The 144,179-nt window shown below is 44.6% G+C and overlaps 1 protein-coding gene across 1 annotated transcript; it reads right to left on the reverse strand.

Annotated features, from left to right (window-relative positions):
• Positions 1 to 1,632: 1,632 nt before the first annotated feature.
• MARCHF4 (membrane associated ring-CH-type finger 4) lies at positions 1,633 to 113,152 on the reverse strand. Its single transcript, NM_001266961.2, is given in 4 exon segments — positions 1,633 to 2,791; positions 20,801 to 20,993; positions 26,963 to 27,118; positions 111,544 to 113,152. Coding segments are annotated over 4 exon segments (1,236 nt in total). The 5' UTR covers positions 112,063 to 113,152; the 3' UTR covers positions 1,633 to 2,423.
• Positions 113,153 to 144,179: the final 31,027 nt, after the last annotated feature.

The following is a 144,179-nucleotide window of genomic DNA, read 5'->3' on the forward strand; positions in this document are numbered from 1 at the left end:
ACTCCTGGCCTCAAATGATCTACCCGCCTTGGCCTCCCAAAGTGCTGGGATTACAGGCATGAGCCACTGAACCTAGCCTTTTTTTCTTTTTAGAATTGGGGTCTTGCTATGTTGCCCAGGCTGACCTCAAACTCCTGGGCTCAAGTAATTTTCCTACCTCAGCCTCCCAAGTAGCTAGGACTAAAGCATGTGCCACTGCAACCCACTCTGTAATACTTTTCTGAAAACAGATAGTCCATATAACACATCTATAGCCTCCATAAATGCTTAAACTGAAAGGCCTGTTCCTAGACCATAGTGAAAAATAAATACACTTCCTCTACATGGTTTATTTGCACAGTGTGATTGGTTTTCATTTGTTTGTATGTTTTCCTTGTATGTGTCCTTCAGTCTCTCTCCAAGTGCGTCTTTCTTAACTCTCTGATTTTGAGCTTCATCAGGGAGAAACCTTTCTAAGCCTGTGCACACCCCACTGATGTTGTTGCCGGACCCACAGCCAGCCCCAGGGTGGGAGGGCCAGATGAAGTTGAAGGGAAAAAAAGATCTTGTCTGCTGCCTCATAATATGTCCAAGCCCTCTCATGAGGCCTTAACGTGGGTGCTGTCCTCTGATAGTCAAAGGACACTGTCAGGGCAATGAGGTCCTAACAACCCTCTCCCAACCTCTGTGAAATGACCCGATGGAGTGGAGCTCTGCAAACTTCCTCCGGCACCCATGGTCTCTGCTTCTAGGATTCCTAGGCAGAATCCTTGGGAGAGCCTGGGGCCTGAAGGACTCTGTCTGCTAGGATGCCAAGAAGAGGCCAGGCGTTCACTGCAGATTCACACAGAGGCACACAGAAGGGAACACCCCTGTCTGCCCTGCCCCATCCATGCCCTCAAAGGAGAAATGAAAATGTGCTTGATTTCTTGTGATGAGAGAGAATCTAGCGGTGGGGCAGACACAGGGAGAAAGAAGGCTGTTTACACCACAGAGGGAGGATAGGGAAGAGGAAGAAAAACTCGCATATGGAAAGGGACACTAATGGTAGGGAAAGAAGTTTTATTTTCAAGCTTTTAAGAGAATATTACAAACAACAGAGAGTTTTAAAAAACCCTAAAAACTAGTTTAAAAAAGTACTTGACAGTGTCCTTTTAATACCCATGGATGATGCGGCCATTGTGCAGTGACAACCAGAAACTCTGCAGGTGACCACCCAGTGGCCTTCCCTGGCAGGGTCCCCCGAGCGAGCAGGGGGGGTCCAGGGGTAGTGCTCCCTGCCAGGCACCCCTGGGCCCACCTGGCTGCACGGGAAGGACCAGGGAGCATGAAGCACTGAGCGTCAGCCTGACTGCCTCTTTGGGGAGGGTTCTAAGCAGCAAGGAATGCTTAGATTGGGCTCTACTCCACTCCTTGGGGCACACTGGCCAAGCTCCTCCCGACCACTGCAGCTGCAGGGGTGCCCTACCGTGAGGGGACTGGGTATGTGCATGTGCCAAGACAAGAAAGGGCTGGCATTGCCCATGTCCTGGCCATGGTGGGATTGGGTAGTTGGGAAAGTTGCTCCGGGATTGACAGCTTCCAAAGCTGAAGCCACAGCAGCAGAACTGTGCTTCAAATACTCACTGGAAATCTGTACTTTTCTCTAGAGGGGTGTGTGTGTGTGTGTGTGTGTGTCCTGTAAACATCTTTGAACCAAAGCACTATAAAATAAATTAACAAGGGCACAGAAAGACACCCTTTTCCAAACCTAAGCCCTCTTTGAGCCCACCTGAAATCGGGAGTTCCATTTGGAAGTTCCTTCAGGAAGGAGACACACCTCTCCCTCTGGCTGCTCACACCAGCTCTCCCTCCCTTCGCATCCCTCCCTGACCATCCACCCCTCCATCCCCACAGCCATTTGTCAGCGAATCTTGCCCATCCAAATGAGCCCAGGATCCCCAAAGGCAGTGTGTCCCTGCCAGCTCGCTCACGAGCCTCCCCCTTTCCTGGCTGCCTGCAGAACACAGCCCCAGGAGAAACAAAACCAAACAGGGTGAGAGCAGAGCAGACCACAGACGCTTTTCCTCTTGGCCCCCTTGGCCTCCGGCACTGCCACCAGTCACACAGGCTTTGCCTGCCCTCCGCCTCTGCTTCTTCAGGTACCTTGCCTGCGGGCGCATTGGGGCAGGTTTTTTCTGTTGGGCCGGGTTCAGCCTGTATTGCACTTTGTTGTTGAGTTGGTGTTGGTTTTCATTGCTGTTGTGTGAGTGGCATTGACTGATTGGAAATAGCAGAACTGCTCCCGCACCAGCCTCACTCCCACTCTGAGCCTGCCCCAGGCTCCTGCCAGGCCCCCCACCCTCTGCCTGCTCCCTCTGCTGGCTCTGGGGGTGCCACTGCACCTCCCCACCCTGCTCCGGGCCCTCAGTGGTGGTCATGGCCTTCCTCCTGGGCCTCTGCTCTCACACTGTCGTGACTCTCATGACCAGCTCTCGGCTGCTGCCTGGGGGACTCCGCTGTTCATGGGGTCTCAAGTGACTCAGGATGTGCAGGATGGTATAAGCACAGTGGTGTTGGGACAGAGGGCCTGAGGGGTGGCTGGCAGCCTGGGCAGGGCCCTGCTCAGGGGCAGGGGTGCCTGCGCCCTCCTCTTCCGAGGAGGGGATATTGGCCTGGGTGGATGAGGAGGTCCGGGGGTTGGTCCTGCCTCCTGCCTTTTGATCCTCCAGGTCTTTTGTCTTGTCATAGTTCAGCACTTTCCACTGCTGGTTGACAGCCTGCCACCGTTTAAAGATGCGATACACCGAGGGTCCCTCATGGATGATGAGACCTGAGGCAGCAGGGAGAGGAGAAACAGAGGCCAAATGAGAGGAAGTGGGTCACTGCCAGGAGACCACAGTCTCTGAATCTATGCAAGGTATGGGCGTTGGCTCCAGTGCTGAGCCACAGGCAGACTATCCCTAGATTCCCAGGCTCAGCGAGTTCCAGTAGGCAGAAGGTGGAGGGGCCACCAGGCCGAGTCCATGAAATAGTTGAGCACCTTCAGGCAGTGCCTTCGCCCACTTCTATTCCACCCCACCCCCTTCCTGCCTTGACAAAATCCAAATTCATCCACTAAGGCATAATATAAATATCTTTTCCTCCCTCTATTATGTATCCATGGCACCCAGTCCTTAGCAGATGTTGAACGAATTGTGTGCTTTTAAAGTACCACAAAAGAAATCCCATGGTCGGTTGCTCCACACCTGCTAAAGGTTGCTGGAAATCCCACTGGTTAACTCTTTGCACGGATACCCCAGTGCTACTGAGATACAAACAGCCCTGGGAGAGATAATTTGATGCAGTTATATCTGCCAGAGGCAGTGATAGAGTTGGAAACAAGCTACACCAGGCAGCAAGGCAAATAAATAATCATTGTATGCCTACTATGTGCCAAGCACTGAGGATACTGCAGTCAGCAGGACACCCTCTGAGAGCTTACATCTTCACAGAGACACACAATAGATGTGTAAACAAACCAATGTGACAATTTCAGGAGCTGACAAATGCCTTAAGGAAGATAACTGGGGTTAAATAGCCACTGGCTGTGGGCACTGAGATCCTGTTTCAGCAAGGGCGGTGGGAAAGGCCTTTTGGAGGAGACCATATCCGAGTTGAGACCTAAGTGATGAACAGGAGAGATCCATGCAAAGATCTGGAGAGAGAGCACTTCGGTGGTAGGAACTCCAAGCGCAAAGTCCACGAGGTGGGAATGGAATGAGCAAGGTCAGAGAGAAGGTCAGTGTGATCAGTACAGTGCAGCAGTGAGGAAGTGGAGGGAGGTAAGGCGAGCAGAGGCCAGTGAATGGCAGGGCCTTATAGGCCATGGCAAGGGATTTGCACTCTATCCTGAGTGTAATGGGAAGACATTGACGGTTTCAGTAGGGGGAATGCTGTGATCTGATTCAGACTTCATAAAGCCACCGGTGGTGCATGTGAAGAGGGCCAAGAGAAGGCGTGGAAAGCCAAGCAGGAAGCAGTGGCGTCATGCGAGTTGGGAATGGTGATAGCGTTGACTAGGGTCATGGCAGTGGAGCAGTGAGAAACTGCTGGAGTCAGGCTGTGTGCTGGATGTAGTGCTAAGACTTGCTGACTGGCAAGGTGGGAGTGAAGAGAAAGATCTGGACAACTCCGAAGCTCTTGGCCTCAGCAGCTGCATAAATGGGGAGCCATTCCCTGAGAAGTGGAGGGCATCAGGGTAGGCTATGGATTTGTGTGGTAGCTGTGGTGACCGAATTCGTTTCCTATCGCTGCTGTGACAAAGTACCACACATCTGGTAGCTTAAAATGGGACGCATGTTTCTCTTACAGTTCTGAAGATCAGAAGTCTAAAATCAGTCCCACTGGGCTGACGTGAAAGTGTCAGCAGGGCACCTTCTGGTTCTTTCTGGAGGCTTTGAGGGGGAAGAATCTGTCTCCTTGCCTTTTTTCAGTTTCTAGAAATTGCAACTTCTGCCTCTTTCTTGCATCGTTCCAGCCTCTTTCTTCTGTTCTCACCTCTCCTACTATTCTTCTGTCATTAAATCTCCCTCTCCTTGTAAGAACACTTGTGGCTACATTTAGGGCCCACCTGAATAATCCAGGATACTGTCCCCATTTCAAGATCCTTAAATTAATCACATTGGCAAAGTCTTTTTCCATATAAGGTAACATTGACAGGTTTAGGGATTAGGACCTGCATGTCTTTGGGGCCCATGATTCAAGTCTATCAGAGTGATTACTAGCTACATTTTAGTCATGGTTAGTTTAAGGTGTCTGATAGAAAGCTAACTAGAAGGATCAGATGGGCAATTGGACATATGAGTCCGAAGCTTAGGGAGAGGTCTGGCCTGGAGATAGAAGCCATCATTGTAGAGGTAGAACTTGAAGACTTGGAAATGGCTGAGACCTCTTAGGGGAGAGAAGAAGGCCAAAGACAGAGCCCTGGGCTTTAGGTGTTTAGAGGCTTGGTGGAGGCTTTGGTGGAGATAGGGCCAAGGAATGAGGCTCAAAAGAAGCAACCAATGGGGTAAAAGCAAGACCAGCAAGTGTGAAGACCCAAAAGCCTAGGGAAGGATTCAGAAAGAGTGCAGTGACTCTTTACAATGTTATCAAGAGGTCAACTTGAGTAAATTGGGAAATGAGCACTGGTTCCACGGGCACAGATGGCGGGAGAATGATAGAAATGACAGTGGGAAAATCAGGTAGTTCTCATCCAAGCACACATACATATTTTTTTCCCCATGAAGTCATCAGCTAAGAAAGAAGAGATAAGAGAGGAAGTGTTAAAGATTTGTGAAGAGAGGAGAAGGTGGGAAATAATTATCTCGGAAAGTAGGAGTGTGAATTTACAAGGGAGATGCGGTAGAATTAGCTCACTGTGTTAAGTGTCCATTTGAGATTTGTGGCCATAAATCTGAAGTGACTCTAGTCACTGGTTGTGTGATTTTTCTCCACACCTTCAAACTGCTTGCTCAGGTGCACATGTGGAAGAAGAAGAAATCTGGGTTTAACCAGGGTAAACTGTTTCCCTGGGCAAGCAGACATGAGAATTATATGTACTTGCAAGAGAGTGGTTATCCTGCTGGACCATGGAGCCCAGGCTGGGGATGGGGGAGAATAGAAGAGGTATAAGAAATAATGAAAAGTGGAAAGTGAGAGAGTCAAGGCCACGTCTTTATGAGGTTGGAGGATTCTTGGAGTCAGTGAATAGGGAGTGATGGTCAGAGAGTATGATGTTTCAATCCAGATTTTGGAAGTGGTGTGGTTACTGGCGATTATGAATCCAGGATGTGACTATTTGATTGGGGCTGGTGTGTGCTGGAGGAAAAGATCTTTGGAGCAATAGCAAAGCCAGGGAATTGGAAAGACTATCTGCCTCAGCCATCCTCAATGCTATCACACCAAACATTCCCTTTCTATAACAAATTTATTTTAACATCACCATTCCTATCCTGAAATGAAATTCATAAGCTACTGCAAACTACTATGTCTTTTAAATTAATATAATGCCCTAACAGATAATGTCAAATGAAAATAATAAAGGGAAATCTTTTATAACAAAACAATAAACATTTCAGTGAAAACGCTGCAGCACAACTACATTAGAAAAAGGACAAACAAATAAACAAACCCCAGACATTTCCAAAATGCCTCTGGGGGACAGGCCCGTCTCTGCCGAGCACTGATCTATGTAGCTGCTGAGGACAAGAGTTGGGGGAGTGTATGAGCAGGTGCGTGAGGGTATCTGAGGACTGAGTAGGTGGCCAGCAGCCAATAGCATCCAGAAGTGAAAATGGGTGATAAAGAAAGATACACTTCGGCCGGGCATGGTGGCTCATGCCTGTAATCCCAGCACTTTGGGAGGCTGAGGCAGGTGGATCACTTGAGGTCAGGAGTTCAAGATCAGCCAGGTCAACATGGTGAAACCCTGTCTCTACTAAAAATACAAAAATTAGCCAGGTATGATGACATGCGCCTGTAATCCCAACTATTCAGGAGGCTGAGAGAGGAAAATTGCTTGAACCCAGGAAGTGGAGGTTGCAGGGAGCCGAGATCACACCACTGCACTCCAGTGTGGGTGACAAGAGCAAGACTCTGTCTGAAAGAGAAAGAGAGAGAGAGAGAGAAAGCAAGAAAGAAAGAAAGAGAGAGAGAGAAAGCAAGAAAGCAAGGAAGGTAGGAAGGAAAGGAGGAGGGAGGGAAGGAAAGAAGGAAAGAAGGAAGGAAGGAACGAGGGAGGGAGGGAGGGAAGGAAGGAAGGAAGAAAGAAAAAAGAAAGAAATAAAGAGAAAGAAAGAAAGAAAGAAAGAAAGAAATAAATAAATAAAGAAAGAAAGACAGACAGACTTTGAAGGGGCTGGGGCTTCTGAAGGATGAAGGAAGAGAAGTAGTTTCGAGTAGTGATGGAAATCAAGAAGGACATGGACCCCACTTCCAGACCCCACAGGACACGGTATATGGGAGAAAGAACAGCCGCCACCAGCGTGAGGGAAACAATGTTCTCAGGACACAGCCATGCTTCAGGTAGGAAAGATGAAGGGAACGCGCAGAGAGAAGATTGCTAATGAGGGACCATGAGGTGCAGTGGGGCACGGTGAAGGGCTGGGAAGACAGGCTCAGATGTAGGGATGAGCTGAGCAGGAAAGGGATGCTGGTGCAGACAGTGAGGCTGCCAGGGGCTGGGCCCTGTGATGGTGGGTGAGATGATCGCATGGCGGGCTTCATCCCACAGCCACTGAGGATCCAGGGGAGGAGCTGGCTCGGAGCAAACAGCAATGAGTGAACCCGGCCTCCTGGTGCAAAACCTCAGAGCCTCTTCAGTCTCCAACAGGCTGCAATTCTCAGAGACCAGAGCCACCCATACAGTCACTTTCTCCTGCAGTGTTCCAACTGTGTCTGAAATCACGCCTCACTCAACAACTCTTCAAGATTCATCGAGAAAGAGGTAGTCTCGGGGGTTTCTAGCTCTTTGTTTGGATCACAACCCTTTGAGGATCTAATGAAGGGAAGGACCATCTTCCTGGAGCGGAAAACAACCAGACACTCAAATTACCTTGTACTAAATCTCCTGAAGATCACCGGTGGACCCTCTGCTCTGGCCTGACAGATGCTGAGCAAAGAGATTTCCTTTCTGTCCCACTCTCTCACCCTCTCCCAATTGTACCAACTCCCATCATCTCTGCCAACCTTTTGAATGTGTACCTATGCAACCTTGGCCCTGAAGCCATGCGTCTGTCCATTTATCCCACAAACCTTGTTTGAACATTGCTATGCTCTTCTCTCCAGACTGTAAGCCCCTCGAGGACCGAGCCAGGTCTGGTTAATCTCCAGCAGCTAACACAGCACCGGGAGTGTGGAGTGTAATGGTACAGTGGAAGAGATGGGGTCTGGAGAGAGAGAAGCAGGATCTTCTGAAGCCCCAAATTCACTCTTTCCAGTAAGGGCCATTACACTTGATTCTCAATTAGCTTCTTGATCAGACAATTTTGTCCTGATTGAAGAGCGTGACTGAAATTTCTGGTGTGAATGCTGCTTTCCAATTATCTAACTGTCTAGTGTTCAGGAAGTAGGTAAACCATTTTAATGGGTAGCTGGCTGAAGGCGAGGAAGGTGGACCTGTTTTTCTAGATAATGCTTGTTTGGCAAAAGAGGGAAAAGCACAAACTACCTCATTCAAAGCCACTCTTCTCAGCCCTTCCTCTGCTCCTTGCTCTACAAATTTCTTATTGATTCCTTGGGTGGCAGCATATTGAAAAAACAGGAGAAGATGACTGGGGCTCATCTGATACGAGCAGGTGACATGGCCAAAGTTGAAGAGGTGGGAAAAAGGGAAGGGGGATAGAGAATGTCAGTGGATAGAGAAATAAACTGGATTCGACTAGGAAAAAAGGCTGCCGGTGAACAGAGACAGAAAAGTCATAGGAGGAGATAATGGAAAATGAGGGGGCATAGTAACATCAGAAATCCAACAAGTTTGGATTAAGTCCTTTCTGGCTTTTTAAAACTTAATTTAATGGTTTTCTAGTGATCACTTACAATGCACCCAACCCTGGGCTGTATTTGTGGGAAATCCAGTCCCAGAAGAATTGTCTCCATCTTTCCAATGTCTCTCCACCTTCCGGGGCTCCTCTTCCTCATAAAGCTGCAAGCTCCATGGGTCATCAGAATCCCATCCCCACTCCATGTCCTGCTAGTGGCCTGGGTTAAGTGACATAAAAGTTGCTGACAACTCTAGACCAGTGCTTTTCACTGGTGACAGTTTCACGGGTTTCACTGGTTTTGACAGGGTCTCTGTCTGTTGCCCAGGCTGGAGTGCAGTGGTGCAATCACGGCTCACTACAGCCTCGACCCAGGTTCAAGCGATTCTCCCGCCTCAGCCTCCCAAATAGCTGGGACTTCAGGCGCACACCACCATGCCTAGCTAATTTCTGTATTTTTTGCAGCGACAGGGTTTTGTCATGTTGCGGTCTGGTCTCAACTCCTGAACTCAAGTGATCTTCTTGCCTCAGCCTCCCAAAGTGCTGGGATTCCAGGCATGAGCCACCACACCCAGCTGCATTTCACACTCTATTGTGCATCAGAATCACCCAAAGAGCTTGTTAAGACAGATTCCCAGGCTGCAACCCTGGAGGACTACTGGCTCAGTAGCTCTGGGCTGAGGCCTGAGAATATGCATTCCTAAGAAACCTCAGGTGAGACTGATGCTGCCTGTGTGTGGACTGCTAGGCTAGGACATAGTTTTTATCCCTCAAAGAAAGCTCTAAATTTTGATCACGAAAATTGTTATAAGTAACTTTAAAAAGTAATCTACTTCCAGATGCCATAGACATGAACATGGGAAGAAATGGAAGAAATAAGTACTTCCTCTCCTAGATCCAAAGACCTTCGAGCCCCACAACTGAGTTAACTTACTAGTGAGTGTGTATTCTTATTAAGCTTTCAGAGTGTTTGCCGCTTACTCACCTTGAGTCTTTAGATAAGGGACTTCCTCTCTCTCTGAGACTCAGTTTTCTCATCGTAAACCCTTCCTCATAGGGTTGTTATGAGATTAAATAAAGTAATGGGTCCTGCATGCCGATACCTGGTACTGTGCCTGGGACACATGTAACTCTCAATGCCACATTGTATTGATTATTGTGGGGGAGATAACAGGACACAAGAAAAGCCCACTCATCTCTCTTCTTCCTTCTTCATTGGCAACCTCGTCCCCAATAAAAGTACCTGCTCTTTCATCTCCTGACTGCTCTCCTCCCCAGCCCTCAGCCAAGTCATTTTCTATAGATGAATGACATGCCAGAGCTAAAAAGCACTCTAGAGACCAACTGATTCTCATACTGGTGCCTCCTCTCCAACCACAGAGAGATACTCTCCCCCGTAGAATTCCCCACTGTCAGACAGCTATGGGGTGAGGCTTAGTAGTGTCTCACTCTGAAGCTCTAGCATTGCCAACCACCCATTTTCCAGATTCCACTCCTCCAGTGCCCACCCCTGTTAAGAACCTGGACCAAAGCACATATTGGGCAAGGGTTGAAAGAAATGAATATAACCAGCTATTTTGGGTAGGTTCAGGGGGTGCTGCTGGAAGAGGCCAGATTGACAACATTACCACCTGCCCAGTATTCTCCAGGGTGCATCTTTATACTGGACACAGGTATGGCCAGGCTGCACATCACATGAGCTATTATAAAATTACAAAGCTTATTATAAAGTTATCATAAAGTTACAAAAGTAGTTTATTTAGGTAAACCTGCCAACACCTTTCTATCTTGAAGCAAGAGTTTTGTCTTTTAAAATCCCAAGGATTGCCCTTTGGAAATAGGGTATTTATTCCTGTTGGGCTATCCCAGTTCAGAACATTTCCGGAAATTGCTCAATGGGGTTGGCCTTCTGTGACAGAGATGGCTAACTGTCCACCAAAATCCATGCTCCCTTTCCTTGGTATAAAGTTGCCACTGAGAAGAAATTACATTGTCTAGCTTTCTGCACCAAGGGGAGACCAGGTGACTAGTACTGAATGTGACCACAAGCCAGGCCAGCATTTAAGAAATGGGTCTAGGGAGCACTCATTTCATTTGATTTTATAGAATGAGGTTTGCCCAATACAAGTAAAAAATAAAAACAAAGAAAACAGAAATGGGTGTTGAGAGAAAATGTGTGCAGGGCTGGGGCAGAAGATGACTTATTCACGCTTTCTTTAATTTTCTATTAGCTGGAGGCAAAAGACTCAGCAGCCCAAGGGGCCTGTGGAGCCCAGAGATGGAATGAGCTTGTGCCTCCAAATTGCTGTGTGGAAGAGAATCTCCTACTGCTCAGGAACTTCTATTGGGTTCAACCACTGACACATAGGGGCTTATTTTTTTATATCTGCTGAATATACCCTAGCTAACATACCTATAGCTCTAGGTTAGGGGCCACATGAGAAAAGAAGTTTGTGGCTTGATGGCATGTTTCATATTGTACCCAAAATTTATTATCTGGCTTGAGCATCCACCTTACGTATCAAATTGGGGCTATTTCTAGTCACAAACCCACTGCCAACAGACAGACCACTCCTGAATCTGTTCTGTGCCAAAGGAGTTCCCAAGAGATATTCCTAAAATATGTTGAGCTTTGTCAGCACAACTGGCATAAATGAAGTGCATCTCGAGGGGTCTCCTTGGAAAGGGACAATGCTGATTTGGCGCATCTGCTTCTAAATCAGTCATCTTCATCTCTAAGCATCCAGTCACTTGGCTGTGGAGATAGGTGGCTGTCACAGGAGGCTCCGGTGGGTGGGAAGGAGTTAACACGGAATCTAGAAAACCAGACAAGCCACATGCAAGTAACAGAACGTGGATGGGCATCATCTCGCCAGTTTCTGCAGCTGCTGCTTCTCATGTCAGTTTTGTGGCCCAGCCCAACATTGCTGGGGATGGCCCATGGCCACAAGTGTCAGCCTCTGCAAGCCCTGGCATCTCAGTGTGGAGGTGACATCAAAATCCTGGGATGTCAGATCTGGAAGGAACCTGGAGGTTGTTGGGTTCACCCCTCTCATTTTATAGATGAGGAACTAGTTGGAGAGACAGGGAGTAACTTGTCCAACGCCATAGAGGTGATTAGTAGCTGATATGGTTTGGCTCTGTGTCCCCACCCAAGTCTCATCTTGAATTATAATCCTCATGTGTCAAGAGAGGGACCTGTAATCCCCACGTGTCAAGGGAGGGAGGTGATTGGATCATGGAGGCGGTTTCCCCCATGCTGTTCTTGTGATAGTGAGTGAATTCTCACAAGATCTGTAAGTGGTTGGAAATTCCTCCTTCATTCTTCTCTCTCCTGCTGCTTTGTGAAGAAGGTGCCTCCTTCCACTTCTGCCATGATTGTAAGTTTCCTGAGGCCTCCCAAGCCATGTGGAACTGAGCCAATTAAATTTCTTTCCTTTATAAATTACCTAGTATCAGGGAAGTTCTTTATAGCAGTGTGAAAATGGACTAATACAGTGGCTATTCTGGTCTTCAGACCTAGATCTGCTTTCTAGTTTCTTATACTGCTAGGCTGCTTCCAACAAATGTTCCAAGTTTCCTAATCAGGAGATTAAAAGGTTTTACAGGTAGAGTCATTTATAGCTAGGAGGAGAGGAAGGAATTTTTGTAGCATATATATGTTTTTGTAGTTAATGTGGATTAAAATTAGGTTTGAAAGAAAAATGTTTGTACAATCCTGCTGCCCCCACCCTCTGCCTATTTGATATAAAATGAGATTTAAATTCCTTCATCTCAGAGGACAGGGGCTAGGCATCTTTAAATCACTGAAAAGAACCTCAGGGGACCACACACAGGGGAAGCTTAAAAAAAAAAAAACACAAAACTTTCTATAATTTTGCTGATTACCATATTCTACTGTTTTAAAGCTTTGGAAATAATCTCAGGAACATTTCTTTCCTTCCTTCCCTTGACCCCATTTCAATCACAAGTTAAAAACAAACATGATGAAGAAGAGAGCCTCATTTTTGCAGAGTTGACTATTTGGTGTCCAATCTCGTACTTCTGTGGAGTTAAAAAAAAATGGTTTTTTTGGTGCCAAAGCCCTTAATTAATTTGCTCTTGTTAAATCCTAATAACTTGACCCACTGGAGCAGAGAATGCCCCATTTGTTTGCTGGGAGGCTCTGTCAGCTTCTCTGCAGCAGAGGACAGCGTCATTAGAGATGGCAGAAGAGGAGGCAGGTGGAACGAGGACATTAGATGTAATCAGATCTTCTCATTGAGGGGACACGGGTGAGGGAAACAAGAACCTTCAAGAAAAAGCTCTGCTCCAAATAAGAGCAGACTTTTATTTACGTGAGGACACAGGTTCAGGCGATCTCTATATCTAGGCTGTGGCTGCATTCTGATTATAACAGTTTTGGCAAACATTTCTTGAATGTTCCCTCTGAGGGGAATCCACTCTGATCAAGCACTTCCTACCTGGTCCCTGATAATTACAAGGGCACACTCCTTTACATTTGCCACAGTGTTAAACCTCTGAACCGCCCTCTGATGATGGTGTTATTATCCTATTTCATAGACAAGGAAAGGGAAGCAGAGAGAAGTGCCAGTTCCTCAAGGTCACAAGGTTAGTAAGAAGCGGAGCCCTGGGCCATTCTGTAGCATGGCTGCCACTTGGGAAACCCACCACTCTGGCCTTTGTGACTCAGTCCTTCCTATTGTTTTCTCATTCTCTATCTTCACCCGTCCCTTACTTGGTTAGTGTCCCCTGGTCCTCTGTCCTCAGTCACCTACTCTCTGAGCACTGCAGTATCTCATCAAAACCCACAGCTTCAAACACGTTTTATTGTTCACTTCCAAATCCATCTTCAAGCCTCATTATCCAACTGCCTACAGAAACCTAGGCATCCATCAGAGATTTTTTTTTTGAGACAAATTTCACTTTGTCACCCAGGCTGGAGTGCAGTAGCATAATCAGCTCGCTATAACCTCAAACTCCTGGGCTCAAGTGATCCTCCTGTCTCAGCGTCTTGAGTAACTGGAACTGCATGTGTGCACGACTAGGCAGGGCTGATTTTTAAAATTTTTGTAGAGATGAGGACTCACTCTGTTGCCTAGGCTGGTCTTGAACTCTTTATTTCAAGTGATCCTCCTGCCTTAGCCTCCCAAAATGCTGGGATTACAGGCGTTAGCCATCATGTCTGGCCTACCAGAGATTTTTAACCCTCTTTTATCACCAGCCCCAACCCCATCAGTCACCAACTCTTGTCAGAACAGGACCAGTGCCGTCAACATCTTCCTCTATGTCACAAGAGGGGGCCACCTGTGTGCTATAAAAGGCCCCTCCCTCTTTCTACCCTGACAAAGAGAGCCCTTCTCGGTACTGCCTTCTCCTCCTTGTATTCCATAATGTACTCCATGTGTCTTGTTTCTCTTCTACTACAAACTCTTGGCTTAGAGAGGCTCTTGCCTCTCTACCTGGATTTTAGACTTAAGATAGTCCTTTTGTTTTGGTGCCTTTGCTAAGGACATACCCTTTGGTTGTCCTTTGTTCTATCCATTGCCCATCCCTTTCTCAGGCTCCGCTATGGTGCCCATTCCCCACTCAAGCCACACCATGGGACTCTCACTCTCCTGAGAGGGACCCAAACAACCCTATCAAATCTACATCCTAAGTACCTCTCAAGGTCTTCCCTACACTTCTTCCCCACTGCCACTGTGTTGCATCTCTTCATTTCTTGCTTAGCCTATTACAAGCATTTTCCAACAAAGTCCTTCCCTTCCCTATTCTGTCCACCTCTGACCCATTCTCTCCATAGTTGCTAGAGTTCAATTTAAAATGCACATCTGATCATATTTCCCCATTTGAAATTTTATCAATGCCTCCCCACCACCAGTGGGGTCAAATCTGAGTGCCTTAGCACATGACCCATGACTCTGTGGGATTTGGCCTGGCCAACTTCTCCAAGCCCCTTGCCCATCACCCACCTCCCAGCCAAAATATTTGCATTGAGCTATAAAGACTCCCCAATATTTCCTGAGCTACCTGGCTCATGCATGTCTCTGCACCTCCATACAATGCTAGTTCCTTTGCCTGAAATGCTCTTTCCCCCAGTTCTGGATGAACTTTGATTTGTCTTTGGAAACAAGTTTAAGGATAGCGTTCCTTCCTTCAAGAAGCACTCCTGGACTCCCCCAAGAGAGTCAATTGCTCTCTGCTCTGCTCTACCTTCCTCTGTACTGTGTACACCCCATACTGAATTGTGATTTATTTGTAGACTATGAGCTCCTTGAGGGCAAGGAACTGTGTCTTATTCATCTTTTTGTGAATGTTCTCTAGTTTTGGGAACAAAACGAGGCAGCCAACAAAAGCTACTGAAGGAATGGATATGACCCGCTCTGACTCAAGTTCCTCTTTCCTGGGTTCACGCTCATTCTTATGTTCAGACCTCAGTCCCAGTTCTTATTATATGGGATTCAGTGATTACCTTGTCTGCATCCCGAAAAGAAGAAAGATTCTTGAAAGCAGGTGACTCTCTCATTTGAGTGTATATACCCAGGTTCCTCTGAATAATTTCTTTTCTTTTCTGAGACATGGTCTTGCTGTGTCACCCGGACTGGAGTACAGTGGCACTGTCATAACTCACTGCAGCCTTGACCTCCTGGGCTCAAGTGATCCTCCTATCTAAGCCTCCCAAGTCTCTGGGACTACAGCTACACACCACCACACTCGGCTCTTTTTTTTTTTTTTTTTAAGAGATGTCCCTAGTACACCGCTCCAAAAGGAAAGGTAAATACATTGTTTGGCCTCCCAATGTGCTGAGATTACAGGCGTGAGCCACTGTGTCTGGCCTGAATAAATATTTTTTAATTAATGAATGAATGGGTTCCCCAAGTTCATGGTAACTAGATTTAGCTTCTCCCACCTGAAGAACCTTTCACTAGAGTGTCTTATAGGGGGATAAACCATCAAATTTCATCTCAATTTTTCAGGCTTCTTTCTCAATTGATGTCAAAATAGCACAATCAAAAAGGAGATGCAACAATGGCTAACCTCCCAAACCCTGAATATAAGACAGGAGCAGCTGGGACTCACTTAATTTCTGATTGTTACCAGCAGTTATCGTGAGGGTCAAAATATTACTGGACTAATTTCTCCCCCCAACCTGCCTCCCCAACCAAGCTCTGCATTTGCAGTTTTAAAGAGCAATCAGAGAAGAAACAGATAGTAGAAAGAGCCTTGGAATTAGAGCCAGAGGTTCTTGGTCCAATCCTCTGCTCCACCATTTTCTTAGCTGTGTGACTTGGAGCACAGGTACTTAAGCCTTTCCTCACCTGTTACATATGCATCCTAATACTTATCTTGCTTATCTTTTGGGGTTAATCAGTTTCTCTGTTCTTGCAGGGATGTCACAGTTTGTTCCATCCAAAGCAACTTATGTTTGGCTTTCACAGTGGTATGCATTAGTCTAGAAAGTTAGGACCCTAAGCTAAGAGATGCTTTGTCTGTCGAGGCAGCTTGTATCAGTAATTGTACAACCCTCTGGTATAAGGAAGTCTAAAGACACCATCCTCAACTCTGGAGCTGTGCTGCATCAAATAGGGAGCTCAGACTTTCCTGGCAATCATTTCAGGCAAAATCCTTTGGTAAGCACTGAGCCATTCTCCGAGAGTCACTGCTCTGGAGTCTTCTTATTGATCTCTAGGAGCCAGTCGGATGGATACAGCTGTGAATGGGGTTGAAGCGGCTCCATGAGCAGCAAGCAGGCAGTGTCCCACACCGCATCCTCCTGCCTTCCTGGCAGGGCATATCTGCAGAGCTGCTGTTGGCGTTCCGTGAAGTTTCTCCTTGGAGTCCCTCCCACTCTCATGAGCTGTCCCTCAGCACACCGCTCCAAAAGGAAAGGTAAACGCATTGTTAACGATTTGTTAAAATCATCCATTTTATGTTTACTCATATTCTTTACTATCTGTGGCCATTTAACAGTCTTAGGGAATGAACAAATTGTCCTTGGTATCTGAAATATAAAGAAAGTCTAGAGACTCATCGTAGCAGACGGTTTTGTTCCTCTTCTCTTACGTAGCCTTTTGAGCCAACACAGGGCCAGACTCATTTTCTTTTCTCCTGATGATAACATTTTTATCTCAGGTGCTGAATTGCTCCACCCATCCAAGGAGCTCTGGCCTATGGATATTGATGCTTTTTGTCAACGTTTTCCTCAACTAGCATTTCTTGAGAAGATGCCCCTCTGCTGAAATCCCTTCCACCTACTCTCTGCCAGGGAGCCTCCTCTTCCTCTTCCCACTCACACTGTCTTCTTCCACTCTCTTAGGACTTCTGGAAGGGAAGCTTCCCCCTTTCTCATGGAAGCAAGCTAACTTATCAGGTTTTGAAACTGTTACATGTCTCAAATGTAAGACAGATGCCTCCTGTGGCTCTTGCCTTTGTTTCCGCCTTTGTGCAGCAAGAAGACTACGCTGTGCCTCCTTCTGGCAGTCCCAGCCAGGTCTCTGTTCCCTGTTCTAGCTTCTCTGTCTCTCATTGGTTCAGTAAATCTGGTTTGGGTGGCCAGAGGTCAAGGTTCATAGGTGGAGGCAGGAGGTGGTGGGAGAGGGGTGATGGGGACATTTTCTCCTTCTCTCAAAGCAAACTGCACCCTGGGTTGGCATTCTGGAAATTTGATGAAGGTGGAGTGTTGGCTGTGTTACAGCATCACTTGAGGTGGGGGCAACCCCTGGTTGATGGGTGCTTTACTGGGAATGTCTGCTGGGAGCCTGTGGCTTTGGGCTTCCCCGAGCACAGTGACCTGAACTGAGTATGACTTCTGCAAGAACCCTGGAAATGATGCCCAGGTGGATCCTATACCCATGGTTGTGGGTTTCATCTTCTTGCTCCTGAGTTACTGTTTGGGAGCCAAGAGAATAGCCGGGGACTAGGAGGTGGAGTGTGGTGACGACTCCCTGCAGAGGTAAGCCCGACTTGCCATCCTGGAGGCTGTAGTTCCTGTCCTACATTGCCCTGAGTGAATCTAATGCCAAGTGTGCTCTCTGGAAGTCCCCATGAGTCAGAATGTCTAGTTGAGCCTACAAATAAAGATATCCCTGGCAGGAATTGCAGGCTTTACCCGATTCTCCCTCCAGAGAGCCCCCAAAAAGTGGATATTTTTGCACCCAATTGTGCAGTGTGATGCATTTTCCCTCTACTGGACAGAATACTGCACAGAAGGAGAAGCTGAATTTCACCCTCAAACCACCACCATCACTACTGGTTATCATCATTTCACCATCATCAAAATCCCCATCATCACAACCCCAAGATTTGTGGATTCTCACCATTGCCTGGCACGTCCCCCTCTCTTGCAAGATCACATATTACTCTTTTTTATTTCCTCTCCCAGCATTTTCCCCTGCGGACAGCCTCTCCTAGGAAAACACTGAACTGAGAGTCCTACTCCGCTGTGGGAGTCAGCCTAAGACAAATGCTTCTGTTTCAGAATTTCACAATCTGAAAAATGGGAAGACGAATCCTTGCCCCCGCAGTCATGCTCTGAAATGGTCTAGGTTCTTCTTATAATCACTACAATGACAGAGCGGTCTGAACTCCTTAAAGGTGAGATGGTCTAAATGTCAATAGATCTCACCACTTTCCGATGACACTGAAAGCCATTAGGGTCCCTCTGCATTCTCTCTCCCATCCCATAGCTGTCTCCAAGCAGTCACTGGCTTGTCAGCACAGAATGGATAAATTGTGGTGTGCTTTTGCATCTTGGGTTATTATGTTTTCCGAAGAAAGGAAAACAATGAAAACTCTCAATAGTCAGCCCACTCTGCTTCTCCCAATAAACTGAAGGACTGAGTGCCACATGTGTATAAGAAAAAGAATGAGAGAGATAGAAGTGGGCCAGGGAAAAGGCAAGCAGCTAGAAGAAAGCCAAGAAACAGGAGGAGGAGGAGAGATGGCACAGAGCCCTATTCAGAGAGAAACACCACGAGAAGGAGAGACCAGAGCACCGGGCCAGCCTGAGCAGGAGCACTGGGAGGCCCAGAGCCACAGGAAACAGACCTATGCCTGACAGCCCCCTTGCGAGCGGGCCCAGGTGCACTCAAAGTCACAGGTGGCAGGTTTCCCATAAGTCACACCATGGGACTCCTGCTATGTGGTGCAAGAGAGCTAATGGAATAAGCACTGGGTTGTGAGTCAGGAGAACTCGCTTTTAATCCCAGATAAGAACCTTGAGCAGATTATTTCCTCTCTCTGAGCCTCAGTTCTCTCAGCTGCAAAGCAAGCAAACTAGACTGGTTGATGACCTGGTCTCTTCTATGTTCAGTTCGGTCTTCAAATCTGTAGAGCCATTGGTGGTAGCAGGTATTTATCCTCCTCTCTTTTGTCCATGCTCCCTTCAGGGAAGGAACATATTTCCCTGCCCGGTTACCCTATTGATGTTGGACTTACTAATGACTAGTGTTAGCCAATAGGCTGTGGGTAGAACGGACAGTGCGCTAGTTCTGAGCAGATGTTTTGAGATGCATTGCAAGTTTCCACCAAGCCCTCTTGTGCTTCTGCATTCAACCAGGAAAACAGCACATCCAGTAGTCCCTGCTCCTTTAGCCTGGGTCCCAGCATGAGGAGACACTCAGAGCAGGCCTGAACCCAATGCACAACCAGAAGTTAAACCCAGCCAACCTCAGCAGAGCCAAAGCCATCTTCCAAACCCCTGAATGGGAAATAAATGTTTGTTGTAAGGCACTGCGATTTGTGGAATTGTTTGTTATTGCAGCCAGTGCTGACTAGTTGACTAATACATCATGTGACAGGAAAGCATGTCTCATAGAAGGACACATCAGAGACTGATCTAAAGCCTGCCTGAAGGAGAATGAAGGGCAGCTAGAGGGGTCCCTCCACTGTTTCCCCCTTCCATGCCAGAGCTGCTATAAACCTCCATATGGAGACACACCTGGCTTTTGGCATCAATAATCCAGGGCTCAGCAGGAGTAGGAGGAGAGTTTGGTGGGAGGCGGAAGGAAATTAGAATGCATCAATGTCAAATTGTTCCCCGTTCATAGTCCTCCAAACCTGGGCCGCCTGCTTCTCTCACTGCCTAGGTGCTATAATGAAAAGACTCTTGAACTTGGAGTTGATATATTGGTTTAGCTAACTTGGAGAGACAGCAAGATGGCTTAGACAAGTTTACAAGTTCCAGCATCTCTGGTATCTGGCTACTATAACAAGTATGTAAGTCTCCAGGCTTTTCTGATCCCTAATATTAAAGAACTCCAAAGAAATTCACACAAACATCAGCCCAGCCAAATTCTAGCTAATAGATATTTTTCTGCCAAACAGAGAAGTGTAGCATATTTAATACAATATACTAATAACGCCCAGAGAGGATAACTGTGGAACTCTAATGTTCCCAGGACTGTGACTTAGGGGATAACCTGAGAGTTCTAGGGTGGGATGTCTGACCAGAGCTTCCCCACCTCCTTAGCTGCTTAGACCGTGTCTTCAGAGCCGCAACAGAGCCACAATCATCTGTTGGGCGAGGGAGGGGAAAGACCCAGCCCTCCACCACCAAAGCTACATGGTGGAAGAAAGGAAGAATACAAACTTGGGGGTGGTGTCAGGGAAGGAGTAGGATCTAAAGCAGTGGGTTCCAATTTTTTTTTTTCTAAAACACTGAAACCTTTTAAACAAAACTTTATCTGGAACAGAAATACATGTAAATAGATAAAAGAACAGATGCCATGATGAAACAGGAGTGAGAATTTGAAGCCTCCCTGTGCAACATTCCTTTTCCATTCCCTGGTTGGGATGGGGGAGCCTGGAGCTGTGTGTGAGGCCCCAGTACTACACAAAGCTGGAAAACCACTGGACTAGAGAAACTCACGGCATTGAAACAGGCTTAGAGAAAGCTGGAATAAGGCAGGGAGTGGGAGCAGATTCAACCATGGCTGTCTCTAGGCAGTTTGCTGTGAAGAGAATGGAATGAAATGGGCAGGCATCCCTTGTCATGCTTGGCAGTGTAGGGTGCACAGTGGAGAGGAGGCCATGCACACCCTGCTTGAGGTGCATAGACTTAACAATTTTTCTCAAATCCTCCTAGAGGCAAGCCTCATCTTTATCTTCAACCGTGCAGACAGGTTTGTTTGGGAAACATCTAGATCTTCCTTCTTTTCCCTGCCTCCTCCCCCTTCCCATCCACTCCTTGAATCCAAGCCTCTGGCCTCTCCTGAGCTCAGAGGTCTCAAGCCTGGGGCCATATCTGCTTCAGCCTCCCACAATGGGGGATCCTGAGGGATCTGTCCATCCCACGAGCACATGATTCCCCACTTCCCATGGAGGCAAGCCCCCAGACCCACCTATGCACACCACGTCCATGAAGCCATACATCCCATAGCAGATCTGGAAGAGAAGGTCTTGGCGCTGCCATCTTGCCGAGGGGCTGAAAGTTGACCAGATGAGCCAAGAAATACTGGCGATGAGGAAGAGGGAGCCCAGGATGGCGGCTGCAACCTGAACCTTCTCAATGACCGTCAGAGAGATGGCCTGCCACTGTGGGGGAGAGAGTGGCCAGTTAGCAGTCGTTTGGATGCCCTCATCCCATTCCCACCCCTCTTCCGTCTGCTGCTCCAACAGCCCACCTCTGATTTAAGATTTAAGCCAGGGCTTTCCAACCTGTGGTACAATGTGCATTTTGCAGGTTTCTGAATTTCACATTGAACTTTAGATGCAGAGAAAATCTCTATCACACCAAATGATCACAGTTAATTGTAAGGAGGGGGCTCTAGGTGGGCATGGTTGGAAAGGAAGACCCTTAGACTTGATTATGATATAGACAGAGAAATGGAGAGAATGATGAAAATGCAGAGCTAGTGAGGGTGGTGTTCTAGGCCCCCTGACTTTTTTTTTTTTTTTTTTTTTTGAGACGGAGTCTTTGCTCTGTCGCCCAGACTGGAGTGCAGTGGCATGATCTCACTGCAAGCTCCGCCTCCCAGGTTCACCCCATTCTCCTGCCTCAGCCTCCTGAATAGCTGGGACTACAGGTGCCCGCCACCATGCCTGGCTAATTTTTTTGTACTTTTTAGTAGAGACAGGATTTCACCATGTTAGCCAGGATGGTCTCGATCTCCTGACCTCATGATCTGCCACCTCGGCCTCCCAAAGTGCTGGGATTACAGGCGTGAGCCACCGCGCCTGGCCTGCTCCCAGATGATTCTTTTCAGAGAAACACAGTCTATTTTCTAACTAATAGGTGCTGAGAGTGCACAGGCTTTTTTGTTTTCGATTTTTGTTTGTTTGTTTGTTTTTTTCTTGCTTTCTACAACATCACCTTGCATGCCACTTAATTTATATGCTAGAGGTTACCAATTCAGTAGACCAGGGAATGAGATGTGGGGAGAGAGAAGAAAAACAGCTTATTTTACTGAATGTATATCAACACTATTATTTCATTTTTTAACAGAAAAAGCCCTGTGCTTATAGCAGTATTGACAGATGGGTTAAAGGCTAGGGTGTGGGTGAGTTTCAACACTGAAATTCTATGATTCTATGGTTGGTCCAGGCAGTATAGGTCTGAAGGAGTCAGGAGTTAGATTTTTAGCTTGGGGTTTATTCATGCAGTTACTCAAGGAATACATATCGCGTATTTTCTATGTGCTGGCCACTATGCTAGGTGTTGGCAATGAAGCCCTAGGCAAAAACAGACAAGGTGCCTGCCCTTATGGAGCTTATAGTCTAGGGAACTTAGACAACAATATAATTATTTGCACATGCAATTCATCAAGGGTAAGTCAGGGAGGAACACGGCACAGTGAGAGCTGGTGACAGGGGGATTCGACTTCCTAGAGGAAGCGATGCTTGAGTTGACTAGGTTACTAGTCAACTAGGCAATGAAAGGAGGGAAGACTGCTCCCAGCAGAGGGAAGAGCATGTGCAAAGGCCTGTGCCAGGAGAAAGCATGGGAAGGATAAAAGCCTGGGAGAAGATAAGAGTGGGTGGAGTGAGACAGCAAAAGAGCTTGTGGGGTGAGACAACTGGAAAAGGAAGAATGAGAGATCACACAGAACCTTGTAGAATATGCAGAGACTTTGTGCTTTGTCCTAAGTGTAGATGTGATGATATGAATTGTTTTATGCAGAGGACTGACAGGATCAAATTTGGGAAAGTGGGGGGAAGGACATCTTTCAATTGGAGACATTTGCATAACACTCTGCAAAGAACACCCCCAGAAAGCATTTCACTCTGAACTCTGAGAAAAGGCAGACTATTTTCCCTCTGCCAACAGGGAGACCTGGATGGAAGCATTGATTCATTCTGGCTGTAGCTGGGATTGGCCTGGCCGGTGGCCCCCAGGGAATTGTAACTGTAGGGAAGCATTTCACTTGCTGGTCCAGACGTAGGACATGAGCCTCTACATTTAATTATACAGATAGGCTCCATTACAGGTAATTGGGGCTTTACATTTTCCACTGTTTCCCCTGCCTAGGGCTACACATAATGAAAGGATTTTCCAGAAGATGACTTCATCATACAGACTTCTTTCATGCACAACAAATGCTTTTTCCAGGGCCTGCCCTGCTGCCTGGAAAGAGGGCTTCTGGCTGAGTTTTTGTTTCTACCATTGAGGCATCCATAATCCTCACTTTCTCCTGCTCCTCTAGACTTCAAAAATGCCAAATATAGAGGCACAGAAAGCTTCTCTTCATCCCTAAAACCCCTTCTACCAGCTCTGAAGCCAGCTATGGAACCTAAATGGGGCTTCTGACTGCAGTGTAAAGCGTGACGAAGAAGCAGGGTGGGGTGCTATGGACAAGGCACTCTCCTCCTGTCTGTCCCATATGAGGCTCCACAGAGATGACGGAGAAAGCAGAGAGTGAGTGAGCTCTGAAAACTCACAGGAGGGCTGGGAGGGGGAGATGGGCACCCGGGGTACCAGGTTGCCACCAGATCCCCACTCTGATCTCAGTATCATGAGGTTTCTCCATCCCCTGAACTCTCATCCTGCAGCACCAGTGAACGGAGAGACAAGGGGAAGAGCACAGAGACCGGATGTTGTGTGTCTTAGAACAGGAAGGAGCACCGAGTGAGGGATCAGATGGCCCGATCCTGACTGGGCTCCGCTCCTACGCACTGACCTAGGAGAAGTCAAGAAATCATGAGGACCCTCAACTTTCCTTTCTGTAAAATAGAAATAATTGGTCTTTCCTGCTTCCTAGAGTGTTGTGTGAAATGAAATCACTCTTAAACCAGTGCTTTGAAGGGCGTTCTTAATGACGTTTCAGCAAAAGTACAGATCAGCGTGTCAAGGTGGGGGTATTCCCAAACGTGCCTGTGCAGAGGGTAAGACCTGGACCCAGGAGTCAGACCCCCACATCCACTCTACCACTCAGTAGCCGTGTCAGCCTGGGCACGTTGCTGAACCCTTCTGTGCCTCCATCGTCACATCTGTAGATTAGGAAAAATAATAGTGCCCACTTCACTGGGTTGTTTTCAGGACTGAATTATACAATATATGTGAATATTTAGAACACTGACTGGCACCTAATAAGCACTAACTAAATGTTCATTAATAATTGCAATTCAGATGTAACAAAGAGAGGGTAGGAAGCAGCCACAAAGCCTTGAGACCCTCAGAGCCATGCTGTGCCTCCTTCCTCAGTGGTTCTTCTGGCTGGAAATATTGCTTCTAGAGGATCGCTAAGCTGATGCCCCATAGGACACTAAATAGTGTATTATTTCTCACTACTTTTTTTCTTTGTTTCTGAGACAGGATCTCGCTCTGCCACCCAGGCTGGAGTGCAGTGGCACAATCATAGCTCACTACAACATAGACCTCTTGTGCTCAAACAATCCTCCCGCCTCAGCCTCCTGAGTAGCTGGGACTACAGTCATGGGCTACTATGCCCAGCTAATTTCTTTTGTAGAGACAGGGTCTCATTATGTTGCCTAGGATGGTGTTGAACTCCTGGCCTGAAGTGATCCTCCAGCCTCAGCCTTCCATCAGTGCTGAGATCACAAGTGTGAGCCACCATGCCTGACCTATTTCTCATGACTCTGTCTGGGGCATGAACCAGGAGGTAAGATAACCAGGAGACCTGGAAGGAACTTCCCCCCTCTGGTAGCAGAGGCAGTCCTGGGATTCCCATCCATCGCTCCACCCACTTGTGGTGGGGCCTGCCAGCTCCATCCTACACTGTAGATGATCCAGCCGGGCTGGGGCATAGCAGCCCAGAAGTTGCCCACTGTGCTGAGTAGGCAGCTGTCTCACATGTTGCTGGACCTGAGGAGTGCAGGACATACAATTGGGACATTTTGGACCACAACCACACAAAATCGCTTCTAATCCAAACTACTTCCTTCTTCCAGTGCTATCCAGAAGTGAGACGGCATTTTCTGAGCACACACCATTGCATTTCCAGGAGCAACAGAATCAGAGGGAGCCTCCACCAGTGAATGTCAAGAAACTCACAGTGGAAGACAGGGTAGGGACTCAGGAATAGATGCATATGGATCCTCATAGATTCATATTGCTAACACTGCCACTTGCTTACCTGACTTGGGAGATTAGAATAACCTTTTCGTTTTTTACCCCCAGGAGAAAGTTATCCCTAAATGCATTTTCACTTTATGAGCCAAGGGTAGAGCCAAGGAAGGGTGCTTTGGGCTGGGTTCACAGGTTTGGAATCTGACCCTTTCTTGAGGCTTGAGCTGGATGAAAAGAAAGGGGAGGGTTAATGCATTCAGACCCCTGCTGGAGCCCAGAGGATGTGGAGTCAGCTGTCTCGTGACACTGCTATTTTAAGACACTTTGAGATTTTGAAATGAATTGAAGATGGAACCAGCAGCAGGGAAAGGCACTTCTTTATGACCCCTTGGTATACTACTAAGAGGGCTAAGGTGCCTGGGGCTTTTAGTGCTACCTTCCAGAAATGCCCCACAAGCCCAGCACACCTGTGTGTGCAACACACACACACACACACAGGCTCATTCTTGGGATTGCCCCATGTAAAACTCCATGGGGTGTAAAACAAAACACCTGGACACCATAGCTGTGGGTGCTTCCAGCTGCTCCTCCATACAAAGACCCCATCGCCAACCCCCCCCCGCACCCCCCATTACACCTCCTGGGCTTTCAGGACTCCCCCCTCCACCACCACCCCAGAGAGGAGGAGTGAGACTGTGCCACGAGCTGAAGTCCCCATCCTCACGCTCGTGCTCACTAATTGATTATGTGGCAGCTTAATTGGCTGATCATGCATATGTGGAGGTATTTTCAGAAGCAAAATGCTCTCTGTATGTGTGTGTGCCTCGAAGGAGAGCTGCTTGATTTGGGGCATTTGTGAGGGCGGCACAGGCCTGCCAGCTCCTCTGGGAACAATGGATGTGTCAGGGCAGGGATAGAGTGGTGGGGGCAGTCAGAGGAGCCCTAAGTTCTGTCTGAATCTGTGTGGCAGGCCCTCATTTCACCCTGGTCCTACCTGCCTTTCCAGGATAGCTTTTTAATATTCTCTCCCCTTCTTCTATTTCTTATTGCTTATATTCCCATTTTTCTCTGCCTCCCTCTCCTGTTTCTTCTGTTTTACCTCTGTCCCTTGCCATTGGAAGAGTGGTCTCTGAACCAGAAGCATCAACAGGTCCTCCTCCAGACCTACTGAGTAGCCTGCATTTTGACAAGACTGCAGATCAATTACATGCACATTGATGTGTGAGAAGTGCCATTAAGTCCACTCTTATTTCTTCTTCTTTGTTTTTTTTTTTTTTGAGACGGAGTCTCACTCTGCTGCCCGGGCTGGAGTGCAGTAGCTCGATCTTGGCTCACTGCAAGCTCCACCTCCCAGGTTCATGCCATTCTCCTGCCTCAGCCTCCTGAGTAGCTGGGACTACAGGCATCCGCCACCACTCCTGGCTAATTTTTTGTATTTTTAGTAGAGACGGGGTTTCACCATGTTAGCCAAGATGGTCTCAATCTCCTGACCTCGTGATCCACCCGCCTCTGCCTCCCAAAGTCCTGGGATTACAGGCGTGAGCCACCACACCCAGTCTTTATTTCTTCTTTACCTGCCCATAATTTGATCTCAGTCCTTCTCCTCACCCCTCCCACCTTCTGTCTTTTTGTTTCCTGTTCTCTTCTGCCCTCTGGCCCTTCTCTTTTCCTTCTTCTTCTCTCCCTCCTTCATTTCTTCCTTCCCTTTCCTTCTTTCTTCCTCTCCTTTCTGCATTCATTTATTCATCCATCACTTATTCTCCCTTTTCTATCTGATTCTCCACACTTCTTTCCTTCTGTTTCTATTTCCCTCTCTTTGTTCCATCTCTTCCTCTTCTTCTTGCTGAAGCTTAAGAGAAAACACAAATATCCTTTCATCCCCTCCTACCCCACGCCGCCCACCGTGCTTGCCCACCCAGCCCATCTCCTTCCTTTCCCTCAAACTGCCCTGAATCTAAGGTGAAGTAAGCCTCCTGCTGAAGCAGGTGGTGTGGAAGCCCCAGGCCCAGCATCCCCACCGGGCAGCCCTGGGTCGTACCTGCAGAGGATTTTTTGTGCTTATGGCGATGACGTGGTACTTGTAGTAGCACAGCTCGCAGCTCCAGCAGCCCCGCTCGCTGATCCACTTGATGAGGCAAGGCTGATGGGTGCACTTGACCGAGCCATCGCAGCGGCACGGGCTCAGCAGCTCCCCCTGCAGGGAGAGAGCACAAGGTGATGAGGCTGAGACCTACGGTGGCTAGTGGGTGGGTGATGGGCGGGAGCATGGCAGCCTGGTTTGGGCCACCCAAGTAGGCCACAGGCTTTGTTTGGGGGCACCAGACTCCACAGAGGAGGCCTGGGCTCCTGCACCCCCACCATGAGAGCCAAGCCATGTTGGTCAGCACAACTAACACCTCTGAGCCCCTGCTCCTACTTGATACAGCACAGTGCTATTAATTCCTAGGGTTCTACGAAGATGAGTGGGCTGGGTTCTGCGGAAGCCTCTGCTGTTCACAATGGGGTGTCAGGCTGCAGAAGCGTCTCTGTAAAGGCTCGGCCAAGGGCTGCAAACTCAAATGCCCTCAAGGACAGACGGGCAACACAGATAACAAAAGCTAGCTAGTGGAGACTGAATTGGAAGGCTCAGACCCAAGTTAAAGGGAAAGCCGCCATCAGCTCTAGCCAGTGTAGATGTGGGGATCTAGGATGTTGGGCAGATGCCCTCACTGAAGGTCTGGGTCCCTCCAGCCACCCTTGGGCCTGGCTGGGGTTAGCTGGGAAGCCCAGTTGGAATCAGAGAGGCAGAGGACTCAACTGAGCAAGATGGTGTCAGGATTTGAAACCTCCTTTGAGTGGACTGCAGCCTTGGGCTCACTCTCCAGAATGTCCCATGACCGTATGTCAGATGGTCGTGGCTGAAACCTGTGTTTTTTGTTTGTTTGTTTGTTGTTTTTGAAACAGGATCTCACTCTGCTGCCCAGGCTGGAGTGCAGTGGTACGATCGTGGCTAACTGCAATCTTGATCTTCTGGGCTCAAGTGATCCTCTGGCCTCAGTCTCCCAAATGACTGAAACTACAGGCACGCACCACCATGTCCGGCTAGTTCTTTATTTTTTTGTAGAGATGGAGTTTCATCACGTTGCCCAGGCTGGTCTTGAAATTATGGATTTCCATCTGCCTCTGTAATCACGCACTTGGCTGCAGACTGTAGAATCGGCTCTTCCTTCTAAGATTCCTGGAATCATATTTCTTTTCCATTTCAACTCCTATCACTCAAGGATCTCACTGTGGCCTGGAAGAGGTTTGGAATGTCCTTTTGCACCTGGTCTACCTGTCAGCTGTTACTCTCTGTCTTCAAGATGATTCAAATGCCGCCTCCTACTGGAAGTGGTCCCTGGCTGCTCCAGGTTGAGCACAGTGCTTTGAGCGCTGAGTGCCTTATGCTGAGTGACTTGGGTACATCCCTGTTAGCACGCTTGGCGCACCATTATGAGGATCTACGCATATCCCTGTCTACCCACCAGAGGAGCCCCAAAGGCAGGGTGAGGCATTCATCTCTGCACCCCTTTCCTCCAGTGGCAAGCCCTGTACCCAAGGTGCAAGCCCTAAATAAGTTTTCATGTTTGAATAAGTACATGAAAAAATAAATCAAGGGTCTTCTCAGGTTGCTCGCATTGCCTTGCGGAACAGGAACAAGATGCCCACTCCATGAGAATGGGAACCACATCCATTTTGTTAACTCTGGGAACAAACATCTTGCTCAGTGCCTGGCACTCTGTATTTGTGCAATGAATGAACTTGGCAGAAATGCTCAGGTGCTCATCCCCATGAAACCCTCCTTGGTTCCCCACTCTGCTCCTCCAGTATCAACAGGCCCCCTTTGCTGTGGCTCCAGGCCCTTCCCATACCCTCTGTTATAGCGCGCCCCCATTTGCCCCTCACAGGGACAATGTCTTACCCATCATTGCAGCCCTAACATCTAGTAAAGGGCCTGGTAAATTTTGATACTCAACACAACTTTGAGAGCTGAATGCATGCGTATCTGTCTTATGAACGAGAGGTTTTGCTTCTCTAGGACATGGCCAGCCTTTGGCTCCAGGTAGGCAGCCACCTCCTGGAGAGGAAAAGAAGAGGCGGGACATGCCCACGTTGCTGGGCACTCGGCACACTCATCAAGGCCTAAGTGCCCTTGTACTGAGGAGCTGCTATATGACTCTGAAAAGGAAACAGGAGGGGGTGAGTGGAGAGACGTGCTGGGGGAGGGGCGAAATTCCTCATTATTCGTGGCAGCATTTCCAGGCTCATTAATTCTAACAGGATGAGCTGGGTTTGATTAATCGGGTTGTTAAGCAGCCATGTCAAATTGCCCATCAGGTAAGAGACATTACTTCTGGTCCCTGGCAACAGTGCTGAGCGACAGTGAAGTCTCCACGCCTTGCTTCCCAAGCAGCAGCCAAGAGACAAGCAGGAAGAGCTGCTGCCTGGGGCACAGCTGATAACAATAGCTGGGCTCTGGCTGTGGGACCATCAGCGCTCACGGGAGCCCCGCCCTGAGCCTCAGCGTGCTCATCTGGGTGGAGAAAGGAGGAGCGTGACCTGGCCTAATCCCAGTGACTGGCTAAGGGTCAAGAGGGAAGGACTATGCCGCTTCCCCTCCAGAGAATCATTCATTTTCCTTTAGGGAGAAGAAAACTCCAAAAGGCAGCATAGGGACTTGCTACTGGCATTACAAATATTAGAAAGCAAGGATGGTCTGGGTGAGGTGGCTCATGCCTGTAATGCCACACTTTGGGAGGCCAAGGCAGGTGGATCACTTGAGGTCAGGGGTTCAAGACCAGCCTGGTCAATATGGCAAAACCCCATCTCTACAAAAAATACAAAAATTAGCTGGCCATGGTGGCATGATCCTAAAATACCAGCTACTCAGGAGGCTGAGGCAGGAAAATTGCTTGAACCCAAGAGGCAGAGGCCGAGGTTGCAGTGAGCAGAGATGGCACCAGTGCAGTCCAGCCTGGGTGACAGAGTGCAACTCCATCTCAAAAAAAAAAAAAAAAAAAGTAAATAAAGCAAGAACAACAAACTGTTAGAAAACTTTAACTTTGATAAAGGAAGTGATGATCAGGGATTTGCTGTGGGGGTTGGGGGGAATCCAGAAACAAGCTATTTTAACTCTGGCATTCAGGCAAGTTTTGTGGGTTATGATTTAGTGTATTTCTATGTACATTTCGGGGAAAGCCCATCATCTTTTTAGTGTTTAGGGCTTCTAAAAAGCTTTAACAGGGGCTCTTTGCCAACTTCTACTGGTCAGACCTGTATGTCTCCAAGAACAACAGAAGTGGAAATGAGCCAGATGGATTCAGGCTAAACTTAGGAAGACGCTCCTTGCAGTAAACTCTGTTAAAAGCCAAAATGGTGCTACATGGACACTGAGGTGAATTCCTGCCCCCTCTGCCCTAGTAAAATTCTCTCAATATAATAGATGTCCCTAACTGAGGAGAAAGGTTAAATGACTCCCTCAAGGTCACACGGCCATCAGACTCTGAGCTTCACCACCTGCTCTGCTCATCCGCCTTCCATCCTCTGATTCCTGCTGCCCCACCTGCACCTGTGCCTGTAAGTCTCCCCTTCTCCAGGTCCCACCCCAATTCCTGGCCCAGCTCAGACCCTCAGCCAAATCTCCCATCCTTACCCACAGTTTTTCACTTCATCGTTTTCAAATGCTCTGGGATTAGAGCTGCTCCTACATACCCCATAGAACTGAGCACATCAGCGATGTACAATTAAAGTGTGCTTACTAATTGAGCAGGCCCCAGGGTATGGGAAAAGACAAGCCCTTCTGGCCCAGCTACTGAGGCTCCAACATTTGGGCTGGGAGGATTACTGTGATCTTGTTTGCAGAGCTCGGCAAACTCCACAGATCAAAGGGGCTCATTAATGCAAAGGGTACCAGACACTTCCTCAATGATCTGCTCAGAGTGTTGGGGCCAGAGACTGCCCTGGGAATGACTGAAACAAGGAAAACGGGATCTTCTCTAATCATCTGGCCCCCAAGGGACACACTGTGGGGGAGTGGTTAAGAACATGGTTTTGGGAAACAGCCGCTTCATTTTGGAGTGTCTGTTCACCAGCTGTGCAAATTTAGCCAAATCTCTTAACCTCTCTGAGGCTCCATTTCTTCATCTTTCCATGGCAAGTAACTCTTACCTCCTCAAGGGTAGTTGTAAGGATTTTGTTTGTTTGTTTGTTTGAGACACGATCTCACTCTGTTGCCCAGGCTGGGGTTCAGAGTGGAATGATCATGGCTCACTGCAGCCTTGACCTCCCCAGGCTCAAATGATCCTCCCACCTCAGCCTCTTGAGTAGCTGGGACTACAGGCACATGCCACCATGCCCAGCAACATGTATTGTATTTTTTGTAGAGATGAGATTTCGCCATGTAGCCCAGGCTGATCTCAAACTCCTGGGCTCAAATGATCCTCCTACCTCAGCCTCCCAAAATGTGGGGATTACAGGCGTAAGCCATTGTGCCTGGCCTGTAAGGATTAAATGAGATCATGCATGCAAGGGTTTGACACAGTGCATGGCACAAGTAAGTCCTCCTGTTAAACTGTTACAATTCGAACTCACATTTCTGTAAGAACTTTAATGTCATAGTTTTTTCTTCTACAACTCTATTTCCTACTGTCACTCTAAGACAGGTGAAACAGATAAGGAAGGGAACGACTGCTGAAATAAAAGTCAGTTGAGTCACCAAAAACAGTAAAGATTAAAGAATTTTCTAAGAGACTCTGCCCTTCTGGGATGGATAAGGGACCCTGACTTCTAGCCCAAGATCATCCCTTGTGTCACCATGGGGACACTGGGAGCATCTGGGGAACCTTCTTTTCAGGGGATGCCAAACAGAAGAAGAGTGCAGGCCTCTTGTATGGATTAAGTGGGGTCGTGCTAGAGGCAGGAGGCAGGAGGGATGGAGCTGGTGGGAGGGAGAACAGATGTATTTCGCTCACTGCAGTGGGAGACCATAATATGCCTCCCCAAAATACGAAGGCGTGTTGAGCTAAGACGATTAAGAAGCAGCAGATTTAGGAGAGCTCTCTTCTCTTTCTCTATTTGCATAAAAGTAGGACTTAGATTTACAAAGACAAAAGTTATCCTGTCTCCGCCTCTCCATCGGGAGAACAAAAGTAAACACTGAAGACAGCTTTAGACTCTCATTAACCTCCAGATGACACCAGAGGAATTTATATATCTCTATATATGAATATATTTAAAAATTTAATATAAATAAATGTATAAAAATATAGATAAATAAATATATATATATATATATATTTTTTTTTGGAGACAGAGTCTCTCTCTGTCACCCAGGTTGGAGTGCAGTGGCGCAGTCTCAGCTCACTGCAAGGCTTACTGCAATAGAGGAATTTATATTAACAAAGTTTACTAAAGTTTTTCTGCCCTTTGTTTTCTTTCCCCCGGAGTTGCTGCCCATAACCACTCAAAGTCCTTTTCCTTTGTCTTGCCACTTCTCTAAAAATAGATTGTTTTTGTTGAAGATGCTATATTAGCCAGAGTTCTAAGCCAGTGAATTACCTTTCATTGAAGTTTCTCTTACGTGATACACATTGCATACCCTAATAAACTTGCTAGTTTTTCTCTTGTTAATCTGTCTTTTGTTACAAGGGTCTGTCCCAACTAGAAACTTGTAACGGTTGAGAAGAAATTGTTTCCCTCCCAACACTGCCAATAACACAGCAAGCTGCAGGCACCAGTCTCCGGTTGTTTCTCCATTCATAGATTTCTTCCTGTTTATTTTGAGCTTGTTTCATTTTTTACCTCTTTCAGTCTGAAGGTCTCGCTTTAGGAGTCCCTAGGTTACCTGGTTGCCATGGTAGTGACAGGTAAATCAAAGACTTCCCCTTCTGCCCACACAGATGCCAGGCAACCCTGCCACTGAGTAGAAATAAATAAACACAGTCTAGTGTAGCAAAGACAGTCCTGTACCATGTTGCAGTTTGGAAATCTGAGAGAACAGAACAAGGAGACAATAGCAACATCAGCCTTGGGGTACAGTTTAGGGACATGTTCCTTAATAAGACTAATATGATGGTTAAAAGCTTGGGCTCTAATCTCAGGCAGACTTGGGTATATCCAAGCTGTTACAATCTGTGTGACCCTGGGCAAGTTGCTTAACATCTGTGGGCCTTGCTCAGTTATCATTCATTCATTAAATGTTTACCTACTATGTTCTAGGTTTTGTTTTAGGTGATAAGGATACTACAGTGAATGGAACTGACTATAATTCTCTAGTCAAGACAGACAATAAATATGATTAAAAAATAATAAAGAATATGTACCTAAGAGGCTGTTATGTGAGATGGAGAAAAATAAGCAGGGAAAAGGGAAATGGAATAGAAGGAGGGGGGGAGTTGAAATCCTACATAGGGTGGCTATGTATGAATGCTTCACTCAATGGAGGTATTTGAATGAAGAGCCGAGGAAAGTAAGGGAGCAAGCCATACAGTTATTTGGGGGCTGAGCATTCTGGACTGAGGGAACATCAAGTGCAAAGGTCCTGAGGCAGAAACATGCCTGGTATGTTCTAGGGGAACCAAAGAGGCTGGTGTCTCTAGGGTAGAGAAGTCTAGAGGAAGAGGGGCAGAAAATGCAGTCAGAGATATAACACGGATCAGGAGTCAGGGGATAGATCAGGCCAGGCTTGTAAATCATTTTAAGGACTTGGCATTTGTAAATGAGATGGGCAATCGTGAGTGTTTTGAGCAGAGGAGAGTGGCATGATCTGATCATATTTGACAGGATCACTGGCTGCTCTATTGTAAACAGACTGGAGGCAAATAAAGGCTGGTGTTGTGTTCACCCAGGTGAGTCATGATGGTGTTTTAGACCACTATGGTAGCAGAGGAAGTCCTGATAAATGGTCAGTTTTAGGAGATATTTTGAGGATGTAGATGTTAAGATTTGCTGATGGGTTGGATGTGGTAAGGAGAGAAGCCGAAAAGTCAAGAATGATGCTAATTTTGACCTGCACAATGAGAAGGATAGGGAGTTGCCTTTAATTGAGATGGGGAAGACTGAAGGAGAAGCGGGTTTGGAGGAAAGATTGGGAGTTCAGTTTTGAAAGTGTCAACTTTGAGATGCCTGTTAGATATCCAGGAGGAGATGTCACACAAGTATTGAGAGGTATGTTAATCTGGAGTTTAGGGGGAAGGTCCAGGCTCAAGATATAAAGTTGAGAGTCATTTGGTGTACAGATGGTGTTAAAAGCTATGTGTCTGAATGAGACAACCAAAGCAGTGAGTGTAGGTAGGAAAAGGAAAGGGTACCAGACCTGATCGCTAGAGGATGCCAAGGTTTAGAGGTCAGGAGATGTAGAAGAACCAGCAGAAGAGACTGAGAAGGGAAGCTCAGTGAGATGGCTAGAGTATATTTTTCCAAAAGCCAAGAAGAAGATAGTGTTCCAAGAAAAGAGGGAGCAATGGACCTTGTCAAATGCTGCTGATGGGAATAAAGCATTAATCATGGACTTGGCAAGTTTTCTTTCTGGTTTCTTCTATTTTCTAAGTGCAATATGAAGAAAAGGCACGGGCTGAGAGTGAAGATTGGGGAGGATGCCCTGAAGGTCTGAGAACTGGCATAAAATAGTCATCCAGGAGAGTTCTAGGGTGATTAGACTAGAGAAATAAAGTATGCTTGTGGCAGCACTAAGTGTCCTTTCCTTTAAAATAAAATGGCTCCTCTGTGAAACTGAGGGAGGAAGGTAGTAAGAGAGTCTGTTTAGCTCCATGCCTGGCACACAGTAAGCTCTCAGTAAATGCTGGCTAAGGCCGGGCGCGGTGGCTCAAGCCTGTAATCCCAGCACTTTGGGAGGCCGAGGCGGGCGGATCACAAGGTCAGGAGATCGAGACCACAGTGAAACCCCGTCTCTACTAAAAAAAATACAAAAAATTAGCCGGGCGTGGTGGCGGGCGCCTGTAGTCCCAGCTACTCAGGAGGCTGAGGCAGGAGAATGGCGGGAACCCGGGAGGCGGAGCTTGCAGTGAGCCGAGATCGCGCCACTGCACTCCAGCCTGGGCAACAGCGTGAGACTCCGTCTCAAAAAAAAAAAAAAAAAAAAAAAAATGCTGGCTAATAGGTAAGAGTTTATAGCAGATCTCCTCATCTCTAAGCCTACCTTCTCACCCACTTCAAATGTTGATCAATTTTCTGGCTTTCTTTCTTTCTCCTCTCTGTAACATTTTCTTATTAATAATTCTATTGTTATAAATATTTCACAATTCTACATACAAACACTTTCACAGACATTATACCACCTACTACCTCAATAGCTAAATGAAGCTAATAACAATTTCCTTCACTTTATAGAGAAGATAGAGAGGTTGTTACTTGCTCAAGAAAATGGAAAAGGAGGTCTGTGGAACCAGTCTGTCCATCAAATTTGCCCATATCCTGTCTGCCCATTGCAGTGACACCTGCCTTCTGTCTCTTCTCCCACCCACAGCAGCCTGTCCATCAGACCCTTACCTTCTTTGTCCCGATGTAAGAGATGGCCTTGCTGGCTCCCCTGTTATGATATTAACACCAAGACAGAAACCATATCGTGCTTTCCCCTGAGTCCCTTTCCTTTAAACCAGTTGCCAGTAGGTAGTATTTATTGGGTATTAATTGGTGTGTGTTTATGTTAGGGGGTGGGACAACATGGGGTTTTACTTCCCCTTCACACTTTATTCACAATCCCACCCTTGGTGAGGGGGAGATATCTGTTAAGACAAAGTTAAGGGACAGAGGTTTTTGGAAGCATAGCAACCCATTAAAATTTACTCTGAGATGGAGTCCACATCAGCAGGAAATGTCCAGTTGCCTTGTAGTTGTTCCACTGTGAAGACTCAGAGAATCTAAAGCCTTAAAATCAGAATTTCCCCTCCAGGGTGGAGGTGGAGCCCATGTGTATTGGTGTGGGGAGGAACGGGTATAGAAGTAGAAAAATTCACCGGATTTGTGGAGGAGAATAAGGAGAGATGACAGAGATAGTAGGAATTCTCCAGTGTCCATATTAGATCGTCTCTATGATGATAGACTTGCGAGAGAAAGTACTGTTTTGTAACACTTCTTGGACTCCTATATTTGAGGAACCAGCTAACACACACACACCCAATTTTATTGGCACAACCAAACTGTGTGTGATATTGACCAACTATTTGTGTCTGTGATCTGGGTTGGTGGAAAGGGTTAGGCGGGGGAGGACACAAAAGGGGATCACCAATGGGGCCAGCGAACAGAAATAAGCTAGGAGAAACCAGAAGATTCCAGTGTCTTCTTCCTTCAAGACACCAGGCAGTAATTTCTTCACTCTACAGACCTGTGGGAGGTCAATGTATTTTGGTATCAGGATCAAGAAAAATAACCTATCATAAAGACCTTCTTTCCAACAAAGATTGTGGAGGAGAGATGAATGGAGAAGGCTTTGACTCCTGCTGCCCTAGAGAATGATTAAGTGAGTTTCCCCCTTATCTGTGGGAGGCAGGCTGGCTGGCAAGATGACCTTCAAAGATCTCCCATGGCCCTAGAATCCATTGCTGTTCACAGACCAGCCAATCTGAATTCTCCTCATGTGGTGTCTGATAGTGTGTGAGCAGCTCTTTGTTTTCTGGTTGGAGTCTGTCCCAGCCAATCCTTTAGCTGCACCAGCTGTCCATGGCATTCCACATGCTCCCTTCCCGGCCGGCTCACAATGGGATTCTTGCTTCCCTCCTGATCGCACCAAGGCCAAGTCTTGGCTTCAGGAGACTAACAGTGTGTTGACACTGGCAAGAGGAAATAAGGCATTGTTGCAAGATAATTTGATTAAAAAAAGAAAGAACTCTATTACTAGGGAAAAAAATATTTAAGGCCTTAATGAGCTGTAGTTATCTACACTAAATCCAATTAACCCCATAATTATTTCTAGTTCTACTCTCCTACCAGCAGTTTACTTTCACACACACACACACACACACACACACACACACACACACGTTTAATCTGCTTCTGTCTTCATGGAATATTTTCCAGCCTTTCTGCTCATCATTTCAATGTAAAAAAAGAATGTAAAAAGAGACAAGGAAAACAAAAAGATCCAAGCCAAACCCTCCAAAACTATGCTTTTCATTTTCACAATAATTATTTTGCTCCTACAGTGCTTTTCTCCCTATAATTTTACTGGTATAAGACAAATGCACCTATTCCCTCTAACTGCCTCTAAATTTACTCAACTGGTACTAGAAAGAAGAACTTAGCCTCACAATAATTGAATTTAAATAACATCCAATTCTATGAAGTCAAACATGATCTGCATAATAAACAAACCAAGCTTTACGGGGGCTGGCAGAAAAAAAAAAAAGTCACGTTTAATGTGTATATTTATAATCATATCTGTATTTCTGACGACCTACATGTGTAATATACTGTCCGTTTGTCTTTCTGCATAACTCATCATTACCATCACCATTGTTACCAAACAGCTACAATTAAAGACTGACCTGCTCTCAGTTCTCCCCCTGGCTAAATAGAAAAACATAATTTAGATAAATCTTGCGTGACCAGAATTGGTCTGTTTGCATACGGTGGGCTGGGCCTGTTTCCAAGGTCCAGGCCACTACCCTGGAATTTCAGGGATGCCAGGTCACCATGTTCTCTCTCTTTCCCAGAACTCAAGCCAAGGCAAAGGCACAGGCTCCCTGGCAAGTTAAGTGGCAAATACTCTTGCCTCCTACGAGCAGCCCTCCGTGATCTCTGCATACAAGCAGAGGGATCCCAGCCTCGGCTGTGCAAAACTCTCGTGGTGGTGTTTGTAGGAGCTGTGGTGAAATTCTTCAAAAATTAATTTTCAGTCACTGTAATTAATATTCAGTATGTGCAGAGAAACAGCAGATGTTGCAAGTGCAAATGAGCTGTGATGACAAGTTACACTTCACTAATGTTCCGGATCATGGCCCTAGGCACTTAGAACCCCTTCTGTGTATCACTGACTCTTACAAAGCAAAAAAAGCAAGATCTTTCCTACGAATCAATTCCAGCTCTGCCACCCTCTCTGGCTGGCGGCCACGGGCTTAAGCAATCTAAGCCCTGATTTCTTGGTTCTCAGAGTTTAGCTTGCGTAAGAATCACCTGGGAGGCTTGTTACACATTCAGAAGCTCAGGCTTCACTCCAGAGATTCTGATTCCATGAAGACCCTCTCTTCTCTTGAAGTGAGTTTGGCTGAGACTCATTTTGTGAAGCGCTGGACCAGATACACCTCAGCAAACCTTCTGTCTCCTATATTACTTTAAGACTCTTATGTATACGAAGATAAAAATAAATACCAATAGCTGAAACTTACTGAGCACTTACCAGGTGCCAAACCCTGTATGCAAGCATTGACTGCTGGGTTCAAATCCCAGTTCTTCCACTTGCTAGGTGAGGGATGCTGTGCAAGGTACTTACCCACTCCAAACCCCATCCACACCATCTGCAGCTATACCGCTTTGCTAGTGCTTCTGCTATTGTTGCAGCCTCTCTTGGTAGCTCACACCTTTGAATGTGTACTAGAAGCCGGGTATTGTCCTGAGCACCCGACACGCATGGGGTGATGCAGCGTGGTTAGCGGGGCAGGCAGACCCAAGCTGGCTGTGTTGAATCCTTGCTGACCTGGAGTGAGTTTTCTCAGGGGTAAAGTGGGACCAAAGATACTTCCTGCCTCCCCAGGTGCTCATGAGGATTCAGTGGGATAGTAGAAGGTGAGGGGTTTTTTTGTTTGTTTTTTGTTTTGGTTTGGTTTTTGAGATAGGGTCTTGCCCTATCACCCAGGCTGGAGTGTAGTGGCGTGATCTCAAGTTACTTCAGCCCTCAACTTTCTAGGCTCAAGGGATCCTCCCACCTCAGCCTCCTGAGTTGCTGGGATTACAGACATGCACCACCATGCCGTAATTCTGTTTATTTTTTGTAGAGATGGGGTCTCGCCATGTTGCCGTGCTCGGATTACAGGCATGAGCCACTGCACCTGGCTGTGAGATGTTCTTAGGACCCTGTCTGAAACCTAGGGAGTGTTTATTGTGGTGTCATTGGTGGCTCTCAGGTACCCACCTATCTATCCTTCATCTCTTCACATCCTAACAAAAAGAGGTAGGGAGAGGACACTGCTCTCTTGGCTTGTGGATAAGGGGTGCCTTCCGTGTGTGGCCTTCCCAGGCACCTCACTCTACTGCCTTGTAAATGAAGTTCATCAGTCTGAAACCTGAGAGTGCACAGTTGCCTGGAATCCTAGATCATGTGTGTGGGTCATAACTTTGCTGAAAGCCAGCAGTCTCCAGGTGTGGCTAACGGCCTGGTTGTGTCAAGGGGAGGAAAGGGCAAAACAGATACCCCATGGCCAGGCGTGGTAGCTTACGCTTGTAATTCCAGCACTTTGGGAGGCCAAGGCAGGTGGATCATGCGGTCAGAAGTTCGAGACCAGCTTGGCCAACATGGCGAAACTCTATCTCTACTAAAAATAGAAAAATTAGCCTGGCATGGTGGCCCACGCCTATAATCCCAGCTACTGGGGGGGTGAGGCAGGAGGATCGCTTGAACCTGGGAGGTGGAGGTTGCAGTGAGCCAAGATTGTGCCACTGCACTCCAGCCTGGGCAAAAGAGTGAGACTCCATCTCAATAAATAAATAAACAAACAAACAAAAATAAATAAAAATAAAAATACAAAAAAATTACTCAAGCCTGGTGGCATGTGCCTGTAGTCCCAGCTACTTGGGAGGCTGAGGCAGGAGAATCACTTGCACCCGGGAGGCAGAGGTTGCAGTGAGCCGAGATTGCACCACTGCACTCCAGCTTGGGCAACGGAGTGAGACTCTGTCTCAAAAAAAAAAAAAAAAAATCAGATACCCCAGCCCTTCCTGCACCTGCCTGCCTCCATGTCTCTTCCTAAGGACTCACCCCTCCCCAAGCCTTCTTCCTGCACATGTGTGTTTCCACCTTCTGTGACCAGAGGAAACAAACAGGTATTAAGTTGTGAACGTTTACAGCCATCTCCTCTCTTCACCTCCCGGCTTTCAGGTAGGGCTGTGAGCTTGTGTGTGTTTCCAGGAGAAACTGGGGGTTTTGTTTTGCCTACAGAAAGTGAAAGCAGGGCCCAAAGGGTAAAATGATCTGCATTTTAAGAGCTTAGCAAGGAAAACAGAATGGGAGAAAGAAAAAGAAATCTCTGCCCTATCATTTTCTCTACTCACTTTATAAAGACATTGCAGTAAACATTTAAATTGTTTTTCAATTCTTTCTCTATATGGGACTTGTATTTCTTCTTCATTATCAGCTTCATCATTATATTCAATTTAAACTGAAAAACCTGCCACCCAGAGAGGGCACTGGCCTTTGTGAGGGTGGCGCAATGGGGCAGCACTGAACTAGGAAAAAATTCAAGACCAAACCCTGCTCTGGGCTCAGAGGGCCAAAGGGTGGGTCCTGCGCCCCTGCGAGATTGATGCCTCGTCGTTCTCACCAGGTGATAGCTGTGCCAGAGTCTGCTGGAAACCTGGCCCAGTTCTTTTCACACCTCTCAAGGAAACGTACTATTCCTGAAATATTGGCTCCAGTTCCCTGTCAGGAATAAGCATGCTAAGTAGAATCTGAATTACTATGGCGTGTGAATAGACTTCGGTCTGTTGACTCCGAGCTTCTGCTAAGCTGCTCCAAGTGGCTGTAGCTTCTGTCATCTTGGCAATTTTATTTTCTGTTTCAAAGAATTCTACATCCCTTATTTCTAGAGCTGGGAAGGGCCTGGTCATCAAAGGTCCTCCTCCCCTCCCCCAGCCTCTGGTCAGATTGCCTACCTCCAGTCTTGGCAGATGGAAGGGAGCCCTGGGGTCTTCCTTGCTCACCAGTGCCTTCCAGTTTTCCCATTCTGATCTGTATATGAAAATCAGCATGAGACAGGGCCAAAGCTCATAGAACAGCCCACACCTCTGCACTCAGGGATCAGGGGGATATTTATGGACCAGCACTGTTTCCATCCAAAGGAGAGAGGCCATAGCCCATGGTCTTCTTCTTTGTTGTTGTTGTTGTTGTTTGTGTGTGTGTGTGTGTGTGTGTGTGTGTTTTGAGATGGCATTTCCCTCTTGTTGCCCAGACTGGAGTGCAGTGGCACAATCTCAGCTCGTTGCAACCTCCGCCTCCCCTGGGTTCAAGCAATTCTTTTGCCTCGCCTCCCAAGTAGCTGGGATTACAGGCATGCACCACCACGCCTGCCTACTTTTTTTTTGTATTTTTAGTACAGACGGGTTTCTCCATGTTGGTCAGGCTGATCTTGAACTCCCCACCTCAGATGATCCGCTCGCTTTGGCCTCCCACTGTGAGCCACCACACCCTCCCCCATGGTCTTCTCTTAGGAGCTATTCAGCAGTATTGGTTGAGCACTGACTCTTAGCCCTGGTGTTGAGAACTCAAGAGGGCACCTGCCCAAGAGCCATTCACAAGCGAGGACACACTCTCTCAAATCCAGATGGATTCTCAGCTTTTGCCATGCTTTTCAGGCCTGCATTTCACTTAATTAGTAGCTGGTATATAACATATTACCTTTTTTATTTCAGATGATTAGATAGTTAAGCAAGCAATCAAGACCTGCTGTTCTCAGTTATTTTCTGGGATTTGGTGACCCAAGCTCATGTTCCCCATCCTCTTATGCTTCACAATTATTTAATCTTCATTCATCTTCTGCTCAGCCATCATCCGTCCACCCTGAAAAGTTCTATTTTTAAATTCTATTCTCATGTTATTGATCATTTCAACCACTTTATTTTCTAGACTACTTTTTGCCAGTCTTTTAGGTTTTTTTGTTTTGTTTTGTTTTGTTTTTAACAGGGTCTGGCTCTGTTGTCCAGACTGGAGAGTACAGTGGCACAGTATGGCTCACGGCAGCCTTGACCTCTCAGGCTCAAGTGATTCTCCCACCTCAGCCTCCCGGGTAGCTGGGACTACAGGTGTGCGCCACCATGCTTAGCTAATTTTTGCATTTTTTGTAGAAATGGGGTTTCAGCATGTTTCCCAGGCTGGTCTCGAACTCCTGGGCTCAAGAGATTCACCTGCTTTGACCTCCCAGAGTGCTGGGATTACAGGCATGAGCCACTATGCCCAGCCTCTGTTATGTATTTAAGGTATGTTTTCCTGCTACATTCAAGATAGCCATGGATGTACATGCCCAGAGGCTGGGAAGGAAACATGATTCCCATCTTAAAATATCTTTAAAAATGTATAGATTTATTATAAATCAAAATGTTCCTCATAACTACAGCCCCTTCCCACACATATAATTCCCCCTAAATCAGGAACATAACGTACAGCCTGTTTTTAACTTGTATTTTTCCATTCACACTATGTCACGAAAAAATTCTCATAGTGATCCATGATTTCACAGGTCCTGTCCATGAGTTTCCTGAGAAGACAGTCCTGGAGTGGAATTACTAATTCAAAGGACATTTTTAAGGCTGTTAATATATACTGCCAAATTGGCCTTCAGGAGGATGACACAAATTTCCATCTGTATCATCTGAGCATGTCACTATCTGCTGCTATTGCCTCATGTTCAAGGTCTTGTCCTTTCTCCTCATTCTCATGGGCAACTGTCAACAGTACCACCACTGTGACCCTGAAAAGAAAGGCTCAGAAGACGTAGACCGTCGGTTTTCTTTTTTCTTTTTTTCTATTTTCTACCTTTCTTCACACTGTAGGGAAGGAGTGGGATGTGGGTGCAGGACTGGGGAAGAGCTAAGTCAGAAATGAGCAGCAGTGCAACTGTGGCAATCTTGGAGGGGGGTCTCAGCCATGAAAGAGAACCAGGGGGTGCCTTGCCAGCTGGAGGCTGCAGAATCTTAGCTTGGGTGCTTTGCCTTCTCCTTGGAACTGACGGATGAGAGGAATGACTTGGAGTATTCTTGTCAAGCATCTCAGCATAGTCAGTCTCTGAGATGGCAAACTTTAGGGCAGAGACACCTGGGCTGAAAGGTCCCACATTAAAAACCTGTCAGTCAGATAACTGCCCACCACTGCCTTCTGTAAGATACCTGGATGAGGGAACCCCACACTTTTCCCCAGTAAGACTCTTGTGTGACTAAAAGACTCTGTGGTTAAAAACATATCTTAATCTAACCTGTATTTTCCCTGCTGCAATTTCAGCCTTTTCCTATCTTTTCATGGTGAATGAACAACACACAGGCTTTCAGATCAGACGACTTCTGGCTCTGTCATTTACTAGCTGTATCAGTTAACACCAGCTGCTGACTTCACTTCTGCATACGCATTCCAAAATTAGTGTCTTAAAATAACAACTACTTATTACTTTTCACAAGTCAACAAGTTGGCTGAGTGGTTCTGCTGATCTGACTTGGCTGATCTTGGCTGAACTCACTAATGCATCTGTGCATTGGCTAGACACTGTCTGATTCAGGATAGGTTGACTGTCCTCTGCCTGATGTCTCTTATCATCCAGTAGAATATATGCTGGATACATCCAGTAGAATATATGCTGGATACATCCAGTAGAATATATAAATATATGCATTTAATAAAAAATTCAAATGTGTATATATATGCATTTAGGACAAAACTCAAATATATATATAATATATAATATATATTATATATATATGTATCTTGAGATGGACTTACTCTGTCATCCAGGTTAGAGTGCAGCGGCATGATCACAGCTCACTGCAGCCTTGACCTCCCAGACTCAAGTGATCCTACCACCTCAGCCTCCCAGGTAGCTGGAACTACAGATGTGTGCCACCACATACAGCTAAATTTTTTTGTATATTTTATAGAGAAGGGTTTCATTATGTTGCTGAGGCTGGTCTTTAACTCCTGGGCTCAAGCAATCCATCTACCTTGACCTCCCAAAGTATTGGGATTACAGGAGTGAGCCACCATGCCTGGCCCTTAAATGCATCATTCTTATGCACTACGTTCTACATTCAAAGCTCAAAGATAATAATAATAATAATAATAATAATAATAATAATAAACATTATTCCCGTGGCTTCTGTTGAATCCCCAACTCCTAGCCTGTGCCTAATCAAGTGTGCCCTCCATTCGTTCCAATGGTCTGGAATTCGGAGACTAAAGGAGTCAAAGAGTATCTCTTCCCTTTGTTCCCGGGACCATTCAGTTGTGAAATGACCTCTTGGCTTTCTAATCTGAGTCCACTACCACAAATGAAATAGAAAGGAGTCAACACTTTTGCATTAACTGATGATTCTTAATAGAGGCAATAAGCTGGGAAACCCCCATTTCCTAATTTAAATGTGGCTTTGGGGATAGGGTAAGTATCCCGGCCTCTCCTTCGCTAATCGGGCTCCAGAAGGGACATTAATTGCAGCCAGCCCATCCTGCTGGGAAGACCCAAGGCTGCCAGCTTCCTTGCTGAGAATGGAATAGAATTTTAATTGGCTGTGAAAGCATCATGGCAGGAGGTACAGGGAAGAGCTGGTCTGCTCCCCCAAAGCAGGTGAGAGAAGCTCCAAGGTAAAGGACTCAAACAGGTGCATGGCGGCAAGAACCTCCCATGCTCAGGGGCCTTCCTGGCTGCAGCACCACAGTTCCAATTCCAGGGCTAGACTCCAGCCTAGGTGAAGGACCTTCTCACACTTGGGCGATCAGCACAGGATCATGGAACCTGTGAATCTTCTCATCTCTGTGCTTCTCCAACTTCCATGAGAGAAGCACCACATAGTTACCATCACTTGTGTTGTCAATCTTCAACTTCAGAGGGCTCTCCAAACATAAGCCCAGCTTCCCAGTGTACTGTGTGTGTGTGCCATTTGTCCATTTGTATGGTTTGAAGCAATGGCACAGCATTCCTGTACTGTTGTTTCAGAGCAATGTGAATTTATTTCACTCAAATAAATTAATCTAACTATGCTTAGGGAAAACTTGTTCTCATGGCAATGAATATGTCCTTTCTGTCATGGCAATTTCTGGAACACAAATATGGAAAAGAATGACACGTGAAGGTCAATAGATGTGACTATGAAAAACAAGACAATGTGGCTTTTTAGCATAAATGTACAATGATGTATGTGGTTTTTGGAGAATGTTGGACAAATTACTTAACCTCTTGGTGCCTTAGTTTTTTCATTATTAAAATGAGGGCAATAGTATTACTGATCGAATAAGGCTTTTGGAAAGAATAATGAGATGTAAAGAGCTTAGAATAGTGCAGAGTCTTTTTTTTTTTTTTTTTTTTTTTTGAGACGGAGTCTCGCTCTGTCGCCCAGGCTGGAGTGCAGTGGCGCGATCTCGGCTCACTGCAAGCTCCGCCTCCCGGGTTCACGCCATTCTCCTGCCTCAGCCTCCCGAGTAGCTGGGACTACAGGCGCCCGCCCCTGCGCCCGGCTAATTTTTTCTATTTTTAGTAGAGACGGGGTTTCACCGTGGTCTCGATCTCCTGACCTTGTGATCCGCCCACCTCGGCCTCCCAAAGTGCTGGGATTACAGGCGTGAGCCACCGCGCCCGGCCGTGCAGAGTCTTAATAAAGATGTTTTCGTGATTCCTTCTAGTGAAGTGACACAGAGAAGTGGGACCAGTCATTGACCCACCCAAGTTCTGTCGACCTAAGGGTATAATAAATCTGTTGGCAAAAAGCAAAGCAGAACAACAAAAAACTGCAAGCAAAATCGTTGCTTTCAGGAGACTATTTTGTGAAACAGAAGCTTGATAAAAATTCAGAATTTGCAGTAAAGTCTACTTCATTAATACTTTAAAACTCACAGCAATAAACTGTCACTTAGAACAACTAAGCAGTTTTGTTTTTATTGTGCATTTTGATATTTATTTTCAAGTTTTTATTGAAAGTTCATCACAAACTCAGTAAGGAAGGTGAGCAATACATTGAAAAGGACCATTGAAAATGGAATTTTAGGCCAAGTGTGGTGGCTCATGCCTGTAATCCCAACACTTTGGGAGGCCGAGGTGGTCAGATCACCTGAGGTCAGGAGTTCGAGACCAGCCTGGCCAACTTGGTGAAACCCCGTCTCCACTAAAAATACAAAAATTAACTGGGTGTGGTGGTGGGCACCTGTAATCCCAGCTGCTTGAGAGGCTGCAGCAGGAGTATCACTTGAACCTGAGAGGTGGAGGTTGCAGTGAGCTGAGATAGCACCACTGCACTCCAGCCTGGGTGACAGGGTGAGACTCCGTATCAAAAAAAAAAAAAAAAAAAAAAAAAAAAAAAAAAGGCATTTTGTAATTTATAAAGATATATGTATACAGATATAAAGGATCCTAAATTGTAATCCCCCCCAAAATCACACCTCAATTCCATTTCTTCTCTCACAGCTCCTTTCTCCATTCATACTTCCTGTTTCTTCATTGAGGCATAAAACATCCTGGTTTAAGCTCAGAACACAGGAATGAAAATAGGGAAGAAGGCCGGGCACGGTGGCTCAAGCCTGTAATCCCAGCACTTTGGGAGGCCGAGACGGGCGGATCACGAGGTCAGGAGATCGAGACCATCCTGGCTAACACGGTGAAACCCCGTCTCTACTAAAAAAATACAAAAAACTAGCCGGGCGTAGTGGCGGGCGCCTGTAGTCCCAGCTACTCAGGAGGCTGAGGCAGGAGAATGGCGTAAACCCGGGAGGTGGAGCTTGCAGTGAGCTGAGATCCGGCCACTGCACTCCAGCCTGGGTGATAGAGTGGGACTCTGTCTCAAAAAAAAAAAAAAAAAAAAGGAAGAAAAGAAGTGAACAATGCACAGCGTTCTCTCTGAAATGGCAAGAACTTCATCTCCTAGAAAAAGCACTCAGAAGTCCTTGGCCTTTGGAAAAAAAGAGCTTGAGGAAGATGACATTGGTTCACGTCCTTAAAAGGCAGAACAGGCCTCCCACTATCGAAAACAGCTCGTTCCCCTGCACACCTGGTCCTCAGATCATGCGTGGGTGCCCAGGCTCCTGTGCTTAGTCTTTCTTAACTGGACCATCAGTGCTTGGGAAATGGGCAGGATGGTCATTTAAAGAGATAATTGACTGCACAAATCAGCTCACCTCTTCAAGGGATAAATTTTCTCACACTTTCTGACTCTGTAATAGGTCAGGAGGTTGTTGGAGACAGAGCTGACTTTTTCCCTGATGTCCAAGGTCCTGAAATGAAGTATGGCTGGGCCACTCGACTGGGAGTGCAGTTACAGAAGCCAATGCTAGTGCTGCAGAGAGCGCCGACGCCCAAAGTGGGTACATCTCTGATGGTGTAAAGGATGAAGAACAAGCTCTGAGAAAGGTTAGGTAAGTTCCTGGCTTTCAGTCTGTCCCCTCCACCTGCCAAGTGAGCAAGTCTGTTCCTCTTGCCAAGTGAGCTGCTGTTTTTCTCATCGGTTATATGGGATGTTGGATAAATCATCTCTACTAGTCTGGTTTTGATTTTTAAAGATTTTATAAATTATACAAAGGTTCTGTAGATGAAAAGCAACACCAGATTCCAGGAATTGCTTAAAAGTGAGGTAGGCCAAAGGCATAGAGGCAGGAGTTCTTTGTAAAGGAAGGGAGTAGCACACTTCATGGGCAGGTCAAGAGGTCACCTGGAAATGGCATCACCCGCTACTGGAAACCTCCTACCCACCCCAGGACCCTGAAACAGGGAACTTGGAAAGAGAAATTTAGGATGGTACATCTGTAGCACTACAGAGGGTGAGACATGTGGTCATGGGGGTACTCAGGGTACTGGAAAGATTTGCTACCTAGAGCAGAAAAAGGTAGATTTCTATTGCTCACCGCAAATCATTTCTAAAAAGCTTCTGATTCACTTTCTTATGCATCTTAGCTTTTACTTGGCTTCTCATATATACATATAGATTCTAGAATGACTTTCCTTGACATGGGGACATAAGTACTATAGGTATTGAAAAGGATCATCTTCAGTTGTAGCTATAAATCATCTTTCTGGTCTCTAGCTTGATTTCTCATTAGTTTTCTTGGCTTGAATTATGACTTGACAGAATATGAATACCCAGGGGCAAAGGGCCATTAAATCAAGGTGCCAGACTTGCAAAACTGACACCTAGATCCCTCAGTAGAGGAAAGACAAGCTGTTTGTAATGACTGAGGACAAATAGAATGGTTTCTCTCAGGCCAAAATTTCTCTTAAGGTTGATCACCTCTTCACTTCTTGTCCTAATTCTCCTGGCACTCTCATCCAAATAGGAGACTCATCATTCCTGAAATGCATATGTTATAAGGCCAACATAATGTATTTTTGTTTTTATTCCATTTTTGTTTTTGCTCTATAAATCTCCATCAGTCAAGTCTGTCTGAGACCCTAGGGCATTCACAGGGAAACATTCATAGGGAGGCTGAGGTGGGTGGATCACCTGAGGTCCAGAGTTCGAGACCAGCCTGGCCAACATGGAGAACCCCCATCTCTACTGAAAATACAAAAATGACCCAGGCATGGTGGCACGTGCTTGTAGTCCCAGCTACTCAGGAGGCTGAGGCAGGAGAATCGCTTGAACCCAGGAGGTAGAGGTTTCAGTGAGCTGAGATCACGCCATTGTACTCCAGTCTGGGCAACAGAGTGACACTTGTCTCAGAAAAAAAAAAAAAGAAAACCTTCATACACTGCATGGAAGTCATTCAATTCAGCATGCAAGCATCCTATGCGTCCTGTTCCTAATCATTCACTAGCCTGTCAGTGACAGGGAGCTTACTACCTCACAAGGGTACCCATTGCATTAAAAAAACATTGTTCCAATCAACAAATGCTTGCTGGAGAAATGAATAAATATTAGATTACAAGCTGCAGGAGGGCAGGACTATGTGTAAGGCATGGCAAAGAGGCATTATTAAAGATATGACGAGAATCAGGATATCTGGTGATGTGTGCCTGTACTGGTGAGTCCGGTATGCATGTGGAGCCAGGAAAGGAGATAGGCAGGTATAAGTTCAAGGTTATAGTGTTCAAGGTTCAAGTGTACCAGGTCTGTCTGAATGTTCATGTGGTCTTGGTCTATGGTTTGAATGCTCTTTCGCAGCAATTTCCTCCATCACCTGTCCCACCTCTGTCTTCTGGGATAAATCCTTATTCCTATTCACCTTAAGTATCACCTTTCTTTGTCTGGCTCTAATGCTAAGACAAAAATGCCAGAGGCAAGAAGAATGGTAGAGAGGAGGAGAAGAAGAGAACATGGGACAAAAGAGCCAGCCTGGGGTGCTAAGGAGCTGCCAAAAGACTCACAAGAAAAGTAGCAGAATGGGTGGGCAGGCCCTCACTGCCTGAGCCAAGCCAGCACCCATTCACACCTACAAACTCAGACTCTATGACCAAGAGCACTGAATCTGTGAGTTTTTGACCTTCCACTAATCCGACTGGTGTTATCATAGGCCCATGTGGAGATGGAGCAACTTGCATCATCCTGGTCATATGAAAGAAATCAAGGGCTGATTGTCCTTGCCAACCATCTCCCTGTACTCAGCCCGTTGGAGGAATGACATCACATAAATCCTCAAACATAAAGAGGCAGAAGGACCATACACATCTAGCCTTGGCATCCCATGTATCTAATCTAAACATTCTCTGTTCTCGCCAGGACATCCCAACACATTACCTAACCACACCCCACCCCTCCTGCACCAAAATATTTTTTTGTAATAGTTGTCATTATCATTATTATCATCATCATTACAATAATTATCATCATTGTAGAGATTGTCTGAGTTCACCATTTCAACTCCAAGGACATTTTGATTCTGTATTTATACATGAAAAGTTTTAATTGAAATTATATCTGCATTGATAAACTCTCATTGACAATCTATTCTCCGAAGAGAATTCTCTTTAGCCAATTTAATTTTTGATCAATCTTTTAAAATATAGAGCAGTTAAATTGTTTCCATTTTTTCCCATTTCTAATTTAATGTTATTGAAACTTTTCCTTGGGATAAATCATTTTATAAGTAAAATGGGCATTAACCCATTTTACTTTTTGATAAGTTGATCAGTTTTGGATCCGTATCAAAATTTACTAATTACAGTTCTGTCAATGAAGACTTTATTGTGTGGCTTTATAATCTTTCCAAATCTATTTTTTTCTAGATCAAAGTTTGCAGATCTGAATTTTGTCAAGAAGTTGTAATCTTCTGCCAGATTTTAATAAACTATACATTTAACTGAGGGGGGTTTTGATCACTGTCAGTTTTATCTTATTTTGAATATATCTAAACATCATCAGAGTGAAGGTGTCCTGCCATATAATAGCAAGGGTACGTTACTAACTGCTTAGTATATGTGAGCATCAAGAAACATTATCTCATTTAATCCTGCAGCAGTGTTGAGGGATGGGTGTTATTATCCCCATTTTATAGATAAGTGAACTGAGGGTAGAAATGAGGTCACTTGTCCAGTCTCATACAGAGACTATGTAACAGACCTGGGAATTAAAAACCAGGACTTTGGGTGTTAAAATCCCTCTTTTTTTTCTTTCCTACTGTACTGTTTTTTCTAGTGTCTCTCAATTCATTCACAAGTATACTGTGTTCACCGACTGTACACACATCTCATAACACATTTTGCCTTGTTTTTGCCTACTTCCTGTTCTCTCTCTCTCTCTCTCTCTGACACACACACACAAACACACACACACACACACACACATCCCCTTTGTGCTCCCAGTAAAGCACAACAGACTGCCACTGTGCTCCAGGCCTCACCTTGGGAGCAGCACAACTTCCTCTCTCCTCCCTCCCTGGTAGGTGAGTCCCACAGTGGCCCCGGGGAACCACCTAGAAGGAGCTCCCAGGCCAGCATGTTAGGTGGCCCTCACAGGTGTGCCTCTGATTTCCACCTGGGAAACCTGAAGGAAGCATCCCCGCAGGGACTTACAGGGGCCCAGCCGCTGGCTGAGGGAGTCCATCAGTGTTGTTTTATTTAGAAAGGAAGAGCATGGTTTCTCGGTGGAGCACATCCAGACAGTTTCCTTTTTTACAACAAATTACAAGGGGGCTGGGAAGGAAAGGAAATGGAGGAAGAGAGGGAGGGAGAGGGGTTTCTATTTTTAAACCCTTGCTAGGCATTAGCTCTGTGGAAGTTTCTGTGAGGAAGGAAGAAGGAAGAAAAGATGGGAATGAGCAAGGGGTAATTGGTGGGAGGGGTAAGGTCTAGGGAAGCGATTTTCAAACCTACTTTTTTTTTTTTTTTGGAACTGGAATCTTTTCTCCAAAGGTATCCTATGAAGAAATGCCAATATAAAAAACAAATAAAAGGGGAGCTGTTTATCGCCATGGACATAGGCAGCTTCCTGAGCCCTGCCCACTTGGCTTCTCCCCGGAGCACGTGGAGGCCCCCCGTGATAGCTCTACTGAAAACAGGTTGAAACCACTTGTTGAGCAGGGTAAGGGAAAAGGATCACATTTCCATGTATTCATTCATTCATTTGTTCATGAAATACTTATTGATGCCTAGGTGCTGAGGTGGGAGCACTGCTTGAGACCAGGATTTTGAGACTAGCCTGCGCAACATGGCAAGACCCTAACTCTACAAAAAAAATTTTTTTTAATCTAAAAAACTTCGCTAGTCATGGTGGCATGCATCTATAGTCCCAGCTGTCCGGAACGCTAACATGGGAGGATTGCTTGAGCCCAGGAGTTCGAGGCTGCAGTGAGCTATGATTAAGCCACTGCACTCCAGCCTGAGTGACAAAGCGAGACCCTATCTCAAGAAAACAAAAACGAAAAAAACCTCAAAGTTGCGGAAAATATGTCAAATTGCCTTTAGACAAGACAAAAAGGCTGGGTGCGGTGGTTCATGCCTGTAATCCCAACACTTTGGGAGGCTGAGGCGGGCAGATTGCTTGAGCTCAGGAGTTTGAGAGCGTCCTGGGTAACATGGTGAAGCCCCGTCTCTAACCCTCAAAAATACAAAAATTAGCCGGGGTTGGTGGTGTGTAACTGTAGTCCCAGCTACTTGGGAAGCTGATCAGAGGATGGCTTGAGCCAAGGAGGCGGAGTTTCCAGTGAGCTATGATGATGCCACTGCACTCCAGCCTGGGCAACAGAGCCAGACCCTGTCTCAGAAAAAGAAAAGAAAAAAGTCAGGCACATGGAGCTCTATCCTGGACTCCAGGCCCTACTCCCTAGAATCTGTTTCCTGTATCACCCACGCTGAACGCTGAAGATAGGACTGTGCAATCCATATAGGCAGACGGCACAGAAGAGCCCTACAGTGTGCCTGGTACTGCCTAAGGTGTGGCTTGTGAGCCAGGCCTGCACTCTGCTTCTGGAGTTGTGATCCTCCCACTAACTTACTTGTGCTTCCCAGCATTTGCCCCTGAGAGTCCTCAGAAAGAGATCTTGCAAACTGTTATAGGAGCCCAGACTATGATGTATGCGTGCTGCCTAGACAGTTATATATCATTCATAGCTCATTAACCTGAGCTAAAAATAGAAAGCCACTGCCATAGCCAGCTGTGAATCCTCCAGGGGCCGATCCTGGTTTGATTCTAATTATACAACCTGCTTAGCAACTCCTGGTCCCCTGTTCCCATTTTTTTCCTATTCTTTTCAAAGAATGGTGTGGATATTCAAACCTATTCATGGTTTTCATGTTTGCTCCTTGTGAACTGCAGAAGCAAAGTATTTGGAGAGGGAAGAGAATGGTTATCATGGTCAAAATGAAGTCTTGGGACTAGTTATAGATTTCCATCTCCTTGCCTTTTGGTCCATCTTCACCCCAACCACCAATCCCCTATAAGCATAAAAACTGGAGAACTGATTCTAATGGCAATGTATCTTCACAAAGCATTTGGTTCTGAAGATCTCATGACACTTTAAAGATGGTTTCTGGAAAACCTAATTAATCCTCACAGTGTGTCTTTCAGGGAAGAGCTTTTGATCTGCATCTACTCTGAAGCTGGAACAGAATAGACAGGTGAAAATTATAGCAGGAGAAATTCAAGCTAGAAGAGAGGTAGAATTACCAGATGGTATGGACATGAAATAGATTACCATGGCAGCTGGTATAACTCTTTTTCCAAAATATTTTTAACACAGGCACGATCTCCCTATAGTGGACATAGGACACTTTCCTTTGCTCATCCTGTTCAACTCACGTGGTCCACGTGAAGCTAAATTGCACCTACCACACCCAAGTTCCTAGGGTGTACATATAACCCCAGCCTAACTAATCAGAAGACTCCTACCCTGGGACACAGCGACTGGTTTAGGAATGGGTTACATGACCCAAACCATCTGAGGAGGGCTTCCCAGGGATTTTACTTAAGCTTTATTGGAAAAAAAAAAACTATTTTAGTCTGAGCTGAGTTTATGAGCTATAAGTACAAGATAAACTTGGAAACCATCTTGCTTCCACATGAAGAGACCTGAGCTAGACCCAGCTACACAGACCAAAGGATGAAAATAGAAAGAGAGGCCTCGGCTGTAACCATACTGCAGCCATTCACTGTAGCTTCCCTGTTTTTGTATAATGCCTTTTTTTTTTTTTTTTTTTTTTGCATGATGTAGTTCCACTTGGCTTTCTGCCCCTTGCAACCAAAAGAGCTCTAACTGATATAACTCCATTTCCCTGATTCCGAAGCCCAGTCCTATCCTAGCCACAAACACACACCACCTATCTAGAATGGCTTTGGTGCCTTATGACTTGAAACTGAGGAGCTGGCAGGAAGAGGGGACGGTGATAAAGTAATATCTCTAGGATTATACTTCCCATTTTATGATAGGCAAAGTATAGAGCCATTGGCCTAGATGAGACCCTGGAGGGCACCTACCCAGTGCAATCACTCAAATGGTGCCAGGCCCCTCTCGACTTTGCTACCAAGTGGTCACCTAGCCTTGACCCCAGTGATGAGTCTCCATCCTTGTTGAGGCTGCTCTTTCACTTTGGGGCAGTACTAATCATTAGATAGTTCCTTCTTTTCTTTTCTTTTTTTGAGGTAGGGTCTCACTCTGTTGCTCAGGCTGGAGTGCAGTGGCATGATCATGGCTCACCACAGCCTCAACCTTCTGGGCTCAAGCAGTCCTCCCACCTCAGCCTCCCGAGTAGCTGGGACTACAGGTACATGACACCATGCTTGGCTAATTTTTCTAAATTATTTGTATAGACATTCTCCTTATGTTGCCTGGATTGGCCTTGAACTCCTGGGCTCAAGCGATCCTCCTGCCTCAGCCTCTGAAAGTGTTAAGATTACAGGTGTGAGCCACCACACCCAGGCAGTTCTTTCTTAAAATGAATCAAAATCTAGTTGTCTGTTATTTCCAGCCACTGGCCCTCTCTTCTGGGGTGATGCAGGGTAAGCTTGCTCTCTGCTGCATGATAACCTTCAAAGTACTGGTGGGCAGCCAGTCTGGCTTCCTGGTCCTGCCATGTATTCCAGCTACTCTTCATGTCACATGATTTTAAGTCTCTTCATACAGTCACCTTTTTATTAATCCACTTCTGGGGGCATGCGGCACTCAGGACTTCATCCTGCACAAGACAGGTGTTAGGCTGACAAAATAGGAGTATGGGAGGTCTCTAACTCCCCTTTCCTGGATCCCAGACTTCAGTGAGGATAGACTAGGACCGCATTAACATCAGCAAGTGATGGGAAGGAGTGGGGGAGGATTATTTTAAATTAAATAGCAATATATTGGATTATAAAGAAGTCAAATATATTAAGAAGGAAACCAAATATTACCTACAATCCTACCATCTAGAGATAAGCACTGCTAACACCTTATTATCTCTCCTCTAATCTTTTCTCTATACAAATATAAACATAATTTTCAAATAAACTTTAGAATCAAATTCTGAATACTTACTAGATTCAGGAGCATATCCCATGCCATTAAGTAATTCATGGAAATATTGGTGATGGCTCCATAATAGTCCATGCCTGAATTTTTAAATCATGTCTTTTTTGGGGGGGTGCGGGGGGCAGTCTCACTCTGTCAGAGTCTCACTCTGTCATCCAGGCTGGAGTGCAGTGGCGCCATCTCAGCTCACTGCAACCTCCGCCTCCCAAGTTCAAGTGATTCTCCTGCCTCAGCCTCCCGAGTAGCTGGAATTACAGGCGTGCATCACCACACCTGCCTACTTTTTGTATTTTAGTAGAGATGGGGCTTCACCATGTCGGGCAGGCTGGTCTCAAACTCCTGGCCTCAAGTGACCCACCTGCTTTGGCCTCCCAAAGTACTGGAATTACAGGTGTGAGTCACTGGCCTCGGCTGTAAATCATGTCTTTATTGTTAAACACTTAGGTTTTCTGACATTTTTGCTTTAATAAACAACTGCAGTTTAAACATTTTTAGTAAAGATTTATAGAAATAAGATTAGAAATTGTAGGGTAAGAACTTTTTTTTCTTATTTTAAATTACCAGACCATGGGCTTGCACAAGAATAAGGACTTTTGTAAGGTTCTTGCATCTTCTTAGCAAATTCCATCCCAGAAATGACTTAGCCATTTATCCTCCCATCCATAGTGTATGAAGCACTTGTCTGATCACTTTCTGCTCAGGATTAGGCATTATAATTTTTATATTGTAATCAATGTATTAGGAGCAAATGGTATCTAATTGCTGTTTTAAGTTGTATCCATTGGTTATTTATAAGGTTGATTTGTTTTTAGATTTGATGAAATAATTTTTTATTAAATTTTATTTTAACTTAGATTCAAGAGTACATATGCATGTTTGTTACATGGGTATATTGTGTACTGGTGGGGATTGAGTTTCCGGCATATGTGTTTCCCAAATAGTGAACATTGTGTCCATTAGATAATTTTTCAACCCTTACCCACCTTCTGGAGTCACCAGTGCTTATTATTTCCACCTTTATGTCCATATGTGCCCATTGTTTAGCTCCCATTTATAATTGAGAACATGTTGTTTTCTGTGTCTGGGTTCCTTTACTTGGGATAATGGCTTCCAGCTTCATCCATGTTGCTACAAAGAACATGATTTCATTCTTTTTATGGCTGTGTAGTATTCCAAGGTGTATATATACCACATTTTCTTTATGCAGTCAGCTGCTGATGGTCACTTAGGTTGGTTCTATGACTCTGACATTATGAATAGCGCTGTGATGAACAAACAAGTACAAGTGCCTTTTTTTAAACATAATGATTTATTTTCCTTTGGGTAGATACACAGTGTGGAGGTTGAACTAACTTATATTCTCACCAACAGTGTATAAGCATTCCCTTTTCTCCATATCCATGCCATCGGTTGTTTTCTGATTTTTTAATAATAGCCATTCTGACTAGTATTATATGATATCTCATTGTGGTTTTAATTTGCATTCCTCTGATGGTTCATGATGTTGAGCATTTTTTCATGTGTTTGTTAGCTGCTTGGATGTCTTCTTTTGAGAAATCATTATTCATGTCCTTTGCACAGTTTTTAATGGAGTTGTTTCTTGTTGAGTTGTTTGAATTCCTTGTAGGTTCTGAATATTAGTCATTTGTCAGAGGCATAATTTGAAATGATTTTCTCCCATTCTATAGGTTGCCTGTTTACTCTATTGATTATTTTCTTTTGCTGTGCAGAGCTTTTTTGATTTAACTAAGTCCCATTTGTATATTTTTGGTTTTGTTGCATTTGCTTTTGGGATCTTCATTGTAAATTCTCTGCCTAGACCAATGTCCAGGGAGTTTTTTCTTGGCTTTCTTCTAGGATTTTTATAGTTTCAGGTCTTACATTTAGTCTTTAATCTACCTTGAGTTAATTTTTGTGTGTGGTGAGAGAGAGGGGTCCTGTTTCATTCTTCTGCACCCGGTTAGCCAGTTATCCCAGCACCATTTACTGAATAGGGTGTCCTTTCCCCATTGTTTATTTGTGTCAGCTTTGTGAAAGATCAATTTGTTGTAGGTATGTGGCTTTTTTTCTGGGTTCTCTATTCTGTTCCATTGATCTATGTTGATAAAACAATTTTTAAATTGAATAACTTTGGTTCCTCTATGTGACTTCCATTGATTTTAGAGGCAAATGGCATCTAATTTCTCTTTTAAGTTGCATTCCTTTGATTATTAGTAAAGTTGAACATTTTTAGTTCATTAAAACAGATTTTAAATGGAGAAAAATTGGTCTTTTACTATTTTATTCCTAGTGTGTTACTTTCATAAATTAGAAAAAAATACTGATATTAAATTCTAAAGACTAAAAGTTATGGCTTCCCTAGACCTGATTGTAAAGCTCCCATACCTACTTCACAGGTCAGTTTTGAAGGAGCAAATGGTATGTAACATGAGGTGGCACTTGAAACTTTACAATCACATGTAAGCAAGTGTCCCTATCTTCCTCTTTCTGTCTCTGACAGCTCTCCATCTCTTTCATCCTTGTTCACAACTATTAGACATGATCCCTAGATAAGGAAAGGGTGTAGAGAGATCTACTTTCTCAGGATTGTGAAGGGAGCATAGATTTTTCAGGGCTTTCAAAAGCTGACGTGAATATTGTATGAAACACATCAAAGATATCTGATTCTCCTGCCATTTAAATGATTTGAGCCAGCCAGTAAATACCATTAATTAAGGATCCACTCTAGGCTAAGCCCTGAAATAAGCATTATGGGAAGCACTTAGGGCTAAGGCAATAATGGAGAAAGGGAAGTCGCTGCAGAGAGAAGAGACGGTGGGGCTGGAGAACTGCAATAACAAGAGCCATTGATCCTATTTCCCTCTTGCATCCTAGGTCTCATTTCTTGGTGCCGGTGAAAGGGGATTATAAGACAGCTAGTCTGCATTGTAGTTGTGTGTTATAATCACAAGACACTGTTTGGAAAACTTAAATTAGATCTCTAGTTTACCCCTATATCAGAATAAATTCTAGATGGATTTAGCATGCAATGACTTTTAACAAATGTCTCTTGTACGTCTACTGTGTACCAGTTGCTAGGTTAGGTTCTTAAAATGCAAAACAGATATGGTTTCTGCCCTCCACAGAGTTTACAATCTAGTTAGGGGTGCACATATTAAATAAGTAGACAAATGATGTAACTACAATTCTTTTTTTTTTTTTTTTTGGAGACAGTCTCACTCCATCGCCCAAGCTGGAGTGCAGTGGTGCAATCTCAGCTCACTGCAACTTCTGCCTCCAGGGTTCAAGCAATTCTCCCACCTCAGTCTCCTGAGTAGCTGGGATTACAGGCACACACCATCATGCCCAGCTAATTTTTGTATTTTTGGTAGAGATGGGTTTTCACCATGTTAGCCAGGCTGGTCCTGAACTCCTGGCCTCAAGTGATCCAATCTCCTCAGCCTGCCAAAGTGCTGGGGTTACAGGCAAGAGCCACCATGCTTGGCCTGTAACTACAAGTATTGATAAAAGTTAAAAAGGAAAATAATAGGATGCTAAGAGAAAGAAGACCAGGGTTAGGGAAACCTCCTTTAGGTTGTATAACCAGGAAAGACTTCTCTAAGCAGATGGTATTTAATTTGAGATTTGAGGAATGAAAAGGGGCCACTTGGTTGAAGAGTAAAGGAAGATCATTCCAGGCAGAGAGGGCAAGTGGTAAGAAGACCATGAGAGGGACAGAGCTAGAAAGAAAACACAGATAAATATTTTTACAGCCATGGAACAGAGAAGCCCTTTCTAAATGTGATTCCAAAATAAGCTGGAGCCACAGTAGTCAGATCACATCAGAATTTTTTAATTCTTTCATGGCAGAGACCACATAAAGTTAAAGACAAATGGTAAACTGGTAAAAATCGTTATAACTTGAATGTCAATATAGTATTGTCCTTACTAGATTGAAAGTACTTAAAACTAAATGTCAGAAAAGTTAATACTCCCAAAGAGGGGAAAAAAGGTCAAGCAAATTCACAAAACAAGAAACACGAATAATCAATAAACATTGGAAATCTTAACTCTAGTAAATAGAGACATAAACCTTAAAACGATAATGACATCCTATTTTTTACTCCTGAGAGTGGCAGAGATTTAAAATAATGGTAATTCACAGAATCAAGGAGAGCAAGTATTCTACTCTTGCTTCTACATGGATAAGCAAGTATTCTACTCTCTGCTAGTCTGTGGGAATGTGCATTGGTATAATCTTTCTAGAAAACAGAGAGTAAAGGCCTTAAAAATACACATATTCTTCAACTCAGCAAGTCTGCTGCTAGGAATTTGTTGTGAGGAAGCACTCTCAGTTCTGCAGAAAAATTAAACTGTCGGGATATTCATTACACTATATTCTATTATGATTTAAAATCAGAGACAACCTCAGGAGACTATATTCATACAATGGAATACAGTGAAATTGTTAAGAAGAATTTTGTTAAATTTATATTTTACTGACATGAAAATGTCTTCAAGATGTTGAATAGAAAAGTGCAGCTTACAAAACAGCACCTTCGATAGGACTGTATTTTGTTTTAAAATACTGTATATATACATAGAAATGTCCTTAAAATGTTAACAATGGATTTCTTTAAGCGATGAGATTACATGTGACTTTTATGACCTTTTTAGAATGAGTGTGCATTACTGTTTATATTAAGAAAAAATTAAGCTGTTTTCTTATTGAGATGGGTAAAAAGTGAGTCATCCCAGTCGCCTTAGGCCAGAAGGAACTGGAAGAGGATCCTGTCTGTTTCACTTCCTGGGAGCGGGTCTGTTTGATCCGCATCACTGGAGCCCTCCAGAGCAGGGCTAATCCCTAAGGGAGGCGACATCCTCCACCAGGGCCTTTCTATCCCTGGTTTAGACACAGTCACCATCCACATAAGCCCTCTGCTCAATGTTTTTTCTTTTCCAGGGAAACAAAGCCCTTTGCTGCTCTGATTCATCGCCCAGTTGGAGGCCAAGTCACCACAGCTCAGACGCAGGTGTCTGGGGGTGACACAGCGCGACACTGAACCTCCGGAATAAGGGCAGTCCTTCCGCCTTCAAGGCTGTGAAATGTCAGGCGTGATTAGAAAGGTCACTTGTCCTGACAGCTCTCCGTGCTTCCCGGAGAGCAGCCTTCCTGCTGAGAACATTCTTAATTGTGCTTCCTGCCGTGGGGTCCCTGCCTGCTCACGCCTCTTTCTAAAACAGAGGCCCTATCTTCCTCCTAGTCCCTCCTGAACATGCAGGAAAATTGCCGAAGACTGCAAAATCTTGCAAAAACAGGGCAGCTCTCTGATTCCAGGAAAGAGATGAAAGGCAAATTTCTAGAAAGGGGTATTGCATAGTGGAAGAAGGAAACTTCATTCTTGAATAAATGAAATAGGCCCACAGTCCTGGGAAATGGGAGGTGGGAGAGGGGTGCAGGGACAGGGTTAGAAGCACAGAGACACAAAAAATAGACACACTCCCAAATCCCAAAATTATAACAGTAGAGCCAGGAACTAAGAGTAGCGTCAAGGTACTAAGTAAAAACTGAACACTGAGACAGAAGTTCCTAAGTTGCTATGTACTTCTTGCCCCACCCCCAGAACTTCTGATTCTGCAGGTCCAAGGTGTTGTCCAGAAATCTGCATTTTGCAAAAGGCACCCCAGGTCATTCAGAAGCAGGTGATCTGTGCTCTTCACTTTGAGAATCCTGGCGTAAGGGATGAGGAGAGACTAGTCGCTGGGCACGTCAGAGGACTCCAAGGGAGAATTCCTTACATTTTGCTCAACAGGACTGGCTAGGGACATCTGAGGAATCTAAGTGTGACCAGCATGGGATGAGGTGGGAGAGGGGGACTGCCTGCAAGTGAGGAAAAAGATGAGCACTCTCCAACCTTCTAACCTCTTCAGCCCAAGCTCGTCTGGAAGGGGCTTCTGAACCTGTCAAGTCCAAGCCTGATATGAGTGTCCCCCACCCCCCAAAGCCATACTCTTTCATTGGCGTCTTTATAGAGGACCTGCTCTCCAGTGATACATTGCTGGACAATTATCTTATGGCAGAGCCATTGGTTGGTAGTGCTATTTTCTTATCTCATAGAAGTGTCTGGGGTAATGGGAATATTTTTGCGTGTATTTCGCTTTTATCATATCTTGTCAGGGAAGTGCAGCAGGAAGGTTGGGCTCTAAAACATTAAATCCAACTAAACCCCCTCTGCTCCCATGAGGAGCCAATTTGGGTGCCCATGTGCAATATCAGCTTCCTAATCCTTTTTCGTTTTTTTAGAAACAGGGTCTCGCTCTGTTGCCCAGGCTGGATGCAGTGGTGTGATCTTGGCTCACTGCAACCTTCCATCTCCTGGGTTCAAACGATCCTCATGTCTCAGCCTCCCAAGTAGCTGAGATTACAAGTACAAGCCACCATGCCTGGCTAATTTTTGTATTTTTAGTAGAGATGGGGATTCGCCATGTTGGTCAGGCTGGTCTTGAACTCCTGACCTCAAGTGATCCACCCACCTCAGCCTCCCAAAGTGCTGGGATTATAGGCATCAGCCACCATGACCGGCCCCTAATCCTTTTAAAGCAAGCTTTTTTTACACCTCTCTATAAGCAGGTAAAGTAGAGAAAGCATATGACAGTGTCGTGTGGTGATGGCGTGAAGGATATGAATGGAAGAGTAAACAGTGGACACATTGACTATCCAGAGAATTCTGCAATTCCAGGACAGTTTGTGCTGATGGCGGACAATAGAAAGATCTCAGCCATTGTGCCAGCTGTCTGACACTGAGAAGGTAAAGGGAGTAGGTGTTAAGATTACTAGGAAAACAAGAGTTCTTCCAAGCAAATGCAACAAGCTCTCCCAAGGCTGATCTTAGATACAAGCTGTGGAAATGAAAGCATATTGCTCCTTGCAGAATCTTTCCTTCTTACAGCAGGAAGCTCGATTCAAGTCATCAGCAGAAAACAGAGTGGCCTTCATGTCTTTACTCTCAAGGTTCTGCAGATTGGTGCCTCGATCTAAATTTTCCTTACCTTGGCACAGGTCATCCTTAAATGAATGTTACAGCAAGGGAAGCAGGCAGTTCCTCACCACCTCTGTTGAGCAAAACGTAAGGCAAAGGGAGCTGAAGCAGAAAGCATCCTTGAGCGGGCAGGTGAGTGCCCCTCCCGGGCCAGCCAACTGCCGTAGGGGATAGGGATGTAGCAGTGAACAGATCAGACAAAGCCCTTGCTCTCAGGGGTCTCATTCCAGCAGAACAAGACAGACTTTAATAAACAAGTACTTTCCAAATATGTATGGGAGGGGGTCATATGTGCTATGAAGATAATTAAATCTCGATAAAGGGATGGAGAGCAGTAGAAAGTACCAGAAGGGTTCAGGGAAAGCCTTAGGTGATGAAATTTGAGCAGAGACTGGAAGGAAGTGAGGGAGTGAACTGTGTGAATATCAGAGGGAAGACCAGACAGAGGAAGGCAAGTTCACAGGCCCTGAGGTAGGAGCAGGCTGATGTGAGAAAAGGGGCTGCCATGAATGAGGAGAATGGCAGGAAATGAAATCAGAGAGGTGCCAGGGGTTCCACTGCCCAGGGCCTTGCTCTCATGGTGGGACTTTGGGTTAACATACAGAAAGCTCTTACAGCTGAAGAGATTTTCCCTACCCTCAAACTTTAATGATGTGACTAAGGAAAAAATCATCAAAGCTACTTCTTTAGGGATTTTAAAGACAAAGATTTCAGAAAAGGGACACACAAAAATGAAAGCAGTCTATGTAGGGGAGGTAGGATTATGGATTTTCTTTTCTTTTTTTCAAAAAAAAAAAAAAAGAATTTTTGATTGCTGCAATACTTCTGGAATATGAAATATGTTTACCTGAACACAAATGTACCCGCCAGGTGCAGTGGCTCACATCTGTAATCCCAGCACTTTGTGGGGGCTGAGGCAGGTGGATTACTCGAAGTCAGGAGTTCAAAACCAGCCTGGCCAAAACAATGAAACGCTATTTCTACTAAAAATACAAAAGTTAGCCCGGCATGGTGGCAGGTGCCTGTAATCCCAGCTATTCGGGAGGATGAGGCAGGAGAATTGCTTAAACCCAAGAAGCAGAGGTTGCAGTGAGCTGAAATCACGCCACTGCACTCCAGCCTGGGCAATAGAGTGAGACTCCATCTAAAAACAAAAAACAAAAACAAAAACAAAAAAACAAAAAACACAAATCTACCACCACAGAGGCAATAGGTAGGGGGTGCTTCTATATCCCCAGTGCTTGGAATTGTACCCAGTGCAATTCCAGTGTATCCAGTGCAAGACACTCATAAATGCTTGTGGAATCAATGAAATGAACCTCTTGAGATGGGTTACATGTTCTGTCTAGAGCAAGAGAAGAAGAAGCTCTCCAGGCCCTACCTGAAGCAGGCCAATATAATTCTAGTTTCTTTACCTCATTCTTAGAGTTTTGCAATTTTCAAATTATTCATGCCCTATAGAGAGTTTGATAACTAAAGAAACACTATGATTTTGAGCAAAGAAGCTATAGAACTTTTACTGGTCTCTTGGGAAACATAATAAGCCTCTTCTTTGACTTCAGGCTGTGGACTTTCTGCTGAAACTGGTAATGGGAGAAACAGGATTGAATAAGGAAGTCTACACTAGATGCGGGGATTTAAGTCCCCAGCCCATCACCCACACTGCCTCCTTCTGCAAGGACTGAGATGCCAACCTTCCCAGGCTCACTACTCTCAGGATAATGGAACTAATACCCCCAACTGCTTGGCCTACGCTCACAAAGAGCACTTGCCATGGTCATCTAGAAAGCCACATTCCTCACCAGAGCCTTCACTTGTTTCCTGGCTGGTCCTTGACATGCTCCTCCAATCTGGATGCTTCTGTGAGTTTAGAAGCTGAATCATTAGTCAATGCTTTGGCTGAGTTTTTCTTCCTCTCCCCAGTGTGATGGGTGGTGTCAAAGGGAAAGTAAAAAATCTGCCACAGAACTAGGATTACTGTAAGACACAAAGATATATTTAGGGAACATAAGGGACTCATTATCAAACAAACCCATAAACTATATCAGCTGTTAAGGTATTCCTCCTTCCATATTTTCTGAGAAGCAAATAAGAAAGGAGGATGCCATGTATTAACTCTTTTTGACCCAGTTCCTATGGGTGCTTTATTCCCTGCCACTCTTATGAGGATCCAGTCTAGTGAATAATAAACACTTCTACTGATTGAGTCCTTACTAAAGGCCAGGTTCTCTAATAAGCATTTTCCATTGCTTAACTCATTCAATCCTTTGGGGAAGATATTATTATCCCCATTTACAGATTGAAGTAACTGAGGTTTTGAGGCATGAAATCATTTACTTAAAATCACACAGCCAGCAAATGGGCAACCCAGGTTTAAAACCAAGGTCTACCCAATTCCAAGGTCCATGTTTTAAGCCACCACCCTATTATGCAGCCTCTCAGAGCAGATAAGCATGTAGAGTCGTAGCCTCTTTTTCTTTAAGTAAGATTTTAGAAAATTTCTCTGAAATTGGTAAGAGTGAAGAAGAACAATGATGTTGGAATGCCAGAGCTATAATACACAGTTCAAAACTAGAACGTTGGACTGAGACAAGAAGTTCTTTTAGCCCAGAAAATAGGCTTCCTACTGTCTGTAGGAAAGTCTTAACTCTTCACCAAGACTCCGAGACTTCTCACAATCTGGGCTAATTATCTCCCATCCATTCATTCAGTAAAACAAATATTAAATTAGACACCGACTATGTGCCAGGCAATAGGAATGCAATGGTAAATACAAATAGAATGGCCCCCACTCTCATGAAGCTCATCGTTTTGAGGTGTATGGATATATATACAATTAATATATGTATATCCATAATATCTAAGAAAATATGAAATTGCAATGGTGGTAAGTTCAATGCAAGAGAGAAATGTAGTTGCTGTAAGAGGGGATTTGTCTGTCCTTGAAGGAGTGATGCTTGAGCCAAGATATGAATGATGGCTGACTGAGTCGGCAAAGAGGAGAGGGAAAATGCTAATGGAATCATCCACCTTTCTCCCTCTCAGCTTGCCATAGCAGAAACCTGAATCTTGTGAAATGGAGATGGGCAATACAGACCAAGGATCCTTCGGGTCTCCTTCTTCTAAGCAAATGTAGCCCTGGGAACACTGGAAGTTTTGTTCATTGAAAAGAAAGAAGAGACAAGGTGACTGGTGATACAAAATCAGAATAGGGACATGGGTATTTTATCCTCTGATATGTCAGTCTTCTGGACTTCTTGGTGATACTGCTAATCGGGCAGGACTGCCATTGCCCCATATACTGCATTTGTGTGACTCAGAAAAAGATGCCCATTCCTCCAGGAAGAACCAGCCTTGGGCATCTAGCTTGAGGAGGACAGCGTGGGCCCAATTTCTATTGCAGTGACTAGCTCCTCCAACCCAAACCAGCTACTCTTGTCCAGTGAACAACCTGAACATCCACACATGGTGGGCCTGTGAATAGACCTTTGTTTTACAAGTTGCTGTGACTGAAATGGCTGTGAAATGAGGATTAAATTGACCGCAAGCATTGTGCACAATGAAGGATACTTAAGGGTGTGCATGTGTGTGTGTGTATGTGTGTGTGTCCTGGTGAATAAATGTGAATTGCCAAAGATGTCTACAGAAGTCCAAGGTGGGTAACAAGAATGAGAAACAACAAAGGCAGCATCTCCTAAAATGTGTTTACCAGGACCAGCTTACAGGAGATAATGAAAAAGCAAGAGGTGGACCTCAAGTCATTAGGAAAGAAGAAAACTAAAACCAAACGACTGGCCCACTGATGATAAGTTGCCTGGAATAATCAGAGAATTTGAAGGCTGGCTTGGTTATCCCTGGAATCTGGCTCAATCCTGGTTTACAGCAAATGTTATTAACTAGGGGGTCCACCAGTGACCTTCAGGGGACCTCTGAACCTCCTGAAATTATAGTATTATTTTGCATATATGTGTGCATACACACTTTTGCTGTGGAGGGTCTTAGCAGTCATCAGATTATCAGATTAAGAACTGGTCTCGGCCAGGCATGGTGGCTCATGCCTGTAATCCCAACACTTTGGGAGGCCGAGGTGGGCAGATCATCTGAGGTCAGGAGTTCGAAACCAGCATGGCCAACATGGCGAAACCCCATCTCTACTAAAAATACAAAAATTAGCCAGGTGCAGTGGTGGTTGCCTGTAGTCCCGGCTACTCAGGAGACTGAGGTGGGAGAATCGCTTGAACCCAGGAGGTGGAAGTCGCAGTGAGCCAAGATCGTGCCATCACACTCCTGTCACCTGGGCGACAGAGCGAGACTCTGTCTCAAAAAAAAAATAATAATAAAATAAATAAATAAATAACAGAACTGGTCTCGAGATACACAGATGACCCGGCTGGGTGGCTCAGAGTGCATTTTGTTGAAAATGGAAACATTATACCATAAGATGTCCTGTCAGAAAACAAAGCTATTTACCATTAAGGCCAAGAAAGTTGTAATTTTTCTTGGAAAGAAGCTACTAATGCCTCAGAAGAACCTTTTTCCTCTTGTATGGAGTTTGATCACCTTGCCCATAAGAATCCAATGGTAATTCTCTGAGTGGCTTGGGTTTTCTGAATGCATGTACCTAATACTGAATAAGCAAAGTGTGTTCCTCATTAGATGTTCAAACTGATACCCTAGTAAGTTATATTTACATTCTCTCAACCTCCTTAAGCTCATAGTAATTAATTTTCTCCTTTTTTGCAATCATCCAAATGAGTGGGTAAGAATCTGGGCCCTGGAGTCCTTCAGTCTGAAACGCAAGATATGGTTCTTCCAGACACCAGTTGGAGAGGTTTGTATATAATTTTATCACCCTGAACTTCAGTTTCAGCACTTGGTAAAATGGAGATAATAATAGTATCTACCCTATAGGGTACTGTGAGGATAAAATAATCCAATTAATCCATGTAAGTCACAGTATTTGGCATATACTAAGTGCCTGGTACAGGTTAGAATGAGACTTTACTTCCTGCCTCCCTTTTTAAATTTTGTTTTCACTTTGTATTTTTTTTTAATTGAGATATAATTTACATACAGTGAAATTCACAGATTTTAACTGGACAGTTCAATACGATTTGACAAATCTATGCCTCTTTTTGATAAAAGCCCTTTCTATTGCCTATATTCTAAAATTTTTTGTTTTCCAAATGCTGAATTATATTACAATATATAATCTATCCATGAAAAATCTTCACACCCTCACCCCCTGCTCCAGCATACAGATTCTATTTTTTTTTCTTTTTTTCCCCTCATCTTTCTTTTTTTTTATTTTTGAGACAGAGTCCCGCTTTGTCTACCAGGCTGGAGTGCAGTGGCCTGATCCTGGCTCACTGCAAGCTCCGCCTCCTGGGTTTACGCCATTCTCCTGCCTCAGCCTCCCAAGTAGTTGGGACTGCAGAAGTCCGCCACTATGCCCGGCTAATTTTTTTTTTTAAATTTTTTAATTTTTTTTTTTTTTTTTTTTTGAGACAGAGTCTTGCTCTGTCGCCCAGGCTGGGGTGCAGTGGCCGGATCTCAGCTCACTGCAAGCTCCGCCTCCCGGGTTTAGACCATTCTCCTGCCTCAGCCTCCCGAGTAGCTGGGACTACAGGCGCCCGCCACCTCACCCGGCTAGTTTTTTGTATTTTTTAGTAGAGACGGGGTTTCACCGTGTTAGCCAGGATGGTCTCGATCTCCTGACCTCGTGATCTGCCCGCCTGGGCCTCCCAAAGTGCTGGGATTACAGGCGTGAGCCACCGCGCCCAGCCTTTTCCCCTCATCTTGACATCTGCTTCTATACGTTCTAAAATAGCTCCTCCCCACCCCCAACCAAATTTAAAACCTGGAAAGACCTTGGTACAGTCATTTTGCCCCTTTCCTGCATCCTGGAAAGTCTATAGATAAAAACCAATTGGTTTTATTTTTAGATCTCCAGGGAAAGCTTTTCTGCAACCTCTCTCAGTTACCTGTTTCAGCGCTTAGCAACACAACATTAGAAAGCTCTGTCTCTGTGTGTCCCTGGCTTTTAAATGGGTAATAATGACTATTGTTGATACAATGCTTTAGCAAGAGCCATGAAATGCGATAAGAAAGGAGGCAGAGTGGAGTAAACCTGGCCACATAAATGAGTGCACGTGTGTCCTTGTTGAGAATGGCGGGATTTGACCCAACTGAGATTGCGCCCAGGCAGAGGGTAAGCACTAATCAGCCCTACCTCATTGTTCTACAGATGTGAAACCAGATCTACAAGTTTTTTACAGTCACCAGATCTTCAGATTTTCCTTCTAGGGAAAAAGGCAGGAATTCGTATTTTTATGTGACATATTTTTTTTAACATTAGCTTGCAAAAAAAAAAAAAAAAGAAGAAGAAGAAAAGAAAGAAAGCTCTCTGTAGGTCAAGAAAACATGTCTGCTGCCTGCCGATAGTCCATAGATCAGTTTATAATCCCTGCTGTAGTTCATATAGTACTTTTACATCTGCTACCTCATTTAATCTTCAATATACCTGCAAAACAGGAAACGCAAAGGGGTGTACAATCCTGATTTGTTTTTGTTTTTGAGACGGAGTCTCGCTCTGTCACCAGGCTAGAGTGCAATGACGCAATCTCGGCTCGTTGCAACCTCCGCCTCCCAGGTTCAAGCGATTCTCCTGTCTCAGCCTCCCAAGTAGCTGGGATTACAAGTGTGCACTGCCATGCCCGGCTAATTTTTGTTTTAATAGAGATGGGGTTTCACCATGTTGGCCAGGATGGTCTCGATTTTCTGACCTCGTGATCCGCCTGACAATCCTGATTTTAAGAGAAGAAACTGAGGTTCAGAAATATGAAATAAGTTGTTCAAACTGCACATCTGGTGGAACCTAGGACTTATGGTTCTGTTTCACTGTGACTCCTGTTACATCTCAGCTTTACCCTCCAGGGTCCCTTAGAGCCCTGGCTCACTTCTTAGTGTTTGGAGACATCACCCAGAGTTTATCAGTTGTTTGTGGAAAATGCAGGAAAAAATGAGGGGCAACTCAAAGAGTAAATTTGGTATAAATGCAATAGAATTATTGGTTGCACAGAGCAATAACAATGACATCTTATGGGGGATTAAATATTTGTAGAATTAAAAGCTACGATAGGTCAGGAGCAGAGGCGCACACCTGTGATGCCAGCACTTTTTGAGGCCGTGGCAGCTGGATCACCTGAGGTCAGGAGTTTGAGACCAGCCTGGCCAGCAAGGTGAAACCCTGTCTCTACTAAAAATACAAAAATTAGCCGGGCATGGTGGTGGGCACCTGTAATCCCAGCTACTCCAGAGACTGAGGCAGAAGAATCACTTGAACCAGTGAGGTGGAGGTTGCAGTGAACTGAGATTTTGCCTGAACAACAAGAACGAAATTCCATCTCAAACAAACAAGAAAACAAAAACAAAGCAAAAAAAATAAAATAAAATAAAAAATAAAAGCTATGATAAAAATAAAAACACCCTGAGGTAGTTGACAGGTTTAAACTTTATAAGGTCTTTGGATTATTTCAGAAATGGGAAAAATATCACTTATATTGGACCATAGTAAGCAAGAGTGGCCACTATAAGAAGAATAGAAGAATGTATAACTAAGAAGCTAATACAGGGAAAAATACTGGATTAATATAAAAGAAGGCAAGAAAGGAGAGAAAATGACCTAAAACAGGTAGGACAAATAAAAAAATCAGAAAACAAATAGAAAGATAGTAAATACAAACCTAACTATATCAGTAATTACATTAAATGTAAATAGTCTACTTCAATGAAAATACGAATATGGTCATGCTAGATAAGAATAAAAACCCAACTGTATGTCCCTTAAATGTAAGGACACAACAGATAGAAAGAAAAGGGCTGGGTCGAGTGGCTCACACCTGTAATCCTAGCACTTTGGGAGGCCAAGGAGGGAGGATCGCCTGGGGCCAGCAGTTTGAGACCAGCCTGGGTAGCATAGTGACACCCCTGTTTCTACAAAAATAAAACATTACCTGGTGTGGTGATGCACACCTGTCGTCCTAGCTACTTGGGAGGCTGAGGCAAAAGGATTCCTTGCCTCAAATTCCTGCAGCCCAGGAGTTTGAGGCTGCAGTGAGCTATGATCACTGTACTCTACCCTGGGCAACAGAATGAGAGTCTGCTTCAAAAAAAAAAAAAAAAAAAAAAAGCCTAGTAAACACTAATTAAAAGAAAGCTATGTAGCTATACTGATACCAGACAAAGTAGATTTGTAGCATGAAGCACTAACACTACCAGAGAGATTAATGCTGTAATGAATGAATATGGTCATCCATTTTATAATGATAATGTGATAGTGTGGTCAATTTTTTCATTGATAATGATTTTATAATGACAGTATGGTCAGTCTATCAGGAAAACATAATAATTATTGGCTTATATATAACTTTCATATCACTAAAAGTATATAAAACAAAGATGAAGAGAGCTAAAAGGAGAAATAGATAAAACTACAATCACAGAGGGAAACTTTACCACATCTCTCTTGATAACTGACAGAACGATCAGACAAAAAAATTAATGAGGATATGAAAGATCTGAAAAACAAAATTGACACAAACTTGACCTACAGATACATACAAAATACTGTTCATAATGATGACAAAAAGTATTAATACATTCTTTTCAAGTCTACATGAAATGTTTCTAAAATTTGAACATATATTGTGCCAAAAACGAAGTTCTAAGAAAATCCCAAGAACTGAAATCAGTCAGAATTTTCTGAGTATGTTAACTTAAACTAGAAACCAATAACAAAAAAACCCTAAAATATCACCAAATATTAAGTAATAAAATTCTAAATAATCCATAGGTCAAAGAAGAAATCACAGTGGAGAATTTTCTTTTCTTTTTTTTTTTTTTTTTTTTGAGACGGAGTCTCGCTCTGTGGCCCAGGCTGGAGTGCAGTGGCCAGATCTCAGCTCACTGCAAGCTCCGCCTCCCGGGTTCACGCCATTCTCCTGCCTCAGCCTCCCGAGTAGCTGGGACTACAGGCGCCCGCCACCTCGCCCAGCTAGTTTTTTGTATTTTTTAGTAGAGACGGGGTTTCACCGTGTCAGCCAGGATGGTCTCGATCTCCTGACCTCGTGATCCGCCCGTCTCGGCCTCCCAAAGTGCTGGGATTACAGGCTTGAGCCACCGCGCCCAGCCCACAGTGGAGAATTTTCATCCTTAATAATAATATATGACAAATCAAAAATATGTGATGCAATTAAAGCTTTACTTATAGCTTTATACATTTGTATTAGGAAAGAACAAGGCTGAAATTCAAGAATCTGAGTATTCATTGAATAATGTTTTAAAAGAACAGCAAATTAAACTCAAAGTGAGTAGAAGGAAGGGAATCATAAAAATAAGATAAGAAATTAATGAAATAGAGAACAAAACAAAACAACAACAAAAAGAAAGTAATGAAATAGAAAACAAATGCACCTTAGAGAAAGTCAACAAAGCCAAAGTTTGGTCTTTGAAAAGACTAATAAAAATGAATTGATCTCTAACAAGACTCGTCAAGACAGAAAGAGGAAAAGCACAAATTACCTATATTAGAAATTAAATTCACCGCAAACCTTTCAGACACTAAGAAGTTAATAGACTATTACACATCCTCATGCCAAACATTTTAGACAATTTAGAGAAATGGAAAAATTTCTAGAAAAGCACAATTTAAAAAAAAAACAATTAAAAAATTAAAATCTGAATAGCTGTATATCTAGTAAATCAATTAAATGTATAATTAAAAATCTTCACACAAAGAAAACTCTAGGCACAAATGGCTTCACTGATCAATTATCCCAAATATTTAAGAAACAAATAATAACAATATTATGCAAACTCAAAAAATAGAGAATATTACATTCTATGAAGCAAATATAATTTGGATATCAAAATCTGACATACACATGAAAAGGAAAGAAGATTTTGGCCAATATCTTCCAAGACTGTAGCACAAAAGTTATAGACAAAATATCAGCAAATTGAATCCACCAATATATAAAATAGACAATATATCAGGGATAAGTGGATTTGTTCAAAAACACAAGAATTATCTAACAAATGAAAACCAATCAACATAGTTCATGCCATAAACAGAATAACTGAGAAAAATCACATAGCCATCTAAATACATGAGAAAAAGGTTTAATAATTCAACTCCCATGCATGAAAAAGTTATTAGTGAACTAAGACTAAAAGAGAATTTTTAGATCTTTGAGTATCTACAAAACTCTTAAGGTAAAAATAATACTGAGAAATAGTGAAAATTTTCCCATGAAATCAGAGGTGAACAGATGCTCAGCACACATCACAGTTTCTATTCGTATTATACTAGAAGTCTTAAGCCACTTCAGTAAAACAATAAAAACAAATATGTAACTTGTTATAAGAATTGTAAAGAAAAGAATAAAATTTGCATTATTTGGAGTCAGTATACATAGAAAAAAATAATCGGCCGGGCGTGGTGGCTCAGGCCTGTAATCCCAGCACTTTGGGAGGCCAAGGCAGGCAGATCACGAAGTCAGGAGATCGAGACCATCCTGGCTAACACGGTGAAAACCCTGCCTCTACTAAAAATACAAAAAATTAGCTGGGCGTGGTGGTGGGCGCCTGTAGTCCCAGCTACTTGGGAGGTTGAGGCAGGAGAATGGAATGAACCCAGGAGGCAGAGCTGGCAGTGAGCTGAGATCGTGCCACTGCACTCCAGCCTGGGCAACAGAGTGAGACTCCATCTCAAAAAAAAAAAAAAGAAAAAAGAAAAAATAATATACAAATTGTAATTAAAAGCTGAATTTGGGGCCAGGCACAGTGGCTCGTGCCTGTAATCCCAGCACTTTGGGAGGCCAAGGCAAGAGGATCGCTTGAGCCCAGGAGTTCAAGATCAGCCTGGGCAAAATGGCAAAACCCTGTCTCTATTAAAAATACAAAAAATTAGCCAGGCGTGGTGGCACACACCTGTAATGCCAGCTACTTAGGATGCTGAGGCACAAGAATCGCTTGAACCCAGGAGGTGAAGGTTGCAGTGCGCAGAGATTGAGCCACTGCCCTCCAGCCTGAGTGACAGAGCAAGACTCTGTTGCAAAAAAAAAAAAAAAAAAAGAAAAAGAAAGAAAGAAAAGAAAAAAGAAAAAAACAAAAAACCCAAAACCCCAAAAAACTGAATTTGGCAAGATTTATTGATTTTAAGTCCAATATAAAAATCACTGCTCTGCATATGTGACGGTGCAAGCAAAAAAAAAGTCAATTTATATTATCAGTGCAAACAGAAAGAAAAAAATTTAAATAATTTCATTTACAATAGCATCAAAACTTTAAAATACTTAAAAATAGGTGTTATAAAAGATATGCAAGATCTTTATACTGCAAACTACAAAATTTGCTGAAATTTAATAAAATATAAAGACGGTCATCTCCCCAGATGCATCTATGAATTAACAAAGCTGTCTGAACTACCAGATATTAAGACTAATGATATAGCCATAGTAATTAATTCAGTGTGGTATTGAATTAAATTGAAAGAGACTAGTGGAATAGAGGAGAGTCCAGACATAGATCCACATACACAGATACACGATTACTTGATTTATGACAAGTGTGAAATGGTAGGGTGGTGAGGGAAAGCTAGTCTTCTTAATAAACAGTTGCTGGGTAAATTATATATCCATACAAAAAAAAAAGTGCATCTTGAACCCACCTAATCCCATACACAAAAACCAATTCTAGGTGGATTAAATGTGAAAGGAAAATTCATAGCTCTTCTAGAAGAAAACAAAGAAGAATATTTTCATGATCTTTGGGATAGGCAAAATTTTCTTACATAACACACAAATATCATTAATCATATAAGGGGAAAAATTGGTAAAATTAAGAACATTAGCTCAGCCAAAGATTCAATTTAGAGAGTAAAGGGGCAAGCCCCAGAATAGAAGAAGGTATTTGCAAAATGCATATATGACAAAGAACTGAAATTCAAAACATAGAAAGAACTCTTAGAAACCAAAAAGAGACAGCTAACCCTGCAGAAAAAATGAGTACAAGGCTTGAACAGGTACTTCGCAAAAGAAGATGTCCAAAGGGCCAATAAATGTATGAAAAAGTGCTCAGCTTCAGTGCTCATAAAAAATGAATTTAAAACCAAAATGAGATGCCATATGACCCCACTGGATTGACTCATGTTAAAATGATGGACAATACCAGTGTGGCAGAAGCGGTGGAGCCTCTTCGTTGCTAGTGGGAATGTAAATTGCACAACAAATATGGAAACCTACATGGTAGGTGCCACACAAGTCGCACATGCATGCCCCACATCCCAGCAGCTGCACCACATGATCATAAAATCAGCTCCCCACTTGCTCCAGGTTTACTCATGTCTCCCTGCACTAAAATAGTCTCTTTTGATCCCATTTTCTCTTAAAATCTTCCAAGTTTCTTCTCACCTTTTCTACCTCAGGAGCATGATGAGAGCTTCCATCCCCCTATAGTTAACATGCCCTGGAAAGACACCTGTCCCTGGGACACATCGCAACACCCTTCGGCACTGACCACAGCCTGGAGCCTCTGCCACATAGAATGTGGGGAAACTTTTGTGACATGGTGCCAAAGCAATCATTGGGCCTCCTATATCACTCTCCTAAATCCAGGCCTGAAACAACCTGGCTGAAGTAATTTTTTTTTTTTTTTCTAACAATAATACCTAATGTTGGCTTGATAGGCAGAATAGAATACGACCCCCCAAAGATGCCCATATCCTAAACCATGGAACTTGTGAATATGTTACACTGCACGACAAAGGGGAACTAAGGTTGCTAATCAGCTTAGTGTAGGAAGATTGTCCTAGATCATCCAGGTGGATCCGATCTAATAACACAGGCCCTTAAAGGTGGAAAAAGGCAGGAGAGTGGATCAGAGAGATGTGATGTGAGGAGGACTGACCGCTGTTGTTGGATTTGAAGATGGAGGAAGAAGGCTTTGAGCCAAGGAATGTGGTGGCCACTAGCCAGCAAGAAAACAGAGACTTCGTCCTTCAATCACAGGGAATTGAGTTCTGCCAGCAACCCGAATGAGCAAAACATGAATTTTTCCCTAGGGCCTCCAGAAAGTAAGGTGATATCCTAACATCTTTTTTTTTTGGGTCTTGCTCTGTTGCCCAGGGTGGAGTGCAGTGGCATAATCACAGCTCCCTGTAGCCTCCAACTCTTGAACTCAAGCGATCCTCCCTCCTTAGCCTCCCACATAGCTAACACTACAGTTGCATGCCACCATACCCAGCTAGTTTTTAAATTTTTTGTAGAGACAAGGTCTTGCTCCCTTGCCCAGGCTGGTCTCATACTCCTGGCCTCAAGCAATCCTCCCACCTCAGCCTCCCAAAGCACTGGGATTTCAGGCATGAGCCACCAGTGTGCTTGGCCTAAAGCTACCTAGTTTGTAGCTATTTATAATAGTACAGCAGCAATGGAAAACTGAGATAGTTGTCAAGGAGGCAAGAAAATAGGACTTTCATAAGAAAGCAGGCTGTTGTATCAAAAAAGAACTCACTAAAACATGGATTCTCCAAATAGCCCGTTAGTGGAATAATTCAATAAATGTACCAAATTTACCAATTTACGATAACACTGAAAGTAGCCTGTGGATTCTGGAGTACTGTGAGGAATGATGTAGGAAAGGAACCTTCAGAACTATCCCACTGTTCAAATAGCCGTGTGCTATTTCCAGTAATCATGGATGATTTATAAGTTGTAAATAATAATAATAATATCAACTTGATAGCAATTTTCAGAAATCTATATAGCTCACAATCAAGACAAAACTGGTCAAAATATGAAAAAGAAGGTATCTGACAGATTAGAATCACCTAATCTGGATATAGATTCACTATAAATAAGAAATTAACTAAGGGAGTCAAACACTAATTGGCTCCAAAGAGTAGCCCGGAAGATGGGCTAAGCAAGAAAAGGGCAGAAACCATCAGAAGGATTTAAAATAGAAGCTGATATGCCATTGAGAAATAAAAGAAAATCCCAATTGACTAAAGATTGGAATGATAGAAAATGGCACGCAGGAGTCCAAAACAATCCTGTGAATTCCTCACAGGAGAAATGATAAAAATTTAACAATTTAATGGCTAGAAATGCATTGAGGTTAACACACAATCTGAGGAATTAGCAAATGAATGCTAAAAATGCATGTAATTGAATAAATGTAAGAGACATTCATCAGCATACTAAAGAGATCAGAGGAAACAACCCCATCTAATATGAAATTCTGACATTTTGATGTCTAGCAAGGAATACTTGGGATCTGAGGACTTACTAGCAGTTTGTAGAACAGTTGACAAAAAAGAGTAAACTGTTCCAGGTGGCCAAAAAGGAGTACAGAAATCTAGGAGAGATTACTTTAATGAGCAGTACAATGAGTGCCTTGAATACAACAGACACTAATGATCAATATACAATAGAAATACATAAAATACAAAAATATTAAGGAAGACCAAGCACAGTGGCTCATGCCTGTAATCCCAGCACTTTGGGAGGCCGAGGCAGGTGGATCGCTTGAGGTCAGGAGTTCAAGACTAGCCTGGCCAACATGTTGAAACCCCATCTCTACTAAAAATACAAAAATTAGCTGGGCATGGTGGCACAAACCTGTAATTCCAGCTACTTAGGAGGCTGAGGCAGGAGAATCGCTTGAACCAGTGAGGCAGAGATTGCAGTGAGCTGAGACTGCACCCCTGCACTCTAGCCTGAGCGACAGAGCGAGACTCTGTCTCAAAAAAAAAAAAAAGGTATTAAGGAAAGATAACAAGTCAATTGGTTACTAATCCAAAAAATGCTAGACAATTGCTAAGCTAAGAGGGGGACTAAGAAGTGGCAGTAGCACCCATGTCACATATTAAATTTTGTTCACTAATTGCTAGGAATAAACTGAGAAACTGTGGAGAAAGTAGCTGAACACTCATAAAAATTTTAAGTGTGGCAACAGAAAATGACATTAAAAAAGAATTCAAAACAAATCAGTAAAAACCGAAAGATTCCCGTTTAAAATGACAACATTCTGGTGTCTAATGAGGAAATACACTTTTTGAATATTAAAGATACCCACACACAAAGCCCCATCATTTCAACAAACTGAGTAATCTGTAATGCCTGCTGTAAGAATAAAATGAAAACCCATCCACTCAGACTTGTTGGTGATCTCCAAAAACCACATGAAAACCTTCCTGCAAAGTAGAAATTGCTTTACAACTATGCTAATCAGTACATTTGTTAAATTATTCATTCTGTTCATTGGTAGTTTGAAGAAGTGGCTTTGGCTTGTTCTGTCTGTTCTGTCACTCGATCTTCCTAACTGGCTATTTTGTGAACTGGTTATTTGATGAATTGATTTTCGGCAAAATGGCTTTAGATCGATTCGGTGTTGGTAAATTCACCCAAAACCACTTCCTCCATGGCAAATGGGAAAGGCAAATAGATTTAAAAAAAAAAAAAAGCTTTCTGGAAAGCAATTTGGCAACGCTTGTTAGAAACTGTAAAAATGCGAATGGGATTCATTGACCAACAATTCTGCTTCAAATAAATTATTTTTAAAACAGAGGCCAGGCATGGTGGCTCACACCTGTAATCCCAGCACTTTGGGAGGCTGAGGCAGGCAGATCACTTGAGGTCAAGAGTTCGAGACCAGCCTGGCCAACAAGGTGAAACCCCATCTCTAATAAAAATACAAAAATTAGCCAGGTACGGTCGTGCATGCCTGTAGTCCCAGCTATCAGGAGGCTGAGACAGAAGAATCACTGGAATCTGGGAGATGGAGGTTGCAGTGAGCCAAGATCATGCCACTGCACTCCAGCCTAGGTGACAGAGTAAGACTCCATCTCAAAAAAAAGAAAAAAAGAAAGGTTTAAAAAGAATGAATGACAATGTGCAAAAAGATCAGGCTATATGGATTTTGTACTAGAATTATCTAATACAGTAAAATATTAAAGACAAGTAAAAATTTCAATAACAGGTGTTGGTTAAATGGATCAGCGGGCTGTTATGAAGCTTTAAAATTTGTGCTGTGAAGGCATATTTGATGTCTTGAAAAGTTGTTCAAGCATTGTTGTTAAGTTTTTAAAAAGCTGTGAAACAGACTGATACTACTTTAGCAAACACACAAAAAAAATGCCATATGCATGTGACTGAATGGATAAACTCCAAAATATTTAGTTATTTTGGGGTTGGCATTATGGATAATTTTTATTTTCTTCTTTTTGTGTACCTGAATTTCCTAAAATTTCGACATTGAAAATGTATTATTCTTTATAAAAAGAAAAAAGAGTTTTTAATCACTCATTAGCTTAGAAGCCAGGAGACCCTTCCAATGTATATGGACTTAAATAAGGCCTCTCTCCAAGTCTTCATATTTCTCATTTTCCTTGAACTTCACATCTCTTTCCTGGTCTTTCCCTTCCCTTCTTTAAATTTGGTTAGTCGGGGAGAGGGGAGGGATAGCATTAGGAGATATACCTAATGTAAATGACGAGTTAATGGGTGCAGCACACCAACATGGCACATGTATACATATGTAACAAACCTGCACGTTTTGCACATGTACCCTAGAACTTAAAGTACGATACAAAAAAAAAAAATTGCTTAGTGACTCACTACTTCTAGAAACTCATACCCCATGAACTACAGCATTGCTTGGAGACTGTTTTGAACAGTTACACGTTGTATGCTGACATACAGGGTTTGCATCCTCTAACTATTGAGTGGCAGGCACTTAAGGAGCAAAGGACACCAAAAGGAAGAAGACACTTCTAGAAGTTCGGACTCTAGTGAAAGAGACAGATATTTGATCAGAAATGGCACTGCAATGTGGAAAAACACACTCATAAAAGTATGAGCAAAGTGGTCTAAGATCACAGAGGTCAGCAGTGACTTCTTGAAGAGTTAAGACTGGAGTTGGATCCTGGAGGAGGGAACATGATGAGCCCACAGTTATTGGCTATGACCAGGCCCTGTGGCATAGACTTTACATGCCTTATGTCATATAATTCTCCCAGCAATCATACCAAACATCCTCTCCCCTTCCCAGCTTTTTCTCAAGCAGTTTAGAACACTGAAGTGCAAGAGGGTAAATAACTTGCGCAGGTGCTGTGTAGTCACTCTTTGCCTTGCCCTCTTCTGCTGTCTCTCCCAGAGCACTGGCCTTGCAATCTACACGATCTAGACACCATTGCCAACTGGTTCAGCCAAGTGGGAGGCTGGAGGATGGGAGTTAGGGAGAAACCACAGAAGTTTCTGCTGGTTTCCTCCCAGCTCCAGGTAGCAACTGCAGGTAGCAGCTTCAACAGTGGCTGTTTGCCTCCTTGGTTCCAGCCCCCACAAACCTTGACAGCCCTTCCTCAATGGTCCCAGTTCCCATCAATCCTGGATTCCCAGGTTCTAGTAACCTACCTCCTCCTTTTGTCCCTCCAGTTTAGGCACTGCCTTCCTACATTCCATCTCTGCTCCGCCTCAGCCTCTCCTGCGTGGACTTACAGCTCCACTGCCACCTCCATAACTCTTCCTGATGTTAAAATCCCCGCGTGAACAATCTAGGGTGGCCTGTGTTCCTGAACAGATCCTGACCCATATAGTCACACAGCTAATCAGTGGCTGAACTAGGATATTCATGGCTCTTGGATTCCAAAGTCTTCAAAGATGGTAGCCCATAGTCATCAAATAGTTACTAAGTGTCAAGCTCTTCAAACAGATCATCTTATTTAATCCTCACCACAACCCTACCAAGTGAGTGCTCTTATTATCTCTCATTTACAGGAGAAAAAGCTGAAGCCAAGAAACTTTCCCAAAAGGCACAGCAAGCAAGTTGGAGAAGGAAGAGTGAGACCCAGGAAGTTTGAATCCAGGACCTGCGTTCCTACCTCTTGGCTATCCCAGGTTGGACAGGAAGGAGCAGGGAGATGGGAGAGATTCCTAAGATAGATGAGAGTTAGAAAAAAGACAAGGGGAGCTTTGGACCAGTCTTTGACCTCAGGATTGCAGTTCCTGATCGGTAGTTTGACAGGATAGACCTAGTCACCAATCCCCCCTTTCCTGGTGCCCAACAGCAGTCTCATCATTCTAGGCATCTACGGGAGAAGAGAGTAAAGAAAATATGCCAAGAAATCCAAGGTGCAGTGTTCAATGGCCCTGCCCTTCTCAGCACCTCCCTCTGCTCTTCATCTCCACCCTCCTACTTCCCATGGTTCTCTCTCCTCCATTGGGAAAAAAGCCCATAATCCCCTTGGGAAATCCACCCATCCTTCAGGCTCACGCTGCCTCGGCATTTGCACATCGCAGGGAGTGCAGGTTGCTCTGACTCTAATTAGCAGGTGCTGAGCAGTTTCCACATTTTTGAGTAAATATGTCAAAACACAAAATCCATTCATTCTTTCCTCTCCTCTACCCTTCCCCTCCTCTTGTAAAACACACTTTTCTCTCTTGGCTGCTCTGGAGAAGTGTTTTTCTTCAGCAAGAGTGAAAGTGGCATTAACACAGGGTGTCTGGCAGTTTTACAATCCTTTTCAAATCCTCATCTGCCCTCCTGGTCATTTATCCATCTGTTCATTCGTTCATTCATGTGCCTTCTATGGGGCAGGCACTGACTTAGGGCTTTGGGTTTTACTGGGGCCTCTCAAGTATAAGGCTGGCATCAGCAAGGATCCCATAAAGACCCTCCAGGAGATCCCATTATCACCCAGGACCCAGCCAGGGCAATCAGGTACCGTGGAGCCTCAGGGGACTTATGCACTTAATTTCCACCATCTCTCTGGGCCTCCTGCTGGAGTGACTGGAAAACAGCTCTTTAAATCAAGTAGCAGCTGGCTCCCTCCCTGCTGGGCTCTCCTCCCCAGCACCCACTCCCTTTCCCTCAAGTCCACTGGGTTGGAGAAGCTCAATTTGCAGCCGTTATCTGCCTCTGTCTTTCCCAAACCTCCCCTGCAGCCTTTCTTCCCAATTCCTCTCCCCAAACAAAAGAAACAGGAAGTTGAGAGGGTGGGGCTGCTGTTCAGACCCATCCAGTCCCTGGAGCTTTTCCACAAAGCCTGCTGCCAGATTCCTTTTACAACCTGGGCGCTTGGAAGCATGCTTAGCTTTCCTGGCCAGAATGAGGGACCTCAGAGTGGGCTGGGAGGGAGTGGGGGTGGAATTCCCGTCTGAGTGTTGTTTGTTGTTTAATTTAGGGTGACACAAGAATATAAATCCCATGATTTTGAAGGGCTGGTGGTTCGGTTTCACCAGAAACTCACACAGGTCTCCCTGACTCTCTTCTTGCAGCCTTCTGAGGCTACCTTTAGAGAAGGGAGAGGAAGAGGCCTGGGGGGCTCCAGGTTTGAGTCAACACACCCCATCCAAATCCAGACAAGCCAGCAATTTCGCCTAATTCCACCAACACCTGCTCTTCCTTTGGCTTTGTCAGTAGCCCCCGAAGGCTGCCACCTGCAACAGTCTTAGCCTACCGTTGGTCCAGCCTTCCAGGGCTGACTGAACATCTCCCATGCCCCTAGGACCTCATGGACAAAAAGGGAAAGGAAGTGGTCCCTACCCTTGAGGAGGAGCTCCTGGCTGTAGGAGACAGAGCTGTCTATGAGCCAAGTATTTCAACAGAGAAAATACAGTGTTGGAGTAGGGACGAGGGAAGTATACTATATAAAACAGTATGTGGGGCCACAGAATAGGGGCTGGCAGGGCCTTGGATGCTGCACTATCCCATTCTACTCAGTGATATGAAAACTGAGGCCCAGAGGAGTGAGGCGCCTTGTCCAAGGTCACAGAGCCGGTCAGGGGCAGCACAAGACTCACACTGAAGCCTCCTGGCTTGGAAAGTTAAATGTCCAGGTTGTGAACTATGCCCAGTTGGTCAGTCAGTTCCTCTTCCTCCCCCTCCCCTCACTCTCCTCGGATCCTCCAGCGTTTACCCTCCCTGAGTGGCCGGGCCCCAGGAAAGCAGTTGCTGGAACTATTCGGAGGAGGCAGTGAGCAATGCCAGCAGAATCATTTCCATTAATTTATACTATTTTGCAGCTCCTCCAATCTGCCTGCTCCCTGCTGGTCCTTCCATGTCCTGACTGAGATGGCTGTTCTGTTTGTTTCCATTGTCTGAGAAATAAAATGGTTTTGATTACACCCACGGTCTCTCGTGAATGACTGTACTTTGGCTACCCGCAAGGCAAAAGGCACCAGCTGCATCCCTCAACCATGGCTCCTGGAAGAGGCCTGCTTGCCTCTTCCATGGGGGCTTGAGCCTGAGCCAAGGGAGCAGCCCAGACCCCACCCACGTTCACTGCTGATGCAGACTGAGCCTGGAGAGAGGCAGAGCTGTGCAAAGGGTAGCATCTGGGAGGGCCGTCTTCTGTTAGCCTTAAAGGAAGGGGAGGGCAAGGCCAAGGAGAGGAAACTAATGGTTTTAAGGGCATAAGGCAAAACTCAGTCCACAAAGTCAAAGTCTTAGTAGGCTTAGTACCTACTGTGCACCAGACCCTGTTCTCAATGCTGAGGACCGAAGCGGTGAGTGGAGGACAGCAACTCTAGTGCCTCTCGGTGGGAATGTTACTCTAAATCTTTAACAACTGGACCTGCACAGACACCAACCCCTCAGCCACCAAGTAACACGGTCCCAGGGGCTCCCCAACTGGGCCGGGCATTAACCCTTTAGGTGCTGAATCCTAGTCAGGTCTGGGGGGTCCCAGGGAAGGACTGGAGCAGCCAGAATGGTGAAGTCCCAGACAGCAGTTGCTCACCAACCAGCACAGAAGGATTGCAATATTACAGCAATATTAAATATCAGCCATATGAGCAGAGGGTCAGATAAGAAGGTTGGAGATGACTGTGGCAAACTTATCATTAGGGGCAACCACTATTCAGCATCGGCCCATAATTGCCTCGTGGGAGGAAGCCGCCCATTGATTCTGGATCTTCCCATTTTTCAAGAGGAGTCCGATCTGGAGTGTGTATGTGTATGTAGAACTTTTTATTTCAAAACATTTGTTTACATACCCAGACTAGGCCAAAGAAAATGTATCTTTGCCCATATGCCCTCTGAGAGCCCCCAGTTTGAGCCCTCTGGCCTTAGGGTACCAGGAACTGTGCCGAACTTTAACTGCAGTTAATTCCTGACAACCACCCACCAGGTTCTTGTTATTCCCTCCACTTGAAAGAGGAGAAAACTGAAAGTCCGTTTTCTATGGGGTGATGGGAGCCCACAGGGGAACTCATCTGGAACAAGAGAAGGCAGCTGGTTGAACCTAAACCTGCCTGTCTCCAAGGAGGAGAAAAGACCCTCTTGGGTGCAAAAATGTTTCTGTGCTCCAGTCAGCACAGGTCCTGTTGATGGTAGGGGGGAGCTGAGGACAGGTCTGCAGAGGGACTGGCAAGGTTCTAGGGGTGGCTGCGATGGGCCTAGAATGCCTGCAGGAATGGTGGGAAGGGGTGTGAACCTGCATGGAGAAGTGGGAATGGGTTAGGTGTGTTAGAGAGATTCTGGAGTTCATTCTTGTGGGAGGAATGAGCGGACTTGGGTCTTAGTGAGGACTCAGAGACTCCCTTGAGGGGCTGAGGTTTTGTTTTCCATGATCCTGCAGAAAGGTCCGTATGCCACCTTCTCTGCACTGGCCCAGGGAACTGATTGCCAAGTGCGGCCACACGGTACATGCCCCCTTCCAAGATGCCTGCTGCTCCTGGGTTCCAGTCCAGTTCCTTCCCAGGTCCCAGGTAGGGCCACCAGCTGGTAGGTGGGCTCTTGTGATCACTTCAGCAAGACCATGCTGTAGGGACCAGCATGAGAGTGAGGTGGGATTGTGGGGAGGGTGGGGCAGGCAGAAGGACTGCCTGAGGAAGAAGCATGGGGACAGGAGCACACGTGTCTGTAGGAGGACCGGTGAACTGTCCCCCTGTCCCAAAGCACTGGGACTAGTGGAAAGTGAAGACTTAAATGGCAGGTTGTGACCAGGTTGAGGGATTCTTAAGGGACAAGGACCAGAGTTGAGATATTTCATTCAGCAGGCAACAGAGAGCCATGGAAGGTTTGCTAGTGGAGTATCTGTCTTAGTTTGGGCTGCTATAACAAAATATCATAGACTGAGTGGCTTAAATAACAGACATTTATTTCTCCCAGTTCTGGAGGCTGGGAAATCTGAGATCAGGGTGCCAGCATGGTTGGGTTCTGGTGAGACCTGTCTTTCCAGCTTGCAGACAGCTTCCCTCTTGCTGTATTCTTACATGTCCGAGAGAGCTTTAGTCTCTTCCTCGTCTCATAAGGACACTAATCCCATCATGAAGAATCTACCCACATGACCTCATCTAAACTCAATTACTTCTCAAAGGTCCCACCCTTCCTAATACCATCACATCGGAGGTTAGGATTTCAGCATATGATCCGGGCGTTGGGGGCGGTGCACAAACATTTAGTCCATAATAGTGTCAGACACATTGTGAGGCTAGACGTTAATATCTGAGCTCCTAACTTGTGCTAGCCCCTTTGTGTATCCTTTATCCAGCTTTATATATTTATATACATTTATCTCCATATTCCTCTAATTCTGAGAACAGCCCTGTGAGAAAAATATTAAATAGTTTCACTTTGCATGTAGGGATATTGAGGCTCAGAAATGTCCAACAACATCCCTGAGGTCATATAGCAGCTGGTAAATGACGGATCAGGATTGTAACTGAAATTGGGGGACTTTGTGAAACTAGAGGTCGGAAGAGTAGCTAGAAGTACTATTCGGATATGAATAGTAATATCTGTAACTGCAGTTGAGGCAGGAGAATCACGAGAGGGAATGAATGCTGGAGATCTCAGAGTGGGACCTAGTGGTAATTGATACGGTATGGATGGGGCCGGAGGAAGAAGCCACAGAGGATGGGGCAGGGGAGTGGGGACTGATGGGAACCCTGGCAAAACCATTAGCAATGTAGAGAATTTGGGAGAGAGCTCAGTTTTCAGAAGATAGTCTTACTATGATTTTGGAAATGTTGTGTTAGTTATAGAGGAATGGGAAGTATCATTTTTACTTCCCAGCTTGGCAGTACAGAAAGACAAATTAGAACAGAAACTTCCCAACTTTCTAACTCAGCCACAGCAAAACAAAAACAAAAACAAACAAAAAAGCATGTAACAATATTTGCTCTTCCTCTACATAATGTACTCTGACTTTTCCTATCCTATTCTATTCAATTTCATGGTGGGGGTGAGGGTGGAGAAGGAGAACGCTGGCTGCAACTCATAGAATTGATTTCATGACTCATAAATGGGGAAAGGCCCAAAGTTTGGCTAAGACTTTACCAGAAGCAGGGCGGAGTGGAGCAGCTAGTCCTCATGGTCACCACACACGGACTTTATGAAAGACGGAACCAAGAGAGGAATTGATATTGGCAAGAATGGGAAATGGAGAATACTTAATGTGCAGAGGAATCAAGGAGGGCAGGGCTTCTAAAAGGCCCTTATTTTTATAATGAGGGAATCAGGGACCTTCCAAGGAACCATTTCAGTCAGTGCGGGAGGTGGAAACAGGACTGGAAAATAGGAGTGGGCATAAGGAGATGAAAGAGGGAAGGCTGTTAAAGGCTTGCCTGCATGCAGAGGGGAGAGAGCCAGAAAAGAGGAAGTGATTGAAGGTGTCCCACAGTGAGCTGTGTGGGTACAAGCGCAGGTGGTAATGGACGGAGCCAAGTCCACGTGGCGATGGAAAATCCTGGAATGAGCTGGGACAAAGAGCACTTTGGGAAGGAGGCAGGGTGCTTCTTTCTCTCAGATAGGGAAGGGGAGAGTCTAGGTAAGAATATATATTTACAGAAGTGAAGAGGCAGTGATGGCAAGCAGAAGGGGAAAGATGATGGAATGTGAAAGGCTGACCCCAATTTTCTCAGCAATGTAGAAGCCAAGGTCATCTGCTGAGAACGAGGATGGCAACTTCATGTGAATAAGAAATGTTGGGAACAGCTGCTAGGAAACACCAACAAGTAAAGAAACAAAAGAAAGGCTGAATAGTGGGAGGTCCAGTGTAGATCCCTTGGTCTGTGAAACCTGTGGTTTGCTGGTTTGGAGGGCCTCTGCTCTCTCCCTATGAATACTGTTAAAGCACGGCCCCTTCTTCTCCCCAAGGTTACACATCGATCAAGGGTTCAGGGAATGTTGTTGATTCCCTGCTAAAAGGCCAAAGAACACAAACTATTACATTCTGATTTTCTTAAGAATCTTGCCTCGAGGCTTTCCAAAATAAGCTACTTCTTTTAGATTTCTGATTCTACTTCCAATAAATCTCTTGACAGCACAGCCTAGCCCATCTGGACCAATCAATCAGCTTTTATCATCAAGCTGTATTTTTCTCCACTTCCCCCTTCCTGGGATTTGCAACGCTGCCTGCACATTGGAATAACCTGGGGAAAGTTAAAAATACCAATGCCTGGTCCCACCCCTAGTGATTGACTTAATTGGTCTGGTTTTGTGGCTGGGCATTGGGAAAACCCTCCCAGATAATTTTAATATGCCAGCTAAGAATGAGAACCACTGACCCTTTTGCTGCTCAAAGTGTGATCTGTGAATTAGAAGTACCCACATGAGCCTGGATTCCTGTTTGAAATGCAGAATTTCGGGCTCTACCCCAGATCTGAGAAATCAGAATCTGCAATTCAACAAGGACTCCAGCCTTGCTCTCCACTGAAGCCTGAGAAGCTCTATGCTAGAGATCTAACCTCTTAAATCCACCCACCCCCTGTAAAATCAAATAGGAGGGTCTCTGAGATCACACCTCCTTATCTCTGAGCAGCCTGGCAAAGAGCTGATGTCTGCATTTCCCTAGAGTGTGAAAACAGGCACCTATCAACCAATCATGAACAAGTGCTTCCTGACATCTCAGCAAGCAGACACTCAGTATTTGAGTGTTGTCTCTTGGGCTTAACAGTCTACAGTGTAGTTAGCTGGAGCATTCTTGTAAGATGACCAACTGTCCTGGTTTGTCAGGGACTGTCCCAATTTTAGCATTGTAAGTATCACATCTTGGGAAATCTGTCAGTTCTGGGCAAACTAGAATAGTTGGTCACTCTATGTCAAGCAACATTTTGAATTGATTTTAAGCCCACCACCCCCACCCACCCACACACACACAGACACCTCATCAAAGGCAAGCTCTGCTTCTTTGGTACCCACCACCCCGTCACGAACACACATAGCTAGGAGCTTGGGTGTTTTTGTGCATATAGTTAATGCTTTAAAATGTTGGTTCATTCATTCAACAAAAATTCATTGAGTGTCCTCAGTGTGCCAGCCTCCGCGAAATACCGAAGTAGACACAACACCTGCCCTCATGGGAATTACAGTTTAGAGGGGAATACAGAGTGAAGATATGCATTGGAGTGAGCGCCGTGATCACTGGAATGAATGTAGGGTTCTGCAGAAGCTCATAGGAGGAGCACCACAGATGTGTGCCAGAAAGTTCTGAAGGATGGGAGAAAGTAACCAGGTGGGGACAAAGTAAGGAGATGAAAGCTTCTAAGCAGAGGGAATAGTGGTCCATGGGTTGGGGCAAAAGAGAGCATGGCTCCTTTGAACGTGAAAGGAGGTCAATATTCCTAATGAAGACACAATGAGAGGTGGGAGGTAAGGGTAGGCCATGAGTTTAGAGAGGCGGGCAGAGGGCAGTTGATAGGGTTTGAGTCTGTGTCCCCATTCAAATCTCATGTCAAATTGTAATCCCCAGTGTTGGAGGTGGGGCCCGGTGGGAGGTGATTGGATCACGGGGCTAGATTTCCCCTTTGGTGCTGCTCTCGTGATAGTGAGTGAGTTATTGCGGGATCTGGTTGTTTAAAAGTGTGTAGCCCCTCCCACTTCTCTCTCTTCTACCAGTTCTGGCCATGTAGGATGTGCCTGCTTCCCCTTCACCTTCTGCCATGATTATAAGTTTCGTGAGGCCTCCCTAGCCATGTTTTCTGTATAGCCTGCGGAACCATGAGCCAACTAAACCTATTTTCTTTGTGAATTACCCACTCTCATGTATTTCATAAGTACGGCCTATGAATGACCCTGTAAAACAAGTCAAAGAGCTGTGGCATCATTCTAAGAGAAGGGGATACACAGAAGAATTTAAAGCCAATTTTGAGAAGCAGATTTGGGTGAAAAATGATCAATAACTCTGCAATTCTGTAGAAAATAGAATGGGGAAAATAAAAATGAAAGCAGGAACTCAGAACAAAGGCTTAGTAATCCAGGAGCAAGAGAGGAGGGTAGCTTGAACTGAGATGGTGGCAGTATAAACAGTATAAACATCTCTTGAATCCTTCCATTTCTCTTTATCCAGAGAGTAGAAGCCATAAAAGAACATGGTGTTTGAAAAATGCTGACCAGCCTGGCAAGATGGTGAAACCCCGTCTCTACTAAAAATACAAAAATTAACTGGGCGTGGTGGTGGGTGTTTGTAATCCCAGCTACTTGGGAGGCTGAGGCAGGGAATTGCTTAAACCCAGGAGGAGGATGTTGCAGTGAGCTGAGATGGTGCCCCTGCACTCCAGCCTGGGCAACAGAGTGAGACTCTGTCTCAAAAAAAAAAAAAAAAAAGAAAAAGAAAAATGCCCTTGACAGAGATAGGGTGAAGGTAAAGACAGAGAAGAACTGGGGATTAGGCACAGGTTTCTTTTTTTTAACTTTTAATTTTGAACTACTTCTAGACTTACCAAAAAGTTGCAAAAATACGGTTTCCATACATCCTTCATTGGGTCTTTCCTAATGTCAATGTCAGAGGCATTTTAACCAGAGCAACTCCATCTTGAATAGGGGCTGAGTAAAAATGAGGGTGAGACTCACTGGGCTGCATTCTCAGGAGGTTAAGGCATTCTTTCTTTTTTTTTTTTTTTTTGAGATGGAGTTTCGCTCTTGTTGCCCAGGCTGGATTGCAGTGGCACGATCTTGGCTCACTGCAACCTCCACCTCCCTGGTTCAAGTGATTCTCCTGCCTCAGCCTCCCGAGTGGCTGGGATTACAAGCATGCACCACCATACCTGGCTAATTTTGTATTTTTAATAGAAATGGGGTTTCTCCATGTTGGTCAGGCTGGTCTCGAACTCCCGACCTCAGGTGATCCACCTGCCTTGGCCTCTCAAAGGACTGAGATTACAGGCACGAGCCATCATGCCTGGCCAGTTAAGGCATTCTTAGTAACATAATGAGATAGGAGGTCGGCACAAGATACAGGTTATAAAGACCTTGCTGATAAAATAGGTTGCAGTAAAGAAGCTGGCCAAAACCCACCAAAACCAAGACAGTGACGAGAGTGACCTCTGGTTGTTCTCACTGCTACACTCCTACCAGTGCCATGACAGTTTACAGATGCCATGTGATATCAGGAAGTCACCCTATGTGGTCTAAAAAGGGGAAGCATGAATAATCCACCCCTGTTAGCATATCACCAAGAAATAACCATAAAAATGGGCAACCAGCAGCCCTCAGGGCTGCTCTATGGAGTAGCCATTCTTTATTCTTTTACTTTCCTAATAAACTTGGTTTCACTTTACTCTATGGACTTGCCCTGAATTATTTCTTGCTAGAGATCCAAGAACCCTCTTTTGGGGTCTGGAGCAGGACCCTTTTCCTGTAACATTAACATTAGACATATTCACTGTACAATTATCAGAATCAGGAAATTATGGTACACACTAAAGACTCCATTCAAACTTGATCAATTTTCCACTAACATCCTATTTTTTTTGGTTTTTGGTTCCAGAATTCCACGTTGCATTTAATTGTTGTTTATTCTTGGCCTGCTGCCATCTATCACAGTTCTTCAATCTTTCGTGTCTTTTAGGATTTTGATACCGAGGAGACATCAGGGATTTTGCTGACTGTTGGTCAGTTTGGGCTGGTCTGGTGTCTTTGGGTTTCTGTATCTGAGAGCAAGAAGGTAAGTTCCTTGAGAGCAGGGATATTGTCTCATTGTTCAGTGACTAATTCCTAGTGTGGGGAGCAGTAACAAATTCAGTGTACATGCTCAATGTGCTGAAGAAAGGACGAGAGAATAATGTACTAACCACAAGATGGATAAAAACATAACTTTCAGGGATCTCTCCTCTCCTGTCTTAGCAGAAAGGGGAGAACACTGGTTAGGAAACAAAAATGATTTTTTTTGAGCGGATCCATGAACGTATCTAAATGCCTAATTGGCTTCGATTGTGGTAATTACATTACCTTTCTGAGCCTCTGCGATTGCTAGGCACAGGGCTGAATAAAGGTGAACTAGACGCATGGAACAAGCTCCCTTGAGCTCATCGTTCACCTGGGAGGAGGAAATGGAGGTTTCACAGGTACATAGTGATAACGGGGCAGGCGGCCTGCACTGTGTGCTGCAGGAGCACAGCTGGGGATGATGCGAAGTGCAGGAAGGATGCTTTATGGGGAAGGTGACATGTGACAGGCTAGGGTTTGGAGGAGGCTGGGCTCGGACTGGTGATGGAAGAGAGGCCTCAGTGGGGAAGAACGCCTTTGAATGGAAATGAAAGGCAAAGAGCTATGGAGTCTATTTGGAGATGCAGGCAGTGGGGATTGGCCAGAGTATCTGGTGGGAGGATAAAGTGACGAGACTGGAGGCTCGACCAAGAGGTTAGGGTCAGATCTCAGGAGTGCCTGGTTGTCACTGTGCTGAGGGCATTTAACATTTTTCTCGACAATGAGAAGCAGCAGAGTGAACTGCTCAAACTCTTTATTATGTAGGGTCACTGGGTCAGGTGGTGGCCTGATGCTTTCCTCCCAATCTCACTGCAAGGGACAGCCGGGTGGAGGCAAAAAACTGAATATGCTCAGGGACCTCTGGGCTTTGCCCTCCTGTCTTCTGACCCTCATCAAGTGGATTTCTTTCACCTGCCACACCACCTTGCCTTGCCACACCATAATGTAATACAACACGACCTCACCAGGCCAAAACACAACCATGCTATGCCACACAATGCCACACCATGCCACACCACCACCACCATGCTATGCCATGCCATTACACTGTGCCACAAATCGACCATGTTACGTCACTGTCTCATCATGCCACAACCCCTCACTATGCTACTCCCCCTCACTCTGCCACTCCCCCTCCCTCTGCCATATCCCCTCACTGTGCCACCCCCTCACCATGCCACACCCCCTCGCCATGTCACACCCCTTCATTATGCCACACCCCCTCACTATGCCACACCCCCTCACTATGCCACACCCCCTCACCATGCCACACTCCCTCATTATGCCACACCCCCTCACTATGCCACACCCCCTCACTATGCCACACCCCCTCACTTTGCCACACCCCCTCACTATGCCACACCCCCTCACCATGCCACACTCCCTCACTATGCCACACCTCCTCACTTTGCCACACCCCCTCACCATGCCACACTCCCTCATTATGCCAGAACTCCACACGATGCCACACCACCTTGTTTACCCACACCATCATGTGATGCCACACAACCTCATCATGCCACACCATCACCACTGTGCCACACCACCACACTGTGCCACACAACCTCACTGTGCCACACCACCACAGTACAGCACACCGTGCCGTACTACCTCACTGTGCCACCCCACCACACTGACACCAGACCACCTTGTTTGACAGGTGCCTGTGCACCCCTTCTCCCCATCTCTCTGGTCTGCTGTTGCACATGCTCCTACCACCAGCTAGAGGTTCTGTTGTCTAGGAAGCCACTGGCCTCTGACTCATGCAATCTAAGCATGTCTCTCCTTGTTTTCTGCCCCTGATGTTATTGGAACATCTCGTCATCATGGCTTTTTATGACAATCATTTGCTCACACACTTACCTCTCTTGTTAAACTGAAAAGTTATTGAGACAGGGAACCATATTTATTTGTTGAATTCCTAGGGCTAGCGCCATGCTTGGCACATCACAAGTACTTGAAAAATAGCTGCTAAATTTAATTATGCTTAATTAAACAGTAGAAAGAGCATTGAACTTGGAGCCAGGAGCCCAAAATCCAAACCCCAGTCCTACAACCAACAAACAAGTTACCCAACCCTCCAGGTCTACCTCTCATCCATAGGAGGGGAAAGGGATGATAATCTCAGTTTCATAGTTTTCTCCTGGAGGACCCTATTATATTTCTGGGACATAATTGCTGTACTTCTGCCCATTGCACTTACCTCACCTGTAATTGTTTATTCAGAGTGAATAGTTTCTAGAGTGGAAACATGCAAAGAATAGACATTACTGGCACTGGGAGTCCCACTGCATGCCAGGCATCACCACGTGCAAGGAAAAGGACATCTTGGATATTTGAAGCAGAAATATAGTGGAGAAAGGACATGAAAGTTGATCAAGAAATTGTCAATACTTTTTGAGAGGCTGAAGGCTTATCAGCAGAGGGAATGCAAGAGCTATAAGCAGAACCATGCCAAGAAGCTTGGCTGGTCCAAGTGCAGTGGTATTTACAAATAATTGATCAGAACCAGTTACAAATTTCTTTGTTCCTTTTCCACTCCCACTGCTTCACTTGACTAGCCTTTAAAAAATAAATAAATAAAATACATTTAAAAATAATAAAAAGAAGAAGCTGGTACAGTTCAGCCAAGGGGCCAAGGCCACCAGGACGCCTATCATGAGCTGAGGACCCACCATTCTGCTGGACTTCACTTCCAGGCTGTAAGCTCTGTGAGAGTGGAGGCCTTGTCTGTTTTGTTTATGAAGATATGGCCATGGCTAGCACAGCATCTGTGCATGACAGGAACACAAACACCTCACTTAACCTCTCTAGACCTTGATTGACTCATCTCAAAGATGAAGGAAGGTCCCTTTCTCAAAGTGCATTATTTATATATAACAGAACCTGTTAAGCCTTTCCAGCATGAGGATAGGTAGTAATAATGCTGATGGCACCTGGGGAATAATTTTAAAAGGACAAAAAAAAGGCAAATATAGTACTTTGGTTGTGCATCTACCAGATCCCTACAGGTATGAGCAAATGCAGAATAATGGCAAGGACTAGATAATTCCAAGTTCTGAGAGAACTATGGGGTATGTGCTGCATTTCTGACATTTTCTTTTGGCTCTCTGTCCAGAAAATGGCCTCTGGGTAAAAGATCTGAAATAAAAGTACGCATGGGTCTTGAAAGAGATCCAATTTGCCAACCACATTGGAGGAACCTTGGCATGTTCAGGGGTTTAGGGCTTCTGTACTCCCCTTTGTCAACCTGTTGCAGTCCCCAGCAACCTGATGTGATTGTTACCATAGTGATCACCCCAAATGGAGGGACTCCCATGTCCCTCTTCCTCAAGTAGGCTAAGTAAGGCAGCCTCCTGATGGAAGCCAGGCTGGGCTAGGCCGGGGCCTGCACAGATGGAGCTCCCAAGTCAAGGGAAACTCAGCTGCCCCAGCAGATGCTCCAGGGAGTCCGACACAACTCTACTGCCCAAGGTGAGTGTGCAGAGAAAGGAGGATGAGCTAGTGCTTATGTATGGAAGCAAAGTGGGCCTTTCCCTTCCTCCCAGGGGTGACATTTCTTTCCTCCCTCTGAGCTTTTGCTTTTTCTGTTGTTTTTTAATAGAGACAGTGTCCCACTATGTTGCCCAGGCTGATCCTGAATTCCTGGGCTCAAGCTAGCCTCCCACCTTGGCCTCCCAAAGTGCTAGGATTACAGACATAAACCTCCATACCTGGCCCCTCTGTGCTTTTGGAAAAGCTCCTCCTTCTACCTGGAGTGTGTTCCACTCTCTTATCTTGGCTAAATTCAGGTCTACCATAGATATCTCATCTTGTGAGAAGCCATCCCTGACCCTCCTCAAGCCTGCCCTCCCATAGCACCTTGAGCAGTCCTCAGTCCTTACCACACTATATCTTAATTCCTGCCCTGCAGTCACAAGACTGGCAAAGCACCAAGAAGACAGGAGCTGTGTTCCAATTCACCATGGTACCGAGAATCCTCACGCAGTTCTGGCACAAAGCAGCTGCTCAATAAATATTTGCAGAATGGATGAACTAGAGATTTTATTCCCCTCGTGTGGGAGAAAGATAAAACAAGTTGATATCACAGTTTAAATAAAAGCCACCCACCAGCTTCTACAAGATATCCTGTGGCCTATGAAGCTAGAACTTCATTTCCTGTGCCTTTTCTAACCACAGAGCCTAACTTTAAATGACAACACTTCAACATAAAAAAATTGAGGCGATGTTCAAATGCACTGCCAAGTAGCCTCACATTTTATAAAGACTTTCAACAGGCCGGGCGCGGTGGCTCAAGCCTGTAATCCCAGCACTTTGGGAGGCCGAGACGGGCGGATCACGAGGTCAGGAGATCCAGACCATCCTGGCTAACACGGTGAAACCCCGTCTCTACTAAAAAAATACAAAAAACTAGCCGGACGCGGTGGTGGGCGCCTGTAGTCCCAACTACTCGGGAGGCTGAGGCAGGAGAATGGCGTGAACCCGGGAGTCGGAGCTTGCAGTGAGCTGAGATCTGGCCACTGCACTCCAGCCTGGGCGGCAGAGCGAGACTCCGTCTCAAAAAAAAAAAAAAAAAAAAAAAAAAGACTTTCAACAATAAAACTGAAATAAAACTTACAGGGGTTAGCCCCAAATTCACTAGATAATCAAATTAACCATAAACTCCCACCCATTCTCTTTGATCTCTTCCATTCTCTAAACATTCTGGTAAATTAATCCTTTACTACAATATATTAATATGTAGGAAATGAATAGATGAATAGTTCTGAGGCTGGAAAGGGGGTGAAAAAAGGAAGAATTTATTTATCCTGAAAGGTGCTGATGTATCACAGATATTTTCCAGTCTGAGAATAGGAAATACCAGCTTAGGGATTTGCCTTGCACCTTGAAGATGTCCCCTCATCTCTCTGGGTCCTAGTTTCTTCTCCTTCTCCTTCTCTTCTTCTTCTCTTTTTTTTTTTCTGAGATGGAGTCTTACTCTGTTGCCCAGGCTGGAGTGCAGTGGTGCAATCTCAGCTCACTGTAACCTCCACCTCCCAGGCTCAAATGATTCTCTTGCCTTAGCCTCCCGAGTAGCTGGGATTGCAGGCACCTGCCACCAAGCCCAGATAATTTTTGTATTTTTAGTAGAGAAGGGGTTTTTGCCATGTTGGCCAGGCTGGTCTCGAACTCCTGAACTCAAGTGATGTGCCCACCTTGGCCTCCCAAAGTGCTGGGATTACAGGTGTGAGCAACCATGCCCGGCCTCCAGTTTCTCACTTCTAAAGATCAGGAAAACCTGGTGGCTCAAGCCTGTAATCCCAGCACTTCGGGAGGCCCAGACGGGCGGATCACGAGGAGATCAGGAGATCAAGACCATCCTGGCTAACCCGGTGAAACCCCGTCTCTACTAAAAAGTACAAAAAATTAGCCGGGCGCGGGGGCTGGCGCCTGTAGTCCCAGCTACTCGGGAGGCTGAGGCAGGAGAATGGCGTGAACCCTGGAGGCGGAGCTTGCAGTGAGCTGAGATCGTGCCACTGCACTCCAGCCTGGGCGACAGAGCAAGACTCAGTCTCAAAAAAAAAAAAAAAAAAAAAAAAAAAAAGATTAGGAAAACAGTGCCTGCTCTTTGCTCTTCCCTCCCACCATAGAAACATGTGCTAGTGGCTCTGCCTGTGTTGGAAGATAAGGAAGCTCCTGAACCCACAAGATTTCTTCCACACCCTCTGGTGGCTTCCAAATAAAAGCTCCATTCAATCAACAAAGATGGCTGTTGTGGAGTTACTGTTCCCAGGCAGGCGCCTCCAAGCACATCCAGACCTCTAGGCTCCTATTACAGAAAGGTCATTAGGACCAACCACAGAAAGGCTGGGCTTAAGAGGACTCGTTGCTAAAGAGGAGTAAGTACATCTCTCCCATCTCTGAACCCTACCCCGCATTCTGGGTCTTAAAGCACAGAGGGTAATTTAAAATGCAACGAGAGGGAGACAGGATTAGGCTGAGTAGGAAGGAACACATTTCTGATGAGGAGAATCAGGGTTAATCTCTTATTGCCATATTTTGACATACACTTCCACCTGGAGAATTCCCTTAACTGCCTTGACTCCACCTACTCATTCTTACTCAACCACTCAAAGGCAAGCCCATGTGGGGGTCCTTCTCCAGCTTTCCCAGGCATCACTAGTCACCCCTCCTGTGCAGTTTTTTTAGCACGACATATGCAACCCTGGTCCACGGCATTCATTACGTCTTGTGGTTGCTCTCAGCACACTAGTCTCTTGCACTAGACTCCGAGCTCCCCATCTTATCTCTGCATTCCTGGGATCTGACACCCAGTGGTGTTCACTCAACCTCTACTGAATGAATGGTCACTGATCCTTTTGCTGCCACTAGACCAGGTGGACCAGAAAGGAAAGGGACGACAGGACATTTTCATCTCTAAATCATGACCTTGGGGGATGGAAGATCCCTTAAGAGGTCATCAAGTTGATTCCCCTCATTGAACAAGACTGGTGAATACCTGGTGGGACTCAGTCAGGTCCTCTCTGTCTTTGACTCTCGTCCTCAGCATAATTGTGCCCAAAGCTGTCTTGTCTACTCTCAGCTAATTCCACCTGCCTGTTTGTGAAACTTATTTAATAATTATATTTTTTTTGTTGTTTTTTGAGACAGAGTCTAACTTTGTCACCCAGGCTAGAATACAGTGGCGTGATCTTGGCTCACTGCAACCTCCACCTCCCAGGTTCAAGTGATTCTCCTGCCTCAGACTCCCGAGTAGTTGGGATTACAGGCATGCGCCACCACACCCGGCTCATTTTTGTATTTTTAGTAGAGATGGGGTTTCACTACGTTGGTCAGGCTGGTCTTGAACTCCTGACCTCAAGTGATCCACTCGCCTCAGCCTCTCAAAGTGCGGGGATTACAGGCGTGAGCCGCTGCGCCTGGCCCTAACACTTGTATTTTTATCATCTTTTTATTAACCAAACAATATGGAAATTTTCAAGCACATATAAAAGTAGAGAGAAAATTAGAATAAACCTCCCATGTACCCAGCACCCACCTTCAGCAATGACATGCACAATCAGTCTTGTTTTACTTATAGTCACTCGATTATTTTGAAGCAAATTCCAGCCTCATGTCAAAGACACACTTTTTTACTTGAATTGCATTTGTAGAAAGAATAAAAATTAATTTAAATCTCTAGGGTCACTTCCCAATAAGTGGATTTTTGTTTGTTTGTTTGTTTTGTTTTTGGTTGGAGGTAGAAAGTCCTTGAAATCACATCACGTACTCTTTCTGATACTCAAACAGATTTTTTATTTTTTTGGAGGCAAATGCGTAATGGATGTCAAGAAACCAGAAATAAGACAGCAAGTATTGCACAGAATGCCTGCATTGACTTTGCAAAGACCAGACCCTCTGGGTTCTTCCTGGAACAAAGATACACAAAAGGCTGGAGCAGCCAAATGGGCCAACCCCTGGAGTGCCTTTTGTCTTTTGTGTTAAAAAGTTGCATTTCGTGCAGACCCAGCCTCCTCCCCCAACCCCTCAGTCTTCTCCTTCGCTCCTACCCACAGGCACACATACAGCAGAAGGGACACCTCTGCACACTCACTGGCCGCCTACACTCATTCACCTGCCAATGGCTGGTTTTGGCACTTGTTTTCCAAACCAGTCGAACTGACAGCCCCAGGACTAGAAAGCTCTTTTGGCTCCACAGAGGCTTAAATCTGTGGCTCCTAGAGGGATCACCACGGGATAAATCAAAAGATACAACCCACATTCCTTCAATGTGCGAAGGCACTTTTTTGGCAGTGTCGGGTTAGGAAGTGTTCAAGAACACTGCATAGTGGCCAATGCTGTTTGTGCTGATCATCATTAACTCTGTTTATATGCTGAAGGGCCCGTATTGGGGAAAATTTCCTGCCCACTCAACACCGCACTGCCCCGGTGTCAATCCTGTCGATCTCAAAGCATGCAGTATACTTACACCTGAGGAACTGCGTGAAGCATGTTTATCATCCGCTTTGGACAGAAGGGGAAGGAAAGACCAGAAAGGGAACGAAGACTTCTCAGGAGCCCGTTTCATGCACTGGGCTACGTATTGTCTTCTTAAATTCCAAAACAATTCTATGAGGTATTTATTTTCATTAGCCCCCTATGACAGATAGAGGACACTGAAGTTTAAAGGATTTAACTGATACGCCTAAAGTCACACAGCTAGTAAATGATAGAGCCTGAATTCTAACACAGGTTTTTCTAACCAGCAAATCCATGCTATTTTTGCTATACCGGTAATTCACAATTATTCCAATTCGCAATAATTCGCAATTATTCTATTTTTATATGTGCTTGAAAATTTCCATATTGTTTGGTTAATAAAAAGATTATAAAAATACATGACAAACATGCTTCACGCAGTTCCTCAGGTGTAAGTATACTGCATCCTCTCCCCTTTTAAGTGAATTTTTTAACTTTTCATTTTGAAATAACATTAAACTTATTTTTTAAAATTATAAAAATAGGCCGGGCACAGTGGCTCACGTCTGTAATCCCAGCACTTTGGGAGGCCGAGGTGGGTGGATCACTTGAGGTCAGGTGTTTGAGACCAGCCTGATCAACATGGTGAAACCCTGTTTCTACTAAAAATATAAAAATTAGGTGGGCGTGGTGGTGGGCCCCTGTAATCCTAGCTACTAAGGAGGGTGACACAGGAGAACTACTTAAACCTGGGAGGCGGAGGTTGCAGTGAGCTGAGATTGTGCCACTGCACTCCAGCCTGGGCAACAAAATGAGACTCCATCTCAAAAAAAAAAAAAAAAAAAAAAAAACAGCATGAAGATTTCTCATATGACTTTCAGCCAAGTTCCCCAAAAGTTAAATCTCATTTAACCATAGTACAATGACCCAAACTAGGAACTTAACATTGATACAAGTCTAGTAACTAATCTACAGACCTTATTTGAATTTCACCGAGGGTCCCACTAATGTCCTTTATGTGGTCCAGAATCCAATCCAGATTATACAAAGTATTTAATTGTTATATCACCTTAGACTCTTCCAATCTGAGACAGTTCTCCATCATTCTATATGTACACTTTTATATACACACACACACACTTTTTTGACATGATCTCGCTCTGTCACTGAGGCTGGAGTGTGTAGTGCAGTCATGGCTCCCTGCAGCCTCTGCCTCTGGGTCCAAGCAGTCCTCCCACCTCAGTCCCCTGAATAGCTGGGACCACAGGCGTGTACCACCATGCTTGGCTAATTTTTAAATTTTTTTTGTAGAAGTAAAGTTTCACTATACTGCCCAGTGTGGTCACAAACTCCTGGGCTCAAGCAATCTTCCTGCCTTAGTCAGTCAAAGTGCTGGGATTGCAGGAATGAGGCACCATGCCCGGCCGTTCTTCTATATCTTTCCTGATGTTGAGACTTTGGAAAGTACTGGCTAGTTATTTTATACAATCTCTCTAATTAGACTCTTTTTAATATTCAGAAAGTATCACAAACCCTCAAATGACTGTAGTTATACTTTGAGTATCTCTTTGAGAATATATTTATTGACAAGCTACAGTAAATTGAAGGATGCTTTTGAGTTTGTTCCATATACATTTGAAAAATAGTAAGTATATCTGTGAGATCATTTTACTTAGCTACAGGCAATGGTTGGGTATATTTAGTTTCATCTATTCCTGACAGATGATATCATGGTAGCTCCTCCTGAGGTCAGCAGCCCACAGTCATACACAGTCGAAGGCAGACATTTTCGAAGTTTGAAGAAAACAATAGAGAGCTTGTGAGGTCATATAAAAACACCAAGCACTAATGTTTAATGTATATTTTGATTTTATTGTATGTTTGTGTTCTGCATTATGCTAACATTTTCGCATTCATTATATCAGTTAACCTCACAACAACCTCTGGGACAGGTACTGTTATTATCATTGCCATTCTACAGTGGAGAAAATTAAGATTCTGAGTCTATAAGTGGCTTGCCCAAGGATACACATCTACTGCACAGTAACAGTGGGATCTGAAAGCAGTTCTGCCTGACTCTATAAGCCCTGTGTTCTTATCAACCTTGCTAGTTTTCTACAAAAGCATCTCTGACTCCTTGCTTTCATTGTCCTTGTGCCAGGAACATCCTTCATTTTCTATTTCCCAAATTCTTTTCCCTTTTCAGCCTTTAATGTCCAGTTTTTAGGCCATTCTTCTAGGGAGGCATCTGCTATAGGTGGAAGGAAGAATTGGATTTATATCAACCCCAGGTGTGACTGGGGCATCACAAGGCATAAAAGAGGACAGCAGAACTAGAAGCAGCTTGGATATTCCAGAGTACAACCTCCTCTTTTTATAAAAGAGCAAATAAGAACGATAACTAGTAATACTTATTGCATGCTTAATGTGGGTCAAGTGGTGTTCTAAAAGCTTGCCATGTGTTTTTTCATTCATTCACTCACTCTACCTTTATTGAGGTAGAGACTTCTAGAACTCACCCATCTCTGGAAAAAAAGCCTTCGTCTTTTTGCCGGCACCCAGAAGGATTATACTCCCCACCCCTATTGCTGTTAGGCAAAAACATATTCCTAGATCCAGCCAGGGAGTTGTAGGCAAAAGTGATATGTCAGTCCTGAGCTGAAACACTTCGTTGTTGGGGCTTAGTGAGCTGTGAGGGATGAAGCTGTGTACCATCTGTTGCCCTGCTCTGGGATCTAGGGGAAAGAAACCAAATGGGGAGAAATGGGAAGTGAGCCCCAGATTTGGCTTCACTCAAGAATACCCTGAGAACATAATTCAGGAGTGGGAATTTATGGTTGTATTAGTCAGGGAAATTAACATTAGCTGGGTAACAGACAAACCCCCAAGCTTCAGTATCTTTTTTTTTTTTTTCTGTTGAGACAGAGTCTCGCTTTGTCGCCCAGACTGGAGTGCAGTGGCCGGATCTCAGCTCACTGCAAGCTCCGCCTCCCGGGTTCACGCCATTCTCCTGCCTCAGCCTCCCGAGTAGCTGGGACTACAGACGCCCGCCACCTCGCCCGGCTAGGTTTTTGTATCTTTTAGTAGAGACGGGGTTTCACCGTGTTAGCCAGGATGGTCTCGATCTCCTGACCTTGTGATCCGCCCGTCTCGGCCTCCCAAAGTGCTGGGATTACAGGCTTGAGCCACCGCGCCCGGCCAAGCTTCAGTATCTTAACGCAATCAAAGTTAGCATTTCCCTCATGTCAGAGCCCATGTTGGTCAGACTTTTCCATCTTGCAGATATCCCATCTAGGACTTAGAGTTCTCAGATCCCTGAGGCAGGGGAGAAGAGAGATGCAAGAGGCATCCCTTCCTGCCTCTGCCATAGGTGACACATGCCTCTTCATTCCTAGTCACATGGCCCTGTTGTAGCCAAGTACCCCCATTTTTCTACAAAAAAGAGAATGAATTATTATTTTTATTATTTTTTCGTCTTATTTTCTCTTTTCTCTGTTTCCCCCTATTCCCCACTTCCTACTTAGTCCTTTAGAAAGGCAATTATAGCTTTTCACCTCCTCTTCATCAGGCTCTCCCTACAGGGCAAGTTCACCTAACTATGTACTTAGAAGCTTGAGTGGAACTCACCCACCAGGAGGTTGCCTCAAGAGACAACAGTCAATCTACAACCCCAAGTATGCCCACTACAAAACTCTCTCCCACCTGGAAAGCTTCGGTCACATTTACAGTCTAGTTCTGCTCTTGAAGATGCCAGCAGTCACCAGCTTGACCACCCAGTAGATAAGGCACTGAAATGAGTTATGCAGACCTCCACCTGCTTGCTTCCTCCACTGTGTGTCTTTCGCGCTGAGACACCTTCTAAAAGCACCTGATTTCTGCTCTAAAAACGAAGTGGTACCTTTAAGGCAAGAAGCCTGTACTTCTTCCCCTAAGCTAGCTTTGGAATAAAAAGTCACTTTCTTCATAGCAGATCTTACTCTTATTAATTGAACTCTGCCAGTGCTGAATGACTGAACTTGCATTTTTGATTACATCATACCCTCCCAACTAACTCTCCTCTCCTCCTCCAGGGCCCACACCTCTGTTCCTTGTTCCAGAACCTCAGGTCTGGTGGACACATGTCTTCTCCCCATTTGGTTTCCTACTAATACACAGTATTCCTGAAGTAATCATCTACTTTGGAATTCTCAAAGCCAGAGACTGAAAATGCCCTGGGATCACAGCCTGGGACTCCATGTATCATCTCCTTCCTGAAGCACTTCTTGATGTCCACAGATGTTTCAAAACTACTTTAAAGTATAGCCAGGTCAGAATAACTTCAGTCACTTATGCTTTTTGATGTATTCATGTACCATCTATACTATTATTTTCTTCAAACTTAACATTTGCCTTTAAATGTCTCACATTTCTATTTCAATAAATTTATTTCTAAGGGAGACTTTTTGTCACTGCCATAAATGAAAGACTGGTACCATTTGCCATAAAAAGAATAGACAAACTCTGGGACATCCATGCGATGGAATATTATTCAGCGCTAAGAAGAAATGTGCTATCAACCACAAAAAGACACTGAGACATGGAGGAAGTTTAAATGCATATTACTAAGTGAAAAAGCCAATCTGAAAAGGCTATACACTATCTGATTCCAATTATATGACATCCTAGAAAAGGCCAAATATTTTGCCAGGAGATTGGGAGTGGAAGCAGGGAGACGAATAGGTGGTGGAGCACAGCGGGTTTTTAGGTATGATACCATACCATAGGTTTTCTGTGTGATACCATAATGGTGAATACATGTCACTATATGTTTGTCAAAACCCTTAGAATGTACGATACCAACAGTGAACCCTCATGTATTCTATGGACTTTGGGTGATAATGATGTATCAATGCAGGGTCAGTTGTAACAAATGTTCCACCCTGGTGGGATTTTTTTTTTTGCTTTTATTTTGTTTTGTGGAGATGGAGTCTTGCTATGTTGCCCAGGCTCGTCTCAAACTCCAGGGCTCAAACGATCCTCCCACTTCAGCCTCCCAAAGTGCTGGGATTACAGCATGAGCCATTGTGCCTGGCCAAAGTACGGGATGTTGATGGTGGGGTAGCAGGGAGTACATGGGAACTCTCTGTACTTTCTGTTCAATTTTGCTGTGAACCTAAGGCTGCTCTAAAAAAATGAAGCCCATTAAAAAAAGGAGTAGACACATACAAATATAAACAAAACAAGGTGAGAAATTCTAGCTAAAATAAGTGCATGTCCGAAGATCTGAGTCTAATGCCTTCTTTCTTTGTTTATAAAGCAGACTGACATCCCTAGAAAGGTGTTAAATACATATTATCACTAGGGTGAGATTTTCTCCTAGACATAATCATGAAGCATGAGAGCAGACTGAAAAGGGAACAACATTCTTACCTGGGGATCAACGTTATTTAACATCATGTCTGTCTGGGGCTGTCCATCCCATCCTAGGTTTTCGAAACACCAGTCCAAGGAGGACCTTCAATGCAAACCTCTTGCTTGCATATTGGGCAAGCATTTCCTCTGCAACTTCCTCTGCATGCTTGTCTGCATGCATGGTCTGCCCCTGACCTGTAGGGACTCAAAGTGCAGGAAAGTGTCTTTCTACATAGCTCCTGCCAAGCAGAGAGTGCTGCTTCATAAAGATCTGTCAGGGACCTGGTGATGATGGAGATGGATAAAGACAACGATGTTGGGAGTGAGGGACCCAAGGAAGAGAGGACAGAGTTCAGCTGAATCAGACAATACAGAGGCAGAGAATCTGCTAAACAGAGACTGGTCCAAAACACCCATCCCTGATTGTCAGTCATAAAAACAGCTTGGGGTTTACTGTGATGGAAGCATAGCCTTAGACATCTGATTTTTAAAAGACTTCAGTGAGAGAGGGTAGTAGGAAAAGCAACAGTGTGATCTGAGGGCTCCATTCCAGGTCTCTGAGACACACTAGTGGGATGGGGTAAATATCACTCCCTTTCAGTTAGCAGCTGTTGTGTGCCTAGATCTTTAATGCATCATGTCAATTCCTTACAAATGCTCAAACTCAGTATTTTATCTCTGTTTTATAAACAATAAAATCTAGGTCCAGGGAAGTTAAATAAGTTGCCCAAGACCACTCAGCTGGGAAAGGCCCCAAATGGGAATGAAATCCATGTCTTTTGGACTTCAAAGCCCATGTTCTTCCCGTCATTCTGCAATAGAATAAGGAAATGCATGCTAGCCAAATGGTCTTAAGCCAAGATAATGATCACTATGATTACTAGGACAAGAATCATCACTATTTGTCATTATAGAAACAGTAAATGAGGTTGGATGAGATTGCAAGGGGTCATCCATACCCCCATTGCTTGGCCTTTTAGTTTATACACATATGTGTGCACACACGCGTGCACACACACACAAATATATCCTCTACCACACATATACATATAAATATAGCACTATTAATCTGGAATGAACATGTGCAAGTAGCAGGGGGAAAGGATTAGCAAATAATGAGTCCCTACTGTTTGCAGAGCCCTATGCTAGCCACTGGGGTGGCTTCAAGAGGGTTCTTTCAGACATTGATGTTGATTCTATTCAACCACATCCAAAACAGTCTTTCCATAAAGGAGAAAAATAACTTGATCTGTCCTTCTCAACACCTCTATGGACAGGTCCTGCAAAACACCTCACGAGTACAATTCGCTGGGTTCAGGAATGGGGCCCTTGTATACCTCTTGTGAGTCATGAAGTCATTCTTGGATCACAGAGTTGGGTAGAACCTGTATTTGGAAACTCCCCCCTTTCTTTCCCTGACAATTTGCATCTACCTGGATTTCAAATTGTAACTTACTCAATTTTGCTCTTTTGTCATGAGACAGTCAGCCCCAGGTACACCTCACCTTTGCTTTTACCATACACAGAATGGGGTATCAAATGTGTACTATATGTACATGTAAACTCTGGCTTACATATGATACATCTCGGGAGGGGGATGGTATGCAGCTTGGGCCACACAGTATTTGCTTGCCAGCTCCTTTACATCCAGGCTTACTTCCAACTTGGCTTCCTTCCCAGCAAACAAGCAGCAGCTCGCTCATCCCCACACTCCTTTGAGTGTCTCCTCTCCCTCCAACCTCCTCTCCCTCCCCCATCTCACAGGCCACAGCTGGACTTTTCCAGCATACCAGCTGGAAAAACAGGCAGAAAGAGAGAATCCCAATATCTCTCCTTTTTCTCTCCCAGCCTCTTGTGAAATCCATATTTTGTAACTTCCTGCCCTGCTAGCCTTAAGTCACTTTCTCGATGGGGGCCTCAGCTAGAAGCCACATCCAATAAATTGGTCAACTCACCCCAAGCTGATCCTGGTAAGTGAAGGATTACTACAAACTGAACACTGTGTAGAGAATCTTACAATCAATTGATTTGAGAACTGCTCTGCAACTGCCAAGACACAGGCATCTCCCTTCCTCTCGTTCCCAGTTCTGCCTGTGAAAGCGAGACAGATGCATTCAATGTTGTATCCGTGCTTATGCGTGACCAAGTGTGTACATGTAAGACAGCGATATCTGTGAAATAACCTGTAACCCTGTGGTGGGGTTTTAACATCCTTACCTTACCTCCCAATAGAGAATTAGAGCTTTGGTAAGAGGCTTGAGTGAAGAAAAGTTTCTTGGAGCTTCCAATTTAAGTAGGACCAGGACTGACAGAAATAGGAACTGAAAGCTCACAACTCTTGGAGGTAAGTGGGCTCCCCCTTTCCCAGGATGGTTTTGTATCCTTGGGTCCATGATGGTGTCTGTTGCCTATTGGCCATGAAGGACTTGCTCTCCCATCATGATGTATGCATGGTGAAAATTTACAATTGCAGCATTGTAAATGGCTGGTAACACCTTAGGATTTCCATGAACACAGGACAGAAACTGTTCTTTCCAATCTTTGCTGAAGATATATTTGTATATGCCATGTAATGTGTTTACTGAGCCTAGATGTCCTGAGATAAGATAACCCCTTGAATTGGAGAAGGTGAGGGGATCATCTCTTTTTGCTTAGATTAAAAATCTCCCAGACCCCAAAATTATCTTATTTATGAATTCTAACTCCCAAGCTCAGAAGGGATCTTGAGGATTATCTAGTCCCAGGTCCCCATAAGATCTCCCTTCTAAGGCAGCCTATAAGATCTTGGGACAGCTTTCATGGAAAGTTTGTATAATAGTGAAACCCAAGTTTACTTCCCTGGAAATTCTATCACTATCGAAGGCACTGCCCTGTGGACCCTTTCTTCTGCAGAGCACATCTTTGGCATTTGACACCACTTTTTTCCTAAATGTTCTCTTTTCCCCAGTTCTCCTACCTATGAAGCTGCCCACTGGAGGAGCTCCAGAGGCTGGTCCTTTCAAGAAATACTCATACAGCATGAAGCAGGTGCCAGGTACTAGGTTGAGAGCCGATGATCCAGCAACGAATGAACACACACAGTTCACTTCCTCCAGGGATCTTGTAGTCCCTTTGCAGTGCTCCCCTTAGACCTAGACAAGATAACCTCTAGCTCTAGAGGACCCCACTCTGCTGCCCCTTCAGCTGAACCTCTCCCCACAGTGTGAGGAGTCTGCAGGGTCAAGGAACCTCACCTGTCTTCTGGAATATGCTCCAATTACCTGGAACTCTGGAATTCCTGTCCAGAGAGCCATGAACTTGCTCCCAGGACGTGCAGGACTCTCTTCTTTGGATCCATAAACTCTTCCCTCCCTGGCCCAAGGGCAGGGATTGGGGCAAGGCACCACTGTTTGGGGAATGGTATGGACAGAGCTTGGACAAGCCAGCAGGACTGTGTGTACACGTGGGTCCAAGGCTCATTAGTACAGGCTAGAGTCAGCATTGGAAAGAGAATCAGAATGTCCTGTAGACCAAAAGACAGTTATCCCCATTTGACTAGCACAGAATCCAGAGACATCTAAAAGTTCTAAATTCAAACCTGTCTCCCAGGTTGTTTTCAAGGAGTATTTGTTAGGAAAGGAGGATAAAATATATTTTAACAGTTTGTTAGCTGGATTTACTGCTTTTAAATATTTTGGCCCATGGTATGTGAGGTTCCATTTATACTCCTGCCCCAGGGCCTGTAAATGTGAGGGATGGGTCTCTTCTTTGTGGAAGACAGATACTAAATAACCACACAAAGAAATGTAAAATCAAACCATAGCACTAAGACGACTAAGTACACCATTTAAGTCTCTTCTAAAATGCTCTACTTGAGCTCCATTCCCAGGTTTTCATTGCATCTTAGGATCTCCAGATTCCCCATGCCCTGAAAAGCCATATCTTATTCCCAACTAACCGAAACACTGACTAGACCATTCCATACAATTATTGCCCCTTCTGAACACAGAATTCCAGGGAAGCCAACCCCAGAAAGAATAAAAAGGCAGATTAAGCTTGCTAAACTTATCCAGATACACGTCCTACTTTCCATTAGGGCCAGAACAGGTGGCCTCCCACCCTAGCTTCTGACTGCCATGGTGGATTTCGTCTTTGCACCCACCTCTAGGCACTCCACAGCTGCCTAGCTGGGAGGCGGATTCGCCTCTTTTCAAGGTATCCATGTGTGGAGTGCCTGGAGGTTGTTCCACAAAGATAAAATCCTCCATGGCAGTCAGATGTGGGGGTGGGGGACACACATCTCTTCTGCTTCCATCTGTCCAACCTCAGCCTGGCAGCCTAAATCTATTTCTTCTCACTTGGTCTTCGGCAGCAATAGAGAAGTCTTCTCTAACTAACTGTAGATAAAGTGGCAAATTCCCTGACTTGTCTTTTTCAATAGGCACCCCGCCCACTAGCTGCTTTTAAATATACATCTCTTTCTTGTACCTGATATTACTGTAATTCACTCAGCCTCACTGTCTGTGTGTTCTTGATTTCTATCAGCCCCTGTGATGTCTGGGTTAGATTGTGACACTCCCAGAGGGCAGGACCACATCTACCCTGCATCTCTGGACCTTGTCCAGCAGAACAGCAGGCAAAAGGTAGGTGCTTAATAAAGACTTTGATGATGGAAATGGACAAGCTGCGCTCTGTGCCTAGAGCATTATAAGTCTGCAAGAAACAGTCCACATACATGCCACAATCATAGTGGCTTCCTGACAGCCTGTGGGCTAGGGCACACTTTTCCTTTTAAACAAGGCAGGAACAGCACTCTCTTGAATCTGAGATAGTAATAATAACAATAACAAAATGCTATGATAGCACTGCTCTTATAGTATTGACTGATTTGATGCTCAGAATAATCTTATGACATAGGGACTATTATTATTTTCCCAGTTGTACAAATGAGGAATCCAAGACACAGACAAGGTGTATAACTTGTTCAGGCCTATAGCTGGGGACATCTGGCTTCAGAGAGTTCAGATTACCCACAATGGTACATTGTCCCACAAAGTGGGCTAGCGCAGCTTCAACGAAAAAGGGAGAGTGAGGAAGTTTTGAGCTGGACTCTGGTTCTACAGTCTCATGGGTCCTGACCCCTGCTCAACATGAATGAATGGTGGAGAGGAGAGAGGCTTCTCAGTAGCTTTTTAGCATGGAGCCAAGTAGGTTCTCAGAGCAAGTGTTCACACCTATCCCTCTCTCAGTTCCTGTCTTCTCTTCCATTTTTCCAACATGCTAAGCTCATTCACATTCACGCTTTTGAACTTGCTATTTCCTCCACCTGAAATGCTCTTCCCCTAGACCTATGCATTGCCGGGCCCTTCTCATCATTTAGGTATCAGCTCAGATGACACATTCTTAGGAAGACTTTTCCTGATTACCCTATCTAATGTGGTGGTGTCTTTCCTACTACCTCCCTTTCATTCCTTTCTAACTCATTTTCCTTTTTTAAATTTCATCACGGCACTTAAATTACCTTATTTTCTTACTATTTTACTTGTCTATGTATGGTCTCTACCAGAATGTCAGCTTCAGGAGAGCAGAAATTTCATCTGTTTTGTTCACTCCTGAATACTCATGCCTGGAACAGCAACGGGCACACTGTAGATGCCCCCAAAAAATTGTTAAATAAATGCATGCACCAATGAATGGATGCAAAGTCCTTTGTAGGTAGGTGCAAAGGTGAAACTAGCTGGATTCTCTTGTTCCTCACCACAGATATTGCAAGCCCTTGGCAGGAAAGGACCAAATATTCATTTTTTGGGCAGTTGTTTAGCCCCTATAGCAGTAGCAAATGATTGGGGTGATGGGGAGTGGGGAGGTGGGGGTCTGCTTAATTCCTTTGTTTGGCCAGAGATAACACCAAGATATTCAGTTACTAAGATTGCAGACCACATTTCCTCCAGGGCCATGTGTAGACAATTGCTGAACAGCTCTCTCCCTGAACAGAAACTAAAATACAGAAATTTTTTCTCTCTCTTTCCCCCATTCCCCCTCCCTCCTCCTCCTCCTCCTCCTCTCTCTGTCCCTCTCTTTCTCCTTCCCCTCTGCTGCTGTTGCCCTTCTATCTCTCTATCTCTCTCTTCCTTCTCTAGAGTTTCCCTTATCTTCTCTCCTTTGTCTCTTTCATAGAAATGCTGTGGGGAAAAAAAAAAAAAAAGAAGAAAGTGGGAAACTGTATTCTCCACACCTAATGCAGTACTCACATTGCTCTTATTACTGCTATAACACAATCCCATTAAAGCCTCTTGGTTCCTGCACAGATAAAGTAAACCCCCAAAACATAATAATCATATGCAGGAAGTGCTTAATTTGATCCAGTCTTAATGCAGACTTGGCCCCCTAATCCTCTCACATAATAGAGCCCATTCCTTTACTGGTGTTAGCTTTTTTTATTCAATGCTTTATTTATGACACATCATCAAAATAATGAACAAGAAAGGAAAGCTTCTAACCTCTGACCAGATCTTGTATCACATGAGGGTATTTCACAATATTGCCATTTTTTTTTCTTTTTCTTTTTCAATAAAATACAGCTTTCTGTTATCAAAATACATGCTCATTATATATAAATCCCTTCCAAGATATTTTTTATACTTGTTTTCTCCTGGATTCTCCCAACACACCTCTGAGGAAGGGAGAGGGGCATGAAAAGGTGTCTCCAAATCATGTAAGTTGGAAAAGCAGCCCAGAGGCATAAAGCTATTTGGAGAAGTTCACACAGCAGGGGAAATATTATCCCAGGGCACCTCCAAGTCCTGCTGTTTTCTAGATACAAGAGTGCTCTTGCCAGAAGCCACACTCGCAGCAGCCCCTGTGACATGCAGACCTGAGCCCATATGGGAGACAAAAGAAATGCCTTAGGAATTTAGGAAGCTAAATAATTCTTTCTTTTGAAAAGTATGAAGTACTTGATGGCGGCAAGAGCCTGATATTAAAGTGAGGCACCCTCTTGTTGTCAGCCAAGCCACTCTATCCCACAGCTCTGATGGAGCCTGGTGCTGGAAGTAGAGAGAAGGACTGAAGGAAAGGCACTCTGGAAGTTTTTCCCTAACAGGAGTTTTCAACTCTGGACAACACTTTATTGGATACTTAGGTAATCTTAGTCATAAGAAGGAAGAATCCAGCCCCCAGCCTCTCAGAGACATTTATTCATACTGAGATCTATATCACTTCCCCTCATAATTCCAAGCTGTAGCTCCAGGAATCGCTAGTCCCTAAAGTTCTTTGTCCATTGAAAGCAAAGCAAGAAAATGAATGAAAATGCCAGCTAAGCCTGCGTCTTACAGAGCACACCCTCAGCAAGAACCAGAGCCAGTCAAAGCCTGGCATGGCATCCTGCTGCACTGCCACTTCCACAAGGAGTATCCAGAGGTCTTCTCTGCACTTCAGGAAACTACTGAAGAAGTGGCTGATGGGAACACATAACCTTGCCCACCTTGCAATTGAATATTCCTTCTCCAGCATCACTTACTGGCTAAGCCTTTCTATCTGTGATTCTTTGGAGAGTGTTGCCACCTTCTATGGTTCTTGAAGAATGTACACATGCTATCCAGCACTACTGGCACTAGATTGTAGGTGAACTTAGGAGAGGTGTTTGTGAAAAATCTGAATGAATAGGGTAGGGAAAACCTGCCAGACTTGGGAAAGCTCTGGTCCATGAGAGAGTTGGCATTCCCTATCCTGGATGGGCAGCATTTAAGGGATTTTCTAAGTCAATACACTTTAGGTCTGAAAAGAGAAATAACAAGATACCTTATTCCCTACTCCAGTCCTTTAAACTCACTCTCATTCCTATTTACCTGCCTGTTTTCAACATAGAAAAATTTGGGTCTGCCAAGAAGTGTCTCAGCAAACCATTTAGTCTTGGGCCTAGAATCCCTCTGCATTTCCTCCTCAGTCGCTAGAACATAATGCCGAGGATGTCAATGTGATATGAAAGAAAGTTGTCCAAAGTGAAAGAACAAGCTTACTGGATTTCAACCTATGAGGATAGGAAAAGAGAACAAGATCTTGGCATACTCTCAGAGCAGGAAGAAGTTGGGATATGGGACTGAAGATGAGCTAGACGAAATGTTATTAACAACAAATTAGATAAAAGGATATCTTGGCAACCAGTGTGAATGTACCACCAAGTTTCTTCACTCCGTTACTTCTAGATCTTCTATTCTGAGGATGTTTGTGAAATTTGGAGATGGAATTGGAGACACTAGCATTGGAAAGAAAATGCAAAACCTAGAACACAAACGAACCACCAAGCAGGCTCCACGGGGAACCAGACACTCATTGGGCAAAGTTAACCACAAGAAATATCAATGAGGGCTCTTAAACATAGAGTCCTCATACTAGAGGCAACATAATGGTTCCCCAGGGCAAGCAGGCGAGTAGCAATCTGCAAGACCTGAAAATACCACAGGAAGCAGGAGAAGAGAAAAGGGGACTCACCTGTTCTGGCCCCTGGAAGCAGATGCGGCAGAGTGGGGTCCTCATACCACTGTCCAAGCTGCTGCCCAGTGAGTAACGATCCTCGGTCTTCTCCTTACAGAAGTCATCTGAGGAGGCACTGCTGAGCAGTGAGGCAGGTGGCTCTGTGGCTGGGCCACCCCAGTCATTTTCCACAGAAGAAGGTGGCAAGGGGGGTGGAGGTGGCACAGGAGGGGGCTCCCTGCCCACCACTTCTCGGGGGCCCCTCCAGCCTGCCCACCCCCCGGCGCCCAGAGCCGGAAGGGTGTTGTTGTTGGCCGCCAAACCGGGGGGCTGGGGGTCGCCGTGCATGGGCAGGGGCGCTTGAGGAGGGCGCCGCAGTAAGAAAACCTTCAGGTCATTGAAGAGCATGCGGCAGCGGCACTTGAGGAGACCCTGGTGGCGCAACATCTGGGGGGCTGGGGCGCACAATCCACAGCAGTACCAGCCGCAGCAGCAGCACCACCACCACCAGAGCAGCCCACACAGGGGCATCAGCATGTGCCCCGTGGAAGGAGAGAGCCCAAGAGGGGTGGCCGGAGTCTTAAAAGAGGGGGACAGGACAGGACAGATTTGGGGGCCCACAGTGGATCTGTATTGTGGGGGCAGTCTGCTTTCTCACTGGCTTTTCGTTCAACCCCTCCAAGTAGCAAATAAATTGATCCCAGGACTGAGAAGTGTGAGTCACTGGTTCTGAACTCCACCTGCAAAGCCCAATAACAAAAAAGTTTTTCTTGCCCTCACACACCCACCCCAACCTCCAACTTTGTTCAGTGTGTCTCCTTTCTGCCTTTGACCTGAGGACACTGGTAGGAGCAGAGGGTTTGAAGAAGTGTGCTGAAGGGGCCACTAGAGCCTTAAGATCAATGTTGAATTGTTTAAAAGTTCCCCAGGAAAGGATTATTGGGTTCTTCTCAAATTCCTAGGCCGTGAGAAATCTTTCTTTTATATAAAAGGGTGAGGACAATTGTAAATCAAATTTGGAGTGGATTGAACTGGGCTTAGAGAAAACTAGCTCAATGAAGAATTGAAGACTGCATGTGTGAGAGAGAAAAGATAGTTCTTCTCAGGTGGTAGGGGTTAGGGGGAGTCAAGGTAGGGGAGGAGAGAAGATTGGGAGAAGTTTTAATTCTCCTGGGCAGAAAACTGGGGCAATTAACCCCCAGAAGCACCAGAGTTGCTTTTAAGAGAGCAGTTGGGTGGGGGAGGGGGTTGCAGGTGAAACTGGGCTAGGGGCTTGTGCTTTGCCTCTGCAGCCAAAGGGCTAAGCAGAAGAGGGGAAAGCCAATTAGGAGAAGAGAGGTAAAATAGAGGGTTAGGAAGGAAAAAGGATGGAAGAAAAAGAAAAGATCGTTTAACCCTTGCAGAGGCGCCTCCTTCCTGAGCGTGAAGATCCTGGCTAGAGGAAGGATGTGTGTACCGGGGTGAGAGGGCGGTGGAGCAGAGAACAGGGGTAGAGGAGGGGGGCGTGTGGGAGAGAACAGGAGAAAGGAGCGGTTACATTATCTCAGCCCCCAGCCCACCCCTGCTGCAGTCGGCAAATCCGTGCCCCCCACCCCCCTCGGTTCCATCAAAGGTCCCTTCGGGCGAGGGGCAAGAGCCGAGAGAAGGGCAGGTCCGGGCGGGCGAGTGGCCTCGCCTTCTCCTCCTCTTCCTCCTCTGGGTCGCGGTCGCCCTCCTCCTCCGGCTCCGGGTCGGCCCGCGCCCGCAGCTGCTGCTGCGGCGGTGGAGGCGACTGCTGCTCGGCGTCCGGATGTCTCCGGGGCGGGGGCTGCTCGGGCTCGTCCTCTGGCTGCTGCCCGCCGTCCGGCGCGGTCGCGACTCCGGCCTTCATGATCCTCCTCCTCCTCCCCCTTCCCTGGGGGCCAGCCCTGAGCCCCCGCGCCCGGGCAGCGCTGCCATGCAACCAGAAGCGAGGCAGGCGTGGGGGTGGGGGCGGCTGGGGAGTGAGGAGGGGGGGTAATAAAAAATGAAATAATACTAGTGGAATAATTCGGTTCTCAGTCAGGCAAGAGTGCTTCTGAAGGGTGGGGGCGGAGGAGGGCGGCTGCCGGGTCTGCTCGGCAGCTCTGCCCCCGCTACCCCCACCAAGGGCGGCCTCGGCCCGCTCTCTGCCCCCCCACCCCGCCCCTTCCTCCTCTCCGCCGCCTCTGGCTGGCTGGGTTCGCTGTTGCTACCTCTCCTCGCAGATGCAACGAGGTAAGGCTTGTTTGCGGTGCCAGCTGAAGGTGGGGAGGGGGGAGCGAAGCAGTGTGGCCGAGGTGGGAGGCAGCCGGCACTTGGCTCCAGCTTGGTCCTCGCGACTCCCCAAAACCGTATATAAATATATCTCTTATAAAAGCCGAGAGGAAGCAAATCAGATTCCAGGCTGCTGCCAGGTGTTGTCTCGTCTTCCGCCGTTGCTCAGCACCCGCCGCTGCCCCCACTGGCTCGATTCCCAAAGGGGTGGTGCTGGAAGGAGGTGGCGGGGCGGCTAGCTGACCGTCCGAGAATTGGAAACAAGGTTCTTGCAGCGAGGGAGGCTCTCGGCTATCTCCGCCGCCGGCGCCGCGGCCGCCGCTGCTGCATTCAGCACCCCGGGCGAGTGGACAGCTCCCACCCAGACCCCGCGCGTCACGCTAGTGGGGGCCTGACGCAGACGCCGCGGAGGGATGGAGGAGGGAAAGGGGATGAGAGGAAAAGAAGCTGGAGGGAGAGGGAGCAAGAGGAGGAGAGACTGTGCGAGGGAAGGGGATGGGGAGGGACCAAGGGAAAGGGAGGTAACCAGGAGAGGGAGGGATTGAGGAAGGGAGGAGGGAGCGAAGTGAAGAGCAAAAGAAAGAAAGAGAAAGGCCACAGGGAGGGAGGGGAGCGATTCAGGCAGTAACTCTTGCGTTTTCCTCAGCAGGAACGTGTCGGTGTGGAAGGTCTGGTTGTAGACTCTCTGCCCGCTGTCCACTATCACAGTTCCCCTCTTTGCACATACAAGACACAGACACCTCTCGACCAGAGACCGTTTCTCTGTTCACGTAAACATTTAAAGTAGATCTCAGTCTGCAAGGTTTCGAGGAGATAAAGTTTTGTGACTTCCACAATGAAGCTGGGACTTGATGGAGATTAAATCCCTCACGACTAAGACCTCATGAGAAGGAAATGCTTCAAATGTTCAAACAGGGAGGAGGATGCTAGTACCATTTTTTTTTTTTTTTGTCAACTTCTTCGTCTAGAATTTAAGCTCCAACTGACAGAGATAATTTTTTAATTCATCTGATCCCATGTGCCCAAGTCAGTGATGGTATGTAGTAAGTGTTCAATGCATATTTGTTGAATGGCTTGTGGCCACCATCACCACAGTCATCACTACTGTAAGTCACAGTCCTCTTTCAATTGTGAATCATAAGAATCCAGAGCAATATTTCATCTTCGTCTTCACCAATATCCCCAGCCTCCTCCCTATTCAAGCCTTTCACTGAGCCGCTGACAAGAGGTAATTTGAAATGGATTTTAATTTCCTCTCCTACTTCTGCTACTGACTCATGTCACCCTACCCTATTTTTCTCAAGGAGTTTCTAGTGAGCAGCAAAGTGTCCCTAAATGTGAAGAGCAAGAAAAAGCAGGAAACTTAAAGTGTGCTATATAAAACCTCAGTATTTGCAGCTGTAGAATTTGGTCATTGAAAACTTAGGATTGCTTTTTTTTTTTTTTTTGCCTTTCCTTATAAACTCTCCCCCTCCCACACACACACACCCCTCTAGGACCATAGAGAAGTTATGCCAGTGATTCATCCAAACAGCCGTGGTAATGTCTTTAGAAATATTGGAGCCATAGACAGAGTAGCATGCAAAATTTCTGCAGCAAAATATCATTGGAATGAAGTTCAGTCCAATGAGTCATAAGAAAACTACCCTTTTGCTGCCATCTCTATGAATGATTCATTCCTATAAGCTCTAAGGAGAAACGACCTACATCTCAGTCTTGGTTAACCCAGCATGGATACTTGTCTGAATCATGCCCCAGGACCCACCATGGATGCTGAGACCCAGCCCAAGGTGGCCGGTTTAAAGATGATACTAATATTTTTAATAACTACAAAATAATATTTATTAATATCAGCACAAAGACTGTGCAGAACCTCTTTATTTTAAAATTTTTATTTGTTCTTCAAGAAAATATTTTGTGTTCCACATCACTCTGTATCTGTCTCTGGTATTGCAGAAATCATATTCTATATAATAATTATCTCACCATACATTAATCTCCCTTTATATGACTCAGAGCTACTTTAAGGCTGGGATCAGTATTTATATTTGTATCACCAGCACATAATGCAGCACCCAAAGTTTAGTAGGTGTTCAAGAAAATGGACTCTGAATAAATAAATGGCTTTTTTATTTCAGTGAAGCTACCATATTTCTCCCCTTCAGCCTAGACACATACATGTGAGTGCTCCCACATATGACTGAATATCTGCTTTACCCAAAATTGACTTTTAGGGTTTTGTGCTCATTAAATTCTAGCTCCAAGTGTGTTGTGCAAGTAAATTGGGGCAGGAGATAGAAATGCCATATGAGACCTATATCCAGAGTCATAGAAATGGATGATGTCCAGCCAGGTGCGGTGGCTCACACCTGTAATCTCAGCACACTGGGAGGCCGAGGCGGGTGGATTACCTGAGGTTGGGAGTTCAAGACCACCCTGACTAACATGGAGAAACCCCGTCTCTACTAAAAATACAAAATTAGCTGGGTGTGGTGGCACATGCCTGTAATCCCAGCTACTTGGGAGGCTGAGGCCGGAGAATCGCTTGAACCTGGGAGGCAGAGGTTGCGGTGAGCCAAGATTGTGCCATTGCACTCCAGCCTGGGCAACAAGAGCGAAACTCCATCAAGAAAAGAATAGAAAAGAAGGAAATGTATGATGTCCATAACAAGATTACCTTTCCCAACCCTTCCATTGAAAGTGAAAAGATTTCTAGAAACAGAAAACTGCTAAGGACAGGAAGCAACAACAGGACTGCCTTTAGAAAGATTGAGAAGTGGCCGGGCATGGTGGCTCAAACCTGCAATCCCAGCACTTTGGGAGGCCTAGGCAGATGGATTGCCAGAGGTCAGGAGTTTGAGACCAGCCTGGCCAACATGGTGAAACCCCATCTCTACTAAAAATACAAAAAAAAAAAAAAAACAAAAAACAAAAAAAAAACAGGCATGGTGGTGTGCACCTGTAATCCCAGCTACTCGGGAGGCTGAGGGAGGAGAATTGCTTGAACCAGGGAGGTGGAGGTTGCAGTGAGCAGAGATTGCACCACTGCACTCCAGCCTGGGTGACAGAGTAAGACTCCACCTCAAAAAAAAAAAAAAAAAAAAAAAAAAGACTGAGAAGCCTGAGAGGCCTGTTTTGAATATAATGTAAATCTTGTAAAACACTTAACTGAGTTAGATTCTTCTTACATTATTGTCCAAGCATGAGCCTAAAAGTAAAAACCCCATTATTGTCTAATGAGCTCCAGAGTAAAAACAACCATAAAGACCATATTAAATCAATGGGTTCCTATTTAGACATTCGAAAAATATTTACTGAACACCCATCATAGGTAAGGCATTGAATTGTGTTGAAAGATGTGGCGAACACAAATTCTTTGGAATTGCATCCTCAAGAGTCTAGTACTATAAATATGTATGCAATCATAATATAAAGCATAAAATAGTAAGTTTTACAAAAGCATACAAAGTTTGGGGAGTGTCAGAATAGGGAGATAATGCTTACAGCTTGGCAGCAATTAGGAGAGGTGGGAAGAGCGGGGAGGTGGAGATAGACGCCAGAGCTCTGGGAAAGCCTTGAAAGCCTTTTTCAAGAAGTGACATTTGAACTCAGTTAAAATACGTGGAATTTAGAGGAAGGAGGCATATTCCTGGCAGTGGGAGCATTGAATACTTTAGCTTTTCCATTAGGCTATGGTGGAAGTTACTCAAAGGTAAGTAGCTAGAGGAAATGTCAGAAAGGTAGGCTGGAACCAGATTACAGAAGACCCTGAACGCCACTCTGGGAGAAGATTTATTCATTGACCAGGTACTTGTTTTAATGGTTTTAAAGATTTGGAGCTGAAAGTGAAGGGCAAAAATAAACTTTATCTCTGAGCAGGTTAATTAACTGGGTGGGATTTCATTGCTAACAGGTGAGAAGCAATCAATATTTTTCATTTCACGCCAGAAAATTCTCAGCTTCTTAATAGATTTATTCTTTTAAATGAGGTTGTTTTCAGATATATTTCATTACATACAGGGATGCTGAGATCATAAGAATTAGAAGAGGAATAGAGGAATGAAAGGCACCAAAAAATAGTCTTCAGGAAGAAATGTGAGGAGACCCAGAGATTCAGAAGGGATGCATTATGGAGGCCATTGTACTTGTTTCTCCAACAAAGAGCTCTAAAGAGACTCCATGCTCGTTGTTATTATTTCTTCTTTGCCTAGACAGATAGTAACCCAGGCTAGAGGAGATTTTACAGACCCTTTAAAAAGAGAGGTTTAGAAAAATTAAATAACTCTGTGACTAAGATCTCATTGCAAAGTAAGTGTCAGGTAGGGGCCAGAACTCACATATCTTCTCTTCTACTCCTCAATACAATTTGCTTTCTGCTATACCACATTAGACTTTCTTCAGATATATAGCTCCTCAATAATCGGTGTAGAATTATGGTTAACAGGCAAATTAAGAGCTACCATGTGCTTTTCATATGTACTTAGGAGCACCTGGACACTTATTAAAAATATAAATTCTTAGGTGCCACTGCAAGTCTACTAAATAAGAATTTCTTGGGAAACAACCTGGAAATCCATTTTTTGACAAGTGCATTACCCAAGTGATTTTTTTAAACCTCAAAATGCCTTAGATGGTAGTTGTTATTTTTCACATTTTTGGGGTAAGAAAACTGAGTCTTGGGGAAACTAAGTCTAAGGTCATGCAGTTGGTAAATACCAAAGCTGAGATTCTAACAGAGGGCTCTCTGAAATTGAAGTCTATGCTCTTCTTACTATGAAATACTGCCCTTTTAATTAGATCTCCAGGTGCCACATGGTATCCCCACATAATTATCTGTCTGCTCTACATGTCCCATGTCAAAAGATAGTTCAAATTCAAGGTAAGGTGTGTAGGGAGCTTCCTAAATGGCCCCAATGATCCCTGCCTTCTGGCACCCATGCCTTACTTGATTCTAATAATCAGAATACAGTGAAAATGATGGGATGTCACTTCAGAGATCAGGATACAAAAGACTGTGACTTGGTTGGGTGCGGTGGCTTATGCTTGTAGTCCCAGCACTTTGGGAGGCTAAACCATTGACAAGGGGGTAATTTGAAAAGGATTTTAATTTCCTATTTCTGTTCCTGACCCATGTCACCCTACTCCATACTTCTCAAGGAGTTTCTGGTGAGAATAAGATTGTCCCTAAATGAGAGGAGCACACTAAGTTTTGGGGTAATTTGTTACACAGCAATTGATAACCCATACATAAGGGCACTTAGAGCACCAACCACTATGCCCATACTTCCTGTACTTCAATGTATGCTACCCTAAAAACTCAGACAGAGTTTGATCATTCATAAGGCATTGAAAGTATAAATGTGAGAGCTCATGGGGGTGGGGAGGGGGAAGTATTTTGATATGCTTAATTGGTGAGCTTGAATTCATGCCCTAAGATTATCTTAAGGATCACCTGTGGTGCTCATTAAAGGGGCAGATTCCTGGGTAGACTCTTGCCTCCAGAGATTCCAATTTAGTACAGTGTAGGATTTAGGATATGCACTTTGGATTAGTTCCTTGGGCAATTCTGGGACAGACAATCCTTGAGCTCCCTTGTGAAGAACACTGACTTAAAAGGTAAAGCCCAGAGCCAGGACCCCACCCTTCAGTTATCAGTTACCATGAGAGCAGAGCTAGCCACTGCCTGCCATGATTTAATATTACTCTGTAGACATGAGTGAGTAAAGAGCAATTTCTGGATCAATGTCAAAAAGAAGCAACATAGTGAAACAGAAAAGATGCTGAACAGAGATTTGTTCATTTGGCTCTGGAGCCCTAGACCCTCCTGGTGATAGGTATACAGTAAGACAGATCATGTCCATGCCCTCACAAAGTTCACAGCCTGGTGTGAAAGACAGATAAGTAAGCAAATAAAATAAGTTAATTTCCTGTGTTGATAAGTGCTATAAGGAGACTAAACACAGTAATGTGGTAGAGAATGACCTACTAGAATGTGTGTTTACGAGAGGAAAATAGATGGTAAGGGCTGCGATGGCTTCCCTGAATTTAGACCTCAAAGAGAAGGAACTAATGATTTGAAGATCTGAGGCTGTTTTCAATCAGAGAAGTCAGCAAGCACAGAGCCTGAGGTGAGGCTATGTGGCACATTAGGGGAACATATAAAAGGCCAGTTGGAGGCAAGGGAACGAGAGGCGGCGTAATGGAAGATGAAATGAGAGAGGAGGGCAGGAATCATGTTATGTAGGCTACTGTAACAATGGGAAAAGAGATTGCATTTAATTCTAACTGAGCTGGAAAGCCACTGAAAGATTTTAAGTAATGGATTTTTTTTTTTTTTTTTGTAAAACATCCTTTCGGTTGCTGAGTAGGGAGTGGACTGGAAGTAGGCAAGAGTGGAAACAGCTTGGCCACTAATCAGCTGTATGACTCCAGAGATTGAGTGCACTTGGGGCCTCAGTTTCCCAATCAGTAAAATACTTGGCACCAAAGGAGCAGTATGGTTCCTTCTATCTTCACTATTCCATGAATACACCGTGGTAGCCTGAATTTGAACCAAGCTCTTATATGTGAGTGGAAAATAAGTCTCTGGTTTCCATCTCACTGCATGCCATGGTCACTTGATATCAGCTCAGCACTTCCTCCTCCTCTCCATGGCTCCTGACTGGTGCCTGAAACCACACAGATGGCCTCCTTGCCTGTCGCATCCCAGCCCAGAGCCATCTGCCGGGGTTTCTAGTTTGGGGATGCTCCTGGGGGGAAATGACTGGCCAGCCTGCTCTGTATCATCACCAGCCCTACTACCCACCTCCAGCACCACCCTGCTGCCTACCGCCCGCCTGTGCAGGCTTCTTTGAGCTCTTTTTCTGGGAAGGCAAATGGCATTATTAAATATTCAATACGCCTGCAAAGAGGCAGTGGACATGATAGACAGAACCTGCTTTTCAATTGTGCTGAGAGGGCAGCTGCCTACTCAGAGTGAGGCTGGGACAAAGGAGGTATGGTCTCAGCCAATGTTTCCCAGGGCTCCTCTGATGTGTCCACCCTACATGTGGTCCCAGATATGAGGGCTTTTATCCTTCATGGGGACAAGTCCCTCCACAGACCATTCCTCAATGGTGACATATCATCTTGTTCAAGTGACATGTGACAATGTATGGAATTACAGGTGTCTGAGATGTATGTGTATACATATATAGTTCTAAACAGAAATGTAATCTGTATTTACCTCAAATTCCCCCAGCTCATATGTGTACAGTGATACCCACATTCTGCAAACGTTAGCCATGTACACGTAACCCATTTTACCACAGGGCTCACTTAATGCAATGTGACTTTAAAAAGAACCTGTTTTAAATGGCTACCCAATGGGCACATGTAGCTTGATAGCCAGACAAATAGAAATATTGATTTTTAGATGCAGACATAGCAACAATAAAACCTTTAATTTATATACCATCCTTCTCCTGGGGAATTTGCAGGATGTATCACATCTCCCCTATGTGGAGAGTCCAAAAGTTTATGCATGAGATGTGAAGCAGAATTAATATAAACACAGAGAAAGTCCTATAACATTTTAGTTAATGCTACCTATGCACCATATGCACCCTAAGCGTCTGAATTCACACACCATCTAAAATATAAATTATATCAAGAATTTGTATGTAATACCATACACATGCATGCTATGTGACTATGTCCTAAGTAACATTACCTGGAGACTAAAAAAAAAAACTTTGTAAGTGCATTTTCATTTCTGCCTTTTCAGATTAGGTATAGTTATTGAAATAGAACATGATTAACATGATTAGATAATTGGGTAAAAATCCATTAAGTGGTTCACTTAAGACTCCTGCAATTTGCTATATATAGGTAAATACCTCAATATTAAAAAGTGAGAAAAAACAAAGTTGCATCTTGAAATCCAGGATGCTGTCTCCTAACCTGGGGTCAGGGTAATGTAGAGTACAGGCATAGCTTGTTTTATTACATGTCACTGTATTGCACTTCACAGATCTTGCATTTCTTACAAATTGAAAGGTTTGTGGCAACCCTACGTGGAGCAAGTCTATTGGTGACATTTTCACAATAGCCTGTGCTCATTTCGTGTCTCTATGTCCCATTCTGGCAATTCTCACAATACTCCAAACTTTTTCATCATTATTTTATCTGTTATGGGGATCTGTAATGAGAGGTCTTAGATGCTACGATAGTAATTGTTTTGAGGTGTCATGAACCATGCCCATATAAAACAATAAATTTAATTGATAAATGTTTTGTATGTCTTGATTGTTCCACTGACCGGTCATTCCCACATCTCTCTCCTGCTTCTCAGTCCTTCCTATTCCCTGAGATCAAACCATATTGTAATTAGGTCAATTAATAACCCTACAATGACCTCTAAGTGTGCAAGTGGAAAAAAGAGTTGCATGTCGCTTATGTTAAATTAGAAACTAGAAATTATTATGCTTAGTGAGGAAGCCATTTTGAAAGCAGAGATAGGCCAAAAGCTAGACCTCTTGAGCCAAACAGCCAAGTTATGAATACAGAGAAAACGTTCTTGAAGGAATTTAAAAGTACTACAGTGAACACACAAATGATAAGAAAGCAAAACTGCCTCATTGCTGATATGGAGAAAGTTTTGGTGGTCTGAATAGAAGGTCAAACCAGACACAACTGTCTTTTAAGCCAAAGACTAATCCAGAGCAAGGACCTAACTCTCTTCAACTCTGTGAAGGTTGAGAGAGGTGAGGAAGCTGCACAAGAAAAGCTGGAAACTAGCAAAGGTTAGTTCATTATCCTGTCTTCACAACACGAAAATACAAGGCGAAGCAGCAAGTACTGGTGTAGAAGCTGCAGCAAGTTAGCCAGAAGATCTAGCTAAGACAATTAATGAAGGTGGCCACACTAAATAGCACATTCTCAGTGTAGACAAAACAGACTTATATTGGAAGAAGATGCCATCTAGGACTTTCACAGCTAGGGAAGTAATTGCCTGGCTTTGATGCTTTAAAGGACAGGCTGACTGTCTTGTTAGAAGCTAATACAGCTGATGACTTTAAGTTGAAACCAATACTCATTGACCATTCCAAAAATCCTGGGGTCCTTAAGAATTATGCCAAATCTACTCTGCCTGTGCAGTATAAATGGAAAAACAAAGCCTGGATGACAAGACATTTGTTTGTAGCAAGGTTTACTGAATATATATATATATGTTTTGTTTTGTTTTGTTTTTGAGAAAGAGTCTTGCTCTGTCACCCAGGCTAGAGTGCTAGAGTGCAGTGGTGTGATCTCAGCTCACTGAAACCTCAGCCTCCTGGGGTCAAGTGATTCTCCTGCCGTAGCCTCCTGAGTAGCTGGGACTACAGGCACCCACCACCACACCTGGCTAATATTTTTTTTTTTTTTTTAAGTAGAGACGGGGTTTCACCATGTTGGCCAGCCTAGTCTTGAACTCCTGACCTCAGGTGATCTGCCCACCTAGGCCTCCCAAAGTGCTGGGATTACAGGCATGAGTCACCATACCTGGCTGGTTTACTGAATACTTTAAGCCCACTGTTGAGAACTACTGCTAAGCAAAAAAATGATTCCTTTCAAAATATTACTGCTCATTAACAATGCCCCTGGCCACCCAAGAGCTCTGGTGGAGATGCACCACGAGATTAGTGCTGCTTTCATGCTCTTTTAACCTAACATCCACTCCATAGCCCATGGATCAAGGAGTCATTTTAACTTTCCTGTCTTGTGGTTTAAGAAATACATTTTGTAAGGCTATAGCAGCCACACATAGTGATTCTTCTGATGGATCTGGGTAAAGTACATTGAAAACCTTCTGGAAAAGATTCATCATTCTAGACGTCACTAAGCACATTTGTGTTTCATGGGAGGAGGTCAAAATATCAACTTTAAACATGAGTTTGGAAGAAGTTGATTTCAACCCTCATGGATGACTTTGGGGGTTCAAGACTTCAGGGGAGGGGGTCACTGCAGATGTGGTGGAAATAGCAAGATAATCATAACTAGAAATTACAGCCTAAAGATGCTACTGAATTGCTATAATTTTATGATAAAACTTTAATGAATGAGGAGTTGCTTCTTATGGATGAGCAAAGAAAGTAATTTCTTGAGATAGAATCTACTCCTGGTGAAGATGCTGTGAACATTGTTGAAATGACAACAAAGGATTTATTTTTATTTTAATTTTTTATTACACTTTACGTTCTAGGGTACATGTGCACAACGTGCAGGTTTGTTACATATGTATACATGTGCCATGTTGGTGTGCTGCACCCATTAACTCGTCATTTACATTAGGTATATCTCCTAATGTTATCCCTCCCCCTCCCCCCACCCCACAACAGGCCCGGTGTGTGATGTTCCCTTTCCTGTGTCCAAGTGATCTCATTGCACAACAAAGGATTTAGAACATTCCATACACTTAGTTGATAAAGCAGCTGCAGGGCTTAAGAGGAGTGACTCCGATTTTGAAAGAAGTTCTACCATGGGTGATATGCTATCAAACAGCATCACATGCTACAGAGAAATCTTTCTTAAAAGAGCAAAATGGGCCAGGAACGGTGGCTCGTGCCTGTAATCCCAGCACTTTGGGGGGCCAAGGCAGGCAAATCTCTTGAGGTCAGGAATTTGAGACCAGCCTGGCCAACATGGTAAAATCCCGTCTCTACTAAAAATATAAAAATTAACTGGGCATGGTTGCAGGCATCTGCAATCCCAGCTACTCTGGAGGCTGAGGCAGAAGAATCAACCCGGGGGGCAGAGGCTGCAGTGAGCTGAGATCATGCCACCACACTTCAGCCTGGCAACAGAGAAAAACTCTGTCTCAGAAACCAAACACAAAAGAGTCAATCAATGCAGCACACTTCTTTGTTGTCTTATTTTAAGAAATAACCACATGCCAGGTGCAGTGACTCATGCCTGTAATCCCAGCACTTTGGGAGGCTGAGGATTGCTTGAGCCTAGGAGTTCAAGACCAGCCTGGGTAACACAGCAAGATCCTGTCTTTACAAATAGTTTGTAAAAACTAGCCAGGTGTGGTGGCGCGTGCCTGGTGTCCCAGCTACTTGAAAGGAGGCAGTGAGCTGTGATCGCACCGCTGCACTACGGCCTAGGTGACAGAGTAAGACCCTGTCTCAAGGAAAAAAACAAAACAAAACCCACCGCCACTCCAACCTTCAACAACCACCAGCCTGACCCTCCAGCTGCTGTCAACATAGAGATAAGACCCGCCACCAGCAATAAGATTATGACTCGCTGCAGGCTCAGATGACCACCTGCATTTTTAGCAATAAAGTATCTTTTAATGAAGATGTGTACATTGTTTTTTAGACACGTTATTGCACACTTAATAGACTGCAAGATAATGTAAACATAACTTCTATTGCACTGGGAAACCAAAAACGTGTGTAACTTGCTTTGTTGCAATATTCCTTTTACTATGGTGGCCTAAAACTGAATCTGCAACATCTCAGAGGGATGTTGGAACTTGCTACATGGGGCACTTATCAGTTAGTTCAGATAAGGTGGAGCATTGAGTCCGGATTCTGATAATTCATGGTCATGTCTCCTTGGCCACTTTACTCCTTGTGCTTGCTTCCTCATCCACAAACAAAATAGATCAAACCTCATAGAGCTGCAGAAAAATCAAATGAAAAAAATTAACATAAAGCACTTTGCATGGTGTCTGGCACATGGTAACTCTCAGCAACAGTGGGCTCTTTCCAAGATGACCATGACCACCCCTTAGTCCTCACACTGACAATGCCAGAGATGCTCAATGCATAGCACTATTTATGGGACACAACCTCAGCCCCAGAGTATCTGTGAAAGCAAAAAAGAATTACACATAATCTAATGATTCTTACTGTCCTGGTTGTCCAACTCCATCCACAACAGTTGATCTCCCAATTCCTCGACGAATCATCATGTTTTCTAACTTCCTCAGCAAACAGCACAACCCTGTTCTATCACCAGCTTCCCCATCTTAACACGTTGCCACATCTCTGCTTGCTTTTCCTAACCTAAAGAATCTACCTCCCCGTCCTGTCCTTCCCAGCAATGCCCCTTCTTATACGGCCCTGCAGTTACATACACCAGAAAAACTAGCCCAATCAGTGTTATCTTGTAATTCACTTACGTGGGGCAGGAGAGCATGAGTGGGCAGAGTGTGTATGCATGTGCACGTGTGTGTGTGTGCGCGTGCGTGCGCGTGTGTGTGTGTGTAATAGATACCAGGTGCGTCCCTCAGTGCAAGTCTCCTGACCTCTTGGAGTCTTAGTTTCCTCATCTAGAAAATGAGGCCATTCACTTTCACACTGAAGGGTTGTTCTGAGGATGGAATGAAAACACACATACCAGGTAAGTGCCTAGCACAATGCCTGGCATCAACACTACTGAAGAGAAACACGTTCATGCTAAATAAGAAGGAGCTTGCTGCAAACTCCTTACTTAAGAGAAGATTTGCGGTTCTATTGGGCAGGATAACTCCTTATTAGCTTAAATTAAATCTCCATACCTCCTTGATAATTACCTCTCTGAGCATTTTAACTGAGAGTTGGTCCTAGCCAGGGCTGAGGGCTGGCAGGATTTGTGCCATGTACACATACTTGTGAAATTCAAGCACACTATCTCTTGCTGACAGACCATAATGACTGTAATAAACAGGGAAACCTCTGTTCTAATAAACAAGTAATTGCAGTTGACAATAAATGTGTAAACATGATGCTAATTAGCAAATCGTCTCATAGCTGTTTCCAGTTTGGGAACACATGTACACATGCCCTGGAATATGGATAAGATGGGTCACCATTCTATGTTCTCACCCATAGGTATATAAAGGTATGAGCAATAAGTACCACCTTCTTTGTCAAATCTTTTTTTTCCTTTCAATAGAAAGGATTATCTTTTTCACTCCAGAAAAAGAGGTCATTTTAGCATCTTGGTTTCCTATGTAATCCCTTTAAACTCAGGTTTTCTAGTAACCTTGGGGAACTGTGATTTATTACACAAAGTGCCTTTAGATCCATGAACACTGGCCTCATTACCTGGGTTCTTTCCAAACTTAGATACAAAGACACGGCCTGTCGATCCTTGGGATTTGAGAGCAGTAGGTGATGGAGGGCTGAAAGGAGGAGGTGGTTAAGATTAATAAACAGTGTTAAACCAGCGAACTGTCTTTATTGAACCAAAAAAAGAGATAAACCTCACAGGGAGACAATGACCCGAATGGAGGTTCTGTCCTGCTTTCTGGCAAAGGGACTGTTGCTTGAAGCTTCTCTTCTAAAGCAGACAGAATTTCCACTTCAACTTCCCTAGAGATGGGCTGCAAGTTATTTTCAGTAAGAAGCAGCCACAATTAATTCCCTGGCCAAGAACAAAACTCCTGGAGGCCCTATGTATAAACATTCCTCTCTTTTATTTTCTTTAATTTTTTGTATTGACATGGGGAGTAAAGGAAAGACAAGCATGATTTTTTGCTAATCCCTTTTCTAACATGTTTATTCCTTCAATGATAGTCCTCGTGAGTATCACTTTCTTTTCTTTTGTCCCCTTTCACTCATCCTTCTAAAACCACAACTTTCAAGAAATTTCCATGGATTAAGAGGCAGGGAGAAAAAGTATTATCCAGTGGTTAAAGACACTGACTTTTGATTTAATCCTGGCTCCTTCACTGTTTCATTCAGGAGAGGTTAGGTTTTGCTGCAGTAACAAACAGCACCACCAAATTTTCAGTTTCTGAACACATTAAAAGCTTATTTTGCCTTTATACCAAGTCAGCGCAGGTCCAAGTGACTCTGTAGGGCAACCACCTTCATGCAGTGGATCAGCAATCCATATCTCTTCAATCTTTTGGCACCTCTATTTCAACAAATGCCTCCGTGACTGATGGAGCAGAGGAATAAAGCATTAAAGCCCACAGGGCAGTTCTTACATGTGTCAGCCTAGAGGTACCTTATCACTCAAAGTCACAACACATTGGCAAAACTAGTCATAAGACCCTACCCAATTGCCAAGAAAGATGGAAAACGAAATTTTCCGTGTATCTAGGAAAGGCAGAGAATTGAAAATATTGGTGACCACTGATAGTAGCTACCATAGCCACTTACCAGCTGTTGGATCTTGGGCAAGTTACTTAATTCTCTGAGCCTCAGTTCCCTGAACTGTAAAACGTGAAAAACAAGAGTATCTAACATATAAGTTGTTGTGAAGATTAAATAAAGTAAAGCATCTTAAGTGTTTATCACAGTGTCTGGCACATAATGTGTTCAAGAAATGGGAGGCACCTTCATCAAATGTATCGTGTTTGGTATACTTTTTACTTGCTTAGAAAATAGGGAGAAGAGGTTGGCAGAGATTGAAAGGAGAGAGAGAGAATGACCTGCAAATCCATCATTTTAACTACTAGGCTTCCCAAGAAGGCTAGGTCCTAAAAACGGGTATGAGTAGATGTTCTTTAGGCTCACAGAGCATTGGGTGTGATCAAAGCATGTGGTACCCAGACACAACAGTGTGGCACAAGAGGCTCTTGGGCCTCCCACCTGCCTGTTAGTCAGAATCCTTATAGGAACCAGACAACACATTCAGAGACTTTCTAATGAAGGTACTATTTACAGATGTATAGGTAGAATTAAGAAAACCAATACTGACTCGTCTAGGAAGGTACCATCAGTAATGTAATGTGACCTTTAGACCTAAAGGAGCAAAGGGAGGAAGGGGTGTTGTGGGGAACCACCCAAAAGAAGCACTAGTGAAGTGGGATGTAGCGACTGCCAGAACTGTGACAAGTAGGGGAGGAAACAGGAGGAACAAATATCCCAATCTCTCATTCCTCCTTCTTTTCATCCCCTGATAATGCCACCCATTGGCCAAACCCAACTGAAAGCCACAAGACAAGAAAAGCTGGGTTTCTGGGTCATAGAGATGGCCTCCAGGCCAGAGAAGTCATCTGGGGTTGGGGACAAACAGTATACTTGTGCTCCAGCTCTCCCTCTCTCTGCACTCTTCTTAGCTGCTGCCTCCTCCTCTCCCTCTTCCTTCTCTGCTCCTCCCACTTTCACTTTGCTAGGTTGACTGAGCATCTCCTCAGGTGAAAAGTAGTTCCTGGATGGTGATAATCAAAGTCAGTACTGCTATCTACCATGCGGAATGAGAAATTCTTGGAGTCAGCCCAGAGAGTTCCTGGACAGTCCCATTAGCCTGCTGCTGCTGCTGCTGCTATCCAAGTCAAAGTACATGCACAATTCTTGCCCACAATTTCTCAGTAAGAGGACTGGGGTAGTGGACATCTGGAGTTTTGTTTGTTTGTTTGTGTTTATTTGTTTATTAGTGCTCAGCATATATTCATCTTATCTTGATGACATTCTTGCTTCTCTCTAGGGTATCATCCCTTCCTTCCCAAGTCTCAGCTCATGTGTTTCAGGTAGAGTTGACTTGAGCCTGGTTCAGAGGTAGAACACGTGACCTGGGCTTAATCCAATCATTGCGTCCCATTTTCCTGTACACAGAAATTGTTTCGGAGTAGATATGTGATGCAGTCAGAGCCAATAAAATGTAGTGAAATTTTGCTAGAAATTCTGGAACAAAGACTTTTCATAGAGCAGACATTGCAGAAGACATTATGGCTGGTTGACTTTCCACCAGCCATTCCACCCTAGGCGGTCGTCCAAGCTGGGGTTCTCAACATCACACTATTGACGCTTTGGACAAGATAGGTTTTTGTTGTAGAAGGGTTGTTTTGCGCAATCTGGAATGTTTAGCAGCATTTCTGTCATCTACCCATTAGATTGCGGGAGCACCCCACCTCCCACAGTGACAACCCAAAATGACTCCAGATTTTGTCAAATGGCCCCAATGGGGCAACATCTCCCCTGATTGAGAACCACTGGTCTAAGCTAACCATGAACATTTTATCCTACTTATCAGTGGCTGGGTGAGAATGGGCATGTGATGCAATTCTGTCCCATAAGATGTAAAAAGTCTTCTAGGAGATTCTGGGAAACATTTCCTTTTTCTGACAAAAGAGCAGAAGGAAGAGGTGGTTTCACTTCTTTTTCTGCACACTGCAGTGTCTGAATATGACACTCAAAAATTTAACGGCCATTGTGTAACCACGAGGGAAGCCATCCTGAGAGAGTTGACACTGAAAATAAAGGGGTGGGAAAAACTTGGCATCTCAGCTACATTGTTGAGGCGCTTAATCAACTATTCTGGATCTCACCACATGTTTGTATTTCTTGTGTGCAGAGAAAAATTTCTTGACTGGGTGCAGTGGCTCACGCCTGTAATCTCAGCACTTTGGGAGGCCAAGGCGGATGGATCACAAGGTCAAAAGATTGAGACCATCCTGGCTAACACAGTGAAACCCCATCTCTACTAAAAATACAAAAAATTAGCGGGGCATGGTGGCGGGCGCCTGTAGTCCCAGCTACTCTGGAGGCTGAGGCAGGAGAATGGCATGAACCTGGGAGGTGGAGCTTGCAGTGAGCCGAGATAGCGCCACTGCACTCCAGCTTGGGTGACAGAGGGAGACTCCATCTCAAAAGAAAAATTTCTTTATCATTTAAGCTACAGATTTTCTGTTGTTTGCAGCTGAAATTATCCTAACTGACATAGACTTCAATAAGGACATATGTGGACCTGGGAGTTACTGGAAGTTCTCTCTCTCTTTTTGTTTTTTTGGGTTTTTTTGAGGAGTCTTGCTCTGTAGCCCAAGCTGGAGTGCAGTGGCGCCATCTCGGCTCACTGCAGCCTCCACCTCCTGAGTCTCAGTTCAAGCAATTCTCCTGCCTTAGCCTCCCAAGAAGCTGACATTACAGGCACGTGCCACTGGGCCCAGCTAATTTTTGTATTTTTAGTAGAGATGGGGTTTTACCACATTGGCCAGGCTGGTCTTGAACTCCTGACGTGGTGATCTGCCCACCTCAGCCTCCCAAAGTGCTGGGATTACAGGTATGAGCCACCATGCCCGGCCTGGAAGTTCTCTTCTAATCACAAAGAAAGGCCCTATCTAGGACTCAAGGATGCAGAGCTGAGGAGAGGGAAGAAGTGGATCTTAGTGACAAATGGTTTAGATTTATGAGACAATACATTTTCTTTGCTTGGCTTTAGTCCATTAGGGGTGGGATTTCTGTTGCTTGCAACAGATTTAAGTGATAAAGATGGAGTAGGAATAGAGTTCCCAGTACCCAAAAGTCCCTCCAGTGCAGGCAACAGATATAAGTATTTTCAAATTAATCTGAACCCAGCAAATAAATCTAATCTATACCAGCAAATAAAGTAGAATGAAGCAACTACCCAGCCTCCTCCCACCCCGTTACCTTTCCCAAATAAAACAAAATACTTCTGCTTAAAATATTAATAAAATTAAAGAAAGTATGGGCCTCAAGTTTGGACAGTTGTCACGACTTCAAATGCCACTGAATCATTGCAGGTATTGCCTGGATGCTTCATACACATATTTGGTCATAAGAATCATATTAAATCCATAAAAAGGAAGAGTTAAAAGGAAATAGATACATCCTATCCCGCCTTCTCATTTTACAGAGGAGGAAATGGAGGCCCAGAGAGGGAAATAATCACCAAGGTCACTCAGTTACTGAGTGGTAGAGCCAGGACCAGAAGTCACGTCTCCTCACTGTTCTATCCCAGCTCATTTTCCCTCACCAACTCTGTCTGATACTGGGTCCCATCTTCTTAAATGATCCATGTAGAGATTGAGGATTTGGCTTGAAGTGCTAGAAGTCACTATCCCTGCACCCCAATCTCAGTCGGTGGCACCTATGAGAAAACATGCTTTCAAATCTCTCTTGGCCGGATGTGGTGGCTCACACTCATAATCCCAGCACTTTGGAAGGCAGAGGAGGGCAAATCACATGAGGCCAGGAGTTTAAGTCCAGCCTGGCCAACATGGCGAAACCCCATTCTATTAAAAATACAAAAATTAGGCTGGGCATGGTGGTGCGTGCCTGTAGTCCCAGCTACACAGGAGGCTGGGGCACAAGAATCGCTTGAGCCCAGGAGGCAGAGGCTGCAGTGAGCCAGGAGCAGAGATTGCGCCGCTGCACTCCAGCCTGGGCAACAGAGCAAGATGTTGTCTCAAAATAAATAAATTAATTAAAATAAAATAAAATCTTCTTCTTGGAGCAGCTGTGTCAGCAGCCCTGGGAGGTCCTGGGATAGGTGGGACTGCCACCCTCTTCTGGGACAGATGGCCAGTCTAGCAAGGCTGTTCTGGCAGCCTGCTGTCCTTCAAGCTGAGTGGAGCCAGCTGGGTGCTGGGGTCAGCAGGGAGGAGAAGGATGGAACATCCAGAGATGTCGGGCTGGGAGAATGGGCCCTCCCAGTGGCAGGAGGCATAGACTCTTTTGTGCCACCAAAAATACCATCCAAATTTAAAGCTGACAACACAGGTGGAGTGGGCGGGCCGCTGTGATTTGATGGGTTCTCAGAGGCTCTGCCTGCCTAAAAATAGCTCCTCTACCCACCTGCCTGGGACACTGTCCCTTCTTATCGAGCCTGAAATTTCTACCATTAGAGTTGCTAAGGGTTTAGATGACAAAGAACAGGGCATGTTTCCCAGCAGGTCACCATTAAAGCAGGCTTCCTGGGAGCGGAAGGGAGGCCCTTGAGTCTGCTCCTTTTAGCACAAAAAGCTAATATGGCCAGAAGCTCAGAGGAGGCAGGAGTGGCCTACTTTACAATTTTGCCTCCTACTAAGATGCCAGTCATTTAATTCATTCATGCCCATATGACCAGGGCCCTGAAGAAATTAGGCAGCAGGCTGTAAAGAAAATAAGGCAATGGACCCACAAGTAAAGCATCATATTCTGCTTCTCCTTTGCAGTTCCATTTAGGTTTTGCAATTTCTCCTCATGGGAATCTGGGTCCAAGTTGGAGAACTTTTTATGTGCTTGGGCCAGCCTGGCATTAGGGTGCACCCAAAGCCCCACAGGATCCCCCAGAGATTGTTGTTCTCCCGAAGTTCTTCCCCTCTTCCTCTCATCACCACTTCCCCTTGGCTAATCCCAGGAAAAAATTAAAAATACAAGTGTGGGCCGAGTGCAATGGCTCACTCCTTTCATCTCAGCACTTTGGGAGGCCAAGGTGGGTGGATCGATTGAGCCCAGGAGTTCCAGACAAACCTGGACAACATGGTGAAACCCTGTCCCTACAAAAAGTACAAAAATTAGCTGGGTATGGTGGAGCACGCTTGTAGTCCCAGCTACTAAGGAGGCTAGGGTGGGAGGATCGTTTGAGCCTGGGAGGTCAAGGCTGCAGTGAGCTGAGATCGCACTGCTGCACTCCAGCCTGGGCAACAGAGTGAGACCCCCTCTCAAAGGAAAAAAAGAAAAAATCTAAATGTGTCAGGTCATGGCGTACTATTGAGAAGTAGAGGAATGAAAGGGTGGGCGGCAAGGTGGGCAGTAGGGGAGATTGACACTCCTGTTGATTGGTTTTGCCCGTTCCATTCTGACAGGTGTGAGCCTCAGCTCTGCTGTCAGAGGCTGAGGCAAGGGAGAGGGACTGACAGGACACGTTGGAAGAAACCACGGCTGACAGAAAGGGCCTAGCGGGGGCAGAGTGATTAATGATCCTGGGCTTGGAGAACTGACGATGGCCAGAGGAGGGGAGGATAGTGTTGATCCGTGCGGGGGGCTGTACTGGGAATGTATAAGCTCTGGTGTGAAGAGGAAGCTGTCTGAATACTTAAGAAGATGCTTGGTGTAGGCCTTGCTGGTTGGAATTCGGGTGGGTACCTTGATTTAGGTCACATCATTCATTGCTTCATCAATAAAGTGCATATGAATAAGATTAGCGAACCCAAGTGAAGAAATTCATTCATGTCAGGCCATTCTGTGGTTGTCTTATCTAGGCCAGACACACCCTGGTGGAGGAATGGGGAGGGCTTGCCCACGAAGCTAATGGATACTGTCATTGTCCATCATCCTGGCAAGAATTTGATTTGATGCTGGCTATAAGGATATAAAGAGGAGAGCCTTAGAGAGTGGAAAGAAAAAAAAGTATTCATTTTCCCCAGAGCACAGAATGTCTTTATCTGGTGTCTCAAGAGAGGAGTAGGATATTCCCAGTGAGTGCATTTTGGGGCAGAAGGAAGGCTGCCCTTTGCCAAATGCAGGCAGCCCAGGAACCAAACAAGGAAAGAGATCCTAGGGAAGAACTTGATATGGGCCAAGAGTTTTGGTAATTTTCAGTTTTTATATTTCCTTCCATTAATCTCAGACTTAGAGAAAAGTATCTTTAAGATTTACAGCCTGGTCTCAGTGATGCTGTAGGGGCTGAGGGAAGAGTGTGGTACCCATTTGGGACCAAACAGTAGAGCAGTGGACAGTGTCCCCTCCCTTGAGACCAGAGAAATCGAATCAGTGGTAGTAGCAGGGCAATCGTATCCAGCTGAAACACGGTGAAAGTCAATGAAGGAGGCAGTGGCTCAGGGATAAGGCAACAGAAATCATCTCCTGGATTTGTTTCCGGACCTTTGCAAGGCAGCACTCTGGGAAACTGTCAGAAATGGTTTGGGGGTCTCAGAGGATGAGGGCTTCAGCTGAGCCACTGTCATTCGAGGGGTTTTTATCTTAGACATCAAACATGTCCTGCAAGACCCAGCAATGTGTTGGGCTCTAGGGATACAGGGATGAATTCAACATGACCTTCCCACTTATGTGACTTTATCCTGTCCCTCCAGGTGCCTGGAACCAGAGGACCCTCTATAGGAAAAGGCACCCTGAGTCCTGGCTAAACAGAACCACTCGTTTTCCTGTACCTTGTTCATATTGCCAGGCCAATGGCTCAGGTTTGGGGACCACAGGTTTCTAAGATCTAAAAGAGAGGTTTGAGAGTATCTGGCCCAAGTCTCCCTTTTGGCAGATGTTGAGACATTTATATAATACAATCTGTTGGGGAAAACATCATCTAGACCTGTCCTTTTTGCAAGTTGATATCAGAGCATCACCCTCACTCAGAAGCAGAGAAAAGGAGGTGAGCCCTGCAGCCATCATAAGTCAGGGAGCATTTGTGTTTCAGTGTGACCATCACGGGGTCTATGCTGAAGCCCTAACCCCCAATTCCAGAGCATGTGACTTCATTTGGAAATAAGGTCTTTGTGGATGATTAAATTAAGAAGAGGTCATTAGGTACACCATAATCCAATACGACTAGTGTCCTTATAAAAAGGGGAAATTTTGAAACAAAGAGATAGACACAGGGGGAGTGTCATATGAAGATGAAGGCAGAGATCACATGATGCAGTGGAAGGCAGGAAATGCTAATGATTTCCAGCAAACCACGTGAAGCTTGACAAGAGGCATGGAGCAGATGCTCCCTCACAGCCCTCAGAAGGAACCAACCCGCCAACCCCTCGATCTCAGATTTCTGGCCTCCAGAACCATGAGACAGCAGATTTCCATTGCTTGAGCCGCCCAGTTTGTAGTACTTCATTATGGCAGCTCCAGCAAACAAATACAGATTTATGACCTCGTCCACCTGACGAAGATGCCTGGCCCAATCTGGCATACTTAGAGTTTTCTTGGAACTTGGGAACTGAGACAAAGAGGGACTAAGCCAGCGAGACTGAAAAGCATGGCAGTCCCAGTATGGCCATGAAAACCACATGTGAATTAATGAATGAGCAGACTGGAGCAGGTGAGGAGAGGAAGCAGAGATGCCACAGGAGGGAGGTCCTCAGGCCCCACAAGCCAGAGAGAGCAGCATGTTTGTTGGAGTTTTGGTTCTCTTAATCCCCAGAAGTGTCTTGTGCCTTGTCCATTTCCCTAGAGTCCTCTGCAGCCTTTGTCTGGGTTAGCCAGAGTGGATTTCCATTCCTTGCAAATCTAAGGGCATGAATGAGAACAGTCAAGAAGAATAGCTAGAAAAATGTTAGTATTGGATATTTCCAGATGGTGGTTCTTATTTCATTCCTAAGGATTATCATAGTTTCTAAGTTTCCTACAAGGGACCCCTATAATGTGTTTAATATTTTAAGCTAACTAGATTAATTCATTTATTCATTCACCTAGCAAATAATTATTGGAGCTTCCTGCATGCAAAGCATTGATTTGGACCCTAAGGACGCCATGTACAAAATGTACTTAAATCCTTGCCCTCCTGGAGCTGATGATAAAGAAGATGGACAAGTAAAACATACGGGATGTAAAATGGCGATAAGAGTGATGGAGAAAATAAAACAGGAGAGGAGGGTGGAATTACCAGGTAAGGAGAAGGATGTTCATTTTAAATATGGTGACTAGGGAAGGCATCACTGAGAAGGGGAGATTTAAACCAAGTGTTGAAGGAGGCAGGGGGAACGAGTCACTTAGGTATCTGGGAGAAGGGTGGTTCAGGCAGAGAGGCCCGCAGATACAACGTGTGTGAGGCAGATGTGTGCCAGGCAAGTTCCAAGAAAAGCAGGTGACCAGGGTATCTGGAGCAGAATGAGAGAGAGGGAGAGGACCAGAAGATAAGGTCAAAGATGTAGTTGGGGGAAGAAAAAACAAAAGAAATTGAAAAGAAGAGAAAAGAAAAGAAAAGAAAAAAACAAAGATGTAGCTGGGAAAGGCCGGGTGTGGTAGCTCATGCCTGTAATCCCAGTACTTTGCGAGCCCAAGGTGGGTGGATCACCTGAGGTCAGGAGTTCAAGACCAGGCTGGGCAACATGGAGAAACGCCATCTCTACTAAAAATACAAAAATTAGCCAGGCATGATGGTATGCATCTGTAGTCCCAGTTACTTGGGAGGCTGAGGAAGGAGAATCGCTTGAACCCAGGAGGCAGAGGTTGCAGTGAATCGAGATCGCATCACTATACTCCAGCCTGGGCAACAGAGTGAGACTTGGTCTCCAAAAAAAAAAAAATGCGGCTGGGGTAAGAAAGTGGGAAGGCCATGTACCGTTTGTGAGGAGTTTGATTTGATTTTTGGGCTAAGTATCTATTGGAATATAACAAAACTTAAAACACAGTGGCTTAAAACAACAGCAAACATTCATTACCTCACAGTTTCAGTGGCTTAGGGACACTCGTGAGATTGTAATCAAGATGGTGGCCACGTACTGTATTCATCTGCAGGCTCTTGAAAGGGGCTGGAGGACCCTCTTCCAAAGTGGCTCACACTCACAAGGCTGGCAAGTGTGTGCTGGCAGTTGACAGGAGGCTCTGTTCCTCACCACATGGCCGTCTCCATGGGGTCCTCATGACATGGGGAATAGCTTCCTCCCTGGTGAGTGATCCATGAGACAAAGTGGAAGGCTCCACTTTTTTATGACTCTACACATAATATTTCATAGTATTTTATTGCTTACACAGGTCAGCCTTATTCCGTGTGGAAGGAGACTAAACAAGAACGTGAATACCAAGCAGGAAACAACACTGGGGGCCCTTTTGGAAACTGGCTATCACAGCTATCCTATTTAAATGAGAATTTCCAATATATCCAAAGACAGATGATTTACCAAGTTCAACTGCATCCCCCTTTGCAGTGTTTATCTAAAAAACAAACAAATTCAGGAATACAACAATTCTCAAATTTTGACTCCCAAAGGACCTAGTCTTAAGTAGTCCATCTTTCATCTGTAAATCATCTCCTGAAATATTATTTGCCTCCAGAGCGAAATAATCTTGCTAAAATTATTTAGTAATAAACAACAAGTACCAACTTTAGCTGTCTTGGACACAAATAAAGGGAACCTGGGGGAAAGATTTTGTGGTGTCTCACAGAAACCTTGGAAGGACTGGATTACTAAGCCTCAACAAGGGCAGGGAACAGGGTGACTTTGGAGACCTCAGTTCCTGCAGGACAAGGCTCTTCTCTAGGAGTTGCCACCAATGTGACTCTGCTCCCACACCCCAGGCCCCCATCTCTCTTTTCAGAATGGCCAGATCTCTGTGCAAGAGTATCTGATGGGCTTCAATAGGGTCAGGGATGCTCCAGCCCCACACAGACCCATCACCTACAGACAGGGGAGTAAGTGACACAAACTCCACTACTAAGGTCCCCTTGATTACTGTATTAACGACGTTCCATGAGATGAATGAGTCTTTGGGAGCTGAGTAGCCACCCCAAGAAATACTTTCTATAAAATGCAAAGATATATTGTACTCAGATGGTCACTACTGAAATTTTATTGTGAGCCTGATTTTTTGATATGAGTATATGCATGTTTGAATGTGTTTTTATGTAAAACCATTTCATTATTACTATGATCTGAATGTGTCCTCCAAAGTTGGTGTGTTGGAAACTTACTCCCCAAGGCAAAAGTGTTGGGAGGCACGGCCAAGTAAGAGGCGATTAGGTCAGAAGGCTCTGCCCTCAAGAATGGATTAAAATCATGATTGCAGAAGTGGTTAGTTGTCTCCAGGGTGGGACAGTTATAAAAGCAAGTCCAGCCCCCTCTTGCTCTCTTGCTCTCTGGAGAGGTTTCTCACCACGTGATGCCCTCTGCCAGGTTATGACACAGCAAGAAGGCCCTCGCCAGATGCATCTCCTCCATGTTGGACTTCACAGCCTGCAGATCCCCGAGCCAGATAAATTTTGATGGTTTACAAATTACCTAGTCTGTGGTAATCTGTTACAGCAATACAAATGGACTAAGACAATTATCATATCTAACAAAACAAAAATTCTTTCTTATCATCAGGTATCCATTCAAATTCAAAATTTCCTGATTGTGTCAAAGTAAGGTCTTTTTTAACATTTAATTTAGTTTGATTCACATTTTAATTTTTAGTTTAGCACAGGATCACCCAGTAGGGGGCATTTTGAAAAAGTGTGGAGAGTTTTTGGTTACCCCAATGATGGGTAAGGGGCTCACTCCTGGCAAGTAGAGGCTGGAACCCCAGGCAGCTCAATCTTTTACTATCTGTGAGACAACCTCACCATCTCATATACACTTACCTGATACTCCACACAATTTTCAAATGTTCTACTAGATATTTACAGAGTTGTTTATAACTTGTTTATAACTATCTGAGCTTTAAAAAGTAACTTAGTTTTATATGTAAACAGAGAGACTTTTTTTTTTTTTCTTTTTGAGATGGAGTCTTGCTCGTCGCCCAGGCTGGAGTGCAGTGGCCAGATCTCAGCTCACTGCAAGCTCCGCCTCCCGGGTTCACACCATTCTCCTGCCTCAGCCTCCCGAGCACCTGGGACTACAGGCGCCCGCCACCTCGCCCGGCTAGTTTTTTGTATTTTTTAGTAGAGACGGGGTTTCACTGTGTTAGCCAGGATGGTCTCGATCTCCTGACCTCGTGATCCGCCCGTCTCGGCCTCCCAAAGTGCTGGGATTACAGGCTTGAGCCACCGCGCCCGGCCCAGAGAGACTTTTTAAAAATGATTTTTAACATGCATGAAGTATACGCTAAGAATGAAACTACACTGTAAGTTAAGGGAAGGTTATAGTTTGTGTTGTTAATTTCTTTACTAGAGTTGCTCACTCTTTTGGAAAATCACATCATTGACTGCCACACCACTCATGGTAATTGAGTCTCCAATATGCCTGTATTAGTTTTAATTCATAGCTGTCATAACTGTGGTGATTTTGCTTTTAGGAAATAGTGCCTGACTATCTTATTATGTATCCCAGTATAGTCCTCCCTGAGCTGTTGGCTTTTGAAATACATCCTTATGTGTGATTCCTTAGCTTCTTCCTACTCTAAGTGTTGCTCAGTCCTTCTCACCATGCCTGAACCAGATACTGTGGTCTCCAGCTGCCTTTCTCTTAGAATAATGTCCTAGCATCCAGGTTTGGTTGGGGATGGGGGCAAGGGGTGGGCATGAATTTCCTGAGCTCCCCTGACATTTGCAGGAAGGCAGCAAGGGAATACCTCTGTGGGTTACAACAGAGGGAGAGCCAGCGGGGCTTACAGGATGGAAACATGTAGTAGGCTCCCTCCAGCCATCACTGCCTCCGCTACTGCTGATGCCACCATCCATAACAAAGCTTCCAATTTGCAGGCTTCCGATTCAGCTTCTGTTTCCTGAGTGCCTCCACTATACCAGCCATTGGGCCAGGCATCCAGAAGCCCGGAGGTAGACCTCATCATCCCCGTTTTATAGGAGAGGAAAACCAAGACTTGGCTTCTACAGTATAGAAAGGGTGTGGGAAAGTTCTCCTAGAACCCTTACGCTGCTTCCAGGAAGAGCTGGACGGTCCTTTCCAAGTCCAGGCAGAAAGGAATCTCCTCTTTTTCCATTCTCTTTGTTACTTTATATGCCTGCGCAGGCTTGGTTGAGGAAGAAGGGGGGCCAGAAGGAAGTCTGGCCAGATGGCAGGGTAATAAATGACTCTGATTTAATAATTTGTTGCTTTCCTCTTAATTAAAAGGTTTTCCCTAAATGATTTGCTGATCACACAAACAGCACACACTGGTTGGGCGAGGACTGGGGGCCCAGGGAAATCTAGACTGAGAGGAGAAGGCATTGGAATAAAGAGGTGGCAGATGGCAGAAGAAGCCCACCCTCCATGTGCCAGGGTGAGCCAGCTTCAGGAGCTCCCTTCTCCTCAGGTCTGAAACAATTCAATCCAATGACAGAGCTTTGGGGAACTGGTTCTTTTGGGACTCAGCTTGTCCGGAAGCTGACTTTGCCAGGAGGTTTTTTAATTTCTGGGAAGAAGATATAAACTTTATTTTATCTAACATGTGGCTTTGCATTCAGTTTCCTCAAAGCCCCATGTGGCCTTGGGGGGTGATCAGGTAGCCTTTAGACCATTTTGCATATGAACTGTCACTTATACACTTGATCTACTGGGGTAGTGGTCACAAAGGGGGTCAGGGCACCCGTTGTTCCAAGCAGCGTCCTGTCAATATCTGCAGTTGCAAACAAATGACACTAAATAGTGTCAATTGATAAGCTCTCTACTTCTTCTTTACAACTGCAATTTGTAAGTTCCTGGGATTAAAATCTGCTTTCCAGCAATTATCACACAGAGGTATATTTTCAAAGCCTCACATGTAATTAGAACATGTTATTGATAAAGAGCTAGCTAAAGATTTAGACTTTGAGTCTGTTCATGAGGGATCGGTTTTGTTAATATTGATACTGTTTCCCCCCTTTAATGCAGTTAGGAGTTAGACTGAGATGCCAAATTCAATCAAAATGCACATCTTATCCCCCGCCAAGGGAGTTCTGCTTCTCTTTTACTTGTGCAGACTTGTAGAAGGGACCCCAGAGATCATGTCATATAGGAAAACATTCTGCCAATCTGTAACTCGATGTTAAAGAATAAACTCTTTTACACATTATTTTGGTTAACCAGATTTTTCTCAGCATTTGTGCTTCTGTCAGATTGGATCATCCTTGCCATAACCACCATCCTCCTATTATTGTTGGATTCCAGATTTCTACTTAATCAGTTCAGACACCACTTCATCCACTTAACCTTCCTGATTCTGTATTCCCTGTGTCCCCATCATCAGAACTCCTCACTAAACCCCCAAGGCCATTTATCTGTGATTGATTGATTTCTTTTTAGAGATGGAGTATCACAATGTTTCCCAGGCTGGAGCACAGTGTCTATTCACAGGCATAATCACAGCCCACTAAGGCCTTGAATTCCTAGGCTCAAGCAACACTCTTGACTCAGCCTCCTAAGCAGCTGGGACTACAGGCACACACCGCTGCACTGAGCTTATCCACAATTCTTTTTGTATTATATTTTTGACACACACATATTCTCTCTTCCCCTAGTCTTTAAGTTCCTTGAGACAAACTTTCGTTTTAGTGTTTGTATTTCATCTGTTGACAACAGTATCTTGCACACAAATCATAAAGAGGAAGTTGAAGAGGCTTCTTACTTTGTTTCATCAGTCTGCTAGTATGTTATCAATGCCACACCAGTTTTATTATTGTAGCTTTGTAGTATATTTTAAACATTAATAATAGAATAATAACTTAAATTTATTGATCACTTAATGTATTCCAGGCAATGAGCTAAGTGCTTTACATTATCTCAGGTAATCCTAACAGAAGTCTGTGGGATAGGTACAATTATTTCCATATTATAGATGGAAAAAACAAAATTTAAAGAGATGAATTTACTTCAAGACAAATGCAAAAAGTGCAGAACAGTGGATATAGCACACTGCCATTTATATGAAAGGGAAGGGAAGATAAATAAATGTTTTTACTTAAATGTGCATAAAACATATCCAGAAAAATATGCAAGAAATTGATTATGTAATTCAAATATAACAATTATATCCATGATTATTATAAGCCAGTTAAAAATAAATAATTTTTTAAAAAAAGGAATGAATGGCATTGGCTGCCTGCTGGGAAGGGAATGGGATGTGGGGGTTAAGGATGGAAGAAGAGCAGAATCAAGTTTTGGGTGCACTGAAGCTCATACATTTTGTGGGGAGCACTTTTACCAAAAAAAAAAAAAATACAAAATTATAAATACAAAGTTAGATACAGAGCCTTAGAAGGGATATATGCAGATAAGGATCCCTGATGCCATAGCTTATAAAGCGTTACTTTTTAAATCAGCCCTCAGCAGGAAGGAGACATTCCACTGTATATACTTTTGTATGTACTAAATATATGGAGTTTTAATCATGTAAATGCATTGTCTGTTCAAAAAGATAGTTTTTAAAAAATTTATATTTTTTGTTTTGCCAGGCACAGTGCCTCACATTTGTAATCCCAGCAATTTAGGAACCTAAGGCCAGCAGATCACTTGAGGTCAGCAGTTCAAGACCAGCTTGGCCAACATGGTGAAACCTCATCTCTACTAAAAATACAAAAAATAGCTGGGCATGGTGGCACACACCTGTAAGCCTAGCTACTCAGAAAGCTGAGGCAGGAGAATCGCTTGAACCCAGGGGGCAGAGGTTGCAGTGAACCAAGATCATGCCATTGCACTCCAACCTGGGCAACACAGTGAGACTCTGTCTCAAAAATAATAATAAGAATATTTTTAAAAGCTAGTTCTCCAACTGACTGCATAAAGCAAGATTTTATATTTTTCAAAAAGTAAATAACTAAGCTTTCATTTTTCCAGAAGCAGAGGTGTCTATGCCTATAGCAAGCTGGAGGGGGTGCTGAGGAGGAATTCCAGAGTTGCCTGTTTTATGGAGGTGGGGTAGAGGGATGTAGGAATTTACTTTCATAATTCAGAAGCAGAGATTTGTGTCAGAAGTCTAAAAGGCATATACTGTTATAACATGGAAAAATGAAAAAAATTAAAAATAAAAGGCATATACTGCACGTGTATACACGTAGGGATAAGAAAAAGAGACCCTGCTTTTTCAGAAACGTACAAGAGAAAATTAAAATAAAAACTCAAATAATATAGCACTAATTGTTAAAACGGAGCTGATTTCCTGGAAACCAGTGCTGAGGACCAAGGATGTGAGCAGACGGGATGCTAATGCTCTTTCCCAAATGGCTCTGACGGTCCGTGGTTTTCTATTATTGCATCTAGGAGTAGCAGGTCCCTTACTGTAAAGTATCTAGAAATTATTCAGGCTCTTAACCACTCAATTAGGGTAATTTATCCTTGAGATGAATGGGACCGTTCCTTCTCCCTGATTTAGTCTGGGTTGTGCCTCCATCGAATGCAGATGTAAATAGTTCTGTTTGGGGCAGAAAGCCAGCCTTGTATCCTCACCACCCCGAGGTCTGAACCTGCAGCTTGTAGCCTGGCTCTGTGCAAGGGGATGATTGTAAGTCCTCCAGGAACACAAAATAGCTAGCAGCCCCTCCATTTATCTTTCCCCCATGGACAGAACAAATTAGCAGAGAATTTGGACAGAATTTGCAGAGAATTTGGACCGAACACTAAAAAGAATAATCTGACAATAAGAAATGTGAAATGCTGGAGAAAGGGAAGGAAGGAATTGCCTTTTGCCCAGATCCACAGGAATCCCACACTTTGGGTGGTTATTTTGGTGCCATCTTAGTTGCAGTAGAGACAGGATGCAGGCCTCAAAGCTTACCTTTCCCCTACTCAGGAAATTCCTTAAGAACTGATTGGCCTTTTGTTTCTGTGTGTGCTATTTTATTTCAATCAGAGGTAGATCCCTTTCTTTTTCTACTGAAGACCACTCAGCTAGAAGAGAGGAAGGCAATTGGTGTCCATGTAAGAAAACATCAAATCAGCATGAGGAAAGGCTAGAGGAGGAAAATACGAAATGTTTCATTTGTACCCTTTGAGAACTGAAAACCAGGAGCAATTTAACACATAGGCAAACTGGGTGAAATAAGCTTTAGCTCCATGTGATGGGCAGCTGGATGTGGGGTTAGAGGAGCACAGAAAAAAAAAGAGAGAGAGAGGGAAAGATAAAAAGCAAATAGATGTGGCCAGGCATGGTGGCTCACACCTGTAATCCCAGCACTTTGGGAGGTGGGCGGATCAT

The sequence above is a fragment of the Macaca mulatta genome, chromosome 12 (genome assembly GCF_049350105.2).
Source record: "Macaca mulatta isolate MMU2019108-1 chromosome 12, T2T-MMU8v2.0, whole genome shotgun sequence".
Taxonomy (NCBI): Eukaryota; Metazoa; Chordata; class Mammalia; order Primates; family Cercopithecidae; genus Macaca; species Macaca mulatta.